Raw genomic sequence first — 144179 nt, forward strand, 5'->3', positions numbered from 1 at the left:
TGGCCAATGAGCCAACCACAACACCACCCTTCCTCTTGACTTTTGCTAGGTAAGGCAATAGGTTTCCTCTTCTGTAAGCCATTTGTAGCTGTTTTATTTCTGTTGTTACTTGCAGCCTAATTTGTCTTGAATTAATTCCCTTCAGCCAAATAATTAATAAAATATTCAGCCTCAGCACATCATGCCTCAATACACAGGTCATTTGTGGATATTCAGTGTAATGTTATTGGAGTGGTTAGTCATAATTGACCTGAACTGTAGGTTTGATGCTCATAGGGTCAGTGCAATTGTTCTATTTTATAATTATGGTGTTCCATTTTCTACAGTTCAATAAGTTGAAAGAGGACCGTTGAGTATCATTTTGTTCATTCTATAATATTTATTTACCAACTTCCATGTACAGGCACTGAGCTTGCTACTAGGGATTTAATGCTAAATAAAATAGGTTTGGATTCTGATTACAGGCAGCATGCATCCTTGTAGGTGAGAAACACATTAATCAGATAATCACAAAATTATGTCTTTACAAACTGTGATAAGTGCTACAAAGGGCAAGTACAGAGAGTCTGTTGAGTCATAACAGTGAGATAAGGTCTAATCTGGGGATTAGGAAAGATTTTCATGAAGAAACAATGCTTGAGTTGAGAGCTGAAGTGTGTTTAGGAAAGGGAGAGGAGAGTTTAAGGTAAGGGGAGAACATTCCCAGCAGGGCCAGGAAGTCCTAAGGCATTCATTCACAAACTGAAAGAAAGACAATGTGACAGAACGTCCCAGAGCCTTGGGGATCTTTGTGTGAGTTGAGGCTGGGAAGCAAGAAGTGGTTGAACCTTCAGGGCTATGTAGCTTTTGTTATGGGCCCAGTCAAAGTAATGCAGGTGGACCCCTTGCCATCCCTTTCCACAGATAAAGACTTTAAACCATTTAATCTAAAAAGCAACAGTAGTTCTCAAACTTTCAGTTGCAGTGGAATGTTTTGCAGAATTTCTGGGCCCAATGCACAATCTCATACTCAGTAACTGTGGGCTGGGGCCCAAGCATCTGCACTTTTAACAGTTGCAGGGGAAGCTGATGTGCTGGTTCAGGGACCACACCTGAGAACCATTCTTACATATTTAGCGAAGCCAAAATTTTTATTTCTATATTTATGCCATGAAAAGCTGAAATATGAAAAGCACTCTAGATTGAGAATCAAGAAACATGCCATATCTATTCTCAACTATGCAGGATTCAAGGTCCTTATCCAAAATTCAGTGTTTTACATCAACACGTTTGCTCAGAGTAACTGATTTGGTCTTTCAAACACATTTTTGAATAAGGTAGACTTGAAATGGTTATAACTTTCTGCTGATCATTGAACCATCATTAAATGGCTTCTCCACAGACACGGGATTAAAATGGGGCTGAAGCCATGGCTTCATCAGGTCTTCCTCCACACGCCCTCCCCTTTCCATTCTACAGCATTTAAATGAACGTTATGTTTTCTTCCAACACTAACATTTACTGTTTCTATTAAGTGCCTGATAAATTGCCTTAATAGTCATAACCCCACACTATTAACTGAAAATTAAAACTCAAGTGGTTTGTTATCATGTCATTATTCTGAAAAATAAGTCAAGTTTATACCACTTGATGTTCTCAGCAAATGACTTCAGTGTGGTTCTCTTCAACACAGAGACTGGACTGTATTATATATAAATATGATTCCACAGGAAACAACAGAAAACAAACCAAGAAAAGCTGATAATACTATTTTTTTCAAAATATGACAATTTTGGGGGGGTAAGCAGTCAAGCATTTATTTCAACAAGGGTAGCAATCCAAATGAGTGTGTGTGTGTGTGTGTGTGTGTGTGTGTGTGTGTGTGATGAATTTTAAAGCAAGAAAGCTTTCTTTGGAAGTACAGTAGACACATCACTGTTTTTATTCATTAATTCATTTATTCTTCCATCCATCCATCCATCCATCCATCCATTCATTCATTCATTCATCGAGGGCCTACTGTATAGCAAGCAAAGTTCTAGGCATTAGGGATACTTAATAGAACATATAAAAAGTCTCTATTGCCAAAGTATTACATCTTAGGCGGAAAATTAAGAAAAGAGAGATAGATGATAGATAGATAGATAGATAGATAGATAGATAGATGATAGATAATTAGTTGACAAACTCTGTGGAGAAAAATAAAGCTAGGAATTCAGAGAAAGGGTAGGAAAGGCTGTTCTAATTTTAAGTAGTGTAGTGAGGTGATATTAACAGAGAAATTGACACTTGAATGAAGACCTAAATAAAATGAGGGAGTGATCCCTGCATTGGTTATCTGGGTAAACAATATCCCAGGCAAAGAGAGCAGAAAGTGCAAGGGTAGATGGAGATGAGTAGAAGCTATTTGGAACCTTGGTTGAAAGTTTACATTAAGGGGCACCTGGGTGGCTCAGTTGGTTAAGCATCCGGCTTCGGCTCAGGTCATGATCTCATAGTTTGTGAGTTTGAGCCCCATGTCAGTCTCTGTGCTGACAGCTCAGAGCCTGGAGCCTTCTTCAGATTCTGTGTTTCCCTCTCTCTCTCTCTCTGCCCCTCCCCTGCTCACACTCTGTGTCTGTCTCTCAATAATAAATAAACGTTAAATTTTTTTTAAAGTTTACATTAAAATAAGAGTACAAAAAGTACCACAAATGATTTCAAACTATACAAGTCAGGTATTTCATTTCTAACAAGTCCCCAGGTGATGCTGATGCTGCTGGTCCATGGACCACACTTCAAGTAGCACCGGTGTGAACATATAGAGACCTTCCAAGTCATGAAAGCTAGCAGAAAGGTAGAAGACAAAATGATTCTTGTGAAATAAGAAATTGCGGGGGGGGGGGGGGGCGGGGAACAAAGAACACTGCAATCACCAGACTTGCTGTATTTGCAAATCCTTGAGAAATCAAAGTGCTGTGTCTCTAAAGTATTGAAGGTATTAGGACATTATCAGCCCATGGCCACATAGATAAGCAGTAACAGTTGAGAGTTGATCTTCTTCCTATCCTTCCACCCCTAGAAATGACTGCCAGATCAGCAGTGACAGAACATGCCCAAGTCACTCTTGGAATGGAGATAGTTCCTCTCTCTCACCAGTGCCATGTTGAAGGGGGCCCTCTGCTGGACTTACTGAAATTTATCAGTTTTTGCCAAATGTTGCATTGAATAAACTTTGAGGTTCTTTGGACTTAACAAAAGGAGGGACTAATGGATTAATCACAAATCTCCTTTTTCAGCAGGACTGGGGCAAGATGTGGGATTTCAGATCATACCATGAAGAAGTAGGACATGTTGGCTACATATAATTATTTGCATTTATATGTTTGCATCTTTGTCCCATCTATAAACTGGAAGCCCCTAGAGGCACAGGATAAGGGAGGCAGGGACTTTGGCTTTTGTATTTCCACATAGCACAATCCCAGGCGCAAAGCAAATATCCAGTGTGTTTTGTACTCAAATGCTCAAATAAAGATAACTAATTATAGATGTGTACTCATACATTTTTGCCTAATGTCACAAAATTGTGATAATGATCATGTGTCCAGGGTTCTTGCAGATAACGTTTTTACCTCTTGCCACTGCACAATTTATGCCAGTTATCTCAAAGCCATTCTTTGTTGATTTTCACTACTTTTGATTCCTTAAGGATCATTTTATCCTGTACCTTCAGATCAACCTTCAGGACTGAGAGAATCTGTGTCTCCACCTGTACTACTCAAAGTGTGGTCCGTTGACCAGCAGCATCAGCATCAATGGGAATTTGCTAAAAATGAATTTGGGGACCTACCCTAGACCTGCTGATTCCCAGCCCAGCAACTTGTTTTGAGTACCACTGGTGCACATTGATTTCTTAGCTGGTACTATCATAACTATCATACTGTTTTGTTTTATTGTGGGCTTTTCCCCCCTCCTTTTCTATACTCGTGGCATGCTCTCAGGCATTCATCTTTCATAAATCCCACTAGGTTATTCTTTTTTTCCTTCCTTTACTTTAGCTCTCATACCTTCTGAAAAAGGGAAAAATATGCCCTAGGCCCTTGTACAGGGTCATGTCAGTGAATGTGTACAAAGTATGTCGTTACAAGAAGCCCTCATTGAGATGAGCACAGAGAACTACAAATGATTTTAGTGACACTGATTTTCAGAGCAATAAAGAAGGATAACTAGATTTAAGAATGTGCTTACTGCTTTCATGGGAAATCCTATGTCTCTTGTCCCAGTGTTTTGTTCTCTTGTCCTTCTTGATTAAAACCAAGGAACATTAGAAAAGACAAAGTTTATAAACATATACAACATATATCATATATATATGTATATGATAGACAAATATATAATTTTATCATGTTAAAACAATGTGCAATTGAGAGACAAGGGGCACTTGTGAAGGTATACTTGTTTACCAGATTTCTCATTGCTTATTATTCTTATATAGTCATAATTTAATGATAACACAGGTTAGGGAAATAAGTAATTGAATAGTATATTGACATCATGTTCACCTATGGGAATAAGAAGACACTGTAGGGTTCTAAGTATGGGAAAATTTCATGAAAAGCCAGCATGGTGCTATAGAAAGAACACTAAATTAGAAATCAAGCCACCTAATTCCTCTTCAGGTTTCGCTAATATGTGATGTTGGAACAATAATTTCATGTATTACTTTTTCTTATCTGTTGGAATATATTATATATAAGCTTTTCTTGAACATATGGTTTAATTTTGTAGTCTTACCTAAAATACCTGATTTTATTGTATCTTAGTTGTACCCAACAGACATGGTGGTGTAATAACGATGACCACATTTAGGAAATACGATCAAATATATTATGTAGACACGGTATAATAATGAACTTATCATCAGACTTTGGGTAACCTTTTTGTTCGATGTGGTCACACCATTTTGCCTTTGTGTGGACTTCCTGACTTTATTACCTTTCCTCCCTCTTTTCTACATCTACCATCTGGGGAAAAAAAATCATCTTAGCGATGACATCCCCTTAGCCAACAGTGATAAATATATCAGTTATCATGTATTAAAATGAGTAATAACTCATGACAGCCTTTATTTGTCTGAAAGCTTGGGTTCGAAGGACCAAACATTAAGAAATGAAGCTCTGATAGCATTATCCCATTACTCTTAATAACATCTCATCTAGTAGACAGACTAATGTGATTTTCATTGCTTTTAATTTGAAGTCCATCAGATTACATGCACCAAATAAAAAGACCTGGCATCAGAGTCTGCACAAGCTTGAGAGAAACAGAATCTCTGTAATGAAATCCCATGCAAGGCTTATCAGTTACTAACACCAGGTGAAATGCTAAGTAACACCCAGTCAGGAAATCAATACCTATTCATGTAGAATTTTTTCTGCTGCAATAGAAAGATAACATTAACATTCTGACATATTAAAACATTGTGTTTGTACAGCTTCTGGTATGGGACTACATAATAAAGATGTTTCCATCTCTAAAGATTTACAGGATCTTTCTGATTCATTGAAGCCACATGAAGTCAGAATACTTATCTGAATGTACACAGCACAGACTGTTGGAGATTTGTTCCTTTCACTTGCTGTTTGTTCCAGTCCCTTCTCTCCCTCCCTCTCCTTTGATGCCATGCTGTGATATTTTGGGAAACATTAAGCCTTTGTGTGGCTATTGCCTTTCCAATACTCAGGCAGAAAAGAGATTCCCCTACCAAGAATTATTTTTCTTGGCTTGGACCTGATATTCACACATTTGGATTTGTTTGGTTTATAATAACCTAGGAGGCCTTGTTGAAACAAAAATATATTATTTGAGAAGAGATGCCTTATTAAGTTATGTCCATGCACAATTAATCATGGATTGGGGTTATTAGATTAGGCAGTATCTTGTCAAGGCCTTATGCCAACAGATTTAAGCACTATTTGGTTATATAGTAACTTGGTCCAGGTAAAATACGTGTCTTTGTAGATCCTGGCCCGAAAAACTACAATCCAGAAGTTTCTGTTTCTCTTGTTAGCCTTTTTTATGACCTTCAGCAGTAACAATAAGTACCCCTATTAATGTATCTTCTCCAGGAAAAATGTTTTCCAGTCATCCTAGAAGCTAAACTCAACGTCAACATATTCATCCTGAAGTTACTTATCTGGTAGGCTCACCATCCCAGAAGACGACTAAACTGTGTGTGTGTGTCTGTGTGTGTGTGTGTGTGTGTGTGTGTGTGTGTGTATGCTCCTGGATGCATTTGTTCACCCATGCAGAGGAGGAATCCTTAATCAAGACAATAGAAAATTGAACTTTTTCATTGCATAATGTGCATAGAAACTTCTCATACTGAGATAGTAAAAACAAATCTATATTGACTGTGTTCACTATCACATTGCTCAAAAAACACTAAGAACTACAAAAATATATTACTATTGACATAGAACTTCTGGAAGAATATTGACTGTGCTTCTTAACTGACAGACACTGCAGAGGAAGCACTCTCAGGTGGAGAAGTCTGTTACAGAGAGAGGGTGGGCGCCATGATTTATCCTGGTTAGGCCTAGAAGTTGAATGGGGATAGGGGACTAAAGGGACTGTACACATCACTTAGGGAGTTGTTAAAGATGCTAAAAAGTATCAATGGCATAGAAATATATCTCCACATTTTTTTTTTTTTTTTACTGTAACTACCTCTAACTTCTCTTGTAAGGCTAAATAACAATAGTACAAGCTATCTGATAACTTGAACAGATTTAATATTTAACTATATTCCCTTCTGCCAGACTGTTTTCCAGTAATCTCTAAATCCATCCTGGTTGTCATTCATCTTTTGTACCATTTGGTTCTGGAGCACACTTCACTTTACAGTCTTGCCATACTGTAATCAGTGTTGTCAAGTGGCGGGTGCTGTCATTCCTAGCGTCTAGGCTCCACCAGTCCATGAGCAGCCATTTTGCTGCTCCTTATACCATAATATTCTTGTAGTCTCCACAACTCAGCCTATTCCCCCACACAATAGAAGTGTCATTAATCATGCTTTCCCAGTCCCAAGTACAAACTGGCTAACCCTCTTTTTCACTTAAATTTTAGTCTTATTTTCTCTTCAGCAACATGACTTCCAAGAATGTAACCCTTCTCAGTGAAGAGATACTTACATACTATTATGAAGAGCATTTTACTGCTTGATTCTTTACAATTTATCAATTCCAGAAGACAGTTTTCCTTTTATATTTAAATAGCTAAAAAGCATATTAAGATATTTGTTTCCAAGGCAAGGAGATATGTGCTCCAAGTAGTATATTCTATTCTCCTGTTAGAAAAATAAAAATCAATAGTAGCAGCAGCGGCAAAACCCACAAAATAACTCACAAATACTGACAAATATCTTCTATGTGTCAATATTAGAGTTTGTCCTCAGAGCACCCCATTAAAGGCAATCTGTTGACTGAAGTTGGTTGATATATGATTAAGAATGAAGGTTTTTTGTTTATTGGTTTTTGTTTTTGTCTTTCTTGCTGGAGGAACAGCAAGGGGCCGCCATTGTGGAGGGAATGGAAAGAATAGAGAGCAGATGGAGATGGGACATAGGGTGGGAGTTTCTTGGAACCTTGTTTGAAAGTTAACATTAAAATAAGAGTATAGGGGCACCTGGGTGGCTCAGTCAGTTAAGCGTCCGACTTCGGCCCAGGTCATGATCTCAGGGTTGGTGAGTTCAAGCCCCGCATCAGGCTCTATGCTGACAGCACAGAGCCTGCAGCCTGCTTTGGATTCTGTGTCTCGTTCTTTCTCTGCCCCTCCCCCACTTGTGCTCTGTCTTTCTCTGTCTCTCAAAAAGAAATACATAGAAAAAAATAAAAAATTTAAATTTAAAATAAGAGTATAGAGGGGCACCGGGGTGGCTCAGCCAAGTTAAGCTTCCAATTCTTGGATTCAGCTCAGGTCATGATCTTATGTTTTGTGAGTTTGAGCCCCTCAATGTGCCCCATGCTGGCAGTGCAGAGCCTGCTTGGGATTCTCTCTCTCCCTTTCTCTCTGCCCCTCCCCCACTCACATTCTCTTTCTCTCAAATAGATAAATAAAAACTTAAAAAAAGTAAAATAAGATAAAATAAGATTAAAATAAAATAATAAAAGAAGAGTATAGAAAGTACCACAAATGATTTCAAAATGTACAAGTCAGGTAGAAGGGGAAAAAATAGAGGGACTATTTCTGTTTGCTTTGCTCTGGCAGAATGCTGTTGTGTAGAGCCCAAATTGTGTATCCCTACATAATGGTCAGGGCAGGCATGGAAGTCTTTTCTGACATTACTAAAGTCATTCCAAATATCCCAAGGAAATCACAGATTCGTGAGGGGTATGATTCCATCTTAGCAGCTCTCTTTTCCTGTCACAAGAGTGACAGGAAATACTGGGGCTGGATTGTGGAAATTTAAGCTGATAAAGATTAAGTGACTTACTCAAAGTCACCTAGCTGTTGTTCCGAGACAGAATTCATACCTAGGTAATCTGAGCTACACTGGTAATTGTAATTTAATGTAGATTAAAAAGTACAGCAAATTTTGCTAAACCAGCAGGTAGGTAGGGTCTACCTATTTGGCCAGGGGTAATGTCAAAAGCAACAAGAATGGTAATCATAAAAATAATAAGGAGGAGGCAAAGAGGATGTAGAAATGGCTATTCATTGTGAGGTCCCAGACTACTATTGCAGTTGTCTTACATACTTTATAAGATTAAATCATCACAGTAATTTTAAAGTTTAAATATTTGTAGGAATGAAGACATTGTAGCTCAGAGGTTAAAAGTTCCTGCTACAGGGTCACACACTGATTTGCTGAGCTAGAATTTGAATCCAGAAAAGTTATGAGCCACCATGAAAGACTCGTATGCTACTCATAGTGAGATCCCTGCAATGGTATATGTGTAAGTTAAATACCTTCTACTTAATATTATTATTATTTTTTTTTTTGGTATTACTCGGCTAAGAAGTTCTCTTTCCATATGGAACTGAGAAGATCCATTAAGTCTGTGTAGCTGCTCAGTTTGTCATTGCACTCCATCTTCCGTGGTAGACTGTTTCTACCCTTTTGTTTTATCAGGCATGTCACCAGTTATAAGATTTCATAGTCATATGATGCTTTGCTTATTAGATAACTTCTGCAAATGTCTTCTAGATATCAAATGCCATATGTACAAAATGAACTCACTCTCACCACCCTTGTCCTGCCTGTAGCATCATCACCTCAAACTGATTTCTGTCATTGTATTTCCCAGCTTTGTTGATGATGCCAAACTCTATTATTTCCACCAAGCCAAAACCAGGGAGAACATGTGGCCCACTTGTCTTTCTCATCTTTCTTATCCTATCCCTGTAGACGCTGCCTCAAATACCCTTGTTTCCTCATTAGTTAGTTTAGACTAGACTTTTTATTTCTTACCTGGATGAGGGAATAATTGTATGACTTTCTGCACGTACAGAGTAGATGTCTTTCCCTATGGCTACAGAGCTGGCTGTATTGTAAATATACTACAGTAGTTTAATCTCCAATAGAGCTACTTTTATCTAGTGAAGATCTGTAATGATCCTGAATCCAATCAGTTCTGGATACAATCAGGTCTGCCGCAGATTCCCCTCTTCTCTTCTTGGAAAGATTTCAATGTACTGAGTAAGTATCAGTTCATGGAATATGGACTAAATTCTGAAATGCCCAGAAGTTCCTTAAACTTCCTCAGTCAGAAGCCTAACCCAAAGATGTGTACCTCTGCTGCTTCATTCTACACATCCAGCTACTTATTTTTATTTATCTCAAAGTCCATATTTTAATTGGTAGAGTGTATCACACAATTTCTATTAATTTTAAGGTAGATTTAAAGAAACACTATGACTTATTTAGAGTTGTCCTCTACTCCTTTGCACCTTAAACCCATTAACAGTGTGGTTGTGTTAAAAAGGTGTTATTGATGCAGTAAAGCTAGCTAATGCACGTCAAATCTATGTATTGATCCCCAAAGGGATACAAGAGTGTGTGACCTTTAGTCCACTTACTCAAAAAGTAAAACTTGAAAATATAGACCGACTATTTAAAGTCATTTTACAAAATATATTATGTGTGTATAAAGAGATAAAGGAACATGCTGAAAAAATTCTTAAAAATGTTCTTTAAAGTCTTTATCTTCATATAAGTGCTCACATAATCTTCCTCTTTTACCCTAGATTCTATGCTTTTCCACTCTTCTGCTGTTTGTTGTCATATCAGAAGTGTCTAACATCTATAGTTGACCTTTGAACAGTGCAGGGGTTATTGGCACCAAGCCTCCATTCATTTGAAAAACCCACGTACGACTTTGGACTCTCCAAAAATTACTTATAGCCTACGATTGACTGGAAGTCTTACTGATAACCTAAATGGTCAATTCACACATATTTTGTATATGTATTATATATATTGTATTATCATAATAAAGTAAGCTAGACAAAATAAAATGTTTTTAAGAAAATCAGAAGGAAGAGAAAATATATTTACTATACTGTATTTATTGAAAAAAATTCACATATGATTGGACCTACATAGTTCAAACCCATGTTGTTCAAGGGTCAACTATATATTCACATAGAACAACTATGTCGGCTCTCATTCTCTGCCTTTCTACATTTCTCACATAATAAAGAAGGCTGGATAGGTTGCTCAATGAGAAAAGAATTATTTTTAGAAGATGGAGGGAAAGGGGCAGCTGGTAAATACTTATGTAACTTTTTTTTTGGCTTGTTTAAGCTTATTGAACAATATATACTTCAAGTGAAAATAATTTCCCTTTTATTTGTAGAGAAAAAGCCCAATACTTTTCAGTGCAACTGGAAATCAGAATTCAATAAGCTAAAAGAAACATTTACAAAATTATCCTAGAGAGACTGCTTTTGTTTTGGAAGTCCACCCCAAAGCACAGTGTACATATTTGAGGTTGAAAGGGGAATGAAAAAATCATTTTTCACAGTGACATCACAAATGCAGACTTTTGACAACATCTGGTTAATTGAATGATTTTTAAATTGGTTAAATGAATGCCTGGAATCTCTCCTTTCCCATTTCCATAGTCTTTTATTCAGATGGAAACACAGCTGTGTGTATCTGGCCTATTCATTGTTTCAGTTTTTGGAAACTATCAAGATAAAGCACATATATAAATCTACCTTCTAAGCTTGAAAGGGCCTGTAGTGCATTTTCTTGGGTAAAATTAGTGGTTTTAGTATGGTCTTGTGTTTAGCTAATTCTGACAAATATAATTAGGACTCCCTTTTTATGAATTCTAAGACAGGGAAAGACATGTTTCAACCTGCTGGTAATTGCATTGTCCATTTCATAACATATATTTTATAATTCCATGTATGTATGATGATATATCTTATAAAAGAGAATACATCATAGAAAATGGAAGGGAATCAAACTAACTTGACTTTGTATCCTAGATTTGTAGTTAAGCATGGGGTCTTGAATTAGTTATTTAAAATCTTTGCATTTCACTTTCTGCGTTTAAATGGAAATCATGATATTAATTTTCAGACTTATTGATGATACAGTGTATGCAAAGTTCATGAAATATTTATTTTTCTATGCAATTTAGATAATTATAGAATCAAGACAATATTTCTTTAAATGAAGGCCATCTTTGTAATTGAACAAAATGGGGAATTTATCAAAATAAGAGGTGAAATGTGTGCCATATATGATAATATTTTTAACTAGAAAAGGGGAGAAATTATCAAGAAATCACTAAATGATTTCCAAAATTCAACAATTCAAATTATTTTCTCACTTCTAAAATTGTACACTCTCTTTCACAACATAGGCTAACATTTTGCCCTCTCAGCCCACTGTTTCAGCATTGTGGGGCTGTATATTAACTTCAGATGATCAACAACAAACCAACAAAATGTTACAATTCTAGGAGAGCTAGTTTATTAACAAGACAATCAAATATTCAAACTCTCTAACACCATCTGTGTTTTATTTATTGTTATCTCACTGACACCATTGGAAACTAAAACGGAAGCATAATTGCTCACAGAAACAATCTGTCATTAAGAGTATCTGTATCTACTTCTGCAGTGTTTCAGGAACAGTGTGATATCGACCAGAGTAGATATAGATTTGCCATTACCCTTCTAAACGTGAAATGGATGCAAAAGGCCTAATGGTCAAAGGGTCAATGAGCACTCATTTCTACCTGGACAGAGGCCATTCAGATGATTTATTCTGGGATGTCACTATTTTTCCATCAATTCAATTCAAGAAAATGCAGTTGAGGGATTACCAGGTGCCCAGCAATGTGCGACATACAAGGGATACCAAAAAAGCAATATGTCAGTCATGCTCTGAAGAGCATCTCAGTTTAATTGGAAAACTGAGACTGTAAACAACCTTTATTTTGATAGCTGCTATAATAGATCAAGGCAAAGTGGCAACACAAGGACAGGAGAAATAACTAACCTGGGGCTGTTTGGGGGTTCATAGCATAAGTGAGACATTACCTCACAACAAGATTATTTAATCCATTAGTAATTAAACCTATTAGGTAAGACTAAATCCTGCCCCTCTACATATTGTATTTTTCCTTAATATGACCTTGTTGCATTGAGACCCATTCTATTTTGAATCAGACACAATAAAGGGATAAAATAAAAATTCCATCACTTGAAGTAAGCGGTTCAAAAAATTGACAAATTCGAGAAATGACCAAGACATTCTCTGCTTATTTTGCCACTAAAGTGAAATAAAATCTTAGATTTTAATTTAAGCAAAATGCATACCATTGTATATGGAAGCAATCCAGATTTTACTGGTCACGTTTGTACTATTAAACCATCAGAATGATGATAAAATTCTAAATACATCAAGGAGTATGGCATGTTAATTGCTTTATGCTAACATTGCTGAAGTTGATGGCCATAGTTTAATCCAGTCTGCAGAATGGTTGATGAGTTCTTGAGTTGTCTATGTATATAATATAGAGTTCTATAGAGATATCTTTATTAGTTTTATTTGATGCTATATCCTCTCATTTGAAGCAAAGCCCTACTGTGTTGACAGTGCCTCAGAGGGATTGGATATTACTAAACATTTCTATTTTTAAGTTTAGTATGATAAGGTAATCTCCTAAACCAAAGAACCCAATCTTATTTCTGGGACCAGCACTCCTTTACTTTAGTTCTTACCAAAATCTACCAAAAACCTTCTTATTATAAAGGCAAAGTCTCTTGGGAGCAATACAGCCCTGCATATATAAAAATGGTAGAATTAACATTCATTTTCAGGTTTCTGAGATGCTACACCAGACCCACCTTCATTTTGATCAGCTACATTTTTTTCCCCAAAGTCCATTTGAGTATGAACACTTTAGTTTCGCCTTTTCTTGTATCCTGCTTCTGGCTTGGAGGTATGGATATGATCACATTACTATCTATTGTCTGCTTGATCCCTTTAAAAAGTCTGAGTGTTAATCAGGCTGTTACAAAAAATGACATTTTATGTTCTCCCCATCTAGTTTTGTTCTCTTGGCATTTATTTTAAATTGCTCATTGAGATTCCAAACCCTACTTCTCTTATTTTTGTTTTTCACTTAACACACAGAATTTATTCCTCTACAGCTTTGGTTTGGGGGTTATATCAATGTTAAAAGAAAAATGACCACCTGCAGTAAGAAGTCAGTAAGAAAAAGATGGCCCAAATGGGAAACTTGCATGAAGAGGCAGTTCACATATACATACCAAAAAAAAAAAAAAATCAGTAAGTGTATGTACACTTCCAAAGTGCATATTTTGGCAAACTTGAGGGAAATAGGCACTCATACTGTAGATGGGAATAAAACTGGTAGATTTTTGGAGAGTATGTTGTCAATAACCATCAAGATTAAAAAAAGACATACTTTCTCCACCCAATTTTATTGATATATTACTGACCTACAGCACTGTACAAGTTTAAGGTGTACAGCACAATGATTTGACTGACATATATTGCAAAATGATCACTATAATAGGTCTTGGTAACATGCATCATTTCATATAGATAGGAAGTAAAAAAAGACAAAAGAATGTGTTTTTTTTTCCTTATGATGAGAGCCCTTAGGATTTACTCTCTCAACAACTTTCATACACATACCATACAGCAGTGTTAACTGGAGTCATCATGTTAAACATTACTTTTGATACTCATTTGTCTTATAACTCGAAGCTTATAACCTTTGACCACCTTCATCCAATTCCCTCTCCCCCATCCTTCTGCTTTCAGTAGGCACAAATCTCTTTTTCTGTGAGTTTTTTGTTGTTGTTGTTTGTTTGTTTGCTTGTTTGTTTTCATTTTGTTTTCATTTTAGATTCCACATATATGTGAGATTATACACTATTTCTCTTTCTGTCACTGACTTATCTGACTTACCATAATGCTTTCGAGGTCCATCCCTGTTGTCCCAAATGTCAGGATTTCCTACTTTTTTATGGCTGAATAACATTTAATATATACATTTTACAACTTCTGTATTCATTCATCTGTCAGTAGACATTTAGGCTGTTTCCATGTCTTGGCTATTGTCAATAATACTGCAAAACAAGAGGGTGCAGATATCTCTTTAGCATAATGTTTTTGTTGCCTTTGGGTATATATCCCTGAAAGTCAAATTGTTAGATTATATGGTAATTCTATTTTTAATATTTTGAGGAGCCTTCATACTATTTTCCACAATGTCTGTAGCGCTTTTTGTCTCATTGACTTGGATTTTTGACCACTGGCCTCAGTTTCAAATTTGAAATTAATAGGAAGAGTGATGTTGGCTCTCATAAAGGGATGCTATTTTGTTCTCTTAATTTCCAAGCTAATTTTCAGTGAGATCATTATTTTGGGGGATATCTGATGAGAATAATGTAAATAAATAACCACAACGAAAAGAGGAAGATGGGTTCATTTATTTCTTTGACTTGTTTCCCATAAGGGTAATACTGTGCCTCAAGGCACTATGCTAGACTTGGATAACAAAATAAATATGAAAGTACTATTCAAGTTGAAAATCTAATTAAAATTATAGAATTCTAGAATTAGATGAAAATAAATTCAGGAATATTCTACATTTAAATAGCCCTAGAAACTACAGCCCAATTATTTTGCAAGGGTGGGAGTACTTCACATCTGCTTCAGTGAAGAACTTCAGAGTTCCCATTTTTAATAGTCAGGAACTTTTTTTACAATTTGCTGTATTAAAATGCAAATGAATTTTATTTCATTCTATTGAATATCCTCCAGTCCATAATCCACGTTTATGGCAGAATGTACAAATACATATTTTCCTAGATTCAATTTAAAATGTATGAATGCCTAATGTGTGCTCAGAGCTTTTATTCATTGTAAAAGACATAATTTTTAGGTTCTGAAGGAAATTAGGATATTTATTTAAACACACAAAGCAATTATCAGTTGCATTTCCTAATACTTATTTTATATAAGTATATACAAGCATTTCTCTGTGATTCAATGTTTCTCTGTATGGTTATAGTATGGGGTAGGGGCAGTCCCTTCTCAACCAATATTCCCCATGTTTGGCTCCATTTCCTTGCAGTCTTTTTGGGTTCTGTAGCCAATTCTGATCACAGCACTATGAATCAGTGTGCTCTTTATCCTTTCCCTTCTCCACCCTGCTCACATGGAGGCCAAGTGTTTAATGTTTGTTTGTTTGTTTGTTTGTTTATTTATTTATTTATTTATTTATTTATTTTAATTTTGTTAATTTTTATTTATTAGAGAGAGAGCGAGAGAGCAGGGGATGGACAATGAGTGAGAGAGAGGGAGGGGAGACACAGAATCCACAGCAGGCTCCAGTCTCCGAACTATCAGCACAGAGCCCAACTTGGGGCTCAAACCCATGAACCCTGAGATCATGACCTGAGTCAAAGTTGGATGCTTAACCCACTGAGCCCCCCAGGTGCCCTAATGTTTATTTATTTTTAAGAGAGAGAGAGTGTGTGTGTGTGTGCAAGTTGGGGAGGGACAGAGAAAGAGGGGGACAGAAGATCCTAAGCAGGCTCCTTGTTGACAGCAAAGAGCCCAATGCAGGGCTGGATCAGGAACCTTGAGATCATGACCCAAAATAAGTTAGATGCTTAACTGCCTGAGCCACATATGCACCCGAAGGCCAAGTGTTTAGATGAAGTAACTAAGGACTAGAGAATGGTCATCTGGCTTGTATCAGATATTATTTCATCATAAAAAGACCTTTACTGCATTAAGTCACTCAGACTTTGAGGTTTCAGTCTTACAACAAACAATTATCTTAACTAATACTACGTTTGTATAATATTTAGGTCCTTTAATAGGTGGACTTTTCCAAACAATTGCTCTATATATCATAGGGAAAGGATACTGTAAGGGTCCTTACATATTGTTTCACAGCTGAGTAAAGTGATAAATGATAATTTATAGGGCTAGATTTTAATCTGATTTCTGTTTCTATATATATCCTAGTCTGGGGTGGGATTATATGATATCCTGAGACATGATATTCTTGTGTGATTGGAAAAAGCATCTGCCTTCCTAGATTATTATGAAGATAAAATATTATAATGTAGATGAAGTATATAGTACAGACATTGACACATATCAAAGGGTAAATAGACCTCTAATTATTAGGTTAATCTCTGTTTCATTTTTCCATTTAGCCACATACTGAACATTTCCAAATGAGAAAAATCCACTAAGATTTCATAATTTTGCTTGTGTTTGGTATGTTCTCTTAGACTTTTTGTGAAACCTTACAATGTAAGAATAGCCCTTTGATAATGGCAGTGATGGAGAGAAAGACATTGAGGCAAATTTGCATAGTATTCTCAGGATAAAACATCAATGTTTAAATCAAAACAGGTAGATATGGGATGCAAATTATCAGCCTTATACATGTAAATACACCACATTCAGCTTGGTCATTGGGTGTTGGAATGTGTAATAAAAATTTATTACTGTTCTCATTTGTCATTGCCTTCCCGCTGAAGAGATTAAACACCCTTGCCCATTGACATCAGTCTTGGTCATGTGACCTGCTCATATACTTAAACGTGAGTAGAAATGAAGTGTGCTACTTCTGCATGGGAGCTTTAAGAGTCAGGTGTGGTTCCAGTATTTCCCTTTCCCTCCCTCATATGGAGAATGATGTCTCAGTTAGGGATATTACCTCATACTGGAACAGAGCCATAGATAACCTTCAATTTATATGCATCATGAATGAGAAATCTTTGTTGTGGTAAGCCATTGAGAATTTGGAAGTTGTTTGATACTATGGCACAATCTAGTAAAAATTGAATAAGTAAATACCCAAAATGGAATTTTTAGCTGTATATCTTTTTCTACTCAATGAAGGAAAATTCATAAGCTAAGCAATTCATCTCTTTCCTGGTTCCAAATGGACCAGATGAATAAGTGTATTCAGACCTGTTCTTAGCACTTCCATCTATAGGCATCACAATACATTGTGAATTATTTTTGTTTTAATAGTCACTTTGATTTCAAAGTAATTAAATTTTTTTAAATGCATTTATATTTAACCTTATAGTTACCAATTCCATTGCTCAGCTTTTCATTTTGTAGATCCAGATTTTTCTTCTATTTTATTATCCTTCAGACTCATGGACTTTCTTTTAGTTTAGGTCTGATGCTAAGGAGTTCTTTCAGCTTTGTATGTCTCAAAACATCTTCATTCACCCTTCATTTTTGAAAGATTTTTTTTTCTAGTTATAGAATTTTAGGTTGACAGTTTCCTCTTGTACTTTAAAGATGTTGCTCTATTATTTTTTGCCTTGAATTGTGTCTAAAGAGAAATACACTATTCTCTTGATTTCTCAGCACTTAATTTATACTTTGAGTGCCTGCTTTAAAGATTTATTTGTTTAAAAACTAGATTATGATGTGCCATGGTGTAATTTTCCTTGTGTTTCTTGTGCTTTGTGTTAATTGGTTTTTTTGGAACTGTGGGTTTAGAACTTTCATCAAATTTGAAAAAAAATGACTTAAAAAAATATTTTTCTGTCCTGCTTTCCTTTATGGTCTTTCATTACATATTTAAAATATTCTAGAAGTTGTTTTTGTTTTTAGCTACCAAAAGTTGAAGTTGTGTCCGCTTTATTTCAGATTTTTTTTTCCTCTCTCTTGCTGCTTAATCTTTCCTTTATCTGAACACATAGGTTGTAGTATAATAATATGTCCTTGTTCGTTAGTTCTGTCATCTGTGCTGTTCTAGGTCTGTTTTGATTTATTTATCTCTCATATGAATTGTACTTTATTTCTTAATTGTATGCCTCATAATTTTGGATTAAATGCCAGACATTCTGAATTTTATTTTATTCAGTTTTGGATATTTTTAAGCTTCTATATATTTTTGAGCCCTGTTTCATGGTACAATTAAATCCTGGGAAACAATTTGATCTATTTTGTGTTGCTAGTAAACATTTTTTTTCTTAGGTGGACTCATATCTGCATGTTGTCTAAGGTTAATTTTTTTTATCCATTAATGAAGTATAATCTTTTAGTCCTTCTGATTACTCTACCCAATATCTCATGAATTATGAGATTTTCTACCATGACTGATAAGAACAGGAACTATTCACAGCCCATGTCAGCATGAGATAATCCTTTCAGGTGGTTCTTTCCCCACTTTAGCTAGTTTTAGCATGTACTGGTAAATATTCTGCATAAGACTGGAGGAGGACCCTATGCATATCTCTAGAGTCCTATCCATGTACAACTGTCCCCTCTGTGTTTGCTCCTGTCACCTTGGCCTCCCTGGGATCTCAACATCATCTCATCAACTCACATTACTGCCAGGCTCCACCTGGGTTCTCCATCACTGAGCCATGATCTAAGAACTCTGTCAGATTTTTAGGTTGGTCTGTCATAGGACTCACTTCATTTGTTTTACACTTTTCAGGGATCATTACCATTCATATCCTAATTTCCAATATCTTAAAAATCATTTTCTTGTATATTTTGCATAATTTTGTAGTTATTTCGTACAGGAGGGTATACATACCATTTCTGTTGTTTGATGGTAGCCTAAAGAAAAAAAATCCTCATTACAATGGATTCCATTTTTAAAAAAGCCATTTCTCTATGAGGTATTTCCTACATACATTTCTCTTTTTCCTAACATGTGTATATAAATCAGTATTTTTCTTAGGATAGGTTTTCTCTTAGGTTTTTATTGTTTTGTTCATTATAATATTTGAAGACTAAAAATTTCTCCAGCTCCATAAAGTCACTGGAAACTAAATATCTCATCTTCTCTCTCTCTTTTGTCCTTTTAAAGACCACACATGGCATGAAGATTTCTTCCATAGACACCAAACAAATATTCAGTCATTCTTTGCTATGACACTTTTATTTTCAGTGATACAGTCTCCTCTATATTGGAGAAGATTCGATAAAAAAGACTCTTGCTATTGTAAACTGAAACATGTTACCCAGTGACAACACTGGTTTTGGTTTGGCCCTTTAGAGTTACAAAAAAAAAAAAAAAAAAAAAAAAAAAAAGCTCTTATTTCCTCTTCTAGGTGACAGCCAGTCCACAATATGAAGACACTTACATGTGTCCCTCACACTCTCTCATTTGCTTTAATGGTTTTTTTCTGAAATATCTTTCTAAATGCCTTATCATCTTAGTTATTTTTCATTGTTTTCAAGCTTTTCAGTAGCACTTTATAATGTGGTTTCCAGAAATGAATGAGACAGCAAGTGAAATCTGAACAGCACAGAATACAGAGAGCTTTTGTTTTCTGTGATCCATACCCAACAAATCCGTTAATATATAAATCATATAATGATCAAATTAGGTTTTGAAAATACTATCACTTCACAGTGTGAAACTCACATTTGGTCTATGCAAAACTGAAATTATCAGATAATTTTATGTAACTTTAAGGATACATTTGATACATTTATTTTGATATGCCTTCAACAGTCAATGAGTTTTAGAAATTTTATTTTAAATTTTTAAACCATGCCAAATTTCCGTGAAATAAAAAAATATATAATTTAAGTTGAATGGATGCACCAAAAAAAAATAATAATTAACAAAACTCCCCAACTAGGAGATTTTCTATAACAACTGTCATCTAATATATGTTTACATTTCTATACTTTAAAAAAATGACCTAATATGAGAGCATACTAATGTTGGCCTTAGGTTAATAATTATTTTCAGGTATCTGAGAAGTTGTCACAAGACTAATCTCCTCTAGGGTATGAATCCAATCTTATTTATTTTTGTTTCTTCCTGAGTTCTGATCCTATACTTGTAACAAAACAAGCACTCAATCCCTAGGCGCTAAAAGAGCAGGCCGACTTTAGCTTTCCCAGCGAAACTGTGGGCATATTACAGGGAAGCAGACTTTGAATCTATATAAACAAAGGATTTTATAAAATTAAAACTACCCTGAAGACCTCTGCTTTGAAAAGTTGGCGCTCTTCACCTGCGCTATTCAAGCAGATAGCTGGCGACAAGCTGTCAATGTATGTATTGTACAGTAATGTATGGGAGTGAATGTTTGGATTCAGCAGAAACTCCATCTAGACAAGCCTTTATTTTCCTAGGGAAGTATTACAGCATAGAGGCCTTGGTTGTTTTATATACCAATTATAGTAAGACAAAAATAAAAAAAAAGTAAGAAGGTAATGTCTATTTTGACTTTTCTTTTTTTTTTTTTTTTTTTTTTGGTCTAAAATCTAACAGGGCCATAGTGTATGTGTAATGCTCTCTCTCTGTAAATAGCATCAAATAAAATAGCCAATAATTTATGGTGGATATGATGGAGTTAGCCGTCACATTTAAAATTAGTTATTTTGTATATCCTTTGAAAATGGGCTCCTCAGCTTAGCTCTGTTTTTAAGCATAGCTTTCAACATATGCAGAAACTGAATCCTGAAGGATGATTGGAAGATAGCTACTCAGAGTTAGGTGTGGAAAAGCAGTGTGTGCAGTAGTAGCATGAGTGAACGCATGAAAAGGCAAAAGGAAAACCACAGCCACTTTGTATTAATCAAATGATGAAGTGGGGGGGTGATTTTATGGTTATCAAAATCTTTCTATGACAATGTGTTCAGCTTCTTGGTTCTGAGCAATGGTATTTTTACTCCTTTCATACAAATATGTAGAAAAGTCGTTTCTGAGATATCCCTAAGAGGCTGAAGAACACTACTTTCAAATGAAAGGAATATTCTCTAAAAACACAAGAGGAAAAAAAAAAGGTAAAATGTGAAAGAAACTGGTCAAAGATGGCAGAACTTTATCATGAAAACAAATATAACAAGGTGATTATAAAGTTGTGTGGTTAAATTGAGTTCAACTGTATTTTTGACTGTTTAGATGAGGTTCAAATTAACCTAAGTGAATAAAAATGTATAGAGGAGTTATTCCTCTGAGAAATGACAATGTATTCTAGAAAATAAGGGGACCGCAGTCTAAAATCAAAGAGTACTTTATCACAGTGACTTCAGTGAACTTTCACATTCAAGTTTCTGCAGTGCAGTATTTTTGTGTATTTGGATGTTAAAATGGGACTCATTCCTTCTCAGTTTAGCTGAGGCTCAAAGATAAAAGAGAACTAGAATAGGTACTTAGAAACCTCTCATCCTAAAACAAGCTGCTGGACAATATAGAGAGTATAAGCAGAAGCCGTGGAAACTGCTCCTGCCAGCTTCAGGGATCACTTATCTCACCTGTGAAGGAGCAAGTCTTCAAAGTCCATAGAGAGAATCACTCTGGATGGTGTTATTGGAACTGTATGCCTTCCCCAAGCTCCCTATCACCTCATACTCAGGAGAGGACCTTTCCATCCCACTTAGGAAAACTGTTTGGAGAACTGACCACCTGCTAGGGTAGTCAGTTAATTCTCACCACACTCTCTAAAGAAAAAATCTTTCTGAGCTGCCCCTATGTGACATACTGAGAAAAACGTTTGCACTGAGAAGGAACTACGATGCTTAGGTAAAAGTGAAGAAAATGTTCTCCAAAGATCAGCATTGTCACTGGGAGATGGTCAGACTGAGCTTTCAATCAATCAATCAATCAGTAAAAAGATGGCCAGGAAAAACAAAGGGGGTGCATGCATTGAAGATAGTAGGAGTAGGGGGTAACTGCTGGAAGCCTAGATGCTGACTGAAAAAGGGATCTTAAATGCCTAGCCAGAAAAGAGAAGAGCAAGCATTAGGATAAGATCTGAAAACAAACCAATAAAAAGAGAAAGCAACACAAAAGCAGAGGAGAGAAAGAGCAGCAATTTTGTGCTTCTACCTTGTGCAAGGGGAACCACTGTCAGATTATAATGTCACCACACATACCAGGGCATCCTCTCATCGGGATGTTAGGGGGAGGAAAAGGCACAGAGTGAGGTCATAGGATGAAAGCAGACCACGCCCTTCCCAGGCTTTATCTGTACAAGCCTGCACAAGTCCAAGCTATGGGAGATAAAAAAAAAAAAAAAAATGGTAGACATTATTGAAGCTGAGAGAACTGATTGTTACAGTAGACACACATATTAATCTTTGAAGTAAGAATGTACTTGGGACAGGAAAGGACAGAGAAACTATAAGCCATGCTTGAAGTATCTTCCATCATCAGAAAAAGACCAAATCCAGGGATGGTCTTTGAAGGGACCTTGGCAAAAATAGCAATGCTTTATACAGATAAAATAGCTAGGAATAAACCTAACTAGAAATGTACCATATATAAATAAATAAAACTAAAATCCTTTTAAAATTTTTTAATGTTTATTTAGTTTTGAGAAAGAGACAGAACACAAATGGGGGAGGGGCAGAGAGAGGGGGAGACAGAGAATCCAAAGCAGGCTCCAGGCTCCAAGCTGTCAGCACAGAGCCCGACACGGGGCCCGAACCCATGAACCTTGAGATCATGATCTGAAATGAAGTTGGATGCTTAACCGACTGAGCCACCCAGGCACCCCAAGGAAACTAACATCCTTTTACAGGATACAAAGAAAGATTGAACAAATGTTCTTGAAGAGAAAGTATGAGTAATATAAAGATGTCAACTCTAACTTGTTTTAAATTTAGTATGATACAAATAATAATACCAATAGTTTTTTCACATTCTTTGGAGTTGGGACAGAACTAGATAAAGTGATTTGTAACTTCACTTGGAAAAACATATAAACAGATACAAATACCCAAGAAATTTCAGGAAAAAAGAAAAAAGCAACAACCAGACTTAATAGATATTAAACCTTAAAACCCGGTAATAACTATGCTTCACTGACATATAATACAATAAAATTGTGTTTAGCTAGACAGATCAATAAGTAGAATGGAAAGTTAAAAAATAAACCCAAATGTAAATAAACCCAATTTACTATATGTTATGTGTGTCATCTCAAGTCAGTGGATAATTAATGTTGATCACTCAATTAATGGTATTGAGAAAACAAACCAGGGGCCGTTTGGAATAATCTAAAGGTAGATCTATTCTTTTTCATACTGAATATCACAATGGATTTCTAGTGTCTCATACATTTAAGTACAAAAATAAAATGACATCATAAAAATACAGGACAAAAATATGAAAAACTGTTTTATAGCCTCTTAGGGGCTGAGACCTTTCTAACACTGATTCAAAATACAAAGCTATAAAAAAAAGTTAGGGATAAATTTCACAACATAAAAATATCATATGCATGGCAAAATATCATAACCTAAATCCAAAAACAAATAACAAACTGAAAAAAAATTCGCAATTTAGATTACAAAGGATTAAATGTTTCCAGAAATAAGAAAAGGATTAATGAATCAGTAGAAAAATGAACCAAGGTTATGAATAGAAAATTCAAAGAAACAGAATTATAAATACTTTTTAAATATGACATGTTTCAACCTCAATAAGGAAATAAAGACTGTAATATCTTTTTTCTTTTATGCACATGACCAAAATATGTAAGTCTGGTAACACCGTGTTGTTGAGCCATAGGAGAATATCGCCACTGAGAAAATAAAGTTGTAAAATTTCCCAAAGGAAATTTGAATAAATTCCTTAGATTTAAAATTCAAAGCACCTTTTGTCCCATAATTCAAATTTCTGGATTTTATCCTACACATACATTTTCACACATGTGACATATTGCCTGTGTGTTTGCCCAACTGGAAACAGTGGGTGGAAGAGTTGTATCATATATCCATATATTTTCATTGGTGGGAGAGAAACAACCTTTGCTTTATTTCACTATGAAGAGTATGTCTTCAAAAGCCAGCAGGAGTTTCAATCAAGACCAAAACTTCAAAACTTTGAGCATATAGACATTTGTGCCACCCAGATAATCTACCTTCGTGTCCAACCCATGTCTCATTTCATCCCTCTTGCCATTTGGCAAAGGGCCTTTGCAGAATAGGTGTCTGATGATTTCCAATTCATCATAAATAGAAGTACAAAGTGCATTCGCAATATAGCTGTATTTATCACTCTTTATCACTGATGCTGTACTTAGATTGAAAATTAGATTGTTGTTGGGAATTGTCTACTCCCAGTGGAATGTTAAGTTCCATGAGGGCAGGGATCTTTATAGATTTATTATTGATGTATTGTTATCAGGCCCAAGTTTGGCTGCCCTTCACTCAAAAGGCCATTACTCAAGAGATGAGGTTTTTTTTTTTTTTTTTTAATGTTTATTTATTTTTGAGACAGAGACAGAGCATGAATGGGGGAGGGGCAGAGAGAGAGGGAGACACAGAATCGGAAGCAGGCTCCAGGCTCTGAGCCATCAGCCCAGAGCCTGACGCGGGGCTCGAACTCATGAACCGTGAGATCGTGACCTGAGCTGAAGTCGGACACTCAACCGACTGAGCCACCCAGGCGCCCCAAGAGATGAGTTTTTGATTGGAAAGGAATTTGAGCTTTATTTAAGAGGCCAGCAACCTGGGGGAAAGGTGCACTCCTGTCCAAAAGCCAGTCCAGGTCTCTGCCCGGCACAGGTATTATTAAAGGGATTTAGGGTAGTTAATAAGCCAAGGGAGTGCAGTGGCTTGCAATGTGTCTTTTGTTTGTTTGTTTTTGTTTTTTTGTTAGAGTTTTTGTGCTCACACAAGCAGTGGAGGGAGAGAGAGAGAATCTTAAGGAGGCTCCACACCCAGTGCGCATACTGATGCAGGGCTTGATCTCAAGACCCTGAGATCATAACCTGAGCTGAAATCAAGAGTCAGACACAACAGACAGCCACCCAGGAGCCCCCAACATATCTTGGTTACATGCAGACTCGATGATGCCAGCTACAAACGTTATCTTAGTGTTCTGGGGCTTTGTGAGGGGGTCAGTTCTTCATGATGTGCAGGAGAAGTACTCTGTTCTTTTGACAAAGGAGGGCCGGGTCTACAGATACACCAAGGGAGGTCAGTAAAATCTTTTGTGTGAACTAATAAAAAGGAAAACATTTTGCTAGGGCTAATCAGAAAGCTGCGGTGTCTTCAGACACACTTGCTGGCTTCTTTGGCCTGGGAAAGTTCTGGTCCTTTACTCCTCAAGGCCAGTGGTCTGCAAATCTCAGAGAAAATTAGTTCTGTTACAGATCAAGGGATTTAGGTCAGCAATTAAGGAGTGTGTTAACTTGAAGCAAGTTAACGCTTAAGACTGGTTGGAGCACGGTTACAGTGTTCCAGACACCTAGAACATAGTAGGCAATAAATATTTAAATGAATAAATGAAGCAAATATTATGTGATGGACTCTTTGATACTGTGTTTTCTTTTACTTGATGGACCTTTTTAAATTTAATTAAATATAATAAAATTATTTTATTTTATTTTATTTATCATTATTTAGAGAAAGAGCTGGAGCGGGAAAGGGGGGGAGAGGGAGGGAGGGAGGGAGAAGGAGAGGGAGAGAGAGGGAATCTGATGCGGGGCTCCATTCCATGACCCTGGGATCATGACTGAGCTGAAATTAAGAGTTGGATGCTCAGTCAACTGACCCATCCAGGCTGCACAGTGGACTTGTCCTCTTAATTTCTGTTTACTTGCTGGTTACTAGCACCCTAAACAGCCACTCTCTGATACCTGAGTCTTATTCAGGTCAGTTTTACATGGGTAAGTTTATTTTGAATATTTTATTATATTTCATATAAACTATATAAGACTATATAAGTCTCCCTTAAATGAACTTCTGAAAGCCTTTTTCCACAAATAAAATATCCTATTACGTTTTGTCTTTTGACTTTTAATAAATTCATGGACATTTGTTAAAGCCCCAGATGTGTATAGATGAGGTTTAGCAACTATGTAGGATTTGTACAAACACTGCTTCTCAATTAATGCTAGTGAAGGCACAAAGATAAAAATTCTGATTTTGCTGATTAGGACAGTAATTGAGGGTATGAAAAGTTCCCATGGACTAAAATATATATATATATATATATATATATATATATATATATATATATATATATATATATATATAAACAAAAATGTACTCTCTGGAACAGTAATAGCTCCCTCCATGCCCCTGTGCTCTACATTGTAAATGTCTTTCTCCTAGTACACTCATTTATGGCTTCGGAGTCACTTGATCTCTTAGTAAATTATTTAAATAGCCCACCAAGTAGAACATGGGTTCTGTTAACAGTAAAGATTTAGAGGCAGATGAGATCAATACAAGGTCAAGCCTTTTGTACTGGAGTTAACTTGATCTCATATCTAGACAGTGTTATTGTCTTGAAGCCATTTAAGTAATAATTTCCTGTCTTCATGGAGACCTTGTTTGTTAGGAGGACTCTATTTTAATGGCCACATTAAGTTTGCTCTCCCTGTTTTTCAAGGATCTGTGGCATTTCATCTTTCAAAAAATGGCAGCTTTCAGTGATTAAAGATTAGTCCAACTTCATCCCTTCCAGTCTTTTACTGAAGGATGGGTACTAAATAAGTAATAATTAATAGAATAAACTCAGTGATGAAAGTGCCTTTGGGCATGCCCTGCTTCATTCTCTAACCACAATTTGTCAGTCAGAAAGCCTCTCTGCCTTGTTCTGATCCACCCCTTCCTTCTGGGTTAGAGGCCACTCTTCCTTACTTCCATAATGTACTCAGAATTACTCTATCCTAGCAGATAGATTGCACTGCGTTATAATAACCACTTAACTTCTCCATAACATTCTACACTGAAAACTCCTTAAATACAGCATCTCTATCTTTCATTTCTACATCTTTGTGCCTAACACAAAATGTCACAAGTAGTAGAGGCTCCAAAATGGGGAATTGCTGAAAAAGGGATAAATCAATGAGTAAGACTTGTAATTAATTCTGGACATTTAAAATGTGTATAAATCACTGAACGTAAGAAGAAATAATGATAATTAGAGTCTCATATTTCTGCTCACATTTAACACCAAGCATGATTTTATTCATAGAAGTACATCGTATTTAAATATCAATTTCTTTATTTACCAAATAACTGTAGTAAAACTGCATTTGTATTTTATTTATTTGTGAAGACATTAATTCTCTTTGGTTTACATCATGAAATTCCTTTAGCAGCGTGGAGTTCTTTCTGTGTGGGTGTATGCTGTCAGATTCTGGGTGACAGTCTGTCCACACTGCATCCCAGCCTCAGCTACAGTTGCTGCAGTATTGCCATTGAAGGAAAAGTAAGTTCTGCTGAGAACCTCCTGTGTTTTTCACAAGAGATGAACTGTCATTTAAACACACTTCATTAGTGCTTTTAGCTTGTTGCAATTCAACTTAATATAATAAAACAGATAAAAAGGACTTACCATTTTTATTGAAGGATGACATCCAAGCACAGTAGTGTGCCAACCACAATTATAAATATCTACACATCCTCAAAACGTACACTTGTGTGGAAAATTACCAGCATCCCAGAAGCTCTTTGTGACTATTCCCAACCTGTATCCCTTCTGCCTGCCAAAGGAACCACTATCCCGATGTTTGACATCTTGGATTAATTTTTCTATTATTTGCAAAGTATTGACATGGTAGTATACCAATGTAGTATTTTATGTCTTACCTTTCTGCAAATTATAAACATGGAATTATACATTATGCATTCTTTTGCTTTCTTTTTCCTTCATGATGTTCACCCATGCTATTATGTGTTGTGGATACCAGTAGTTTGTTCATTAACGTTTCTGTAGAAGATCCTGTTATCCAAATATTCCACAGTACATTTATCCATTCTATAGTTTATATGGACATTAGCCTTTTTCCAGTTTGAGTCTGTTATAAATACTACTTCTAAATACATTCTTGTTCATGTTTTTTTCTTTTTAATATTTTTTTAACATTTATTCATTTTTGAGAGACAGAGAGAGACAGAGCATGAGCAGGGAAGGGGCAGAGAGATGGAGACACAGAATCTGAAACAGGCTTCAGGCTCTGAGCTGTCAGCACAGAGCCTGATGCAGAGCTCGAACTCACAAACTGCAAGATCCTGACCTGAACCAAAGTCGGACACTCAACTGACTGAACCACCCAGGCCCCCCTCATGTTTTTTTTCTTTTTAACATGTGCAAATACATCTTTTAGCTCTATACCAAGGAGCGTGTGTGTGTGTGTGTGTGTGTGTGTGTGTGTGTGTGTGTGTGTGATTATATTTATTTCATTCCTAAAATGAATTGAAGTTAACAGGTAAATGAAATGATGAAGCATGAAATAATCTTTCATATTGATTAAACTTGTGGAACAAATGTGTGAAAGATCCTAAGACTTTCCATTTGTTGACAAATAACTGAAAATCTGGCTAGATGAGTGGATGGTTATCTGTCCTTGGCATCCTGGATGAAAAATAAATATTAATTTAAGAAATACCGAGGAACAGATAAAAATATCTGTAGAAGACTCTGTTTTAGTGGTTCAGTGCTTAATGTATAACTTACTCTAAGACAAGATGTTCCTACTGTATTCATTATGAAGTTTGAGTCATCCACATATATTTTTTAATTTAAAAAGTTGTCCAAATTTTACAAATATGAAACCAAATCACAATGAACTTAAATTACTCAAAGTAGAAAAAACCTATTAAATAGAAGATGAAATATTTTATATGTCTATCTATTATAATAATAATTAGAACATCAGAACAATAACACAATACACACATATGTCAACATTTTATTAAAAATATGATTGAATAAATGACAAAAGTATTTCAAAGACAATGTGAACTGCCTGAGTTGGAAGAGAGGAAAGAAAATTACTATTGCCTTATAAAATTAAGTGATACTATATAGATTCGTACATTGGAAGTGGGCTTTTTGGCAAAGGTGGTGTTTTCCTAAAGTCAGAGATAATTCAACAAGGAATAGGCATTCCTTTATTCTGGAGATACACCAAATTGTACCACTCTCAATAAATACAAATCTGCTAATAAAGAAACCTCTTAGTCATTGTCTTTGAGCTTATAAGTCTTCTTCCACTTTCCACTCCCATGAGCTACAAAAAGACTTAGCAGTCTTTAAACACTTCTAGGCATTAGGAGAGATTGAAACTGCCTAAGAATTTTACTTCTATGAATGATTCTCCATAATGTTTGAAAATAAAAAAGGAAAAAAAGGAAGACTTTTTAAAATATATTTAAAAAATGGAGATTTTATTTCTGATTTTTTTCAAGGAGACATCAAAGTTAAAAAGTAAATGAAGAAAAACAATAAAAATTATGGATACTTGAATAACTCTTGGAAGTTCTATTGTTTCCTTGTCTTAAGAATTAGTATTGGGGAAACATGCTCTGAAATATCCACTTTTTATTCTAATTTGAGGGGTGAATCTTAGATGATGTCTCCTTATGTGTGTCTCCCCAGATATTATGGTCCTGGACCAGCTGACCTGGGAGGAGAATCGATTAGCAAGGACAAGAGAACAAATAGTAAGCCAGAATTGTGATAAGTATATACCCCAAGGCTTTTAGAAATAATGTTTTGGGGTGCCTGGATGGCTCAGCCAGTTAAGCATCTAACTCTTGATTTCTGCTCAGGTCATGATCCCATGGTTCGTGGGATCAAGCCCCTCACTGGGCTCTGTGTTGACAGTGTGGAGCCTGGTTGGGATTGTGTCTCTCCCTCTCTCTCTGCCCCTCCCCATCTCTCTCTCTCTCTCTCAAAATAAATAAACTTAAAATAAAAATAAATAATGTTTTGTTGAGTTCAGAGGGTGAGGAGGGACTAGAAACCAAGGGAAAAGATGAATAACATGGCAGAGTAGAATGCTGTGTTCTTACCACATGTACACACTCAAACAAAAATCAAAAACAAAGAGACACAAGGAGACATAAGGAAATATTGGGAGAGATTGGATATGTCTATTACTTTGATTGTGGTGATGGTATCATGGATGTTTGCATATGTCCAAACCCATCACATTGTATACATTAAGTGCGTGCAGTTCACTGTATATTATACCTCAGTAGAGCTGTTTTTTTTTTTTTAAAGAAGTATTAGGAGTTTTTTTTGTTTTTGTTTTTGTTCTTTATTGCTGATTGAATTTCATTGCTAATAACTGGCATATTAAACTTTTCTATTTCTTTGCAATTCAGTTTTGGAAGGTTATATGTTTCTAAGAATTTGTCTATCTCTTCTAAGTTGTCCAATTTGTTGGCATATGGATTTTCATAATATTATCTTTGAATCCTTTGTATTTTTGTGGTGTCAGTTATTTCTCTTCCTTAATTTCTTTTTTTTAATTTATTTATTTATGGGGTACCTGAGTGGCTCAGTCGGTTAAGCATCCTACTGTTGAAATTGGCTCAGGTCATGATCTCACAGATCTGTTCATGAGATCGAGCCTAGCGTTGGGCTATGTGCTGACAGGGGGGAGCCTGCTTAGAATTTCTCTCTCTCTCTCTCTCTCTCTCTCTCTCTCTCTCCCTCCCTCCCTCCCTCCCCCCTCCCTCCCTCCCCTGTTCATGCATACCCATGCTCTGTCTCTCAAAAAAAAAAAAAATTTTACTTTGAAAGAGGGAGCAGGGGGAGTTTCAGAGATAGAGGGAGAAGGAGAGAAAATCCCAAGCAGAATCCGAGTTCAGCATAGAGCCCAACACAGGGCTCAAATTCACAAACCATGAGATCTTAACCTGAGCCGAAATCAAAAGTCAGAGGCTTAATCAACTGCACCACCCAGGCACCCGCTCCACCTTCATTTCTGATTTCATTTATTTGAGTCCTCTCTCTTCTGTTTCTAAATGGTCTGGGTAAAGGTTTATCAATTTTGTTGAGCTTTTCACAAAATTAGCTCCTGGTTTCATTGGTCTATTTTTTTTTTTAATTCTCTATTCCACTTATATCCGTCTAATCTTTATTATTTCCTTCCATCTACCATCTTTGGCATTTGTTCTTTGACTAGCTCTTTTAGGTGTAAGGTTAGGATGTTTATTTGAGTTTTGGTTTTGTTTTTCTTTTTCTTTTTGCTTCTTTAGGTAGCCTTGTTTAGTATAATCTTCCCCTATAGAATAGTTTTTGCTGCACCCCAAATATTTTTGGACTATTACGTTTTCATTTTCATTTGTCTCCATGTATTTTTTGATTTTCTCTTTGATTTCTTGGCTGACCCATTCATTGTTTAATAACATGTTGTTAAGTCTCCATATATTTGTAGTCTTTCAAGATTTTTGTGATTGATTTCTACTTTTACATTGTTGTGTCAGAAAAGATGTGTGATATGATTTTAATCTCTTGGAATTTATTGAGACCTGTTTTGTGACCTATTATGTGATCTATTCTGGAGGATGTTTTCTGCACACTTGAAAAGAATACATATTCTGCTGTTTTTGGATGGAATATTCTGAACAGATCTGTTAGGTTCATCCGGTCCAATATGTCATTCAAAGGCACTGTTTCCTTGTTGATTTTCTGCCTGAATGATCTACTGATGTAAGTTGGATGTTAAAGTTTCCTACTATTATTGAATTACTCTCAATTTCTTCCTTTATGTCTATTAATAATTGCTTTATGTATTTATGTGTTCATACGTTGGGTGCTTAAATATTTACAATTGTTTTACCCTCTTGTTGAACTGTTCCCTTTAGCGTTATGTAGTGCCCTTCTTTGTCCCTTGTTACAGTCTTTGTTTTAAAGTCTATTTGTCCTATGTAAGTATTGCTACCCCGTCTTTCTTTCACTTCCATTTGCATGATAAATGTTTTTCTACTTCTTCACTTTTAATCTGCATGTATCTTTACATCTGATGTGAGTCTCTTGTAAGCAGTATATAGATGAGTCTTGCTTTTTTATCCATTTAGTCACCTTTACATTCAAAGTAATTATTGATAGGTATGTACTAATTGTCATTTTGTTACTTGTTTTATAGTTGTTTTTGTAATTCTTCTCTGTTCCTTTCTTTTCTTGCTCTCTTCAACAGCTTTCTTTAGTGATACACTTGTATTCCTTTCTCTATTTTTTGTATATCTATTATGGGTTTTTTATTAGTGGTTACCAGTAAGCTCAAATAATAACATTTTTTTTGCATATAACACTCTTTGTTAATTTGATGGCTACTTAAGTTTAAACCCATTCTAAAAAGCACTAAAATTTTACTTCCTCCACCCAAGTTTTACAGGTATGCAGTCTTACCCTAGACATTTTTGTTTTGTGAGTCCCTTAACTGATTTTTACAGATACAATTGATTTTATAGCTTTTGTACTTTAACCTCTGAACTGATTTATAAGTGAATACTCTACAACTCCTATTGTGTTTGTGTTCGCCTATAAAATTATTTCCTTTCATAATGTTCTTACTCCTAATTATAACTTTTTCTTTCCACTCAAACAATTCCCTTTAACATTTCTTGTAAGGCTGGTTGAGTGGTGATGAATTCTTTTAACTTCTGTTACCTGGGAAACTCTTTATCTATCCTTCTATTCTGAATGATAGCCTTATTGAATACAGTATTCATGGCTGCAGATTTATTCCTTTCAGCGCTTTGAATACATCATGCCACTCTCTTCTGGCCTGCAGAGTTTCTTCTTAAAAATCAGTTGATAGCCTTATGGGTTACCCTTGTAGATAACAGCTTTTTTTTTTTTCTTTTGCTGCTTTTAAAATTATCTCTTTATTACTACTTTTTGCCATTTTATTATGTGTCTTGGTATGGACCTCCTTGGTTGATTTTTTTTAATTTTTTTTTTCAATGTTTTTTATTTATTTTTGGGACAGAGAGAGACAGAGCATGAACGGGGGAGGGGCAGAGAGAGAGGGAGACACAGAATCGGAAACAGGCTCCAGGCTCCGAGCCATCAGCCCAGAGCCTGACGCGGGGCTCGAACTCACGGACCGCAAGATCGTGACCTGGCTGAAGTCGGACGCTTAACCGACTGCGCCACCCAGGCGCCCCTCCTTGGTTGATTTTGTTGGGGGCTCTCTGTGTCTCCTGGATCTGGATATCTGTTTCCTTCCCTAGATTTGGGATGTTTTCACCTATTATTTCTTCAGATAAATTTTCTGTACCCTTTTCTCTCTATTCTCTTGGAATCCCTACAGTGTAAATATTGTCACACTTGATGCTTTGTCTATTCTCATTTCACATAATTTTTGTTTTTACTTTCACCTGCTCAGCCTGATTGCTTTCAATTGCTCTGTCTTCTAGGTCGCTTTCAATTGCTATGTCTTCTAGGTCACTGATCCATTCTTTTCCTTCCTCTAGTCTATTATTTATTCCATCTGGTGTATTTTTTTTATGTTTATTTACTTATCTTGAGAGAGAGAGAGAGAACACACACAATTTGGTGGGGAAGGGAGAGAGGGAGAGAGAGAGAGAATCCCAAGCAGTATCCACACTGTCAACACAGGGCCTGATGAGGGGCTCGAACCCACAAGTCACGTGATCATGACCTGAGTCAAAGTCTCGCACTTAACCAACTGAGCCATCCAGGTACACCCTGGTGCATTTTTAAGATCACTTATTGAGATCTTCATATCTGATTGTATTTTTTTTCCGTGTTTTCTCCTTAAGTGTCTTCATTGATGTCCTCCACTCTTTTCCCTAATGCAGTATTTTTTTACTGCGTTACTTTAAATTACTTTAATTTAACTAAACTAAATTTAAACTAAATTACTTTAAATTCTCTATCAGGCATATTGCTTGTTTCTATCAGGCTATGTCTCTATCGGGCATATTGCTTGTCTCACTTAGGTCACTTGCTGTGATTTTGTTCTTTTTCTGGGCTTTCATTTGGGACATATTCTTCTCATTTTGTCTAGATCTTTGCATCTGTTTCTCTGTGTTAGGAAAGTCAACTACATCTCCTGCTCTTGAAAGTAGTGCCTTATGAAGACGAGGTCCTGTAGCGCCCTGCAGTGCAGTGTCCCCTGTTCACCAGAACCAGCACTTCGGGGGTGATTCCTATGTGAGTTGCATGTGCCCTGCTGTTGTGGCTGAGCCACATTTTCTGTTAGTCCAGTCCTCTGCAATGCCTCTTTCTCTCTGTTGTGGGCAGTGCTTGGTCCCTTTTGTGTTGGTGGGCCAGTCTTGGGCTGCTTGGTCTTGAGTTGTGTAAGACCAGGCATTTGCCAGAGATGCAGTAGCACCTGACTGCAGGATTTGTCTCCTGAGAAGCTTTTGTTGGTAGGTGAGGCCTGTAGCAGAGCAGCTGTCTGTCCCCTGTCCACTGCTGGGGCCACAATTGGAGTGGTGTGTGTGATTTTCCATCCCTGTCCCTGGGACTGGAGTCCCTTCGGAGTAGTGCTGGCCCCTGTCAGGGCTGCTTGCGCACTGCCAGGCTTGTGGCACCTCTTTGGATGGGTCCCAGTCAAGAGCACGTTGGGGGGTGGTCAGGTCTGCCAAGAGCAAGGATCTGCAAAATGCATGGTGGTGGGGTGGTTCTGTTAGTAAGGTTTGCACTTGTCCTCTTGGGGAGGGGACCTAAATTTGCTAGGACTAAGTCCAGCCTAGCTAGAGGGGCAGATCTGCTAAAGTGTGGGGTGGGGGTGTAGGGTGTGTGGTGTTAGCAAGTAGCAGGTGTCTGGGCCTCGCTGGTTCCTTCACGTGGCTGGGCATTTATGCTGGTGGATGGGGGTGGGAAATGATGCCCACCAACTCCTTTGTTTCTGGAGAAGTCTCTCAGGGATCTCTGCTCCTTCAGCACACTCATGAGATTAGTAAAGAAATCTCCCTTCTGTATGCCGCTTACATTTTCCCTACTGCTACTTTTGTGCTGTATCTCCGTGGCCTGCTTCTATGCCTCCTGGATCTTGATGTCTGTTTCCTTCCCCAGATTTGGGAATTTGTCAGCTATTATTTGTTCATATAAATTTCTGCCTTCTATTGTCACTCTTCTCTTTCGAAGATCTCTGTAATACAAAACAAAAGTCTAAGACCACATGACTTTACAAGTAAATTCTAACAAACATTTAAAGAGTTAATGCCTATTCTTCTTAAACTATCCCCCCCCCCCCACAAAAAAAGAAGGAAAGAAAGAAAGAAGAAGAAGAGAAAGGAGAGCTTCGAAATTCGTTCTATGAGACAAGCATTGCCCTGATACCAAAACTAGATAAAGACACTATGAAAAAAAAATTATAGGTCAATATCCCTGATTAACATAGATGCAAAATTCTCAACAAAATATTAGTACACTGAATCAATAATACATTAAAAAAATCATTCACCATGATAAAGGGGGATTTATTCCAGGGATAGTGGTTCAGTATTTGCAAGCCAGTCACTGTGATAGACCACATCAAAAAGAGAAAGGATATAAACCTTATGATCATTTCAGTAGATGTAGAAAAAGCATTTGATATTGTACAACATCCATTCATGATGAAACCTTCAACAAAGTAGATTTAGAGCAAACATACCTCAACATAATAAAAGCCACTTATGAAAAACCCATAGCTAACATCATTGTCAATAATGAAAAACTGGTAACTTTTCTCATAAGGTCAGGAACAAGTCAGGGATGTCCACTCTCACTAGTTTTATTCACCATAGTACTGGAAGTCCTAGCCTAGCAATCAGACAAGAGAAGGACATGAAAGTCATCCAAATAAGTAAAGAAGAAGTAAAACTGTCACTATTTGCAGATGATATGATATTATATATAGAAAATTCTAGGAGTGCCTGGGTGGCTCAGTTGGTTAAGCGTCCTACTTTAGCTCAGGTCATGATCTGACGTTTCATGGGTTTGAGCCCGGTGTAGGGCTCTGTACTGACAGCTCAGAGCCTGGAGCCTGCTTCGGATTCTGTGTCTCCCTCTCTGTCTCTGCTCCTCCCCCCTTGTGTTCTGTCTCTCTCCCCCTCTCTCTCTCAAAACATTAAAAAAAAATTTGTAAAGACTCCACCGAAAAAACTCTTTGGTAAATGAATTCAGTAAAGTTGCAGGATACAAAATTAACATACAGAAACCTGTTGAATCTCTATACACTAATAACGAAACAGCAGAAAGAGAAATTAAGAAAACAATCCTATTTACAATTGTACCTGAAGCATGACTGACACTGTTTCTGTTGACATTTGCATTGGGTCATACACCGACCCTGAAATCTGTTCCTGGATTCTCTGTCTACCTTAGCATTCTAAATTCTACACTGAGAAGCTTAAAAAAATAAAATTAGAATGAAGAGGGAAAACAACGAGAATTGCAAAAAGTGGTAACTCATAGACTGTCAAAGGGACTATAAAAAATAAGACACAGTGTTCAAAAATTCATATAATCATGTGGTCTTTATATAAGTATGTGAATACATGAGTTATTGACATAAGTAGGACTCAACTAGGTAAGATATACAAAAAGTGATGCTTTAAGCAGTAATTCCCAAATATGTGGCAAATTCCCTTTTTGTGGACCACCCTCCTTCAATAGTATAATTGAGTTATAGCTGAAGTGAATCAGATTTTTATGTTGCTTCCTCATTAGACAACCTTGGGCACATTTTTTAACCTTTTTGAGACTCAATTTCAGTATCTTTAAAATGACACTAAAATATGAATTACTGGTTTAAAAAAATTTAATAAAATACCATGTATAACATATGTATATCTACATTTAAATATGTAACATAAGCTTGGTGTTCAATCGATGAAAACTAAAATTGTAGTTTTAAACAAAAGGTTAAAAAGAAAGATAAATATTCCATTTTGAGCTAAGTCTGATTACAAATGCCAACTCCTGGACCTTTTCATCTTTCCCATTACTAATTGAATGAGTCCAGATTTGATTGCTATATGGTGACCAACATTCAAAATGAAAATTTTGAAGTATAGTAAGAAATAAAGCCCCTTCTATGCTCAAGCTTACATCCCTACATACATCATCACACAGTCAAATGTAAGCAGTTTATAATGATAAATGTGGGTGGCATTATCAGTGACAGCGTTTCTTTTTTTCCCTAAAGAAAACAAGGCTTGCACATTCAATCCCATCACAGACAGAAAGCTGACAACATCTAAGGCTAATTAAATACTTGTTTAACATAGTTTTCTTTAACCAATATCTCATTGCTATGATCTTAATTCTATTCCCTGAAGTCATGAGGCACTTTCTTGAGTCTCTCTCCTCTCCTACCGTGCCATGTAAGAGTGGGAATAGCATGTGCAAAGATGTCTATCTGATGTCAATAATTTCATTTTAATGAGAAGTTTCTTGTCTTCCCATTTTTATTTGACAGGTGTGACTGTATATTGCTGGAATTGAAATTAACCTTTACTTGTTTTTTCTTTTATTAATAAAGATATTTATGGGAACAGAGTATAAAGGATTTTATACATAGTAAAAACAAGGCATCACATCAATTAACTACTTGGACAAAGCGTCCATTTATTATACAAATTAAAATTCAGTGAAGAAGGCACATTTATTCTATTTATTGGGAGCTTTGTGCCAATGAGAGGAAAAACAAATCATCCTCCACAATAAATAGAAGTTTGACTTCTTGAAAAGTTAACATCTCAAGTGACAAAGAGGTACTTACATTTTACTGCCCAGAACAAACACAGCAACCCCACTATATATCTTCATGTTTTACTCTGCTAGACAAATAAACCTGGGGCTTCTTCGCAGATCCTAAATCTCTCATAGTAATATGTTTTCTTTCAAATGCATGGTATCGATATCTTTTAAACAGTCATTGTTTTCTACTTTTGTCTGCAAGATATACCTCCCTCGGTTAAGGATATAGCGGTCTTCTCTTTTCTCTCAATATCCCAAAGTCTCTTTTTCCATGTTCACTGACAAAATTCTTTGAGAGGATCTTAGGTTTTGCTCATGTGTAACTTTCAAGTTTGCAGTGTTAGGGATTATAGACATCATGGTCATCCAGTGGTTGACTGGTATGTATTCCCCATATTTCTTCCTGAAATACTGTTCTTATGGAGGACGAGGACCTTTTAAAAAATTCTCACTCATGGTCTTGAGTGAAATAAGCACCCAAGTGCTTTCCAAATATTATTAAATCCTACAGCAAACATAACAAGGTGTGTTATGATACTATCAATTTTTAAAATGAGAAAACTAAGATTTAGGAAAGATAAATAGTTTACCAAATATGACACAAATAAGTGATAAAACTAGAACTTTAATGAAGCTCTGATTCTTAGAAAACATGGTGGTTCTCCCTCTTTATCAAAATATTCACTACTTAGAGTAGAGAGCCCAGAAATACAACCACACTCATATGGTCAACTAATCTTTGACAAAGGAGACAAGAATATGCAATAGGAAAAAGACAGTCTCTTCAACAAATGGTGTTGAAAAACTGAACAGCTATATGCAAAAGAATGAAATCGGGCCACTTTCTAACACCAGACACAAAAATAAACTCAAAATAGATTAAAGATCCAAATGTGAGGCCTGAAGCCATAAAAATCCTACAAAAGAGTACAGGCAATAATTTCTTTGACATTGGCCACAGCAACATTTTTCTAGGTAGGTCCCCTGCGGCAACGGAAACAAAAGCAAAAATAAACTATTGGGACTGCATCAAAATAAAAAGCCTTTGTAAGGCAGAGGAAACAATCAGCAAAACTAAAAGACAACCTACTGAATGAGAGAAGATATTTGCAAATAGCATATCTGATAAGGGGTTGGTATCCAAAATGTATAAAGAAATTATACAACTCAACAACAAAAAAGTAAATACTCCAATTTAAAAAAAATCTCAAATTCACATGGTTCAAATTTGCATGAAGTGCTGTTGGACTGTTTAAGAAACACTTTTACTTCAGTAGAATCATAGAGCAAAGCTACTCACAGGAAAGAAGGCAAATGGAAGCTACATGTCTAGTTACAGATGCCAGGCTTGTTCAGATTAGGAATAAATGGGTTTTAGCCAGGAAAAAAAAAATGGACAGGACACATGAACAGACACATCTCCGAAGAAGACATACAGATGGTGAACAGACACATGAAAAAATGGTCAACATCACTAATCATTGGGGAAATGCAAATCAAAACCACAATAAGATATCATGCCACACCTGTCAAAATGGCTAAAATTTAAAAAAAAATTAAAAACAAACAAACAAACCTGAGAAACAACTTGCGAGCAAGGATGTAGAGAAAAGAAACCCTTGCACACTACTGGTGGGAATGCAAACTGGTGCAGTCACTGTGGAAAATAGTATTGGGGTTCCTCAAAAAATTAACAAAAGAACTACCATATGATCCAGTAATCCACAACCGGGTAGTTACCAAAAAATCCAAAACACAAATTCAAAAAGATATATACACCCTATGTTTATTGAAGCATCACTTACAATAGCCAAATTATGGAAGCAGCCTAAGTGTCCATTGATAGATGAATGGGTAAAGAAGATGTGGCATATATACAGCAGAACATTACTCAGCCATAAAAAAGAATAAAATCTTGCCATTTGCAATAGCCTCGATGGACCTAGAGTATATAATGCTAAGTAAAATAAGTCAGAGAAAGACAAACACCATATGATTTCACTCGTGTGGAATTAAAGAAGCAAAACAAATGAGTAAAGAAATAAGACAAACCAAGAAATAGATTCTTACCTACAGAGAGCAAACAGATGTTTACCTGAGGGGAGGTGTGTGGGGGAATGGGGTGAAGTAGGTGAAGAGGGTTAAGAGTACATTTATGATGAGCACTGAGTAATGTATAGAATTGTTGAATCACTATATTGTACACCTGAGACTAATATAACACTGTATATTATACTGGAAATAAAATTTTAAGAAATAATAAACACATAAGTGTCAAACAGGAAAAGTACCCGCTATTTATTTGTAAGACATAGAGAAAATATTATCTTCCAAGCAACTGGTGTGAAAGGGCCTTTTTGGCAGAGAAAATGACTTTGATAACTGTCGAAGGGCAAAAAAACTGCAAGAATTTTAAACCAGGAGGAAAAAGCCATCAACCTCAATAAAGAAAAGACAGGGCAAGCTAAAAAGCTGAGCAATGCTCAAGGGTGTGGGGGGTGGGAAGGAAGCTCCTGGCTGACGGAAGGACTGAACAGGGGTTTTGAGGGAAATACGAAGGACTCCTGAGTTTTCAGTGGTGTGTGTATACTTTATATCATCTTTAGTAAGTGTGCAGTGATTATTAGAGTGTACTCTGATGAAGAGAATTTTTTTATGAAAGCATGTGGAGAGCCGCCAAGTCCTGTGCAAGCATGGAATAGGACAACAGATGCTGTCCACGGGGGCAGCCAACTAGTGGGTAAGGTATCCAGTGCAGAAAGATGCTGAAAAGAAGCTAAAAGAGGAAAAGCATAACTTCTCCCACTGATGGCTTAAAAGGTAGTTGGAAATTGGAATGAAGTTTAGCATAAGCATTTAATACTTTAACTAGCTGGATTGGCTAGTTATATTAGTAAAGGAGATGGATCTCTCAGGATACTAGAAGTGAATTAAAACCATGTCAGTAATATTTAAATAGCATTTATAACATTTAAAAAATTTTAAATACCTTAAATGATTATAGTAAGAACAAAGATGTGTAGTTATGTATTTAGAAAAGATTAAAACTTTGTTTATATGGGGGCACCTGGGTGGCTCAGTCGGTTAAGCATCTGACTTCGGCTCAGGCTGTGATCTCATGGTTCATGGGTTTGAGCCCCGTTGAGTTCTCTGTTGACACCTCAGAGCCTGGAGACTGCTCCAGATTCTGCGTCTTCTCCTCTCTCTACCTCTCCCTGCTCATGCTCTGTCTCTCTCTCTCTCTCTCTCTCAAAAATAAATAAAAATAAAAAAAAAAATTGTTTCTATATTGTCCTTATATTACCAGAAACTGAGATACATGCGGATCCCATTGATTTGGGGACATAAGATTTGTTTTCCTATGAGAATAGCATCAGCTAGGATTGTTACACAAGGCCAAAATGGCCAAAAGTTTACCATAAGAGTGTAACAAAAATCTCAAGTGAGGCCCAACTCGAATTCTCTTTTACTTAAATAGATTTATTCTGTTCTCAGATTCAATGCTAGCAAATGCCTGAACACCTGCTATCTGTAGCTTACTCTGTTAGACACCACAGGAACAAAGGAGGTAAATGGGAAAGCTCTTCATGCTACAAGTTGCCACAAAAGAAGCAAGGCTCCTGAAAGTGCTTCCTGGAGTCATCTAAATGCAGAGTGTCTTCAATCTGAGCCCTCCTTGATACCATTCAAAGAATAGGTATGACGTGCGACAGACCTGCTGTCTGCCTAGATATAAAGAATCTAAACAAAAAGCAGGAATCTAAAGAAAAACTAAAAACACAAAGTAATTGTGACGGGGCTGACTTTTTTTTAAAGCCAATATGCTCTAACATTTACCGAGGTAATAGGAGTATTTTTGTGTTATTGTTGTGCTCTTTTATATTCTGTCATGAGAACACTTTTTCAGGGAATTATATCTAAAAATATATGATTATATTTTTCTTTATCACTCTAATGGCACATTTTGCACCAAAACAGAATATTTTTCCAAAAAAAAAGTAATAATAGATAATAATTTCCTTTGACAAGGACTATAATGAGAGCATAAAATGGAAGGGGGGAGTATACATTTATTCTTGTGACAGATATTTCAATGCACAGAAAATTGTGGACCATTAATCTATTTGTATGTATGTCAGGCTGCGGTTGGACTATCATGGAGCTCAAAGCGTGCCATATCCTCTATCGGTTTCTCTCTCTAGGAGGAAAATTATTTATCTGGCAGGATATGGAAGAATACAAATTGAAAGTGCACACGTAGCCTGCCGAACTTAGATGAAGACACATTTCTCTCAGCAATTCTGGAAGCACCCATTTTCAAGCATCATATGACACAATTACCATAATTAATTAGCTTTATGGGGCTGTGCTCAGCAGTCACCTGCTTTCAGAAGGAAATTAAAGTCAATGTTTCTGATAAGTTAAAGAATCATTATGAAAGTGGCTGAAATTATAAACCCTAGTGTTCTGATCATGTCAGGTTTTCCACAGAGAGGGAAAGAAATAAATATTTCTAGGAGTCACTAAACTTTCTATGGAAAAAAAAAAGTTAAATGAACTGTGTAAGTACTTACCAGTCAACAAGATGACCGCAGATCAAGGATAACAATGTAGTTGAGGTCAGAACTTCCCTCAAACCTTTATGTGTATGCATTTTCTGTTTTTGTCATCACATTAATAGTAGATCTCTTTCCTATATCAGGTAGAAAAGAACTCTATGACAACGTAAATAGATTAGATCTCATTTTTACTAACCTGTATGTTTCCGAGTAACTTTAAATTTTGAAAAAAAAAATATTTAAACAGTAAACCTACTTGGGGTGCCTGGGTGGCTCAGTTGGTTAAGCGTCTGACTTAGGTTCAGGTCATGATCTCATGGTTCGTGAGTTCGAGCCCCATCGGGCTCTGTGCTGACAGCTCAGAGCCTAGAGCCTGCTTCAGATTCTGTTTCCCTCTCTCTCTGCCCCTCCCCCACTTGTGTGTGCGCTCTTTCTCTCTCTCTCAAAAATAAAATAAACATTAAAAATTGTTTAAGGGGCGCCTGGGTGGCTCAGTCGGTTGGGCGTCCAACTTCAGCTCAGGTCACGATCTCGCGGTCCGTGAGTTCGAGCCCCGCGTTGGGCTCTGGGCTGATGGCTCAGAGCCTGGAGCCTGCTTCCGATTCTGTGTCTCCCTCTCTCTCTGCCCCTCCCCCATTCATGCTCTGTCTCTCTCTGTCTCAAAAATAAATAAAACGTTAAAAAAATTAAAAAATTGTTTTAAAAAAAGCAGAGATTGAAATAACATAGCTACAAGCTAAGGAAGGGTAAGGATTGCCAGCAGCTACCAGCAGAAGGGCATGGATTGGGTTCTGTCCAGAGCCGTGGGTCAGAATACAGGCCTGCTGACACCTTGATTTCAGACTTCTGGCCTCTAGAATTGTGAGAGAATACATCTGTGTTGCTTTAAGCCTCTCAGTTTATGGTGATTTGTTACGGCAGCCCTAACAAAGTAACACACTATACCATACCCAAGATGAAATGGTAAATAAAAACATGCAAAAGGATAAAGGAAAGAGGGACATTCCCATTTCCTTCACCATCTGAAACTGTTTGGGAAGAGTTAGGTGTGAAATATGCAGACATATCAGAAGCCTGGCCAAGAGAGAGGAAGGGGAAGCCTGCTTCTGGCAAGATGAGGGAGATGCTCCAGATGGGAATGGCCCACGGTGAGATGGTCTCCTTTATATACCTACTAAATACAACATCTGATGAGAAAAACAAGCTCCGCTCTGGTTCATAAAAATAATACAATTAAAGAAAACCAATCTGGTGAGAAGGCAGGCACAGCAGCGGGAGGCTGGGCAGACTTGAGTAGAGGAAATCTGTTGGCAGAAAACCTGGCAGATTCCTGGGGAAGACCAGAGGAAGGGAAAAGAGGCAGATGCCGGCAAATTTCATTTGTGGTTGGAGCCAACACTGTTGAACCATTGACTATCAATTTAGTCCCCATGCAGTGTGAACAGCATAGACCTGGGGTCATCTGACTGAGGAGTCTGAGAGGACCTGATGGAATGTACGAACTGCACCACTTTCTGTTTTTTAATATAGCTCCTTCCAGAACTCTTGATGAACTCTTTAGAACTCTGGTTTATTGTAGAAGAATGTGAAAGTCCTTGAGAAGGCAAAATGGTTTCAGTTTTCCTAAATATTTGTGTGCTATTTCAACAGCTTGGCTGACAGGGGTAAATAGTAAGATATAGTGTTTTAAATTCTTTGTACAATGTTCAGCCTGGTTTAACAGTTGACAGCCACTCTAATATATCAGGAAGATTACTCTGTGTGAAATATTCTTTCATTTGATAATGACAATTTCATTGCTATTTTATAGTGTAGGTGCCATGGCGGTGGGGGGGGGGGTGAGTCACGGTGATGAATTGACATCATTTAGATCTTCCTAATATGATAATTTTCCAGGAATCCTAAAACCTGTGCCCCAATTCATATCAGGTTTTAGCTACAGGACTCTGACTAATCCTCTGGCTACAGTTTTCTGCCTGTAACTCAGCAGGAAGCATAGAAAGGGGAGAGAACATTCAGTGAGATATAGTGAGTAAAATGAAATATTTTGGCGTAGTGACAGGTCTCAAGTCAACTTTATCTTCACTTGCTGTGTAATGTAAGAGAAGCTTTTAACCTGCACAGGGCCTCAGTGTCTATGTCAGTCAGGAACGATAATCTGTGCCCATAATTAATTTATCCATTTGTCTGTCAATAGGCATTTCAGTAGCTTCCAGTTTTGGAATACCATGAATAACACTGCAATAAAATCCATATATATTATTTTCAGTGGATATACATACTGTTTCTGCTAAGCATTTACTTAGGAGAAGAATTACTGGAGTGTATTTTACATGCATATTTGTGCTTTGAAGATTCTGCTAAACAGTTTTCTGAAGTCGATATATAAAGTTTACTCTTCATTACAGGAGAGTTCTCATAGGTCCACATCCTCTCTAACACACGGTGTTGAACATTATCACATAACAACTACTGATTTTCTCCCTGAAATCTCCTTCTTCCATGGTCTTGCACATTATAGTAAATGGCATAGCTGCATTCTACACCTGTGTGCCTGCATTGATTTCTCTCTGTAAATCCAATGAAGCACAAGGCCTTATAATTCTATTTCTAAACATCTTTCTAATGTGTTGGCTTCCCTCTCTCTTCATTGCCAACTTCCTCACCTAAACAAACACTATTTCTCACTTGGTCTACTGCAATAGCTCCCTATCTATCATAGGTCCTTATTTTCCCTACTTCTCTTGTTCCCTCTGGGGGAACATTCATTCATTTGGTCGCCAATGAGATGTTCTCTAAAGTAAACGGGATTCTTTTATATCTCTGTTTAAAAACTCTTCATGTAAAATATTCTATAATTATAATGTTTTCAAGATTCATTCTTTAGAACACAATTCCTTTTTATGATTCAATAATATTCCATTGTATAAGATATACCAGATTTTGTTCATCCATTCATCTGTTGATGGGCATTTAGGTTTACATATTTTGGATATTATAAATAGAGGTGGTTATGAACATTTGTGTGCATTTTGCTAAATGAAAGAAGCCAGACACAAAAGACCATGTGCTGTATGATTCCATTTATATAAGATATCCAGAATAGTTAAATCTATTGAGAAGGAAAGTTGGTTAATAGGTTCCAGGGGCCTGGAGGATGAGGAACAGAGAGTGACTGCTTAATGTGTATGAGGTTTCCATTCCGAGTGATGAAAAATTCTGAAACTAGGTAGTGGGATAGTTGCTGCACAACATAGGGAATGCACATAAACTACTGAATTATACACTTTAAAATAGTTTAAAATGGTGGATTTCATGTTACATACATTTTTCCACAATGAATTCAGTTATAGTGCTGGTTGAAGAACTCCATAATTGTACTGAAAACCATTGAACTGTGCACTTTAAATGCATGGAGTTTATAATGTGTCAATTATATCTCAATAACATTTTAAAATAATAGGAGAGGTCATCTAGAGGCCGTGACTGCCAGTTGACTTGTGAGTTGGATCCTGGCAATCAGAGGCTCCTCACTTGTCCTTGGAATGTGGCCTCTACTTGCTTTTCCCACTCCCCGAGGCTGCTCCAAGGACACAGCCTGGAGATGGTGATGTGGTGCTAAGACCGTCTGGACTGAATACATAACTGAACCCAGTTAAGGCCTCTATATGAATTTTTACGGTTTAGTGGGCAAGTGTGGAGATCTACTTGTCTTGCAGTTGCACAAGACAAGTCCTGTAAGTAAGTTCCAGTGCTTCTTAAGCCTGCCATCTACCAATGTAGAGTGATCTGCCTCTTTCTTCAGTCTCTCCTTGCCCTCCTTGTATGGGGACTGGTTTCAGATTGCACCCGCAATGCCCCCAAGGAGCTTGCGAACCAATGAAGCCTGTCATGTAATATGCATTTTACTCCAACCAACTTCCAAATTTCTCCTCTTGGAAAATCTGATTCCTCTTGAGCTGTCATTGTCATATGGAGCCACTCTCTTCAAATTAAGTAACATTTAGCCATTTGTATCTTCTTTTAGTTCCTAAAGCACACCATTGTTTCCTTAACTCAGGCCCTTTGTATTTGCCATTCACTCTGCATGGAATACCGTCCTCTTATTCTCCCTCATTGCTGAATTCTCATCCTTTAAGTTTTACTTTAAATCTTATTTCCATAGACAGACTTCCCCTTGCCCTATACAAGTAGCCCTCAGGTTCTGCCTTCTGTGCTCACAGTCATTCAGTGTATTCTATCCTGACTCCTAGTTCATCGCTTTTATACTTCATTCCCAATTTGTGACAACTGATTTATTTGTTTACACATTTAACGTCCGTTGCTACCCCCACTAGAATGTAAGCCCGTTGCTACCCCCGACGGTGTCTGGCACATAGTCAGTGCTTGGAAAACTTGTATTGAGCAAATATTAAATTATTAATGCATGTCTCTCAGTGGTCTACATTGGAAGTTCACATTTCTATAGATCCTCTGAATAAAGGCACTGGAGACCCTTATGTGGAGAATTCTTATTCTGCCTGATCCATATGCAACTCCAGCAATTTTTTTGAATAGATGAATGAGTGAATACATTAACATTGAAATGTAAGCTGAGTCTCTTAGATTCTTAAATGTAAAGGATTTCTTATCTAAAGAGTAATATACTTTTTTATTTTAGTTTAGTTGCCTTAATATTTGAAAATTTTATTCTATATACATATTCACTATGTATTATATATAATCATATATATAATCAGTCTATTTTCAATCTGAATCAAGTTCCACGTGACCAAGCTTTGGAATTACTTAAATTATGGAGACAAAGTAAATTTCAATTTTGCTATTTTGACAATTAGACTAATTTACAGTTAGACTAGTGATAATTTGTCTAATTGTAAAAATGGATAAATATAAAGATAAATGTACCATAATCACTATCAGCCACTTTCTAGGTGTGTGGCAGATGCCTTAGTCTTTCTGTGACTCACTGTTTTCATCTCTTTAAAGCAAAGATTGAGTGGAACTGAATGTTACAGCTTCTTTGAGTTCCACTGTGAAGACTTTTTCTTACAGAAATTCCTTATCCAGATCTGCCGACTGGTTGTCATTCACTCTATTTCATTCTGCCACTTCCATAAAAATAAATTTCAACATGAGCCACCAGACCAGATTCAATTCTATTGGGAGTTACACTTTTGTTTGTACAATTCTTTATTTATTACTAGTTAAAATTATTTTTAAAAAGTCATATACCAAGTCAGAATTATATCTTAATATAGATGGTTGTCTAGCAGCCTCTGCCATTTCATTTTGCAAGGAGATACAGTTCAAATTGAGCCTGGGAATTTATACACACCAGTAATTAGTTGAGCCTTATAAATTGCAGACTTTCTCTCCTTGTAATGCATCTCAGAGATTTTGTGTCAAGACATGAAACAATATAATATGTCAAGATTTGGGAAAGTATATGCCAAACTGTGATGGCTTAGTTGAAAACACAGCTGGGGGGGGGGGGGGAGAAGCAGGAAAATTGTAGGATATAAGGAACACATTTAGTGCATTTGGAATGCCTCTAAAGAGATGCATACAGTCTGCAGATTCTCTTTACTGTGGGAGTGTAAGGAAAGTTTAAGATGAAGCAGTCTAGGCATATTTGGTGGTATTGTACCCTTTTACTTTGAGAACTAATTAATGACAGAAAAAAAAGAAAGAAAGAAAAAGGAGAACTTGGAAGTGACAAAACAGTTGTGAGTAAATTATCCCAAATAGATTGAAACCATTGACCAAAAGTATTCGCATAGGTGCTACACCTCAGATAGGCATTGCCTTTTTTCCCTTTCTAAGCCTTAGGATTCTAACCATCCTGCCTTTTGAGAATACTTTTGGTCTCAGTTGGCAGAGTTCCTGTTTTTCTCCAAACAGAGCATTACTTGTGTAAAGCCTGTGAAGTCAAGTGGAACTTGGTTGTCTGTTTCGTGCTTGTGAGACATTCACCCATGTCTCCACTGCAAGCTCTCTGTGGGCAGAGATAGGCTTACAGTTCTTCTGTGTGCCTGTGACACAGTGGTGGTAGCCAAGTGCAAAGACGAGGCCTTACTGCTTCTAGTCTGGTTAACTCAATCCCACAAGTATTTATTCTGTTCCCAACACAGGCCGATGCGAAAATTAGGCATAGCCACAGATGCTTCTGTCTCAAAACGGTACCTCAGTGCTCTTCCACATGGAAAACACTTGCCCATTTTTAAATCTTGTCATATAAAGTGGAAACATTTAGGTTTTGAAGATAGATGAAGCAGTGCTGGAATTCATCTGTGAGAGACAGCCGGGTCCTGTTATAACTTCCTGGAGAGGAGGCATAATAGGGTGATCTGGGGTGGGGCAGGGGCAGGGGCAGGGCTTTAACGAAATGAAAACCTATCTGAGCCTCAGGGAGAACTGAAAAATCAGTGGCATACTTTAGTGTCGTCCTTAATGAGGACATAGATTTTATTACAACGCGCTAAAAACCATAGTAACAAAAACTGTATTCCTAGTCCATTAATGATGAAAGCTAAGCAAAGTTGAGAAATCTTTATCCTGGGTAGGCAGAAAGTAAAAATATTGATCATTATTATATTTTGGATCCTGTGTAAAGCACATCACATAAACATTGTCATTTTGCTCCTGTAACACACTTAAGAGTTATAAGCTTTATTCCCTCGTTTTACCTAAGGTGGAGCTTGGTAAAGACATAAAGTGGCTGTTTGAATTTCATGGAACTAAAAAGAAGCTGAGCCCTCCGCAAAGGATGTTCTGTGGGACCTTCTCTCCAGCTCCCTTTGCTATCACGTACAGTAGTTTGGAACAGAGTGGTGTGTTAATACTCCTGCAACAAATTGTTAAATATAGCTTAGAAAAATGTATATTATTTCACATTTTTAGCGAGTGTGTTTATTGAAATGTTAACAGTCGCTGCATAAAAATGGCGAATGCCATTATGTTTTCCTCCAGCAGAAAAACAATGAAGAAAAACTATACAATTTAATTTTACATTTGAAGTAAAGGCTAATCACAGTAGCCCATAAAGTTATTCTCTGGAAAGTTGTTCTGTAAAACAAATGTTACTGATTTTAATTAGAGTACATGTATGCACAATTTCACATTTAATGCTGAAGCGGGAAATTAAAGAATTCAATCTCATTGGCCTTAAGTCAATTCAGAATGAAAAAATAACTTCTCACTTCAGAGCTGAAGCAATAAACACAGCTTTAAAGTTCTGTCTTTGAATATCAGGCTAGTCATTTTTTAAAAAATCATTTAGAAGTTTCCATTTTTAACCAAGGTACCTCTTCTCTATCCTCCTTCCCCCTGCCATTATGTTTCCTGCCAGGAAGCCATGCCAATGTGAAAATTAAAAAAAAAAAAAAAAAAGTTTTCAAAGGGTCGAACACAAAGGCAATAAGAGGAAAGAAACTCTCTAGAGATTTTCCTTGTAAAGATGTTTTTGAGTAATTTTAATTTCTCAACAGCTCCATCGCCTCACTTGTAATGCATAGTGCATTTACCTAGAATTCTTTTCCTCTCTAGTAACCACTGTAGAGCACACTCCTGCTTCGCTTTCATCAGCAATGGATCGGGTTACCTAGGAGAACTGCTTGTACCCAAATGACCTAAAATAAAATGTAATGGAAATAATAATTAAAAGTTAGTTAAGGATTCCAGTGACCAGGTCTTTCATTTTGGTATATGTTGGATAAACGCATCCATTAAAGAACAGAAAGAAGCCATAGCACCTCTTTGCGGAGAAATATTTAATTACTCTGCACGGCCTGCAAGGAAAAGGACTCTATTTAGAGCCCTCCGTTACTCATACTGAACCCGCTTCTCTGTCGGGTTTGTACACCCACAGTTGACAAGCGAGGACTAGAGACTGGGCAACAGTGGGTCAGGAGTGTTAATGGTGGAGCACAGGTTCAAGGGTTTTTTTTTTGTTATTGTTGTGTTGTCTGTTGGTTTGCTTGTTTTTCAAACTAGAGGCTGAACACAGGACAAAGAAAGTTGTGAAGCAACCTTCCTCAGAAGGCTGTGGGGTGGAAACCCAGGAGGAGAGGGTGAACAAATGAAAGTACTCATAAGCTTGAAAATGAAGCTGAGGTCGGAAACCGATTGCTAAGTAGTCAGTTGGTATATCAAATGTTAGGATTTAGAACAGGAATTAAACTTGTTTTGCATTTCGTAATTCTGTTTTCTCTCTCTCATTCATGAAAGATACTGCCCACTGATGATACAGTTATCCTTCACGGAGGTCGGAGACTGCAACACACCTCTCTGCTGTGAACACCAACGGCGTAGACTTGCCAAGAAAATGGAAACTGAGCTAGTAGAGCTAGAAAGGGGGAGGCGGATAAAACAAAGCACTTAAAAGTAGAGGCTGGCAGCCTGAGTATTGAAAACTCATATGTGTTCTTTTGTTCTGAGAGGCAAGATTGCTTATGGTTAAGAAACCAGACACCAGAGCCAGACTGGGTTTGCATCCCACCGCTGCCACCAACCACCTGTGTGACTTTGCTGTAATTACACCTCTGCCGAAAATGAGATGATAATACAAGTTGTATTATTGTAGTCCATGGTGTGGATGTGGAATAAACCTACAGCAATGGAAAGGCACTATCAATGGCAGAGGTCTGAGTTGCTTCAGATCTGAAGAAGAAGAGGAAGCTTTAGCCCTAGCCAGAAATTAAGTCTTAAAGTAAAAAAAGGGTCAAATTGTTTCCAGCTTCATTAACCTCCCTTTCTTTTTCAAACCTCTCCTCTCATTGATAGTTTTTTATAGAATCCCTCATATGCCTTTAAGTATTTTCTCACATGGTGTGATGGTTAGTGTTATGTGTCCACGTGGTTGGGCTGTTAATACCCAGGTATTTAATCAAACACCATTGCAGGTCTGTCTGTGAAGGTGTGTTTAGATATAGCTAATATCTACAATCAGTTGACTGAAGATGAAAAAACTTAGGCCTGGTTTCCAGATGGTTCTATATGACATCGAGGGCTGTGAGAAATGATCTCACTCAATGGTCAGATACTTGAACACAATTAGAAAATTCTGACAAGGAAGCCTGGTGGGGGAAGGGGATTATGTGGTTATACATGTTTCTGAATGAGCAGAAAATGTGAAGATCTCCATTCCAACAATCTATGTGTCTATCTCTCCACTGATTCTGTGCACTCTTGATTACTTTAGCTTTTTCTTCATAAGTCTTGAAATAGGTTGGACTAATTTCTCCTGCTTTATTCTTTTTACACATTGTTTTAGTTGTTTTAGTTCCTTTGCCTTTCCATATAAATCTTAGAATAATTATGTTTATAACTAGAAAAATCTTCCTGAGATCTGGGGGTGCTCAGTTGGTTGAGTACCCAACTCTTGATTTCAGCTCAGGTCACAATCTCATGGTTCATGGGATCAAGCCCCACGTGGGGCTCCGGGCTGACAGAGTGGAGCCTCCTTGGGATTCTCTCTCTCCTCTCTTTCTGCCCTCTGCGTGCCCCCCTCGACTCGTGCACATGCATTCTCTCTCTCTCTCTCTGTCTCTCTCAAAATAAATAAATAAACTTAAAAAAAATCTTACTAAGGTTTTGATAGGAATTGTGCTAAACCTGTATGTCAGTTTGAGGGGAATAAAAATTTTTTTGTATATTTTCTTCATTTCTTAAGATCTTCATCTATTTTTTTAATTGTCCAAATATAGATTATATACACATTTTGTTAGACTTATGTCTAAGCATTTCATTACACTTTATTATTTTTTAAAGATTTTTTTTTCAAATTTCAGTTGTTCATTGCTGGTATATAGGGAAGCAATTGACTTTTTAAAAAAAGTTTTTATTTAAATTCCAGTTAGTTAACATACAGTGTAATATTAGTTTCAGATGTACAATTTAGTGATTTAATACTTCTATACAACACCTTGTGCTCATCTTTTCTGTATTAACCTTGTATTGTATGATCTGACTATAATCACTCTTGGTTTAAAGAGTTTTGTTTTGTTTTTTGATTCATTGGGATTTTCGACATAGGCAAACATGTTACCTGTGAATAACAACAGCTTTATATTTTCTTTCCTAATGCGAATAACTTATAATTCCTTTTCTAGTTTTATTGAATTATCTAGGATTTCCAGTACAGTGTTGAATAGGGGTGCTGAGAGACAACACTCTTCCTCAAATCTCAGGGGAAACCATTCAGTTTTTACCCATTAAAAATGATGTTGCCTGTAGGATTTCTGTAGATGTTCATTATCAAGTTGAGAAAGTTGCCCCTTTACTTGTAGTTTTGTGAGTGTTTTTTTTTTATGATGAATGGAAGTTGGATTTTTTCAGATGTATTTCCTTCCTCAATTGATATGATCACTTTTTTTTCTTTAGCCTTAATTGATTAATTAATTGATTAATTGATTTTCAAATGTTGAACCAGGCTTGCATGCTTTGAATTATTCTTAGGCTGTCAATTTGCTAATATTTTGTTGAGGATGTTTGCAGCTCTGTTCATGACAGATATTGGCCTATAATTTTATAACCTTGTAATGTTCTTGTATGGTTCTGACAACAAGGTAATGCTGGCCACATGGAATGAGTTAGAAAGTACTCCCCTTGCTTCTGTGTACTGGTATATTGCAGAACATTGATGTCACTTCTGTCCTAAGTACTTTGCATAATATACCAGTGGAATCATCTGGCTTGGTGATTTTGTTTTGAAATGTTATTAGTTATTGATTCAAAAATATAGGACTATTTAGATTATCTATTTCTCCTTGTGTGGGCCTTGTAGTTAACTATATAATTAGATTAGTATCTACCATGTTCATACCTGTTTATTGCATCAGTTCTTTGTTTCTCCTTCTCCTTACACTCCCATCTTTTTATGCTTTGTCTGGTTATAATTGATCATTTTATATGGCGTCACTTTATTTCCTTTCCTAGCATATCAACTATATATTTTTGAAACTTGTTTTACTGGTTGCCCTAGAGTTTCCAACACACATTTTTTAACTCATCTAAATCCACCTTCAAATAACACCATGCTGCTTCACTTGTGGTGTGGGTACTTCATAGCACATTGTCCCAAATCCTCCTTCCTTATGACCTTTGCTGTTATTCGTTCTACTTATTCACATGCTGTAATCACCCAGCAATACATCAATACTGTTACTACTTTATACAGTTATCTTTTAAGTCCATTAAGAATAAGAAAACTAAAATATTTTATTTGGCCTTTATTTTTTCTCTGACACTTTTCTTTCTTTTTTAAAAAAAATTAACAATTATTCATCTTTGAGAGACAGAGAGAGACAGTGTGAATGGGGGAGGAGCAGAGAGAAAGGGAGAAATAGAATCTGAAGCAGGCTCCAGGCTCTGAGCTGTGTCAGCACAGAGCCTGATGTGGGACTCGAACTCACTGACTGTGAGATCATGACCTGAGCTGAAGTAGGACGCTTAACCCACTGAGTCACCCAGGAACCCTCTTTTTTTTTTTTTTTTTTAATGCAGATCTCAGTTCCTGTTCTATATCTTTTTTTTTTTTTTTTCTGCCTAAAGCATTACTTTTTAACATTTCTTGCAAGGAAGTTCTGGTGTTGATTAATCCTTCCGGTGTGTGGGTGTGTGTATGTGGGATGCACACATGCTCTCACATCAGATAATGACTGTTTCCTTCACTTTTGAAGGATAATTTTGCTAAATATAGAAGTCCAGGTTTTTGTTTTGTTTTGTTTTGTTTTGTATTTATACTGTTTCTTGTTTTCTGAGAATACTAGTCCTGTGGTTAGTGTCTGTAATTAATTTTGGAAAGCTCTTGGCCATTCATTATTCCTTCAAGTATTGCCACTGCTTGATTCTTTCTTCTTCCCTCCTCATATTTTAATTATGTGTATATTGCACCTTTTGAAATTCTCTCACAGTTCTTGGGAAGTTTCTGTCTATTGAACTATCTTTAAGATATCTCATACTTGTTTCCAGTGGAGCCAATATACTGGTGAGCCCTCAAAGGCATTCTTCAGTTATGTTTCACATTTTTCCCTAACATTTTGATTCTTTATAATTTCTAAATGTATGCTTATATTTTTGAAAGTTGTCTACTTTTTTTCCTTTAGAGTTATCAATGGGTTAGTCATAGTTATTTAAAATTTTCTGTCTCATAATTTAAAAATCAGAATCATATCTGAGTGTAGTTCTGATGTTGACTTTATCTTTCATTTCATAGTAGTTTTTTTTCCCTTTTTTAAATTATTATTATTTGGCATGCTTTGTAATTTTTTGTTGTAAGTCAGACGTATGGAGCAGTAGGAACTGAGATAAACAGGCTTTAGGGTGAGGCTACATTAATCTGGGTGAATATTGGGCTGCGTTTAATATTTTACGTAGTTATAGGTGCCAGAAGTTTCAAATTCTTCTGATATCTTGGTTTTTATGTCTGCCATTGACTTTGGGATTTCTAAGAATGCCTCCTCAGATAGTCTGTCTTGCAGCTCTTTTGGCTATAAAGTAGTGTTATACTGGAGTCATGTTGGTTTGGAGGTAATGTGTATGCATGCACGCACATGTCAGTCTGAGTGTTCTCTACTCTTAATGAACTCTTAGTTTTTCAGGTCTGTATCAGGACTGTGACCTCCACCAGTGGTATAGCTTCCTCCACTCCCTTAATTAGAAAGGAAAGCTACAGGGACTGGCAGGGATGGGTACAGGGAGGTGGGGGTGATTCTTTCTCACCTAGGAGAAGACTCTCCTAAAGGCTTTATTATGGAGAATGCTCTGGGCATTTTAAAAGTTCTGGCTCTCCCTCAGCCAGAGCCAAGAAGGTATCTTTCTACCATGTGCATCATAAAAACCCGGTAGGATCCATGGATGAGGACCAACAAAGTATAGGGGCCCATGAGATAGCACCTCTGGAGTTTCTCACTCCCACTAGACCACTCTCGACCTCCAGCAGTCATTCAAAATTACAAAGTTTTTTACAAGTTTTTCTCTCTAGCAGCTCCTGTTCCAGTTAAGCAGATCTTGGGTATGACTGGATTCACCTATCTCTCTCTAGATTTCAGAGTGGAAGTTTGCTCTGCAAATTCAGTTCTCTGATTGATCCAGGAAAGCTCCTTATGTTTCAAATTTGTCTGCTGTTTTCTTAGAAAAATGGTAGTAACAACTTCTAAAGTCTTTACCTATCAGAGCTAAGATTGAAAGACTCCTCATTTTCTATCAGTAATTCAACAGTACATTTTCTATCATAAAACAAAGTATAAAAATTTAAAACTGATAAGAGCAGAAGGATTGCCACCCATCTACTTGAAGGGATGACAGGAAGAAGATCCTACAGTTTTATAGTGAAGCTTTTTAATAGGAGCCATGATTTTCCATGGAGGGTGAAGCCCAAATGATACAACCCAGTAAGAAAGCTAGGTAAATAAAAATTCTCATTTGCTGTAGTTTCCCATTAGCTACTTTTTATTGTCAGCAAACTGGAGAAAGACAAAGAATGGTCTAGGAAATGGAAGGTATCCAGCATGTTATCATTACTACCAACCCCATTTGGTAATAGTGGCAGTATTCATCTACAGCAAGGTGATGATGACAGGAACAGTCTTCAGGAGGAAAACGCTGGCCATGGTGGGGAATTCTCAGAAGAGAGGAATCTCTGTATGCTAAAGACTACCTTGTTCGTGTCCAGGAAATGTTCAGAGTTTTGAAGAAGTGAAGAGATGATAACTAGATTGGAGAAGAAAGACAAATCTGGGAGATAGATTCCAATACCAAACCCTTGCAAGCAGGAACATGCTTGAGTTCTTCCATTTGCAGGGATTTGTGCTTGTAGTTGTTCCTCTCCTTGCAGTCCCTTCACATAATATCTCCTGTGCTACCTTTTCCCCATGCTTTGTGGTTTCTTTGAGATACTATTTTTTTTCCTCTAAGAATTATTTCTAATAGAAATTACTCTCTTATTTTTCTGCATTTCCAAAGCATACTTTGATTCTCTCATGTACATTCCGATACATTCCACTAGGTATTATTGGATTTTATGTGTGGTTTTCTTCATTCATGAATATATTAAGAAATCAATAATTAAAGTCAAGGCATGGAAAAGTGAAACCACATAAAACATTAATATCAATTGATAAAAATTTGGCATAGTTTGTGGTAGAAGACGAAAATCACAAAAATTAATAATGGCCTATTAACAAAAGGCCATGATAGACTTACAAAGCCAAAGAGTTTAGATTTTTTTCTGCAATCTTAAGTGTCTCTAAAATAAAAAGTAACTGTGTGTGCTAATTTGACCTAATAGATTCTGTAGCAACAGAGACTATATATTGTTCGTCTTCATTCTTACCTTTCTCAAAATATTCTGTAAACTGATAAATTACTGTTAGATTGATAAATATGTGAAACATTTTCCATGTGAAAACAAAACTGAAACCCTGAAGACTGAATGGGTTGTCCATGCTAACATAGCTAGATGGTGGTAGAAATCATGCTCTCATTCCTAGTCTAGAACTCTGTGTTACAATACGATGTGGTTTCCCCATGCTCTTCCTGTCTCTGTTCTGTATCCATGCTTGGGCCCATGGTATCATCAACTAGTATAATTTCACAGTACAATGCTTAACACCTGCTTTCTGCTAGATGATGCCCGTTAGCATATTTTCCCTGCCATATGAGTCACAAGTGATTAAGATAATGATAATCTTCATAAATGAAGGGAACAAAGCATTAGTTCTCCCTATTTACATTCAATGATAAGTCCTGGAACATTCCCTCTAGTACACATTCATGAAAGAGGAGACTGTAAATTACCCCCCCCCAATAACAAAATATAGTAAAAGAGTGAAATGTTAATTGGTAATCTGGAATAGATGAAGGATAAATTTAGAGTTAGGAGAGTAATGTAAGACCTGTACTTAGAAATTTTGTGTCTGGAACCTTAGTAATATGGCTCTCTCAGGTATAATTTTAATACTTTAGAGGTTTCCAAACTTCCTCTGTTCAAGGTAACTTTAGTATCTCAGTAATTTTTCATAGGGTCCCTAGGCCAAAAGAAATACTAAGAGCACTTAGGCCAAACAACTTAATAAGTATTTATGCCCTAAGAAATTAGCAGGCTTTTGAAAAAAATAATACAAATAAAATAGAAAACATTAACCACAATTAAATAAATACTATTAGCTAACTAAAGGCATATATGTGCCTGTTTATCACTGCACAACCTCTCAAGCCTCAGAATCAGATTAGCTAAAGTCACCCCCATTTCCTGTTTCTGGTTAATTTCTCATGCAGTACTTGCTTATTATCACAGTCACCAACAAAACTTGGCTTTGAAAACTATGACATAATTGAAGTGTATGCAACACTATCTAATATAAACCCTTCATTATTTAAAATTTGTAGTTTAGTGGGTGCTGTCAAATGACTAGTATCACTATGCTTTCCATGCAAATTTAACATTTTAGCATCCTTTAGCATCCCTCTGAGTTCACCATGCTATCCTAGGGAAACTTGTCACGTATCTTGGAAACTCTAAGCTTGGATTATTGTAGAATTTATCATTTATTGCAGAATTTCCTATAGAAACAAAACCAGTTTGGGTTTTTGTTTGTTTGTTTTTCGTTTTTTTTTTTTTTTTCTTATCTAGGGGTTAGGATTATATTCTAAAGTAATAAAGCCATGAATATGGAATCTATGCATAACTTTTCCATATAGAAAAACACCCTAATTGTCAGGTGATATAAAGTTGGTAGGCAAGAACTTGGGGAAAATGTGTTCTATTTTATGTCCTGTTAATAACTTAACTGTAAATATTTGGAGAAATATTGGTGAAAATTGTTGGTGCTTCTATAGCTCAATTTTTATCTTCCATTGGTAAGACAGAGAAAGTTATTTCTGCTTACCACCAGAAAGTGTCATTTCTTAATGTTTTTGTTTTGGGGTTTTTTTTGTTTCTTTTTTGTTTTTGTTTTTATGCTAGAGAGAGAGAGTATAAGCAGGAGAGAGGGGCAGGGAGAGAGAGGGAGAGGGAGAGGGAGAGGGAGAGGGAGAGGGAGAGGGAGAGGGAGAAGGAGAGGGAGAGAATCTCAAGCAGGCTCCATGCTGAGTATGGAGCCCAACATAGGACTCAGTCCCATGACCCTAGGATCATGACCTGAACTGAAATCAAGAGTCAGATGTGATTCTATATGCTGTGTATTATAGAAGATAAATTAATGTATATCAAATAAAGATCTTGCTCTTACTCCTCCCTTGATCAATTTCTCAATAGACTTTTAGAACTTATTTTATTCACTTAAAATTTTTACATTTTAATTAAATAAATTTGATGCCTAAATACATGTTTATTCTAAAATTTAATAGAAAAATAGAAACAAGAGGATATATATAGACATAAGAAAAAGATTTATTGGGGGATTTAAATATTGATATATATTTTTGAAACTCCTTCCAGAAAGGGAACACCAATGTATTCTTTCTCCAAAGGTAAATGAAAGTATATATTTTTCTACCTCATTACTGTCACTGAGGTTTATATGTTACAAAGAACATTATCCTTTCCCTATGTGAATTTGTGTTTCACTGCATTACTAATGAGAGTAAACTTACAATATGTTTATTAGCCTTTTATGCTTTTTCTTGAATTAATGCAAATTTTCTGCCATTACAGTGAGAACCAGGGAGTGACAGCTGGAGTACTGCTAGAAACACATGGAGCAAATGGTTATTACTTTAAACTCCAAGATTTAGTTTCTTCAGGGGCACCTGGGTGGCTCAGTCTGTTAAGTGTCTGACCTCAACTCAGGTCATGATCTCCTGGTTTGTGGGTGAGAGCCCCACATCAGGCTCTGCACTGAGAGCGCAGAGCCTGCTTGGGATTCTCTCTCCCTCCCTCCCTCTCTCTGTCCCTCCCACACTCCTGCTCTCTCTTGATCTCAAAATAAATAAATTGAAGAAAAAAAAGATTTCATTTCTTCAGCAGAAACAATTGATTCAATCACCCAAATCACTTCAAAGCATTTCCTTTTTTTAAGTTTTATTTATTTATTTTGGGAGAGAGAGAGAGAAAAAAAACACAGAGAGAAAGCACATGTGTGTGCAGGTGCATGCATGGGCAGGGGAGGGGCAGAGAGAGAAGGAGAGAGAATCCCAAGCAGGCTCTATGCTGTCAGTGCAGAGCCATCTGTGGGGCTCTAACCCACAAACCGGGAGATCATGACCTGAACTGAAACCAAGAGTCAGATGCTTAACCGACTGAGTCACCCAGGTGCCCCAAATATTTACTGGCTTTTGTGTACCTCTGCTGCTGCTCAGCAGCTGTGTTATATTTGTCCATTCTCTGTTCACTCTTGCCATCCTTCTAGATGATCATCTGAGATCTTACCCACTCTTGTCAGATCTCCAGCAACTACACCTTAGCTGAAGATCTCACATCCTGTTCTACTGAAGAAATTGTAGCAGTTAAAAGGGACGTTCCACAGAATGCATTATTTCAACCCACGTAATCGTATTTGTGGTGATCTAAAACTTTCTGGTTCACAACACATAGATGGTCCACACTTCCACCCAAAGGCAACACCTTCGGTTGTGCAATGGATCCTATTCCCACTAGGTTCCTGAAGTGTATCACTCCATCAAGTTTTGCCTTTCTTTCATTTTTAGGCATGCGTGTGATCTTTGTATTCAAAACTGCTGCTTTTGTCCAATCTTAAAGCAACAAAAGTAACCAAATATCCATATCATGTTTCTCCTCTTTATATACAAAGCATCTTTTTTCCCCCTTTACAACAAAACTCCTTGGAATACTCATCTAAACTCATTGATTCTAATTCTTCTCTTCATATTGTTCTTTGAGCCCATTCTACTCAGACCTATTGCTCCTGTCACTGTACTCAAATTGCTTCTTCAAGAACAACAGTGAATTCTTATTTACTAAATACACCAGTCACCTTTTATTCTTCATCTTGCTTAATCTATCTGTAGCACTTTCCTCTCCACCCTAGAACACATTTTTAACTTGTATTCCAGACTCTCCTGGATTTCCTTGTATATTCTGACCATTCATATTCAGTTTTCTCATTTCCTGGGCTCAGTTAACCAGCACTGTCTTGTCCTTGGATTTCTTGTGATTTTTTTTTTGTCTGTTTGTTTGTTTCATTTTGTTTTTTTTAATATATATACACACTTACAAATACCATTCAATCACATTTTGTTAAGTGCAGTTTCTACTGTAAAGACGTTAATATGTGTATCTCTAAAGTGGATTTCATCCTGACCCAAAGACTTATAAAATCCACTTTCTACTTGACATCAGTACCTGGTCTTCTACCAGGCAACTCAAAAGAAACATGCCCCAAGCTGAGCTTTCAGACTCTAACATGTCACTGCTACATCCTTTCTTCTTATAGTCTTTGCCATCTCAGTTTAAAGAAACTCCATTCCTTATTTCACAATTCTGTGGAATTGGATCTGTTACCTCCTTTCTTTCTAGAAGCCAAAATATGCCTTATACAACATAAGTTCTCAATATGAGAGATTGAATGAATGAATGGATCTTTTGAAGGATTATAGATCTTATTAAGTATAAATGCCCCTCTTTGTCCTTGTCCTCTTAAATGTATTTAACTGATGTTCCCTCTGCTCTACCAATGATACTAACATACCTGCTTGTGTGTGTGTGTGTGTGTGTGTGTGTTTACATGAATCTCTTATACACTTTTTTCCTTCTTTACTACCAATATTTATGAGTCATTTTTTAGGTTTAACTCCTTTAAATAGGAAACAAGATCACATTTTTAAAGCCCCATCTGAGACTAAGCACTTAAATCATTAATTTTTAGATATTATTTCATTGTGATTACTGAGATGTTGAAGCTATTTCCTAACAATATATTTTATGTTTTCTACTTTCTCTGCTTTAAAAAAAAATGGTATTCTTATATTTTGATTAACTCATGCAGTTTTCTTAGTTCCATTTTTTTCTTTAGTGTTTTAAAAGTTTAACATCTCAATACTTTGAAGTGTTTGCACTTGGAATTTAACATCTGTATTTAACATTTGCTATTTCTATGTAATGCTTTATGTTAATCATTTTCTTTGTATTTTTATCATATAAATCAAGAATCCTAGCATTTATTTTATTTTTTTCTTCCTCCTACCTCCTGCCATCTCTTACACCAGTAGGCTGAAAACCTATTCTACATTGAGATCATCAATAAATTAAATTTACTTTAAAGTTGTCATTTTTTTAAAATGACTCTTATTTAAGCCTAAGTATAAATTACTTAGTTTAAGTATAAATTACACTGTATAAAATATACTGTTTTAAGTATAAAACAGTATAAATTACACTGTTTTTATTGTTTTTCACTATTTCTTGTAAAATATTTTATTTAGAGTCATTGTTCCTTTTTTTCAAAACATCCTCTAGTAAATTGTCCAGATGGGTGATGGGTAAGAAATGTTTTATATTTGGGCATGCTTTATTTATTTATTTTTTTAGCTCCCATAGTTCAATGTTAGTTTGATTTAATACAAAGTTATAGTTAAATCTTTTTACTTCAGAAATATAAAGACATTCCTTCAGAATCTTATATCAAAAGTTATTAATGAGGATTCAGTTGACTCTCTGTTGGTAATCAATTTAATAGTGGTTTCTAATCCCATACCATCCCATGGAACTTCCAGTGAAAAAACTTTTAAATTCTAAAATTTCATTTGTATATGAAAGGCATGGATTATTTTAGATGTACTTTTCTTATCTCGGCTTGGCAATGAAAATGTAAGGACTTATGTTTCCTCTTCCATTCTAGAGATTTTATTTTCCTTAGAGAGAGAGAGAGAGAGAGAGAATGAACATCAGAGCGGGGTAGAGAGGAAGAAGGAGAGAGTATATCTGCAGCAGCTTCCATGCTCAGTGCAGATCTCGATGCTGGACTTGATCCCATGACCCTGGGATCATGATCTGAGTAGAAATCAAGAGTCTGACACACAACCAACTGCGCCACCCAGGCATCCCTAATTCAAGAGAATTTTTTAAAGTATTTCTTTGTATATCTTTCTACCTACTCTCCCTATTGTCTGCTGTCCCATTTGTACATAATAGGTACTTCTGGATGATGGAAATGTATCCTCTGTGTGTATTAAATTTAATTTTATTCTTTTTATTTCTTTCTCTTACAAACACACACACACACACACACACACACACACACACACACACACATACACACACACACATGGGATTCCTTGTATAATCTCCCAGCTCATTAACTGACTCTATTTAGCAGGGTCCTTTTTAGCTTATCTTCTGTTGTACCACTCCCCCTTACCCAATTTTGATTTTTATTTTATGACTTTCATATTTTTCACTTCAAAGATGTTCTCTCAGATCCTTTCATATCAATATCTGTTTCAATATTTCCATAGTACTTTTTGTCTGACCTCATGTTTTGATCTTAACAACACAAAGTTGATTATATACAATTAATTTTATTCTCTGTTTCATGTATACATAACCTGTTTGTTCAGCCAGCTTATAAATCATTCAGAGACACTTAATATAATTTTGTTCTTTTTGTTTTCACTTTCTTAGTTCTTCTTACTTTAATACAAGATATACATAAGGATTCATTTCTTCAAAAGCAGGAGCCTCCTCCTCTATTTGCTTCCTTGGGTCCTCTATTTGTACTCCTAAACATAAACCTTCCTTCCCCATCCTAGAAGCACATGAATCTCTTGTTTTTGTCCTCCCCTCTGAGCTCCTAAACCTCTGGAGGTCTGTCTTGTCTGTTTTGGCCTGAGTTTTCCAGCATCATTCAAATAATTTGAAAGAATTGGAAAGATTGATTACAAATAACATTCAGCACAAGAAATAGTGCTCAGTAAACTCAAAGCCTCACTTGTCCAAATAGGATTTAATTTTCACTCACAGTCATACATTGACAGCAACACTATTTTCCAGGAAGAGCAGGGTTATAACACAAGTCAGAATCATTATCTTGGGAGAAAACACAGAGCTTATAGTCTCTAAGGAAACATTTTTGTTACTCAGTTATTTTATTTATATTTTAAAAACTGTCGAGATAGCATATGACTTATTCATATAAATTGCTCTAACAATAATGAGTATAGCAATTTATATCATTGAAATACCATTGTGAACTAAACAGAACCAGATGATGAGCAATAACTTTTTGTTTTATATATATATATATATATATATATATATATATATATATATTATATATATATATATATATATAATATATTATATAAATATAATATAATATATATATATATATTATTCTCTAACCCAATATGGGGCTTGAACTTGCAACCTCAAGATCAAGAGTTGCATGCTCTACTGACAACCAACCAGGAACCCCTAATGAGCAATAATTTTAAATATGGACATTCAAAAGAATGTCATTCAGATAGAATCCATTTTGGTAGGATGTCAAAGAGACTGCCAGACCCACAAAGGATGATAAAAAGAACCTGAATTTACCCATTTATGTTGCAATTATTAAACATTTGTATGCAAGGAGAACTTAGAGCTCTGACAGAGATATTTGATTTTGCAAGATTATTATATGTCTATCAAATGGCCAAGCACAATCCCAACAGCCAATTTAAATCTAATGGTTGAACTAATCATTCCTAAGTGAAGATTTTATTTTAAGTGTGAAAAGCTAAAAATAGGTTACAACAAAAAGAAAAATAAATTACACAGAATAGCCATTATAGAAATGTGTGCAATTTCTCCCTTTAAAAAATAACACCTTAAAAATTTTTTATAAAGTTTTAAAAAACAGTTAAAATGCATTTTCAATTATTGTCATGCAATGACTTTATCTTTGCCAAATCAACTGAAACATTGTTCAAGTATGAGATTCACAGTTAATTATAAAATACAAATTCAGTTTTACTCCTTTGAAGTAACCATTATTTTTAGAAAGAAGCTTATGGATCTGGAATGTAAAACATGGTAGAAGATGTCAAACAGCTTAACATTTAGTGTTGGTATCAAAGAGACAAAAGTGAAATTACAATAGTGTTCCTGTGTCACTAGCTATAATCAAAGGTGAAGGTGTATAACAATGGATAGCAAGTATAGTGAATTAGAAACTCTTAAGGATGATACTTAGTATTCTCTTGAACTTTTATGTAGGTATTATAAAATGGAAGAAAGCTTATACAAGGAATATATACACATTCTCTTATCTGTAATTCTGAATTTCAATGTCTGAGAAAAAATTTTTTTTCATTTTGTGTGTTTTGTTTTTGTTTGTCTGTTTTATAACCTGCTTGGCAGGGAAGCCTGACCTAAACAGAGGAAGGCAACCTAAAATCGTTATGTATGTCACTTTCTAGCATGGTCATTCACATGTTCTGTTGAGGAAAGGTCAAATATACCCTTGCCCCTACTGTCAGTGTTACTTGTATATTATGCATCTTTCTAATTCTGAGAAACTTTGAAATTTGAACCATATCCTATCCCAAGTGTTTTAAGAAGGGAGGGTAGATCTATATTCGAGTAATTAATAAGGGGGCAAGTTATCTAAAGCAAAAGTTGCATCACCTTAAATCAAAAGAAGATGCTATTTTGAGATGTTAAAAATACAACTATACTTATTTATTCTGTTCATATATCCAATTGAAGTATGTCCTTTTAAAGAAGCCAGTTATTCCAACAGTCTTACCATTGATATCATTAGAAATTTTTGTTGTTTTTTGTTTGTTCATTTGTGTGTTTGAGGAGTTTATTTTGCGCCTGGGTGTACTGATGTGATTGTCTTTGATAAGGAGTAATTTCTATCCAGGAAGAGAGGATGTAAACTAGGAAATTAGCTAAAATATATTTAGATGACATTTCAATGAAAAATGAAAGTTATCAATTTGGCTAATGATTTTGGAACTTAAAAAAGAGTTAAATAAAGGAAGACATAAGACTGATTTTTACATTTAATGTGTAAAATGTTTTTTATCTATGTATCATAACAAAGCTAAAATGTTTCCAAAATGTTTAGTCACTAACTATTGAACTTTATCATGTCAGACACAATCATTTCATTGCAAGCATTCATACAGGTATGTTTAAATATTTATTTTTCTAATTAGAAAGTAAGAACCTATATTTGCTGATGTTGAGTAAGAAGCCAGAATTCATTGGTATATTATTTTTATTATTTTGAAAATGATTATTTGCTAACAGTCCTTCTCCATGGTAATTCCAATGACTCTTCATCCTAAATATTTGAAATTCGGGATTAATACTTTACCTTTTATATAGGCACAATTATATATAATTACATATATTTGTGTGTGTTTAAGATGACCTATGCCAATTTCTTTGTTCAGCAATTATTAGATTCTTTTGGTAAACATCTGTCTGTAAACCCTGATGCTTAAATGTAGAAAGAACCACATGATTCTTGTGGAGTGCATTAGCTCTGTATCTCTTGACTACCATTACTTTTAAGATTTAAAATTAAGTTTCACAATCAAATATTCAGTTTCTATTACTTTGAGTACTCACATATCCACTTTTGAATTGTGGGCTTCTGATTACATTATGTCAAATGCTTATGTCCTCATCTTAAAAGTCTAGAACAGTGGTTTTTCAGCAAGGGGCATACAACCCTATTAGGATGCATTTTTAAATCTATCTTGGAGTTTCAGATGTCATAATGACTTGGAAGAACTCTTGACATTTTGTGCAGGAGAAAAAGCAGAGAGAGATTTTGCTTTCTCTAGTTCTTGAAAATTCAAAAATGCTGTTTCTATACTGACTATACCACATTGTTTCCATTCACTTCTTCTGGGACTCCCAATTATAGACTTTCTAATTCTATTCTTTTCATCTCTGTCTCCTTTCTGTTTTCCATCGCCTTTGCCTTGCTACTTTATTTTAGGCAATTTATTTTTCTTTATCTTCCTGTATATTATTTTTCTCTTGAGCAGTGTTTAATCTCGTACTTCTTTTTTAAAATAAATTTGTGTAAATTTATAGGCTTACTGTTTAGTAGTTCCATTTACTTTTTTAAAAATGTTTGTTTAGGGGCGCCTGGGTGGCGCAGTCGGTTAAGCGTCCGACTTCAGCCAGGTCACGATCTCGCGGTCCGTGAGTTCGAGCCCCGCGTCAGGCTCTGGGCTGATGGCTCGGAGCCTGGAGCCTGTTTCCGATTCTGTGTCTCCCTCTCTCTCTGCCCCTCCCCCGTTCATGCTCTGTCTCTCTCTGTCCCAAAAATAAAATAAAATAAAATAAAAAAAAAATAAAAAAAATAAAAATGTTTGTTTATTTTTGAGAGAGAGAGAGAGAGAGAGCGAGCGAGCACGCACAAGCAAGGGAAGGGCAGAGAGAGACTAGGAGACCCAGAACCTGAAGCAGGCCCTAGGCTCCAAGCTGTCAGTGTGGAGCCCGACACAGGCTTGAAACCATGAACCATGAGATCATGACCTGAGCCTTAGGCCAATGCTTAACCAACTGAGCCACCGAGGTGTCCCTATTTGATCTTATCTTTCTGATTCCTATATTAAAATCTCTTTTTAAATTGTCTGTTTTTGTGACTTTACCCCTTATGTTTTTAAACATTTCATAAATGCTATTTTACATTCCTTATCCAACAATTATTATACCTTAAGTCTTTGGTAATCTAAGTTTTATTATTGTTATTATTATTATTTTATTATTATTATTAATGTTAACACCTAGTCATGGTGGCTTGTTTTTTTGTGTGTACTCCTGATCTTTAATTGTGCCTTCATTTTTTTTTTTTTGCTGTTGTTTTAGTTTTTGTTTTAGCATTATCTCTTTGTAACTGTTAGAACTGTTGGAGTTCTGATGCCTAAATGGGAAATTTGAAAAGCATTCCTGCAGACTGGATTTGCTTTTGCTTCTTTCAAAAAGTAGCAGGTGACAGGTAGCACTGATCTGGGACCACGTCAGCTCTCTTCCATAGTTTGGATTTTGCTATAGGAGCTTTCTTCTCTCAGTGTTGCTTAAGAATTAGTACTTCCAGTAATATCTATTTTCAGACTAATTTCCCTTGATGTGTAGGTCTTGGCTAATCATTTTTATTGCAGTACAGCCCTTCCAGTGTTTACCTAAATTATTTCAAATGATCAGTCTCACACAAAGAATATCTCGTGCATGATGTGACTGTTCTACACTGTCAGAAACTCAGAGACCACGCAGCCACAACGCTGGTAACAGACATTAGATGTTTAAGTACTCCCTTCCATGGTCTCCAGTTCTGTGATTCCTCTCTGACTGGCCAAAGGACGCAAATTATTTTTGCTGTAATTTTAAGAATTCTGTTGGGCTAAAAAGCATTATTATAATACCTCATAAATTATGACTCAGGAAAAGCTTCTTTGAAATAGAGAAAAGTAGTGAAGACAGGAGCTCCTTGAGTTTCTTTTTTAATGAAATTTTAAATGAAAAAAAACATTAATTATAAAGGAGCTCTAGGCTAAAGTACAGACGCATATATTGTAAAGAAATACTATATAAATCTGCACAGATGGTCTCTCTAAGAACTCTCAAACTGTAAACTGTATTTATATACATCATCTTCAAGAAGACACTGTGTTCCCTATATCTTAATTTAGTTTATGTTACATTTTCAGCATGTTTCTCACTTGCAGAGGTCTCTGGGGATAATAACTGTATACAGCCATTCAGATTTCATGGTGATCGCAAACTATTTTTCCTATCCCTACTCCACCATATATTATGTTACCTATCTCAAACTGTAATTAAGATATATAGCATAAAGTATTTCAATTTTATATTTTTACTACTATATCAATATGTATCTTCTTAAATATTATTTTCACATCAAGTATCTAGCTCATATTCTAAGACTAAAGTGGACAAAGGCAGCTAGCCAATATAGGTTTCCACAAATTCACTTTATCTTCATCAGCAGGAATAGCAATGGAAAATAAAAGATGAAATGTTATTCCAAAACCTGAGGGCAATTATAAAATCAACAAAATTTATCAGAATATTTGTGTTTATAGATTTTAAAGACTCTTAATTCACCCTTGCCTATTGGTGAGTGGAATATATCATACAGGAATTACAAGAACTATAATAGGGTAAAAAACGTAGGAACTAATAGGGTAAATTATATTTTTAATTAGGGCTGTACCTGCCTGTTAAAACCATTCTCTAATAAATTAACATGTTCAATATGCCCATTACAAATGGCATTTGCACTTATACATCATAACGTGAAGTAAAAGTATTTTCATTTCACTCACCATGTGCTTATAGCAAAATGACATGGGACCATGTTATGGACCATTCTGTGTGAGAGTTTACTTGAAAACTGTTTTATACCTTAGCTTATATAACAAGTATAGCATCCCATAATTAAAGTTTTATTCTTATACTTATTTTTTACCACTAAAATATTTTTTTTCATAAAATAAATAAAGGTCCAAAAAATATACAGAAGACATCTAGGCATTTCACTGAAGTAAGTAGACTGTAACCTATTGAATGGTGTATAGTGCACCTAAAATTGCTTGTAATTATTTCTCCTTCCCTTTTTTGTTTGCTAATGGATTTACTGGGGTTGAAATGATATAGTGAGTAGATTATAATATTCATAATTCCTACATCAGTTTACTAGTCCCCCTCCACTAATCGTCTCATCTTACTGTGTTTCTTGGCTCTAGATATCACTCCCTTAAAACACGTGAAAAAGTAATGTATTATATTATCATAATTACCCCAACTTTAATCATTCTTTCGTTCTGGGAATTTCCTTGTGGGAAAGAATTAGTTGTCATGAATGAGATGGTATATATAAAAATGTAGGATAATCTGCTCCTAATTTTGAGACTGAAAAATAGGAGAGAATATAGCCCTTTCTTTAGATGATCAGTCTGAGAAGTCTTCTGAAATATAAGGCTAAAGTCTTTGGGCTTTAAGTGGAACAGCTAAAATTGGTTATTATTTTTTTCAACGTAGTTTACTTCATCCCAATCATTAAACACTGTGATAGGCATTGGAAATATATTGATATAGGTAGGTAGATATAGATAGATATGGATATAGATAGATATATAAATACACACACACACACACATACACATAAACATATATAATCTTCCTTCAGAATTAGAAAGGGGGACTTCTGTGTCCTTTGATATTTGACATTGTTTGGGTTTTGGTAGTTTGTGTCTTTCAAGGAATAAGTCTTATTCATCTCAGTTATCAGATTCAGATTTGAGGGCCTGAAACTGTTCATCTTATTCTCTTATTATCATGATAATACCCATGGACTCAGTAGTGATTCTCTGTCTTTCATTTCTGAAATTGGCAATTTGTGTCTTCCCTTTTTTATCTTGGTTACTGTGGCTAGATTTTTATTAATTTTATTGATGTTTTCAAAGAATCAGCCTTTGATTTTATTGATTTTTTTCTATTTCATGCTTTTCAATCTCATTCATTGGGCTCTAATTTTAATTATTTCTTTTAGTCTTCTAGCTTCAGGATTAAATTATGTTTTTTTTTTTTTCCTTCTAGTTCCTTAAGGTAAAAGCATAGAGTGTTTTTTATTAATTTTAGAGTGTTTTTCTTTTCCAATATATGAATTGAATGCTATGATGGAGGGAGCACCCAAATATATAAACCAATTAATAACAAACGCAAAGAAACTTAGTGATAATAATACAATAATAGTAGGGGATATTAATACCCCACTTACATCAATGGGCATATCATTTAAGCAGAAAATCAAAAAGGAAACAATGGCTTTGAATGACACACTGGACTGGATGGACTTAACAGACATATTCAGAACATTTCATCCTAAAGCAATAGAACATACATTCTTTTCAAGTGCACATGGAGCATTCTCCAGAATAAACCACAAACTGGGTCACAAATCAACCCTCAACAAGTACAAAAAGATTGAAATCAGAAAATGCATATTTTCTGACCACAACACTATGAAACTTGAAGTCAACAACAAGAAAAAAATTGGAAAGATCACAAATACATGGAGGTTAAGAACATCCTACTGAAAAATGGATAAATTAATTAGTAAATTGAAGAAGAAAAAAATGTGGAAGCAAATGAAAATGAAAACCTGACAGTCCAAAATCTTTGGGATGCAGCAAAATTGGTCCTAAGAGGGAAGTATATTGCAATACAGGCTACCTCAAGAAGCAAGAAGCAAGTCTTAAATACACAACCTAACTTTGCATGTAAAGGAGCTAGAAAAGGAACAGTAAATAAAGTCAAAAGACAGCAGAAGATGGGAAATAATAAAGATTAGAGCAGAAATAAATGATATAAAAACAAACAAAATTGAAACAGTTATCAAAAATATCCCAAAAACACAAGTACAAGGCCAGATGGCTTCCCAGGGGAATTCTACCAGACATTTAAGGAAAAGTTAATACATATTCTTCTCAAACTGTTCAAAAAAAAAAAAAAATAGAAATGGAAGGAGAACTGCCAAATTCATTCCACAAGGCCAGCATTACCTCTATTCCCAAGACACAGACCCCCACTAAAAAGGAGAATTACGGGCCAACATCCCTGGTGAAGATGGATGCAAAATATCTCAACAAGATACTAGAAAGTCAGTCCACAGTACATTAAAAGAATTATTCACCATGATCAAGTGGGATTTATTTCCGGGCTGTAGGGGTGGTTTAATATTCACAAATCAATCAACATGATACACTACATTAATAAAAGAAAGGATAAGAATCATATGATCCTCTCAATAGATGCAGAAAAAGCATTTGACAAAATACAGCATCCATTCTTAATAAAAACCATCAACAAAGTAGGAATAGATGGAATATACCACAACATCATAAAGGCCATATACAAAAGACCCACAGCTAGTATCATCCTCAATGGGGAAAGACTGAGAGCTATTCCCCTGTGGTCAGGAACAAAACAGGGATGTCCACTCTCACCATTACTATTTAACATAGTCCTGAAAGTCTTAGTCTCAGCAGTCAGACAACAAAAAGAAATAAAAGGCATCCAGCTCAGCAACAAACAAGTCTAACTTTCACTATTTACAGATGATACGATACTCTCTGTAGGAAACCCAAAAGACTCTGCCAAAAAAATTTCTAGAATACATGAATTCTGCAGACTCGCAGAATATAAGATCAATGTATAGAAATCTGTTGCATTTCTATACACAAATAGTGAATCAACAGAAAAATATATCAAAGAATCAATTCCATTTACAATTGCACCAAAAACTGTAAGATACCTAGGAATAAACCTTACAAAAGAGATGAAAAGTCTGTTCTTTGAAAACTATAGAAAAGTTATGAAAGAAATTGAAGAGGAACACAAAAATAAATGGAAAAGCATTCCATTCTCATGGATTGGAAGAAACAAAAATTGTTAAAATATTTATACTACCCAAAGCAATTGACACATTTACTGAAATCCCTATCAAAATACCACCAGCATTTTTCACAGAGCGAGAGCAAACAATTCTAAAATTTTTATGGAACCACAAAAGACCCTGAGTAGCCAAAGAAATCCTGAAAAAGAAAAGCAAAGCTGGAGGCATCATGATTCTGGACTTCAAGCTATATTACAAAGCTATAGTCATCAAGACAGTATTGTACTCCCACAAGAACAGACACATAGATCAATGGAACAGAGTAGAAAACCCAGAAATGTCCCCACAACTATATGGTCAACTAATCTTTGACAAAGGAGGAAAGAATATCCAATGGAAAAAAGACAGTCTTTTCAACAAATGGTGTTGGGAAAACTGGACAGCAACATGCAGAAGAATGAAACTGGACTACTCCCTTAAATTCAAAATGGATGAAAGTTCTAAATATGAGGCAGGAAGCCATCAAAATCCTAGAGGAGAATACATGCAGCAACCTCTTTGACCTCAGCCATAGTAACTTCTTATTACACATGTCTCTGGAGGCAAAGAAAGCAAAAGCAAAAATGAAGTATTTGGACCTCATCAATATAAAAAGCTTCTACACAGTGAAGGAACCAATCAACAAAAATAAAAGGCAGCCTACAGAATGGGAGAAGATATTTGCAAATGACATATCTGATAAGGGGTTACTATCCAAAATCTATGAAGAACTTATCAAACTCAGCACCCAAAACATAAATAATCCGGTTAAGAAATGGGCAAAAAACATGAATAGACGTTTTCCAAAGAAACATACGAATGGCTAATAGACATATGAAAAAGATGTTCAGCATCACTCATCATCAGGGAAATACATATCAAAACCACAGTGAGATACCACCTCACCCATGTCAAAATGGCTAAAATTAACAGTACAGGAAACAATAGATGTTGGCAAGAATGAGGAGAAATGGTAACCCTCTTACACCATTGGTGGGAATGCAAACTTGTGCAGACACTTTGGAGAACAGTATGAAAGTTCCCCAAAAAGTTAAAAACAGAACTACCCTATGATCCAGCATTTGTACTACTAGGTATTTACCCAAAGGATACAAAAATACAAAGGGGTATATGCACCCTGATGTTTATAGCAGCATTATCAACAATAGCCAAACCAGATGTCCATCAGGCTGATGAATGCATAAAGAAGATGTTGTGTGTGTGTGTGTGTGTGTGTGTGTGTATGTGTGCGCGCGCACGTATGTGTGTGTGTAGAATATGACTCAGCCATCAAAAAGAATGAAATTTTGCTATTTGCGATGATGTGGATGGAGCCAAGGGAAATAAATCAGAGAAAGACAAATACCATGTGATTTCACTTTTATGTGGAATTTAAGAAATAAAACAGATGAACATACTGTGGGGAGAGAAAAAGAGGGAGACAAACCATAAGAACATTTAACCATAGAGAAGAAACTAAGGGTTGATAGATGGAGGTGGGTGGGAGATGGGCTAAATGGGTGATGGGTGTTAAGGAGGGCACTTGTGATGAGCACTGGCTGTTATATGTAAATGATGAATTACTAAATTATACACCTGAAACCAATATTACAATATATGTTAACTAACTCAAAGTTAAATAGAAATTTGAAAAAGAAAAAAAGGAATGCTAACAAAAGGCTATTTTTATGGAGAACACTTTGGATGTATTTTGCAGTGGTTATCTTTCCTCTCTCTGTTCCAGAGCCATGAGGGAATATTTCTCGACTCTTTATCATCAGAACCTAGTAGAGTTCTTAGGGGTAAAATCCACGAAATTGTTAGGGTTGACTATGGCTGCAGCCCCCAGGAGGTTTTTAGCTTCATGTTGGTCCATAGTCCTCTAGCAATTCACTCAGATTAAGGTATGCATCCCTCTAGTTCATGGCTCCAAGTAAGCATATCTTGACTGTAACTCTGGATTCGCCTGCTTCCAGATTTCCCAGTGACAATTTACCTTGAGATCTCAGTTTTTTGACTAATCAAAGAAAAGTCATTGATTGTTTTCAATCAGCAGTTTTCTTGTAAAGATGGGAGTGACAGATTCAAAGCTCTTTTACATGTTGTAGCTCCTTCTATTCAATTTTAACCTATTTATTAATTATTTTGTTAATACCATATTTGTAGGAACACAATGTATGACCTGTCAATATAGAAACTGGAAAGAAATGTATCCTCCTACAAGGAGATGATACTACTTAATAATTATGAACTGAAAATGGTCTTAATGGGCAATTGATCTTGGAATTAAATACAATCAGATACAAGTAGCCATGTTTTAAGGCTTATTACTCAGAAATTCACTTTTCTGTTCATTAGAGAAAATCTAAAATCACGTCCTTAAAATAGTATTCTGATAAATATCTTAATATTTTAATTTTAAAACCAAACGTATACATGTGTGTGGTAATAAATCAAATAATGAAGGAGAGATTTCTTCCCTGTTGGGTCCTTGTCTTCTATTTCACTTCTTAGTTTTACAGCTCTGCTTTATTTTGACTCCCTAATTTCACAAGAGAATGTCAAATGTATCCTCAGTTTGATCAATTGCTAAACATAGCTCTACATTTGAAAGCAATGTAGTCTCACATTGTCTTGAATAGTGTACAAAAGCTCAGCTGAAAGAAACAAAATTTATGAAGGATTTTCTAAAGAGTATCAATTCATCTTTTTCTCTCCATATCTGTAACATTGATCTCTTGCTTAACCCAAACTATCATGAGTGCAATATGTAAACAATGTTAGATAGGTATCCAGGAGAACTTCTTTCACTGTTTTGTATTTTGGTGAGATGTCATCAATTGTGTTGGGGGTTAGTGACCAGAAATAATACAACAAATCACATGGCTGTGGTCCTAAAATGATGCTTTTGAGGATGACCATTATGTTGCCTAATATCTTCTTCCTGAGGGCCAGATGAGAAATTATTTTTATCAGGACATTTTTTGAATCTCAAAAATTTGGTTTGGTTTCATCATATTTATACAGAGCCTATTCTGATGGCCTTTTCCACCTGGCTCCCATTACTGTGAAGATTGAAGTCAAATTTATACATTTGAAATCTATCAAGTATGTACACTCATAATTTCCAGTTCATTACCAGTCTCAATCAAGTCTTTACCTATTCTGCTGATATTTGCAAGTTTTTAAAATTGTGTTATTTTTAAAAGATATTTTGTCCAGCATTACTTCAAATTATAATCTAAAAAGCAGATAGATGTTCAAAAGTAATTTTAGTACATGTCAAGCATGGTAACTACTAAAATCTAAAATAGATGTATGTAATAAATATGGCAGGAGAAAAAAAAAGACAGAAATAATCCCACTTGTTTTAGAGAATCCTGGGGAGGGTTTAAACTGGAGAAGAATCTTAACAAATGAATAGGTTTCATAGGGCTGAAGAGGAAGGTGGGACATTTCTACCAAGCGTACATTTCCACCAAGGACACAATGAATGATAAAGGGAAGCACAAGTAAGAAAGTATTTATTAATTTTTTATTATGCCAGAAGCAACTGTGTAAATGGGAGAATAGCCCTAGTACAGCATGAACTGAAAAGGGGTCCATTTCCTTCTGAAGAATCACATCTAGCATAGCTCTCAGCCCACTGTGCTTGGTTGAACAAAAGCTGAATCATAGGAGATTTTGAAACCATTTAGCTTGACATATTGAAACAGCAGTGTGGGACACTTAGTTCCACTCTGAAACATAACAAATAGTCATATCTAATGAGAATTGTTGAAGTTTCTTTATTGCTAGTGATAGAAATCTGAAAATGCTCAAATTAAAGTTGGTTTGGTTACTGGTTTCTTGAAGTATTGCTGAAGTCCTGTTTTATTTGGTCTTGAACTACTACCAGTTGTGGAGGAAATAGTAAAGAAACAAATTTTTAAAAAAGATAAAAAGCTGATAGCATCTTTAATTAGCTCCTCTTGTATTCTTTCCACAATGTATTATAAAAGCTTGTCCATTGTTAGACAAGATAAAGCTTTAAAAACTCAATTCTAGAACATTTTAGCATACAAAAGTGATGAATCCATGACTAGTGGGTAATCCTTCCTTTCTAAGATGGAAATATCTTCTAAGACAAGGTTGGCATAGTGTGCAGATAGAGATCAGTACAATTTGAAGAACTGGTCATTTGTCACTTGTCAAGTAATGTACATATTGACATACATTAACTCATGTAATTCTCACCTATAATTCTGAGAGTGTGAAATGAGTAATTCTGATTTATAGGTAGAGAAATGGATCCCGAGAAGAGAAGTGATTTGCTTGGCATCACACAGCTGGTGGGTGGTAGAACAGTGATTTGAACCTTCTTCAGCTAACTCATTTTCCAAAGAAGTTACACCTGGAACCCAGGATGTTCAATCACATGCCCGTAATGAGTGACAGAGCCAAGCTCAATGCTTTGATCAGATGATTTGCTATCATGGAAGACTTGAGAACAGATTTGAATACAGGATCCATGGGTTTGGTGTCTCTATTATTGTTACTATCTGGAAAGAGAAACTGACTTTAGCTATCTTAAGCAAAAAAAAAAAAATCTTGTTAGAATGAGAAATGACTTGCCAATAACTAGTAGACCATTTTGCATTTGATCTTAAATATTTAATTGACGTTAGGTGCTCCTGAGTGAGTGGCTAAGTCAGTTAAGAATCTGGCTGATCTCGCAGTTGGTGAGATCAAACCCTATGTCGATCTATGCTGTCAGTGCAGAGCCTGCTTGGGATTCTCTCTCTCACCCTCTCTCTCTGACCTTCTCCTACTCCCTCTCTCTCTCTCCCCCACTCTCGCTCTCTTTTAAATAAACATTTAAGAAAAAAATTAATGTTAAAAAAAACCTATTCAAAGTAATTGAAAGGAAGTATGTTTAAACCTAATTGATTAGTGTTCTCTTTCTAATTTGGCTTTCTTTTATTTCTTTCTAGAGTATCCGATTGTTGTTGAGCTATTCTTTATGTGATTGTGTGTGTTTGCCACTTTCTTTTTTACAGTTTTGGAATGTCAGTGGGTTGAGTGGCAGAAAAATTGTGACATAAAAGAGGGTAGAATCATAAACATCTGTTATCAAGTTTTTAATTTAGTATCATACCATTATAATTTTATGTATTCTGAATTAGGTAAGGAAATCATTGTTTCCCTTCCACTTCCTGATGACCTGTCTGAAAAAACTCTTTTTTTCTTTTCTTTTTTTTTAAAATTTATTATTGAGAGACAGAGCATGAGCATGGGAGGGGCAGAGAGAGGAGGAGACACAGAATCCAAAGCAGGCTCCAGGCTCTGAGCTGTTAGCACAGAGCTCAATTCGGGGCTCAAACTCACAAACTGCGAGATCATGACCTGAGCCGAAGTCGGACACTTAACCGACTGAGCCACCCAGGCAGCCCTTATTTTCTTAACATGTAAAATGTTTTCCCCAGAAAACATTTCATTTTCCACATCCATTTTCCCTCTGAAAAAAAAATAGCACACAATATTTACAGTATACAAAAAAAGAAAAATAAACATATATAAAAAAAATACTTGGATCTACCACGTAGCTTAGAACACAGCATTAGCAATAGAGTTGAAACTAGCCCTGGGCATTTCTCTCCTATCTCACATATTCCCCTTCCTCTGGATTCAATTTTGTCCCACATTAGTCCCAAATTTTGTGGTTACTAGGACCATGAATTAATATACACTTTTATGTTGTGTGTGTCTCAATACAGTCTGTAAAATTGTCCACATTTGTTCTACTAAATGAATCTTCTCATCACAGTGTCTATGAGCACCTATGTACTACCCTCTCTGCTGGAACTTATATTAAAGATTCTTTTGTCAATACGAATAATCTAAAACAAGACCTAGTGAAGATTTTAACTTTCACTATTTATTAGTGGACTCCTGCATCTTTTTTGTTTTTACTAACCATACTTGTTTCTCCTCATCTCAATTGTCTATTCATATTTCTGATATTTTCTAATGTAAATTTTAAAACTGTTTTTATAGAAATCTTTTTAAAAAATTATTTATATTTTAGTCATTGTTACTGTATATACTGCAGATCTTTCCTTTGGGCTATGACTTGTCTTTTCATCTCTCCATGGTGGTTTTAGATAAATAGTTTTCTTGTTATTGTTATTTTGATAATGCATTTTTTCAGTTTTAATAAAATTAACTATATCAGTCAGTTCTTCTATAGCATATGTTCTTTTGCATCTGTTTTAAAAAGGCTATATCAAAAGATAATGATTATATCTAAAATGTTTTAAAGTATTGCTTTTCATATTTGAGGTTTTCATGCACACAAAATTGATTTGTATGATACTGTGAGATAGTGTGAAGGGGGAAGACTCAATATAGCTTTTTTTTTTTCCTATGTGAATATCCAATTATTCCAGGATCATTTGTCATAGAGACTATCATTTCTAGAGTAATTGCAACACCACCTCTGTCATGTATCAAGTTCCCTCTCCTGTGTAGGTCTGCTTCAGGACCCCAGTTCTGTTCCACTGGTTGGATTCTTTTCACATACATGTTCATTTTCCTGTCAGATGATTTCTGTTCGGGCATTTATCCTTTCTAATGTTATCCATTTGAACTTACTTTCCTCTATAAATATTTCATATAATTTTTGTACAGTGGGTTTACGTAGTAATCTCCATTTTTATTTTATGATCCTGTTTTCTGTTAGATTTTGCATTTTAATTTTTACTCACACTTTATGAGACCACTGACTCTTTAAATGCTATTTTTATGGGGACAAACCCATACTGTTCATGAGGATTTAGCTTGTAAATGTTGCCCCCATAACCTGGGACCCATTATTAATTCCAGTTATTTAAATTAATTTAATTAAAAATAAAACTAAATTCCTTTTCTATTAAAAACAATTAGCATACTCCAAAGCCTATATTCTTGATTATTTTTGGAAATTAATGGCAATTAGACATGCTGTAAAGTTTAAACATTTACAATAAATTAGGCAACATCACTGCGGCAAAAGGCAGTCTAAGATAAAGTGTTAATTATCTCCAAAGAGATAGAATAGCATTTTTATGATAACGATTTGCATCTGACTAATATAATTGAATTTTGTATCTCAACCATCTCTTGAATTAAAGGGAAAACTATCATTTAAAAATTATCATGGCCCTACTGGTAATCCTGATAATCTTCCTATCCCCTGAGATATCTCTAAAAACACTGGAAAATAGAACTTTCTTCAAATACGTTTCTGTGATGCTACTGAAGCTGATTATAAAAGAAAAAATAGGTTTATAAACTTTTGGTATTTTTGTCCCTATATTATTAATAAGGCATTACTTTTATCTAAAGAGTAAATGCAAGATTATGCAATTCTATAACATCAATGATAATAATTAGTCAAAGACACTAAACTTGGGGGGCACCTGGATGGCTCAGTCAGAGCATCCAACTCTTGATCTCAGCTTGGGTCTTGATCTCAGAGTTGTGGTTTAAGCCCTGAACATGCTCTTCACTGGGCATGAAGACTACTTAAATAAATTAAGTAAGTAAGTAAGTAAAACAAAGAGGGTATAGGTATACTTGTAGCTAGAGCTGTGGCGAGTATCATGTTTTTTAGCAATCTCATAACTTCCCTTACCTGAATCCTCTGCCTGCCTAGGTAACTGAACAAGTAGGGTATTGATCAGTGGAATATTGACTGCAATAAAAACCAAGAAATCTGGATCCAGACCCTATTATTCTCTGAGTGAGGCAAAATACACTTAATAATTTAAATTGAGTCTTAGTATCCTCTAAGATATAATGAAGACCTATAAATGAATAAAATAATTGTTATGAATGTCAAAATATCTAATATTAACAAATATTTCAAATGTAAACACTGTATGTTTAAAAGGCAATAAATAATAAATATATCAATAAATGCAAATCATGGTAATTAATAATACCAATATATAGTAGTACCTAATCATTATCTGCCAAATGTGGGAATGATGACCAAGGGAACTATGTTTGCTTCAATAGTCTTTCTCAAAATTCACTTGAAAACATGAGGAAACATACCTGCAAAGAAGCAAGAAAATTACTTTAGCTGTAGATACCAAGATATTAAGAATACTTACACAGAGGGAGGCATATTATAAGAGACTCCTAAATACAGAGAACAAACTAAAGATTGCCGTAGGGGAAGTGGGTTGGGAGATGGGCTAAATGGGTGATGGGCATTAAGGAGGGCATTTGGTGGGATGAGCACTGGGCGTTTTTAAAGTTTATTTATTGATTTTTTTTTTTTTTTTTTTTTAGCAATAGCAGGGGAAGGGAAGAGAGAAAGAGAGAAAGAGAGAGAGAGAGAGAGAGAGAGAGAGAGAATCCCAAGCAGATTCTGTGACAACAGTGCAGAGCCAGATGTGGGGCTCAATCTCATGAACCATGAGATCATGACCTGAGCCGAAATACCAAGCACAATGCACTGAACATAGTAACTATTCAATAAGAATAAAAGATACTTTTTTGTTTCTTATATTGCTGTGACCAGCCCTGTTGGTCACTATTTAGTTAAAATTAATAAAAATTAGGGGTGCCTGAGTGGCTCAGTCAGTTGAGCATCCAACTTCGGCTCAGGTCATGATCTCAAGGTTCGTGAGTTTGAGCTCTGCATTGGGCTCTGTGCTGACAGCTCAGAGCCTGGAGCCTGTTTTGGATTCTGTATCTCCCTCTTTCTCTGCCCCTCCCCTGCTCATGCTCTGTCCCTCTCTGCCTCTCAAAAATAAATAAACATAATAAAAAAATAAAAATTAAAAAACTAATAAAAATTAAAAAATAATAAATATAATTTAAATAGATGAACTCTGTGAGAAGTTATGGTTTCCTCGATATTTGCAAAGTCTATTCTTACCTTCCCCTCTATCCCTTTGTTTTTCTTCGTAAGGAACTTGCTTTAGAAAAGTAGAAATCACAAAAGGCCACCAGAGAGTGAAGTTAAAATAAATACCTTCCCCTTATTGAAATCTAAGATATTGTTGTTGGTAATGATTCAATTTATCCTATCCTTCTTAATTTGATTAAACCACTTCCCAGCAAAATGTCTTCCTTTACTGAGCACCCAACTTCACCATGGGGGTGAGACAGAATGAGTGCCGTCCCTCTTTGTCACCAGGTACCAGATACTCAGCAACAGTTCCTCAGGATTTATGAATTCTAGATAAGTAAGCCATAAAAGATATATTTCCCCTTTGATCCATCTTGAAGAGATTTACTCATTCACTTGTACTCCACATAACAAGAGTTGTGGACTCTATATCTTAATTAACATTTTAAAAACAAAAATAATACGAAGTTGGCATTTTCCCATCCTTCTCTGTTTTATAATTGCAGTTCACTTTTTCTTATAACACTCCAGTTCTGCGAATACAGCCAATTGTCTTAAGTAATTAGGTTGTCTATTTTGGGTAAATATGCTACAGTGTGAGAACATGTAAAAGTCTCTGTGTGACTTGATATAAATTGTGTTAATTAAACACACTATTGTTTGAAGCAGTATCTTCTAAAAACAACCACAAGAGATTTGGTTTTCTCCACAGCAATCAGATTCTAGTGCTTGGAAGACTTAAGCCTAATGAGCTCTAGGCACTATCATCAAGTGGAGATTTTAAGTTTCCATTGACCAGGACCCACTGTGGGGCAGAGATGAGGCCAGAGGTCAATTGCAGTTGTCAGTGCCACTCTACAAGACGGTCATCAGTGGAGATAACGCTGAAGACAGAGCTGAGAAAAGAGAAGTAAATGTTTACCCAGTACATACTGCAAATTACAAGTAAGGCCGTGCACTAGATGAAATACCTGACATCTCTTTTATAAGCAGCTCCTCACTGATATAGGGACACATTTTCCCTAAAGATGGCTAACTTGAACTCAAAGTAATTTAGAGGAGGTGACAGGCTAAAGTAAAATAGCTGCATTTGAATGCACATTTGTACAACTCCAGAATACAGCACTTTGGAAGATACCAAGGTGTCCAGTAGGTCAGAAGAAAGGATACAGAAAGCTTGTACAACTGGATGGGACATTCTTATGGAAAACAATACAAAATTATGAACGGTAAATTAAATGTGGGGCCTGGAGAAGGCACCCATGAAAATAAGTAGCTCTGAAGATTCCTGTTCGAAGTATTGTTGCATGCTAAAACACTGCAAATATTTAGTTGCCTAAATTAATTACTATTATCTTTTGCATTTCTGGGGTATCATAGGGTTGGCTAGGATGTACTTACTTAGCGTTCCTTATGTAGTTAGAATTAGGTGCCAGGCGAGGCTGGAGGCATCCAGGCACTTGATTAGCTAAGCAGCCAAGGTGACTCATTCACATTACTGGCAGTTCAGGCTAGCTGACTGTCTACTCAGTGTTTAGCTGGGGCTGTTGGCCATGATCTTATCTGGGGCTGCATGTGGCTTGTGCCTCTCATTGTATGGCAGCTGGGACCAGAGGTGTTGTATCACAAGACACAGTTTTCCAATAAGGATGGAGCAGATTTTGCCAATCCTTTCAAAAGAGTTTCCCAGAGTTGCAGAATATTGCTTCTGCTGTGTTCTGCTGGGTAAGCAGTCACCAGGCAAGTCTAGATTAAAGAAAAGGGAAATGAACTCCATCTCCCAATGTGGGGGACATGACAGAATCTGTAGCTATCTCCAATCCACCTCTGCCAAGCAGATAGAATCCTACCAAAGAGATTTGTAGAGCACTCTAGACTTTCAACACTGGTAAACCTGAACAGACAAGTGAGTTGGTGTAAATACTGAGGTTTAAAATCACCGACCAAGGCAAATAGGAAATCGTATTACTTTCTGCCTTTCTTTTATCCTGATGCTGATGAAAGAAATAGAGAAAAGGATAACGATGGAAATGTAAGAGGTTAATCTTTGAATGGAACCCCTGAGGAATGAGAGAATATTTTCAGATAGGGGATTCAAGATTTCCCATCACATATATTTTATATTACATACAAGGAAACTGGCCAGGGTAAAGGAAGTGAATGGCTCAAAATTACACAAGTTAGTGACATATCAAATTAATTGTGGATTACATAATCTTATAATTAAAGTGTGAAAAATCTTTAACTCTCTTTTTCATAAGAACTACAGTTTTACTTATGTAAATTTACCCAAATTTAAATTTAACCACATGTAAAAAGTTAAGCCTATTGAGAATCTAGGTTTTTAGCTCATCTTAAACTGATCATAATGTAAGCTCCCCAATGAAAAAGAACATGTCTGCTTTACTCAAGTTTGAATCACTGGGATTTAGCACCATGCCAGGCATGTGACATATAAGTACTAAATAAATATTGTTAAATATTATATAATAAATATAATAAATATAAATATTTATAAATAAATATATATTTATTATATATTTATATATTACTTATTATTTATTATATATAAATAAATATAATATATAATAAATATTAAAAATTAATAAAAATAAATTTTCTGAATAAATTCATAAAAATTAGCTTTTACTATTTTGACTTTCCCAAATGCCTTAAATGATAAGGTAACTGTGTATCCAGTGTATATCCCAAATTATCAGTTAAGTTGTACTCTATCTTGTTTCCTGTTTCCTACGTTCTTTCCTGGAAGTCTGCTAGTCTTAGAAGAAAGACATGTGAGGCCAAGCCATTTTCCTTGGTTCACAGACATGCATTCTGAGGCAGATATGTCCCAGTTGACCTGACACCTGTCAGCATGATAATAACTCTATATTATTGTATGTCACTGTTTTGGGGGGTGCTTTATTATGCAACAGTAGCTGACCAATAAAAATATGGGTTTTTCTTTGTTTTTGGTTATTTTTATTGGCTTATTTTTAATTTGTTAAGTTTTTGGTTTAAAAAAATTAATAAAAAGAAATCATCCAAAAAGTTACCATTGAGTTTTGTTTAACACAGAGAATAAATTAATGGCATTATTCCATGCACCAAAATAAAGGACCCAAGAATGTCTAATAACCCAGGGAGTAAGGAAGATTCTTTTTTTTTTCTTAATGTTTTTATTTATTTCTGAGACAGAGAGCATGAGCAGGGGAGGGGCAGAGAGAGAGGGAGACACAGAATCTGAAGCAGGCTCTGAGCTGTCAGCACAAAGTCCAATGCGGGGGTCGAACTCATAGACTGTGAGATCATGACCTGAGCTGAAGTCGGACGCTCAACCAACTGAGCCACCCAGGTGCCCCAGTAGGGAAGATTCTTAAAGCAAGATAGGAAACAGCTAATGACAAATATCCCCCACATTACAATTTATCTTTAGTTTAATCATTGGAAAATGTCTTAAAGTACTTTCTAGGATAATACAGGCAAATAAACTCATGTATTTAGTCTCTTGTTTCTTGTGCCCACCTTCCATTTAAAATCTTATTTAAGTGACAGTGGGAACCATTAAGCTAAATGTGTAACGAGTCTCAGCATAGGTATCTGTGTTTTAAAGTTTTTATATCCAAAGAGTTTCAGAAGGTTTAGGTTTTCACTGAAGTGAACTTAGTAGTGATGTAAGGGAATATGCATTCACATAGTCATATTACTGTCAGGCTACTGAGGATAATTGAAGACTGAGGGCATTTTAGGTAAGAACAGAAAACTTAGTTCCAAGTTTCTGTATCCAAACACACATAGTGTCAACAGTTCAGCAGAATTGAGACCAGCATAGTGGCACCAATCCCCCTAATTCTCAAATATAAAAGCATGTCATGTAGCCTTCACAAGTCTTCTCCAGTCCTAGGTGTATACCAGTAACAGGAAATTCACTGGGGTTTGATGCTTTAGACATTTATGGTTAATAGAGAAAAATAGTAATTATAAGGCAATGTTAGTGGATGGATGTTGATGAGAACAATTAATGCTGTAGATAAAATTAATAAGGGGCTGAGGGTAATAAATCAACATTAAATGTTACATGGAAAAACCAGAAATGTTTCTTGGCAGTATGTAAGGAGACTATCACCTCCTGCAATGAGAAGGCAGGAAAACCTCAGAACCAGTCCCAGGTCATAAACAAAATAGCCGTGAAACTCTAGAGAAGGTTGATTTTAGCCCCAGTAGGTCTGCTACCCCAAAATCAAGACTCTAGTTGGGAAGAAAGAGAACCCTAGAGTGTAAATGTAGGGACATCTGGGTGATGCACTTAAAAGTCTTGAGTTCCCAAGGCCATCAGTGATGAACCACTGTGCTATCCCCAGACTTGAAGGTGATTAGAGATCTTTCTCAATCTGTCCCGATTACCTTTTTGCCACTACATAGAAGCAACATAATGGAGTAATATAAATGCTTGGCCTTGAAAGGAGAAAAAGCACTGTATCACTGTATACTGAGTAACCTGTAGAACTAGCCAATATGTACAGGCAAAATTGGGAGTATATTTATGAGAATGAATTTTGAGACTTCTAGATCAAGGAAGTAAAACACAAAATTGGATATGACTGAGTTTGTTCATGTGGATCCCTTTTCCAGTGTATGAGATTTTACACTCTGCAAAGGACCCTTGGAGATAGCACTAACAAGTGGAAACCAGTGGAACATAGTAAGTGAAATAGAACTACCCCAAACACTGTGACAGATACTACAAGAAGGGATCAGAAGGCTCAGAGAATTAGTTATGCTAGAGTGGGTATATTATGCAAGGGTGGGATACCCAGAATATGACTATGCTCCTTGTAAGCAGTCCATTTACCAAAACAATAAAGAATGTATTGGTAGGAGAGACCCCAGCATCACTGCGAAGCCCCTCTGAAGTCCATAGCTGATAGTAAGGGATGTATTTACATGAATCTAGGCTACAGTACAGCAATGGGAATGATAGGCTCACGAAAGGATAGAGGCTAAAATAAAGTTGGGCACAATTGCTTATTGTTGTGAAAAAAAAAAAAAAAAAGGAAGTCGAAGAGGAAGTCAGGAATCTGACATAGAGTTCATAGTACATGGTTTTCCCCTCAAAGCTGAAAACGAGTGATTCCATCTTCTACCTCTTAATTACTAACACAAAAGCATAGCATCATTTAGGTCTTTCTTGGTCCCAGAGACAGCATATTCCACACCTGGGAATATTTAGTGCCATATAAAGCTCTAGCTTTGTGTAGGGCCCAGAGGAAGTAAGGGCTTTGAAGCAAGTCTGGGTTGAGTCCAAAAGGTCTTACCATTTGGGCAGTGGACCCCCTGATATTAGAGATATCTGTGTTTGGAAAAGAAACCATGTAGAGTGTATGGCAAGTACCAAAGGAGAATCACAATGTAGACCTCATTGTCTAGAGAAAGTCTATTCCATTTGAAACAGAGAATCATACCCTTTTTAGAAAACTGCTCTTGGTATGCTGATTGGCACTGGTGGAAACAGATTGCTGCATGATGGGGCACAAACTTACTGTGTAAACAGAGCTGCCAGGAGCTGGTTTTTGTCAGACCCACCACATCATACTCTAGGCAGGCCCAGCAGCAATCAGTTTTATTAGATGTAAGTAATATATCGATTACTGAACTAGACCATTGGACTCAAAAAGCCTACACAGGAAGTGGCCTAGGTCCCCATGATATCTACCAGTGTTGCACCGGATCCTCTCCCTCAGATCACATAAGCAACTGTGTGGAAGATCCCTTTGGATTCATGGACAAAGAAGGAAAAAATCCAAGATAGCATATGGATGAAGAAGTCAGTAATTCATGTAAGCTGAAAATGGATGGCACTTGTACTATAAACACAACCTGGAAAGACAGTGACAAGGGGTAAAAAGTGCAGAATCCCTAGTGGTTCATCTGGTCATCTACATTTTCCAGAAGGAGATAGGCCTTTAGGTTAAAATTTATATGGATTCATGGGCTGGTTGCTCCAGTGATGATCTCACTGGAAGGAGATCTATTGGAAGATTGGGAGAAGAACGTCTACAGAAGAGGCACATAGATTGACCTATCAGAATGGGCACAAGGTCTGAAGACTCTTGTGTATCACATGTTAATGCTCACCACAGAGATGTACCACAGACAAAGTTTTAGAAAAGCAAATAACAAAATAACTCTGCTATTACAGAGCAGACAGCCTCTGACACTCATACCTGTGTTGGGAAAACTGTGTGATTAACAAGTAACTGTGTTGGTTGAGATGGAGATTAGGCACAAACTCCAAAGCAAGGCATCCCTATTCCCCAAATTGAATTAACTATTTCTGTTACTGTAAGAAATGGAAGTTAACCCTGATGGCACCATCACATGGCATCATTCCTCAAATAGACCAACCAGCCTTTGGCATCAAGTTGACTGCATTAAACACCCTTCCACCATAGAAGATATAGCAATTCATTTTGAGTGAAATAAAAATATGTTTTTGGTATGAGTTTGCATTACCTCCTCACAAGATCTAAACCAGGACTACTCAGTATTCAAGAGCTCACCGAATATTTGATCCATGAACACTGGATCCTGCATAATCAATGGACCCACTCTAGAGTAAAGATCTTCTATCATGTACAGCACACCAGGAAGTTGATGATGGCCTGATACAATGTTGGAATAACCTAATCAATGTACAGTGAGGCATTGGTTTCAAACTGATACCCTACAAAGATGAGACACAATCACATATTCTGAATATGACCTAATTGGAGAATTTGTTGTTTCCTTCCTTGTAATTCTAGGTTATATAGTTAGGTCTTGTCACCAAGATCACAAAAGTGAATTTCAATATAGGTAAATTTTAAAAGGTGAACTTTGTCATTGCGAATACTTTTAAAGAATACCTAGCCAAAATGTAGAATAAAATATGGGCATCTATTTAGCTACACTTGATTATGATTTAGAATAACAGGTCATTACAAATGTGAAGGAAGTCTTCAAAATTATCATATCCGACCCTCTGTTTTTATCAGTGAGCTGAGATCAAGAGTCAGATGCTTAACCAATTGAGCCACCCAAGCACCCCACCCCCCCTAATTATTTTTAAATACTATTTTGACTTGGTTGAGTCACTGATTTGGGAAGCTTTATATAAAAATAAACACTATCCTGTATTATTTTTTCCAACTAATTGTATTTGGTATGCAAGATAACATAGATATATTAGGAAAATAAATTAATAAAAATGGTTATGGATATGGTGGCAAGGAAATTTCTAAAAATAAAATTAATCACTTAAATTGTCAGCTAAGGGGTCCACTTTCTCTTTATATTAAGGGCTCAATGTGAAAAAGTAAAGGATAAATAGAATCCCCTAAATATTACTCGAATATCACTTTAAATCAAGGAATAACACAGAAATATTTATTAAGCTGTTCCAAGGGCATATAAACAGAAGAAATTACAAGGTAAAGAAAATTAATTAAAACTTTTTCATAGAAGATTAAATTCAAGAGCTCTTCTAAGACATAGTAATTTATTACTATAATGTCAAGAGAATAGAAGAAGGAGAAGAAAGGAAAAACCTTTTCATCAAAGTGTTAATGGGTATGTGTTGAACTTTTCAAAGCCCAAATTAATCAGCATGGCAACAGTGAGGAGTAGGACAGAAAGGATACAGATCACAGACAGGCATTTTCAAACTTGTAAGGTGTCTTTGGCCAACTTTCAATTTCTCCAGGGAATAAATGATGACATTTTTAGTGACTTAGGGGATGACCTCTACTTCGGTATGTTTTGGAGCCTAACAGAGATGCCGCACACTGGGGCTTCTAGCTGCTTTGTGGCCAATGCATCTCTTGCCTCAGATGTCTTCATTTAAAGGGGGTGGGAGTGTAAATATCTCTTAGAGACCCAAATACTACATTGGATGACAATACTGTATAAATAAATGTGACATGAAGTGAAAAAATACAAGTACTCTAAGAGAGAGAGAGAGAGAGAGAGAGAGAGAGAGAGCGCATTTGTGGCAGAACTCTTTTAAGTTCTATCCAGAAGCACTTTTGTATCTTTAATTTGAGCCTTGTAAGAATTTAGTAAAGATCACACCTAATATCACACAAAGCTATTAAAAGGTGCATTATTTCAGTAAAATCCTCCAAATCAAATATGTCAAGAACAATAGCCACTTGCAATATACCTAATGCTTACCTGCCTATATTTCTCTTATCCCCGCCCCCAAAGTTCTCATATACGTATGAAAAAAATTATATATTATATACAAGATTATATATATCACATATAACTATATATATATACATATATATAACTATCACAATTAACTGTATATAATACATTATTTTTAGATTTGAAGGTGAATTCCTTGGATTTTTTTCTAAATTCAGTTGAAATTGATTTGCATATAAGATCATTTTAAAGGCAATCAGCTCCTTGTGGTACAATCAGTTCTGAGGAGAGTAAAATTATTTTAGTCTAAGGTGACATAAAGGTTCATTGATAGGTATGATGAGTTCATCTTTTTTTTTTTTTTTTTTAACATCGAGGTTGAAGGGAAAATGATGAAGGGTTAAAGGGATGATTGTACAGCATCCATGGAACTTCATCAGAACATACTACATAACCAAAAACCTCTCACTCCAAAACTTTCTTTCTTTCTTTCTTTCTTTTTGCCTTTTCTTTCTTTCTTTCTTTCTTTTTTTCTTTCTTTCTTTCTTTCTTTCTCCTTTCTTTCTTTTGAGAGAATGAGCATGGGAGGGGAGAATGAGAGAGAGAGGGAGAGAGAGAATTCTAAGCAAAAGCTCCATGCTGTCTGCACGGAGCCCAACATGGGGCTCAATCTCACTAAGTGAGATCATTACCTGAGATCATTACCTGAGCTGAAATCAAGAGTTGGACCTTAACCAATTGAGCTATCCAGGCATCCCCCCCCAACTTTTTTTTAATTTGATGGCACTAATCTGAGCTATTTCTGTGATGTCATTACTTCGATATATATCCTGGTTAAAAAATATATATAAGTATAAAAGTCAGCTCCTCACACATAATGTTTGTCTATATAGTGTCAAGTATCCAGATATTTGGAAACATATGATGATTGACTGACATTTTAATTTTTCAACTAGAAATTCTGGCAGAATGTTGACCTAGACTTCATCGGAAAAAGCCCTTTTTCCTGAACTAGAATCTTATTTTAGAATGATTGGCATATCTTAAAATTACACATTTTTTGAATTGCCATTTTACTGGGCTGTGAATTTGAAAGAAGAGAATAAAAGAAACTGTCATAAATCTACACACAAACCATTTTAAATGCTTAATATAGAAGTATAAATTTTAACCCTTTTGCGTAATCTTCACTTTGAGGATACTTTCAGATAACAATATATAAAACATTTTCATTGTTATTCTGCACTATTTCCTAGGAATCATAGTTATGAAATTTGTCGCATATGACTTTATTGGAGATTTTCTTATTTAAATTAGGCTGTTACCATTAGATTTAGTTCTGTTGTGAATTGGAGAAAAGAAAATGAGCTTATGTTGAGATACACTCTGCTAGAATGTAACTCCATAGAGTTAGAGTCTGTTTACTTGTCATCACAAACATATCTCAATGCCTAGGACTTTCATAGAATAGGTGCTCAATAGCATTGATCAAGTGAATAAGTGGATAAGAGGAGCATGGTAACTCATAAAGTTTGGATATTGCCTCCTCAAGAGATTCTAAGGCATAGATAAGAGATACATATTTTATAAAATGTCTAAAATTCATAGAATTTATAAAAAAAAGAGGTTGCTACAGAGTCAAGTGTATTGATGGGGAGAGCAGGCTAAGAAAAGACAAGGGACATTGGATTGGTGTGTTGGAAGTTGGGTGACTTTGGCCAGAATAGATCCAGGGATGTACTGGGATAAGAAGTCCCATAGGAATGGGACGATGCAAAACCACAAATTTGCAAACAGTAACTGTAATAACTGTCTTAAAGATCTTAATGAAATGAAGAGTAGGGATAGTGAAAGTAAAGGAATAAAACAAAGGTAACTGGAACATGTAAATAGATAAATCACAGGATCCTTGCTGTAGTTGTTAAGAGTCTGTGACAGTTTATTTTATTTATATTTTAATGAGGGGGTGTGAGTTCTTCCTTCCATTTTCTTTCTTCTTTCTTTCTTTCTTTCTTTCTTTCTTTCTTTCTTTCTTTCCTTTCTTTCTTTCCTTCCTTCTTTCCTTCCTTCCTTCCTTCCTTCCTCTCTCTCTTTTATTTCTTAAATTCTTCCTTCCTCTCTCATCCCTCTTTTCTTTCTCTCTCATTATGTAATAATCTTTAATAAGAAACTTACATTTCTCATAATTTCTGAAGGCTAGAAGCCCAAGATGAAAGTGTCAGAACATTTAGTTTCTTCTAAAGCCTGTCTCCTTGACTTGCAGGTAGCTACCTTCTTGCTGTGTCGTCACATGGCCTTTTCTCTGTGTGCACAGATCCCTGGTGTCCTTTCCTCCTCATATGAGGACACCCGTCCTATCACATTGGAGCTCCTAAATTTCTATCATTTAAACATAGTTACCTCTTTAAAGGGTTCATTGGCAAATACAGTACCATTGGGGGTTAGGGCTTCAAAACATAAAGTTTGAGACAACACAGTTCAGTCCATAATAGATCCATGGACTTCCCATGTCTTCTTTACCCGCTTTAGATTTGGAGATGTTGCTGGGATTATGCCAGAAGTATTTCTATTCTAACAGAAAATACTGTTTTGCTTCCCCTGGAGGTGGAATAAATTGTTGGTGCCATCTTTAGTTTATGTCTTTAAGCACTAAAGTTTATATCTTACAGAAATTACTGGTAGTTTTTTTTTTCCCTAAATGGTGACAATTTTCCATATTTTCTAATGTCTTTAAAGAAGAATATTTTTGCTTTAAAAAAACTTTTCACCGAAAGCCTTGACAAAAATATCATTGCTATTCCTTTTTTTCTCCCTACTAGAAAAAAAGAAATCAAAAGTAAGAGGTAACAATCTCTCACTTTCCTAGTACCTAGAAGGGCTAAGGTCCAAGAGAGAAACTGAAATGAAAGAATTTAAGGCCAGAGCTTTGTGTGAAGGGGCCACCCCCAACTGGAGGAGAGAAAATGGCTACAAAGCCCAGAGAAATGCCCAGACACAGAGTGTGCTCTGTGTATCCAGGTACTAATATAAGGTTGGAAAGAGGGTGACGTGGCCATCTCCTTAGGTATTACCACCACCAAGGAAACAATGTACATATTCCAAGCAAAGGACTGTGAAGGAAATCCGTCTGTACCGTACCATCCACCTCACAATTTCTCACCTCTTCATAACTTTTACTTTCAGTTGGGAAATGATACACTGGGGCCCAAATTTTATCTCATTTTGTATGCAAACATAAGGGGATACTATTGCTCTGTGATGACTTCCAGCAAAAATTCCCTCCCTTCCATGCCTGTCCCCAAGGAACCCCTTCCTTAGCCAGATTTTCCATGAGAATGCGACACATTGGTGCATGCGCAGACGTATTCTGAACAAATAAGACAGCAATATTCAGGATATTTCTTTACTTATAAATGCTTATTATTTTTGAGAGAGAGAGACAGAGAGAGAGAGCACGAGAGGGGTTTGGGGGGGTGGGGGGAGCAGAGAGAGAGGAGACACGGAATCCGAAGCAAGCTCCAGGCTCTGAGCTGTCAGCACAGAGCCCAACATGGGGCTCAAACCCACAGACTGCGAGATTCTGACCTGGGCCAAAGGTGGATGCTTAACTGACTGAGCCACACAGGCGCCCCAATATTCACAATATTTCTGAGAATAAGTGTTTTGTTTATTGATTTGAGGTGTCTGGAGTCTGTGATCCAAGCACAAAACAGGGAGTAACAAGAAATTGGGAGAAATGAGTAAGCTACCTGTGACAGGCATGAGCAGTTAGAGAACAAAGCTCAGCCCTGTGTTTCAAACAGGCCCTTGGTAGTGTGGGTATGGGTAGTAATCATCATGAAGTAAACATAAAGGCAACATCTTTAAAAAGAGCAGTGATGGAATGCTGAGGCTAGAAGATATTTTTCCTTCCCTTCTTAGAAATTTATAGCCTGGTTTCAGAAAAAGGAGATTCAAACATCTGATCCCACTGGAAGAGAAACACACAGGAGAGCTGTAGCTCTGTATTCAGTAAGATATTTATTAATCCATTAAGTATGTGTTAAGTGGGGCACTGTTCCAGGCACCAGAAGCATAGAAATGAGTAAATTTGTGCAACAGAATTTTGGACACAGATAGAAATAGAAATCAAAGGACATGAAAACACAAATAGAAATGATGAACTCCATGCACAAAAGGCACAGTCTATAGTAACAAAAAGAATAAATTTGGATCGATCCTGTAACTGTGGAAAGAGAAATTGACAGTACTACACCGGAGATAAGTAACAAATCTGAAGTGATAACGTGGTTCAGTGGTACAGAATAAGCATAGTTTAATTGGGCATCGTATTCTAGCTTTAAAATAGTATTTCCCTCAAAACTGTGGTATATACTCTGGTACTGCCCTTAGGGAGACCAGTACCATATGTTTTGATTCCCAAATATATTTTTAACCATGTATTTATTTATTTTTGAAAGGGAGAGAGACAGAGAGCATGCATGGGCATGAGCAGGGAAGAGGCAGAGAGAGCAGGAGACAGAATCCCAAGCAGGCTCCATTTTGTCAGTGCAGAGCCTGACAGGGGACTCAAACTGGCAAACCTTGAAATCATGACCTGAGCCAAAATCTAAGAGTCGAACACTTAACCAATTGAGCCACCCAGGTGCCCCACTGATTCTTATATTTTTATAGTCCCATTTTTCTCTCTATAAGAATTTAATATTTACAGTTCCTCTTTATCCCTGGTGCTCTGAAATTTCACAACACTATGAGTCTCTTTAATTTATTAGAGTTGCCCTATGTTTTTTTTTTTTTTTCTGGAAAACTGATGTTTTTCAAATCTAGGCTTTTTAGTTTATAATTTCTGAGAAAAATGTTTCCTTCCCCTTACTTTGTTCATTCCTTGTTCATTCTGCCCAAGATTGTGGGCATCTTGAATTGACTACTTAATTTCCTTATCTTTTATTTCTTGGTTATATCTTGACTCCCTCCCCCCTCATTTTTTCATAAGTACACTCATTTCTAACTTTTCTGTGTAAATTTTATACCTTTGCTATCACGTTTTAAATTTCAAAACACTTCCTTGTTTATGAACGTCCTTTTTATGGATTCTGTTTCTATTTCATGGTCTCAACATCTCTCATTTTCTCTAAGAATATTAATTCGAATTTTAAAATGCTCTTTTGTTCTATTTCTGTTTCCTCCACATTGATCTGCTTTCTGTTTTGTAGCCATTCCTATAGAATGGCTAAAATGCAAAACTAACTGACAATACCACTTGCTGGAAAGGATAAGGAGCACAGGAACTTTTTCACTGCTGGTGTAAGCATAAAATGATGCAATCACTTTTGAAGGTGGTTTGACAGTTTAACACAGCTTGACAAAATCTTGCCACATTATCCAGCAATCCTGCTCCTTCAGACTTACATACACAAAAGCATATACATGAATACTTAAAGCAGATTTCTTCACAATTAACAAAAAGTAGCAGAAACCAAGGTGTCTTTCAATGGGTGTATGGATGAAAAAACTGCAGAACATCCATATAATGGAATATTATTTAGAAGTAAAAATAATGAGGGGCACCTGGGTGGCTCAGTTGGTTAGTGTCTGACTTCAGCTCGAGTCAAGATCTTGTGGTTCATGAGTTTGCGCCGCCCTGTGTCAGGCTCTGTTGCTGACAACTCTGAGCCTGGAGTCTGCTTCAGATTCTGTGTCTCCCTCTCTCTCTCTGCCCTCTCCCCCCACCCCATCCCCACTCACACTCTGTGTCTCAAAAATGAATAAATGTTAAAAAAAATTGTAAAAAGAAGTAAAAATAATGAGTAACAAAAGTGAAAATGGTTGGATGACTCTTATTCCTAAGTGAAAAAAACAGTGTATAAATTTAATGATCCCATTAAATGTCATCCTAGAAAAGACCAACCTATTGAGAAGATATATTGGTGGCTGCCAGGAGTCAGAGTGGGGAGGGCTTGAATAGGAGAAGCACATGAGATTTTTAGGACAATGAAACTAACTTTTTTTATGATACTGTGTTGGTGGATACTTGACATTATGCATTTGTTCAAAACCTATAGAATTGACACAAGGAGTGAACTTTAATATGTTCAAATTAAAAAAAAATTATTTGGAGACTTAATTTATCACAGGATAGAATGCAGAATGAGACGAAAGAATCTCATTGGATTATTTGTGTGTGAAACAACTCACTGAAGGACCTAGGGGTTGAAGTGCAGACCTAAGTGTCTTTGGAAATGAGCAGAATCTCTAAGAATAAAGGCAAAATGAACGAACATAAGTTCTGTACAGTAGCTGATATACTTGTTTGAACAGGAATATGGGTTAACAGTTCTAAAACCAGAAGTGTGTGTGTGTGTGTGTGTGTGTGTGTGTGTGTGTGTATGAATGAATGTAACACTAAATAAATTAATGGTGGATGGGGGGAGCCAGCTTTCTCGCTGCTGAGTAGGCTAGAATGATCCAGTGGTAATGGGTTAGATTTAGAGAAATTAATATGAACTCATGTTTAGCTTAATATGAACATAGATGGATATATATATATATATATATATATATATATATATATTAGTACACACACATATATATCCTTGTTCTATCAGCTGAGAGGGCTGAGAAGAAATTGATGGAAGTATTCCATTAGAAACAAGTATACCTAGAGCCCAGATTTTGTTTTTAATACTGTTATCTGGAAAAAGGGAACTGAGTCCTAAAAGAAATGGCTGAGTCTATGTCTGAAGCAGGATATTGCCAGAGTCCAGCTCCAGCAGGTCCAGGGGTTCCCGAAGGAAGAACGGCGTCGGTGAAAATAAAACTAAAATAAAAAACTGGAAAATAAAAAACTAAAACTAAAATAAAAATGGACACAGACAACAGCAGTGTGTTGAACTGGCCAATTTATTGCAGTAAACATGGCATTATATATGCTAGTGATTTCCTTGTAGCATACGTCATCTATGTTTTTCTAACATTACCTAATTTTGAAAATGTTCCTATGTATAAACAACCTTTAAGAAATAACATGGTGATTTTCCCCTAACTTTCCCGCATACCCTTTGATTATAGATTAATTTCTTACATTATTCCATTATGCATCTGCGTTTATCTATAATCTACAGAGCATTTGCTTTGCTGTTCTCGTGAAAGGCCCTCCATTTCTCAACACCTCAAGTGGAACAGTTACAGGGACATGACCTCCTAACCACATGAGGCCAGAAGAACAATGTGTTTGCCTCGGTCCGAGGTGCCAGAAAGGGGCTGAAAAGGCCTTAGAAACCCATGCCTCATACATTCTCAGAGAGACAGTGCACCTAGGAACCAATGAACCATTCTGTACCTTAACTGACTAGGTTCAGTCATCATCTGGAATGCCTCTGGGGCGCCGGGTGGGCCTAGGGGTTGAAGTCACCTGTGCCCAGAGATACACTCCTTAGTTGCCGGAGTGGGGCTTTCAAATCCATAGGTCTCTTCTTTACAGGCCCTCTTTGCTGGCAAAGGTATGAGGCTATCCTTCCTGTAAGCAGAGGAGTCTCCATAGAGGATGGCAAGGGCTAAATGTAAGGCCGCACAATTTCTTGCAGAACCTTATTTTCTTTCCTAATGGTTCTTTACCCAGAGGGCCTGTCAAGGGCAATTCCCCAACAGACAATACCCCAGGTAGTTTTAAGGCCAAATTACCTAAAAGCGGGAGTACAAGAAGCTTCACCGTCGGTGGGCCACCTTGCAGTCACCAGTCCATCCACAGCCCGGGCTTTGCCACTCAGGCTGGGATAGCTCGGCTTCCAGCAGGATATAAAGAGGATGAACCAGGAGCATCTTGTAGTGCTGAAAAGTGAAGTATTTAAAATACACACATGTACTGCACAGTGACGGATATATGTGAGAGGGACACAGGAGCCAAGTGAAAGAGCTCCCAGTGGCCAAAATTCCAACTACTTGAGTGACAAAATAATTAAAGTACTATTGGATTGTAAGCCAAAGTACAAAAAAATCCATGAATCCATATTGATAGAAATAAATGACTCAATAAAATAAATGGGAAAAATAGGTAAATCTCCCATGCAGAACAATTTGAAATAATTTACCTTGACTCTCCTTTCAAGGAGGTGGAACATACCTCCTCACTCCTTAAATGTGGGCTGCGTGCACACAGTGACTTCCTTCCAAGGGGCTAAAGTATGGAAAGATGAAAAGAGTATCTTTACACTGGAGAGAGCCGACAGTTACTGTCTCAGGGAGGTGACCAAAGTTCACTATACCAGTAACTCCTGTTGGTAGTATATACACTTGGTACATTGTGATGAAAATGGCACTTCATTTTTGTGGTCTTCCTCCAAAAACCATATGCCTGCTCTACTTTGGAGAAGCACGTTAGACAAGGCCCAGCCGAGGGACATTCTACAGAACTTTTGACAAGTACTCATCAAACCTGCCCAACTTATCAAAAACAAACAAAATCTGAGAAGCAGTCATGGGCAGGAGGAGTTAAGGACACATGTTGACTAAGCACAGGTGGTATCCTGGATGGAATCTTGAAACGGAAAGAAAAGACATTAAGTGAAAATGAAGAAATCTGAATGAAGTACAGGCTTTAGTTAGTAGCAACACATCAATATTTGTTCATGCATTGTAACAAAAGTGTCATACCAGCATAAGAATGATAGAGGAAACCATGCTGGCTACATGGGAATCTCTGCACTAACGTCACAATTTTTCTGAAAACTAAAGCTATTCTAAAATAAAAAGTTTCTTCAAAAATACTGCATGGACGTATAAATTCGCACAACATAGGCTTCTACCTTTTGATCCCTCAACCCCACTCCTGGGGATTCACTGAGACAGCACCAATGAAAAGACAACAACAACAACAACAACAAAAACTACATTTCTACAAAGACTTTCACTGTAGTGTCACTTAAGTTATTGGGGAGAAAAAAACTAAATGCCCATACATAAGACAATGATTGAATAAATGCACAATACACATAATAGAATACTATGAATTTATGAGACTGAATGAAGACCTCTATGAAGTAACAGGGAGTGAAAAGAACACAGTGCAAAAGAGCGTATCTAGTATGCTAGATCTTGTATAAGAAAGATAAGGAGGGGCGCCTGGGTGGCTCAGTCAGTCGAACGTCCAACTTCAGCTCAGGTCATGGTCTTGCAGTTTGTGACTTAGAACCCCTCTTCGGGCTCTGTGCTGACAGATCAGAGCCTGGAGGCTGCTTCAGATTCTGTGTCTCCCTCTCTCTGTGTCTCCCCCTCCCCTGCTCATGCTCTGTCTCTCTCTGTCTCTCAAAAATAAATAAATGTTAAAAAATTAAACTAAAAGAAAGATAAGGAAATAAAGAAAATAATAATAATAATAATAATAATAATAGTAATAATAATTGTTCCTTCCCTCAGGCTATTTTGTTTTACCAGAAAATAATTTTACAGTAGTGTTCTGGGATTGGCAGATTGGGAACAGGAAAGCTATACGCTGAGTGCCAGCTTTCAGGAAGCAGAGTGGAAGTAGGGATTTGGAAGTCTTGCTATTAAGTGTGCAGGTTTCTATTTATTCACATTCATTTGCTAGTAGAACAAGTCAGGATTTCCTCAGCTTTGCTTTGTGTCCCTGAAACTTTTCAGGTTCTCCTGTCCAGGAGTTAAACATCTGAAACTTTTCAGGTTCTCCTGTCCAGGAGTTAAACATCAGTCTTTTCCCGCCTTGGTACCTGGGCCATTCCCAGGTCCAAGGGAAAGAATCTGACATTATCAAACTGCTTTTTACATGAACTTTTAATTAGCCCTTCTTATTTTAGCTTCACTCTGAACCCTGCCTTTACACACTAAAGGCTGTAATTTCTGAGAATTTGTGACAAAAATAACTTGCTTCTTGTAGTTTCACCCCTTGCAGGCTTCCATATCAGTGTTCTGGGACATCCAAGTCCGTTATTACTCATCCATTTGTTTTTTTGGCTTCCAAATCATTATTGTCATATCCTTTTCCTGTATTTTTTTACAACTGTTATTTTTTTCCTTTCTTGTTTATAGCTTTTCTTTTCATTCAATATCATTTAAGGGGAAAAATTAATTCATATATTCAATCCAAATGATTTAACTGTAAGTCCTTAGGTTTGTTTTTTAAATTTGCAATATGCGTTGAGTTTAAATTAACACCAGGCTGTGTTTTACTTGGCATGGATTTAGTTTCTTCTGTCAAATAATTTAACTTTTTTTTGTTTTCTTTCATAAAGTTAGTCAACAAAATGTTTTCATTCATTGAACAAATATTTGAGAATTTTCTGAGGATCAAGCATCATGGTGTAAATGCCTCCCAGGCAAAATTAAAATATGTGTCTTTTAAATGAAGTAGAAAACTATTAAAGGGTTTCAAGTGTGGTTTCAATACGATAATGATTTCTATTTAAAAGTATATCATTTGAGCGGCTGTCTACAAAACGAGGAAGAAGTAATGTAATAATCGCAGCAGAGAGACCAGATAAGGAAGTGATTTCTATAGTAGGAATACATGCAGATAGTGGCTGGGACAAGAGCATATTAGAAAGTGAGATACGGAAAATGGACTTATTTGCAAATATTTTGAAGATAAAATTGTGGGCCTTATTGATGGGCTCCAAGGAGTGACGGAAATGGAGGAAGCAAGTGCAATCTTTAATTTTCAGGCTTTATCAACTAGTGGGGTGAGGCAGACAACTGGCAAAATGAATGTACTTATAGGAATGGGAATGAGAGGGAGGCACATTGCAAGGGCTGTATTTTACACGTGCTACACTCAAGCCCTGGCTCATGGAACTGTTTGTGACACGCTTGCGCTACCGGGATTCAATTGATATCTGTTGTAAGTTTTCAGGTTCTTAGAATAAAAATTAAGATGAGATGTGCAAACTTCTCATATGGATTGGAGAGAAAGACTACATTTGGCCAAACAGAATGTTAAAGAATCCTCAAAGAAAGCTGAGGATCCTAATTTTTAAAGGCACCAGTTACATAGTCGAAGTGCCCCTTAATGAAGATCAATTTGAACACATTATCTCAGTTATTAAAAGATAGAATTATATAGCTATACACACCATCAGAGAAGTTAGACAGTGAAAATTAGAATAAATTTTGGTGAAGACAGAAAACCTTTGGGGGCACACTTGTGTTCATAGTCTAATGATTTTTTTTAATGTTTATTTTTGAGAGAGAGAGCGAGAGAGAAAGAGTAAGTGGGGGAGGGGCAGAGAGCGAGGGAGACACAGGATCTGAAGCAGGCTCTGTGCTGACAGCCAAGAGCCCAATGCGGGGCTTGAACCCACTAACCTTGAGATCATGACCTGAGCCAAAATCTGACGCTTAACTGACTGAACCACCCAGGCGCCACTATAGTCTAATTACTAATGAAGAAAATAATGAAACATTGCTAAGCCTATCAGTTGGTTAAAAATACAAGTAACTTGGGGCGCCTGGGTGGCTCAGTCAGTTAAATGGCCAACTTCAGCTCAGGTCATTATCTCGCGGTCTGTGAGTTCGAGCCCCGCGTCGGGCTCTGTGCTGATAGCTTGGAGCCTGGAGCCTACTTCTGTTTCTGTGTCTCCCTCTCTCTCTGCCTCTCCCCCATTCGCACTCTGTCTCTGCCTTTCAAAAATGAATAAATGTTAAAAAAAATTTTTTTAAATAAAAAAAATACAAGTAACTTTATCAACAGATTTGTTGAGTATGCACATCTAAAGTGTTCATGATATTTTTATTTATAATGATATGATGAGTAAACTACCACATCCTGCAGAAACATAACCATCCAACAGTCCCCCTTGCTGAATGGCAGCTAGAGGAGAGGGAAGGAGTTTGACTGAATTTCTGTACAGTGTTTTCTTTACTCTCAGGCTTCAGAGGATTCATACGTGAATATAAGTGTTCTATTAAAAAAAGAATTTTTTTTTCTTCTCGTCAGTGCTTGGTTGACTGAGTTATATCAAATATTCGACGGTGAACAATGCAAAGGAACTATTGCTACCTCTAGGCCATACTTGCCTCTTTACAATAATCTTACTGGTCTAGCTTACTCATAGTTGAGTTATTGATGATCTACTGAGCTAGATGTGACTGAAAGATGAATAAGATATATGACCCACATTCAGAGAGATTCTTACATCACCAAATTTTACTGCAATTACTCAGTAGCCACTGAAACCTAGTGAAATGGAATTTAAATGGAGAAAGTAGGAAGACAAAGAAAGGCATTTCACACTAGCAGAGCCTCCCAGAGCTTTTACCAGTCAGTTCTATGTAGTTTTCCCATATGAGGAAATGCTAGCTTGTGGAAGTGCATAAAACTTCCCAAAATAATCCTCCAACACACACACACACACACACACACACACACACACACACACACACACCACAAAATACACATATACAATCATTGCCCTTTAAATCTCCTTGGTGACATAGTGTGAGAAAAAAATCAGTGCTTCGTGTAAAGCTGTGAGTGCTCATTCATGACACCACCAGGTGTATTTATTGCCTACAATGGATTTTCAGTGAAAATTTTGATTGTGATTGCAGCAATAAGCACATATTGAGTGCAGCAATTTTTCATGAAAGTATTTTGCCGATTTTTGACACACTGTTCTCCAAAAAGGTTATATCACTTTTATTTTTAAGTTGCAATTGAACATTCTCAGGATGACACAAAAACTAAGCTGCAAAGCTTCACTGAGCAGCTAATAATTCCCCTGGTGGCACTTGGCACAGGACACTGTCACTTACTACTTGCAAAGTCAATGTAAAAGACAATAAACACATTTATAAACCGAAAAGAAGGACGAAGTCCAAAGGAGACCATGGAGGAGTGCCTTCCTATTTCAAAATAGTGGTTCCAATATTTATTTTCCATAACATCCCCAAATATGAATATACACCAGTTGACTGGATCTGTCTTAAAGAATGTAAAGACGCATATCTGTCCCTAAGGTTTTATCCCCAGTCTCATGTTTGTATTTTATTCCCACTTTTGGCAAAAATGGCAAAGTTAAAAGGAAAAGTGATTGCATTCTTCAGCAGTAATGAATAAGAACAGAAGTGTATTGCCATGAATCAACTCCAGTATTACAAGGCAGAGGAAGATGCATTTCAGTGAAGGAAATGTTTTTATATCAGGTGGTGGAGTCAACTTCAATCACTGATTTCTGAACTTCACCATCGCCCGCTACTGAAGCCAGTGTTTGAAAAGAGGCTAGGACACTGTAATGAGGTAATTAGACATGATGGTTCCTATTAACACAATCACTGGTCCTGCAGGAATAGGTCTTCTCTCTTGTTTGTTTACCCTGTTAGAACACCTCTAGTGAATGTGGGGAGGGTAGACAGCTCTCAGTTAAGCAATGAGATGTGGGCATAGAGCTTCCCTGGATTAGGTCCCCAGCTTGTCAGCCTACATTTCCTCATCTATTAAATAGCCTCCTAGATGCTCATCTCATTCTCAATTAATATGAGACTTATGCATTCTTGAATATTTCTAGCCCCAACATGTTGAGGCTAGAAAAAAATGAGAAGAATCTAATTCCCAAAATATCTCAGTAGATCTCATTTCTGTGATGTTTGTGTACATATCAAACCCCAAAAAGTGGCAAGAATCACAATAAGCAGTAGTTGAAACACCAACATGAAGGTAATATTTGCACCAAGCAACAAATAACAGCTTTTAAAATGTTGCCTGAAAAAAAATCCACTTTTAAAATATTGCCTGAAAAAAACCCATTTAATTTATTTTTCCCCCTTTATTCATGATGGCTACATAGCAAGTGGGTAGAATTGAGCCAAAAAGCAATACATAGAAGCTTACCTATTTCTTTCACCTTCCAATTGGTTCAGAGCAAAAATGCAATTTACCAATTATCCTTCTTTCTCAGTTAATACTTAATTTAGTTTTCACTTTTATGAAGGAAAATAGACAAGTTAATGTAGCAAATATATATTAGCATAATCACAGGAAGAACGGGACAGAGAAGAGGAGAAAATAGAAAACATATAATTCAGACCAAAGGATCAGAAAGGTTATAGTGAAAAGGGACTCTTGGGCTGAGTGTTGAGTGTAGAAGGTAAGGATAAGTTACAGAAACATTTAAGGGAGTATATTCCCAGCACAAGGGACACCATAAAAAAATCACGTTTCATGAGAAAAACTCCTATCCAAATATTTGGCACAGAGCCTGGGAGAAAGTGAGCATATATTTAAAAACTCATGAATTAATCACCCACATATGGTAATCAATTGAATCAACCCTACAAAGCCAAGCATTGAGCAATTTTTGCATCCAGATCATTCTCACTACTCAGGTGTGTGAGATGGCTTGCTGCTGAGGAGGAGAACATCCAGTCTGAGTGAAGTGAGGTCCTGGAGTTATTAGCATGCTGTTACCATAGACTTTGACCTTCTCTAATCACAAGGCATGAATATAATATGTTGTGACACACATATACTCAGCAGAGATTGTCAAACCTGCACTGACATTTTAGGAAACAACCAAATACATATTAACAACTAAAATGTTCACGTTCCCTGACTGAAAACATTTTGTGAACTTTTTCCTCCATCACAGTGACAGAATGAAAGCTCTAAAAAAGTCATAATCAATCAATCAATAAGCATACATCCAAAACTATCAGAAACAGAATGATCAGAACTATCAAAACTATATCAGAACTATAATAAACTCTCAGAAAGAGAAAATAAAACAATCCTATTTACAAGTTTATCAAAAATGAAAGTACCTAAGAATAAATTTAACCAAGAAGGTGAAAGCCTGTACAGTGAAAATCATGACATTAATGAAAGAAAATGAAAAAGACACAAATAAATGAAAAGATATTCTGTGCTCGATGAATGAATAATTACTATTGCCAGAATGCCTATACCACCCAAGGAAATCTACAGATACAGTGCAATCCCTATCAAAATTCCAATGGCATTTTTCACAGAAACAGAGCAAACAATTCTTTTTTTTATGAATATAATATTGTCAAATTGGCTTACATACCAACACCCAGTGCTCATCCCAACAAGTGCCCTCCTCAATGCCCATCTCCCATTTTCCCTTCTCTCCCACCTCCCCAACTTCCTCAGTTTGTTCTCTGTATATAAGAGTCTCTTGTGGTTTGCCTCTCTGTTTGTAACTATTTTTTCCCCTTTCCTTCCCCCCATGGTCTTCTGTTAAGTTTCTCAAGATCCACTTATGAGTGAAACATATGATATCTGTCCTTCTTGACTGACTTATTTCCCTCCACATAATATCTTCCAGTTCCATCCATGTTGCTGCGAATGGCATGATTTCATTGTTTCTCATTGCCCGGTAGTATTTCATTGAATATATAAACCACATCTTCTTAATCCATTCATTAGCTGATGGACATTTAGGCTCTTTCCATAATTTGGCTGTTGTTGAAAGTGCTGCTATAAACATTGGGGTACACGTGCCCCTATGCATCAGCACTCCTGTATCCCTTGGGTAAATTCCTAGCAGTGCTATTGCTGGGTCATAGGGTAGCTCTATTTTCTTAATTTTTTGAGGAACCTCCACACTGCAGAACAAACAATTCTAAAATTTGTGTGGAATCACAAAAGACCCCAAATAGCCAAGGTAGTCTTGAATAAGGAGAAAGAGCTAGAGGAATCACATTGCCTAATTTCAAACTATACTACAAAGCCATAGTAATCAAAACAGTATGGTTTTGGCATAAAAACACATAGGTCAGTAGAACAGAATAGAGAGCTCAGAACTACATCCCCAAATATATGATCAAATAATTTATGACAAAGGAGACAAGAATACACAATGGGGAAAGAGTCTTTTCAATGAATCATGTTGGGAAAACTGGACAGCCACATGCAAATGAATGAAAACTGGACCACTATCTTAAACTATACACAAAAATTAATTCAAAATGGATTAAAGACTTGAATATAATACCTGAAATTATAAAACTCACAGAAGAAAACATAGGCAGTAACTTCCTTGACATTGGCTTTATCTATAATTTTTTGGGTCTGACTTCAAAAGTAAAAATAAACAAGCTTCTGCACAGCAAAGAAAACAAAGAAATGAAAAGGCAACCTACTGAACAGTAGAAAATATTTGCAAAACATATATCTGATAAGGGAATCCTACTAAAATAAATAAAGAACTCATACAAATCTATAGGACAAAAATCTGATTTAGAAATGGGAAGAATATCTGAATAGATATTTTTCCAAAGAAGACATACAGGTGGCCAACAGGCACGTACAAAGATGGTCAACATCACTAATTATCAGGAAAATGCAAATCAAAACCACAATGAGATATTACCTCACACCCACTAGAGGGGCTACTATCAATAAGACAAGAAATAACAAGTGTTTGGTGAGGATGTGCAGAAAAGGGAACCCTTGTGCACAGTTGGTGGGAATGTAAATTGGTGCAGCCACCACGGAAAACAGTATGGAGGTTCCTCAAAAAATGAAAACTACATTGATCCAGCAATTCCACTACTGTGTTTTTATCTGAAGAAAACAAAAGTACTAATTTGAAAACATATATGCAGGGGCGCCTGTGTGGCTCAGTTGGTTAAGTGTCTGACTGGCTCAGTTCATGATCTCACAGTTCGTGAGTTTGAGCCCCTGTTGGGCTCTGTGTTGACAGCACAGAGCCTGGAGCCTGCTTCGGATTCTGTGTCTCCATCTCTCTCTGCCGCTTACCCACTAGAGCGCACTCTGTCTGTCTCTCTCTCTCTCAAAAATAAACATTAAAAATTTAAAAATATATATATTGAAAAGATATATGCACCCCCTTATTTCATGCAGCATAATTTACAATAGGAAAGATATGAAAACAACCTAAATGTCTATTAATGGATGAATGGATAAAGACAGTATGGTATACATATACAATGGAATAATACTATTAGCCGTAAAAAGGAATGAAATCTTACCATTTGTAACAACATGAATAGACCTTGAGGACATTATGCTAAGTAAAAATAAGCCAGACAGAGAAAGACATATTGTATGATCTCATTTATATGTGGAATATACACAAAACAAAACAAAGGAACAAACAAACAAAAAGCTCATAGATACAGAGAACAGACTGGTGTTTGCTTAAGATGGAAGTTTCAAGATAGGTGAGGGTTGCAGGGTTGACATAGATGAAGAGGGTCAAAGGATACAAAACTTCAGTTATAAAATAAGTCATAGGCTGTAATGTACAGCATGGTGACTATAGTTAATAATACAGTGTTGCATATGAAAGTTGCAGATGGTAGATCTTAAAAGTTCACAGTCACAAGAAAAAGAGAATTTATAACTATGTATGGTGATGGGTATTAACTAGACTTACCGTGATGATAATTTCACAATATATACGTATCTAATCGTCATATTGTACCCCTGGAACGAATTAATGTTATAGCAATTTTGCATTAAAAAACACATGTATCCATTAGCGATGTATCCATGACTAATTGTGCTAGTTGCTGTGTAGGATTCAAGAGAAATGCATTAGTATTCTCTCTTTTATTTTGAAATTTGTGGAGACAAAGGTTACAGACTAACACAGAACAGGATAAAACCAAATATGAAAATGTACAGAGTAGAGTAAGAGCTGACAGACTAAGGAAGAATAGTTGTAAGTTCAAAATAATTAAGAATGTCTATGGTAGAGAGAGTGTTGTAGACCTTCCTGGCTGCTATATAGAAATACCATTGACTGCCTGGCTCATAAACAACAAACATTTATTTCTCACAGTTCTGGATACTGGGACATCCAAGATCAAAGTGCTGGAAGATTAGCTTTCTGGTGAGGCCTCTTTTTGCTGTAACCTCACATGGTGAGGGGGCAAGGCAGCTTTCTGGCCTCTTTGATAAAGGCACTAACCCCATTCATGAAGGCTTCATCCTCATGACCCAGTCACTTCACAAAGGCCCAGCCTCAAAGTACCATCACGCTGGGAATTAGATCTTCAACATATGGATTTTAGGGGAATACAAATAAGCAGGCCATAGCAGATGGGATTTCATATAAAACCTGTGTTCTATACGAAAAAAAGTACTTCTGACCTGTTGAGATCAAGCAGAGAAATAATCCTGATTTAATGATACTAAGGGGGCACCTGGGTGTCTCAGTTGGTTAAGCATCTGACTCTTGGTTTCAGCTCAGGTTGTGATCTCACAGTTTGTGGGTTCAAGTCCCACATTGGACTCCATGCTGACAGTGTGCAGGGCCTGCTTGGGATTCTCTCTCCCTGTCTTTCTGCCCCTCCCCAACTCACACATGTGCATAAGCTTTCTCTCTCCCCCACTCAAAATAAATACATAAGCTTAAAAAAAAAAGATGCCAAGATGCTCAGAAAATATTCAGAGAAATCATATTTTATTGATCAGCAGCAATTAAAGATATTTGCTTAAAACGCTAAGCTGATATTTTGGAACAATGACTGGAGGAGGGGGAACTCTGGTTTTCATTTATTGTAAAGAATTATTTTGCCTTGGGGCGCCTGGGTGGCTCAGTTGGTTGAGCGTCCAACTTTGGCTCAGGTCATAATCTCACAGTTTGTGAGTTCGAACCCCACATCAGGCTCTGTGCTGACAGCTCAGAGCCTGGAACCTGCTTTGGATTCTGTCTCCTTCTCTCTCTCTGCCCCTCCCCACTTGTGCTCTGTCTCTCTGCCTCTCAAAAATAAATAAATGTAAAAAAAACTTTTTTAAAGAATTATTTTGCCTTGAATAATTAGATTAGCTTCCCTTAAGGACCATGTGCTGCAAAAGGAAAAAGAAAAACAACAAAAAGTCAGGCGTTACACTCAGTCCATTTGCTTAAACAATGTACAAACAGCAAGGTTCACGCAGTTAATGGTAGAGACCCCTCGGTGAACAATTACGTAACATGTGTCATTGGTTCCATGAGAGGCTCTGATCCCAGCTACATTTCATCATTTTGTGGAGTGACAGAAAGCCAAGTCTCTTCAACCGTATAAAGGAAAACATGCATGGCAATAAGAGAATGGTAAAGAGAAAAGTATGCTTTTAGGAAAGCTGGGCCAACTTCTGCACCTCAAACAGATTATGTAGAGACCTATTATATGTCACATACTATTCTAGGTATTGGATATGCTGTTGTGAATAAATAAGAGGCCCTTCCCTCAGAGAGCATACATTTTAATGGAAGAAACAACCTATAAACAAATCCAGACAGAAAAAGAAAAATTCAGAGTAAAAACTACTAAGCATTAAGAACGCAGAATATAGAGGTATTGTAAAGAGTGACTGGAGAGCTGTCTTAAGAAGACTGAGTAGAAAAAGTCCTCTCTGATGAAGTTACATTTGTGTTAAGACCTAAACGATGGGGAGCGCCTGGGTGGCTCAAGCTGTTGAGTGCCAGACTTGATTTCAGCTCAGGTCATGATCCCAGGGTTGTGGGATTGAGCCCCGTATCAAGCTCTGTGCCGAGTGTGGAGCGTGCTTACAATTCTCTCTCTCTCTCTCTCTCTCTTTCTCTCTCTCTCTCTCTCTCAGTCTCCCCCCCCCCCGTCCTTCTTTCCCATGTGCATTCTCTATCTCTCTAAAAAGTAATAAATAAGTAAGTAAAACAGAAAAGAAAAGAAAAGAAAAGAAAAGAAAAGAAAAGAAAAGAAAAGAAAAGAAAAGAAAAGAAAAATACCTAAATGATGGAAAGAGCCACTGTGGTGTTACTGAGGGGAGCATATCCCAAGCAGAAGGAAAGCAGTTGTTGTATTTAGTTATTGTCTTTAGTTTATTTAGTTATTTAGTATTCATTAATAATTCTTTCAATATGCAAGCAAGCAAAACAACACAAGTACATTTATCAAGCCGTTACTATGCCCATGCATTGTTCTAAAGAATACAAAAGCAATTATTAAAAAAAAAGTCATCAAGAAATCAGAGTTGAATGGAAGGAAATGGAAATGTTTCCATACAGAGGATGGAGAAAGTGAGAGGATAAGAAAACATCAGCTTTTGTTTCCAAGTGTCAGATACTCAGAGCATTACAAATTAAAACAGATGAAGTGTTAAGGTGTATATGTTAATGAATTATAACGAAGTCCAACCACCACTTCCCTCTTCTACTTCTTCAATGGATCTTGTTTGCTTATCTGTAGAACTTGGGGAAAACTTTCTGCTCTTAATACTTATTTTTTGTTTATTTGTTTTTTGGCTTGCCTTTATCAGTGTCCTTTAAGTATAGCTTCTGCACTCATATTATGCATACATTTTGATGAGTTTTGACAAATTTTACACCCACCTAGCTACTACCATAATCATGATAGTCAACAATTCAATCACCTTCTACAAACTTCCTCATCACCTTTTGTATCATTCCATCTCTACCCTGCCAGCCTCCAAGCTGCAAATTTTTCTTTTAATTTTTTTGATAAGTATTACAATTTTTTGTTGAAAATGATATAATTTGTGGATAATATATAATACAGAATAGTTATTTGATTTAAATTGTCACCTTCTGAGGAATTTCTTCTGGCAGTTAATTAACTTACCTGCACTCAAATAGCAAACTCATTGTTTCCTGCATTTTTCAGCAGCTAACAACCTTGCTCATTTCCTTGAACTTCTAGCTACTGCTTCCTGCTCTCCCCCATCCCACCCTCTTGCTTGCCCCACTGTGGATCTCCCCTAAACTTGCATAGTTTAGTGGTTAGTCAAGGATTTGGGCAGTTGATATTCACTCTTAGAAACTCATCTTCTTTGTGTCTTCCTTATTTCCAAGACCTCCCTTCTAAATTTCCATCTGTTCTGGCAGTTCCAAGGTCTGGTCTTTAAGCTGATATCAGTTGAGTTTTCTATTGCCTGAGTTGTTCATAGACTCAGGAATTACATGGTGAAAAATGAACACACATCTCACCCACTGCAGTATTTTCTCTAAAGGTTAGTCTTGCTGTTTTCTGTCTGCTTTTTCACTAGGCTACCAGGAATCTTCCCCATGCATGTACAGTCAGGAATCATCCATGGACAGAGGCAGATGTTATATCCAAATCTGGGGATCTAGCCCTTTATGTGGCCCTCTTGCTTTCAGAATATAACCTGCAAATTTCCAGCTGCTCTTCCAGCCCTGACCTCACTTCTCTACCACTCCAGCCCCACAATGATTTTTTAAATGGAGAGAACGGCTTTAGAACTGGTTCGGTGATGCTGGCTACAAGGATTTTGAGGAGCATGTTAGAAAAGGTCTATATTGCAGTGAATAAATTGACATCAGACTTAGAGTATACAGCCAGTTAAAGATGAAAAGGAAGTGCTGAGCCGATTATTAGAAACTGGAGGAAGGATGATCCTTATAACTTTATGGCTGAAAGGTTAGCAACATTCTCATCTGAAGTCATTGTAGAGGACACAAAGAAAAATGGATACTTCGTAGAAAAATGTTGAAGATGCTGCCTAGCTTTTTGTCACTGCTTATGGTAAAATGAGACAGGAGAGACATAAATTGAGGGAAGGATAGTTAAATAAAGAGGACCCAGGACTTGACAGTTTAGAAAATTCTCCATCTTTCTAGATGACAAAAGATGCTAAAATTAAGAAATAACTTTTAAGCAAAGTTCAAACCCAGGTCACAGCCAGAAAAAAAAATATTACCTAATGATGAAGGAAAAACTGCCTAAACTACAAATGTATCAGGGGTGATACTTCAGAGTAAAATTTAATCACAAAAGCCCTTGAAAAAGTGTAAGAATGGGGTACACCTCATAAGTCCTCTCAAACAAAACTAATCTGTCTATAGGAAGCTGTTATGGGCTGTATAGTGTCCCCTTCAAAACTCCTGTCTTGAAGTTCTAACCCCCAGTATATCAGAATGTGGCTATTTGAGGAGATAGGGCCTTTAAAGAGGTGACCAAGTTTAAATGAGGCCATAGGGTGGGTCCTGATCCGATATAACTGGTGTCCTTACAAGAAGAGGAGAATAGGACACATGGTTACACATGTACATAGACAAAAGACCATGTGAGGACACAGGCAAGATGGCTGTCTGCAAGCCAAAGAGAGAGGCTTCAAGAGAAACCAGACTTACTGACACCTTTATCTTGGACTTCCAGCCTCCAGAACTATGGGAAAATAAATCTGTGTTGTTTAAGCAACCTCTTATGTGGTATTTTGTTATGGTACCCCTAGCTGACCAATAAAGAAGTTTAAGGGACTTGTCCCTCAGCTGCCTCTATAGGAGGCAAAATTAGAGAAAGTTTTATGACAATGCAATTTGTGTTTTTTTACTTCTGTCTCGTAAACTCGAATGGTATCCACAGGAAGTTTTTGAGCAAAGTATATCAGCAAAACACTAACATCGTGGTGGCATGGGACAGAAATGGGACAAAATGACAAGGCTTGTTTGGACCTTTAAAATCCTACAGGCCAAAAAAAAACAGTCTGAGAATACTATTTAGCCACAAACATGTACTACCTTTAATGAAAAATGAGGTATGAATCAAAAGGCACAACAGAAAGCGCAGACAGAGAAGAAGAGAGCCATGGAGAATTACTCTCAGGCCTTGAGACCTAATCAGATAGTTGCCAACATTTGCCTTGGCTGAATTTCAAAATTTTTATCAGTGACTACTTTTTGCTTCTTATATCTTCAGTTTTTGAACTGGAATGTCTATGGATTATCCTATGCCTGTCCCACTACTGTATGAGTGCTTGTGTGACAAAATTTGTCTCTAATTTTATAAAGCAACAGAATGAAAAGAATTGTACTTGAGGTCTTGAACTTATGGCACTGTATCTGAGGAGCTTCATCATATCTCCATACAGGTCAGATAGTGAGATTCTGGACTTTAAGCTGGTGACATAATGTGATACAATTTTTCGGGAACTTGAGAACACATAAATGTGTACTTAATATGGAAGGGATATAAATTATTGGGGGTCAGAGGGTAGATTGTAGAAGGCATCCTCTAAGATATATCCCAATAAGCACCCCCACACACACCTGCTATGGTATTCACACCCTGTAGAATCCCCTTCCCTTCATATTAGGCTGGCTTAATGACTTTCTTTTTTTTAATTTATTTAAAATTCGTTAATGTTTTTTTTTTTTTTCAAGAGAGAGAGAGAGAGGACAGGGGAGGGACAGAGAGAGGGGGGACAGAGTATCCAAAGCAGGCTCTGCAGTCATGGCAGACAGCCTGATGTGGGGCTCAAACTCATGACTCATGAGATCATGACCTGAGCCAAAGTCAGATGCTTAACTAACTGAACCACCCAGGTACCCGTTAATGACTTTCTTCTAATGAATAAAATATGGCAAAAATGTTGGAATGTCCCTTCTGAGATTGGCTCTCAAGAAAACTGTCTTTTCTCCTGCTGGCCTGTCTTGCTTTCTCTCTCTCTTATTCTAATGAACACACAGCTGGTGTGTGTGTTGCCCAATGGAGGGGACATATGGCAACCAATGGAGGGAGATTTCTGGCCAACAGCCAAGGAGGAAGTGCAACCCTCCGGTCAACAGCAGTAAGGAACTGAATCCTGCTCTCAACCATGTAAGTGATCTTGGAAGTAAATCCTCCCTTAGTCAAGACTTTGGATGAGACAGCAGCTCTGGCTGATACTTTGATTACAGATATGTGAACTACCTTGAGGCAGAGTCACCCAAATTCTTGATGCACAGAAACTGAGATAACAAATCTTTTTTTTAAGCTACTAAATTCTGGGTTCACTTTTTAAACCTCAACAGGTAAATAGTACAATGTATGGTTTGTTTTTAGTAAATGGAATACGAAAGAAGTGGGACTGTGACACCCAAAGTCTCAATCAAATGAACTCATGTCGCTTTTGCCTTCCTCACACACACACAAAAAAACATTGCTTTTAGAATTCTGAGTCACCATGTTAAAATTCTGATCGTTCTGAATCTGAATAAAATTCTGATTGTGCTATGAGGAAACCCAGACTTCATACAGGCAGGTACTCAGTCAAAGCTAAACCCAGCCATCCAGTCATCCTAGCCCAGGAACCAGACGTGGCTGAGAAATCCTCCCCAAATAGTGAGTCAACCCCATTTATTCAAAATTGCCAAAAGCTAGTGCAACACACAGTGAAAAAAAAAGCCATTTCTGTTCTGTTTGAATTCATTAGTATAATAAAAGTTTAGTTTTATTGCACTACATTTGGAAGCAACTTTCCACATTCCCTACTCTCCAGTAGGTAGCTATGGGTCTGGCAAATGCTGTTTTCTCTCTACTGATTAATAAAGACCATCAAGGGGTGCCCTGGTGACTCAGTCAGTTAAGCAGCTGACTAGTGATTTCGACTAAGGTCATGATCTCACCGTTTGGGAGTTTGAGCCTTGCATCTGGCTCTGTGCTGACAGCATTGGAGCCTCCTTGGAATTCTACCTCACTCTCTGCCCCTCCTTTCCTGGCTTGTGTTCTGTCTCTCTCAAAATAAATCAATAAACACTTAAAAAAAATAAAGACCATCAAAAGCAGTTTGCTGTCTACTGGGAGGTCTACAATGCATCCCAATCATCCCAATCATGTCAAAATCAACTTTCCTGCCTTCATCGCCAACTCATTACACAGTATATCACCCTGATCTATTACAGTGGGGACATGATGCTGAGTGGAATTAGTGAACAAGAGGTTCACTACTAGACATTTTGGTCCAGCACATACATGGAAGGGGCGGGGAATAAATCCTATAAGAATTCAAAGATCTGCCTCTTCTGTGATCTGGGGCATGGTGAGTTATCCCTTCCAAGGTGAAGGATAAGTTTCTTCATCTGACAATTCCACAACTAAGAAACATGTTGTCTGGTGGAACTCTTCAGAGGGGGTATACTATTTACCACGCCCCCAAAGACTTCCAGCTTTGAGTGGGTTTCTGAATATTTGTATCTTCTCAAAATTCATATGTTGAAATCCTAATGTCCAATGTGATAGTATTAAAAATGAGCCCTTTTGATCGATGGTTAAGTCGTGACGGTGGAACCCTCATGAATGGGATTGGTATCTTTATGAAAGACCCCATAGAGCTTCTTAGCCCCCTTTACCATGTGAGGTCACAGTAAGAAGTCAGCAGTCTACAACCCAAAAGAGGGCCTTCGCCAGAACCTGGGCATGCTGGCACCATGATCTTGGACTTGTGGCCTCCTGAACTGTGAGAAATTAGTTTCCATTGTTTACAAGCCATCAGTCTCTGGTATTTTTGTTATAGCAGCCCAAATGAACTATATCAGGCTCAGAAAAGGACAGGTTCTGGAACAGGTCCAGGATGCTTTGTAGACTGCTCTAATGCTTAGCCTATGTGGCTAAACAGATCCAATGGTGGTGTAGTATGTGTGGCAGATACAAAATGCTGTATAAAACCCTGATAGACACTTACAGGTGAATGTAGCACAGTCTTTTTAAATTTTAGAATAAAGCTCTCCTATTGTTGACATTTAACTGCTTCACTTAGTTTCTGGTTTTTTATGGTCCCTGTTAGAGGCTGAATGCTCAACCACTGGCCATCAAATTACCATCATTATCTAGATGTTCTGTAATAGACTAAACTATATTTGGTTGATCACAGCAGTACATAATCATCAAGTGAAAGCAGTATATAAAATGGTTCAAACAAATTCTAAAGTCATAAGTAAGTTACATGACCCAATGGCCCAGATGCCCATGACCTCTACCTACTCCTTTCCCTTTGGTTTCTTTATCTCAACCACATCTATGTCCTCACAGGGAGTTTCATGTGACTAAGTGATTCAGTAAATAATCTGGTACCTTTCATTGCTGAGTACTTAACTTGCCAAAAGCCAAGACCAATGACAAGCCCCTGACACTATTTCTCAGCACAACTAACCAACCACCTGGAGGTAGATTGGTCACACGGGATGATTTCTGTCATGAGAGGACAACACTTTTTTTCTCTTTACCTATCCAGGCTTTTCTTTTAATTTCTTCTCTTCCCATTCCTACATCATGGATTTCTCTCTTTCTTCTCTCATTTTCTCATCTCTCCACTCTCTCCTCGGTCATTCTCAGGGTATCATATTCTGTTTTTTCCCTTTGATGCCACATAGACCTCCAGCTTAAGTCATGCACTCAACACTCTAGTAAAACTGTACTTAAGATTAACAATAACTTTAGTGAATGTAAAATTTAGTTGTTATCTGTGGTTTTGTCTCAGAAATATTCAAAAGTGACCAGATCTTTCATCTTGGAATGTACTCCCTTCTTAGTTCCGTTTATGTTACTAATAAAAGGACACTTTCTTTTTCTCCAGTCTCTTTTGTAGACTGCTCCCCCACTGCTTGCTTTTTAAACTTACCTCTTTTAGGCTTGATTCAAGGCGTGCTTCTTTTTCCCAAGACAGTAATAATAGCCATTAAGTTTACAGGTTCTAGATTCAGACTGTGTGGATTTAAAAATAGCCTCCACCATTTACTAACTGTGTAGCCATGGAATAATTGCATAACCCTTCAAAATCATGATTTTTGTTCTTTAAATGGGGTATAATAACATTACCTATTTCTCAGAGTTCTTGGAAAGATTAAACAAGATAAGTTATGTAAAGTGCTTAGCACCTTCCTGGAATCCAGCTAATAGTCAATAAATGTTAACTATATTTATCCATTCATTGCTAAATATTCTTTATAGGTAATCTCATCTATTCCAGCAGCAATATATAACATGTATATGCTAATGATTTCCAACTTAAAGCTCTCCTTACAGTTTCTCCAAACAAAATTGTCCAGTCATCCTTTTCATTTTTTCTCTTTTTATACATAATATCAATCAGTGCCATTTTTCCCTCTCAAAATCTGTCTCAAATCTGTCTACTTTCCATTTTCAGAGGACTAGCCAATTTCAAGTCATCATTATTTTTTGCCTTAACTGCTGAAATAGCCTCATTATTGACATTTCTCTTTCATGCTTCTCCCATAAGATCTTTTGTCCTTAGAGAAGTCAGAATAATAAGTTTAAAACAAATCATATTAAGATGCTCTACTACTTACAGTTTTCCAATGATTTCCCATTGTGGTTTATATAAAACTCAAATGCTTTGAAATGACAGTCAAAAGTATACATGACTTAGTGGCCCTACCTACGCCTCTAACTTCTTTTTCAGTCACTTTACCTTCTGCTCAGTACATCTCAGGCAAATGGAATATCGGCCTCTTAAAATTCTAACTGTTTTGTTTTTTTTTCTGTTCCGTTCATTATTTTTGCCACTGCCTACAATGTGTACTTTGTCTTTCTCCAGATAATTCTTTCTCATTGTCCCAAATGCACCTCACTGTACCCAGTGGTTTTCTGGATGCCTTCAATTAGTGTAGTGAGGATCCTCTTGACAATAAGGTTTCATATTGACATTTAAGGACTATTTTCTTAAAGGAAAATAAATAAATTCCCAAGTTAGTGAATAACTTGTCTGGATCAGGATACATGGTTCTCTCTGTTTCTTCTATCATTGTGAGCTTCATTTTTCATTATGCTTACAGCCCTAATAGCTGTATGTCATTGTTTTTAGTCTTTATACGTGGGCTGAGAAATTCAGTCTGTGCTCAGGGCCCCAGTGCATGTGACTGTCTCCTCTAAAATTACATAGAAGGTTGGGGCACCTGGGTGGCTCAGTCAGTTAAGTGTCCTACTTCGGCTGAGGTCGTGATTTCACTGTTTGTGAGTTCAAGCCCCACATCGGGCTCTCTGCTCTCTTCACAGAGCCTTCTTTGGATCCTCTGTTCTCACTCTCTCTCTGCCCCTCCACCACTCATGCTTGATCTCTCTCTCAAAAAAAAATAAATAAACAGTTAAAAAATAAATAAATGAAATAAAATTACATAGGAAATGAATACCAAGACTTCTCTGCCAGTTTCTCATCCAGGATTCCAGTTTTGTTTTGTTTTTTAAATCACTTTAACCCCCACTCAAGGCTGTGTATTTATTTACATTTTATTTCATATCTAGAGAGATGTTGACCTCATTGTTATTTTCACTTTGTCTTATATATATATATATATATATATATATATATATATATGTAAATATGTAGTTAATAAGTATATGTAAGTATATATAGATATAGTTACATACGTGTGTATAAGTATGTATACATGGCATTGTTATATTTTGCAAGGAGTTCCAAATCCCTTCCAACATAATATGGAAGTCCTCAAAATGTCCATGTGCTTGAAAATATTTTGTGAAGACATGACTAAATAAATGAAAGAATATGAAATCTACCTTGGATATCTTGAAAATTGAAAATATTGTTAGATTATGGGTTCTAGGATTAGGAATAATGCCTTAAAATATGTAGTAAATTTAGATTATGGACAGTGTCTGAATATTAATTTTATGTGAATTCAGTACTGTTAGCTTCAGTGACATCACAGGGGCATGTGGCCACGTTATGAAGAACCAACATACTATAAGCTTTGTTGTACAGTGTGTTACAAAGATCCTGATTGAGACACTCAACAAGGTTGGCTTCTAGAATAGAAATATGTGGATGTTCTTAAATAATTTATTTTATTTACTGAGCAACATTTCCGTTTTTCTCTTAAACCCGTTGTAATGTGAAATAGCACACACTTTCATAAAAATATACAAAAACTAAAATATACTGCTCAAAAAAATGCCAGAAAGCAATTATCTATTTAATCTGCATGTTCTCATAAGGAGAACATTGATAGTACCCCCAAAGCCTCCCTTTGTGCCATCTCTGACATCTCAGCTCTCCATTTACCTACAATTTCATGAATTCCATTCATGGCATAGATTATTTATAGTTTTGTTGTACCAACTTACACTCACAAGAACAGTGATTAAGGTATCTATTTGCTCCACATTCTCACCAAATATTGGTAGTTTTAGTGTTTTCTGTTTTAGCCACCCTGATGGGGCTGTACTGATGTTTTACTTTGACCAATGGTGTGTTTATATTTATATTTATATTTATAGATATATTTATATAAATATATATACATACACACATGCACAGATGATAATACATATCTATATATATTATATTATCTATATAGTTGAACAATTTTATTTATATATATATGTGTGTGTGTGTGTGTGTGTGTGTGTGTGTGTGTGTGTGTGTGTATAAGCGCTGATTCTCGTGTGTCCTCCCCTGACAGAGTTGGTGTCGGAATTGGGATGTGCTAGTCTGACCCTGACACAGTGAAACATGGTGAAAACATTGCTTGCAAAAGGAATGTTTGAAAAGCAGAGAAAGATGAGCCCTCACTTTCTGGGTGTCTGAGGTCATCCATGGTATAAAGCAGCAGCTGAACTTTTGTCTGTTGCGAAAGGTTAAAGTTGCATGTGCACGTGAAGATGATGGATCCACTTTAAGAGATTGGCTTGCTGTATTCTCTAGCTGTTCCTGGCCATCCTAGCTAAAATGGGAAGGAGAAACAGTGTAGCCTGGATAGTGTCTTTCATTGTTTTAGCTCTTCTCCCTTGACAAGGAGAAACATTCATGAACATGAGCATTGGATGAGCCAGATGTGTTAAAATGTGTATTTTCTCTCCTTCAAGTGGGATAAAAAAGGTTCACACAGTTCCTAGAGCGGGAGCAAAGCTTTAGGTGAGCCAAAGCGGAGATATAAGGAACACTCTTGTCATTTCTTCAGCCTAACTGCTTGCAGTGCAGCAGGGCCCCTGCCCCTGTCTTGCATTCCAGCTGGATTTCTCCTGACAATTATAATCTTAAACCTGTAAATGTGGAATTTACTGAGAGAAGTTTTAATAAATTTGCAGCAGCATAAAAAGGATATTTTAACTGCCTTTGTATTTTGCAGTTATTGTATCTGCATATATAATAAAAATTGCAGTAAATACTTGTAATTTCATAAATTGTAAAGAGATAATCACAATCTGGGGATGCTACAAAGTAAGGTGCTAGTGGGACACTGATTCCTTGATTTTTGTCAGTGGTGGTTTTGTTGCAAGTTAAATTCTTTAAGAGTTTAAAACAAAACATGTCTTTATAAACTGATGTTTTTGGCTCTGAATTTTGCCCATTTTTAGAGTCTCTGAATAAAGGGAGATACATGAACAGAGAGTCAATCTCCAAATAGAGATACACTTTTGATGTTGTGAAAACAGTTTTTAGTTGCTAATGAGCTCCTCTGAAATCAGATATCTGACCCTTAGAGGCAGATAATTTTCGAGCTTAATGTGCATAGTTTTTAGTAGATCAATTTGGACTCTAACACTGACAAGACAAAAGAGGCTCAGGAAATCCTTGCTTGTCGCCTAGACTTGGAACACAGCTGTCTGCCTCTATACAATCTTGCCTTTGCTGCTGCTGAAGAAAAGCCAGTGGCTTTTTAAAAAAAATATGAATTCAGATACTAATTGCCTGAACCTTACTCCAAGCTGAAACCTAGTATTTCCTGTTATGGGCTGTTTTGGTCTCAGCATGGATTATACTGAACTGAAGGCCACCATAGGCTTAATGAGCAGAACTCAGATTCCAAGACTGCTACAGATTGAAGATCCCCCTGTGTGGGGCCATAAACTGTGAAAATATCCTTGATGCTGACTGGACCATCTGTGTCACATACAAACGTCCACAGAAAAGGGCTTATTCTCTGATAGAACTATCTGAAATTAAGCTCCTGGTCAACTTCATATTTCTGAGACTGATTGCATTCCCAAACTGTGATCTCTGGCAAAAACTGCAAGTTGGAAGGAGGACACATCATGGGGCTTATGAACCCTCCACCCACTCCTGACAGATGAGCCTCCTGACCCACTGGAGGATGTCTCATTGCTGTTGATTAGTTGTGTTTGGCTTTTCTGATTAGTTGTCGTTTGCAGCAATGAACTGGTAGCTTGAGTCCAATTCCTGCATCTTTCTCCTCATGCACACACCTCAGTAAGGAAATTTTATTATTTTTTTAAAATGTTTAGTTATTAATTTTGAGAGAGAGAGGGAGAGAGAGCAGGGAAGGGGCAGAGAAAAGGAGAGAGAGAGAACCCCAAGCAGGCTCCATGCCATCAGTGCAGAGCCTGATGCAGGGCTCAAACCCACGAACCATGCGATCATAACCTGAGCTGAAACCAAGAGTCAGACGCTTAACCGACTGAGCTACCCAGGTGCCCAGTAAAGCAATTTTATTATTAAATACAGCTATCTTCAGAAAGCTTTGAGTTTTTGGTAGGTGGTTCACCCAGTAAATGATCAGAGTAAAAGGGATGGGAGGTTGTGTAAACTCATTTTTAAAATGTTTGAAAATTCAGGACTTTGACTTAATTTTTAAATGTGATGTGCCTTTCTGATTAAGTTGTATAAAGTGTTGTTTTGTTCTGTTTTTTTCTGAGAAAAGTGCTTGGACCTTCTTGCATACAACATTTCTAGATGAATCGTACGGGTGAGAGTAGGAGATAAAGTAAAGATTGGAAAGGCGCAATTGTTGGATGAGATACACTTAGATAAAACAACACAGAAAAGGCAAAACCCTGATACCTGGGCAGGCAAAGGGAATGGAGAAGGGATTAATAATCTTTTTTTTTTTTTTTTTTTTCGAAACTGTTCCAGAAGCTTAGCTTTCCTCCCACAGAGAAGAGAGAAACATCCTCAGTGTTGATTTTCCAAGCTGCTCCGAGCCTTTTGAATCAACCTCATTGCTGAGTCCATGATCACACATGTCTAGGAGACAGCAGGGGTTGGCCCTCGTGCTTTCCACACAGAGCACCTCCAGTTGCCGTCCACATTTGTGAAGAGGACGAACTAGTGTCAGGGACAAGCAAAACTATTTGGAACTGACAGATCCAGGCTGTCCTTTTGAAACCAAGGACTGAACTGAACTAAGTGGACTGAACATCTTCATGCATATCTTGACTATCTTGACGTTGCCTCAGCTCTGGAAGGCATTCAGGTCAACTCCAATTTACTGGCCAGCGTTCTTCTGTGCCCAAATTGATGCCATGGGCTGGGTACAAAAGGTAATGCACAAACTTTAGGAGGAAGCCACTGGCTTTTTAAGATAGACTTTCATGGTAAATGGGATTTGTTGTAACTGAATAAATAAATCCATGACCCCCTAAAAGTTATAACCAAGATAACACTGCAGTTTGGTCAGCTTCTTGATCATAATTTTTCTGTGACTATGCCTTGGGCAGAGGGCAAGCAGTAGATTGTGCAGAAGAGTTGAAAATAGCAGAACTGAAACTATCCTTGGAAGAGCCTACTTGCAAAATTAGCCCTGGGCTGGGGTCTGTTCACTTAGATTCAGGGGGATTCCTGGCCGATAAGAGTGGTTCACTGTACCTACATTGTTTGCACAAACAATATGGTTTATGGTGAATACCTGCTTTCCTTCTGGGAGTCTGGAACTTTGATATGGGATAGCCAGAGAGTGCCTAGCTGACAAACTCCCAGTAAAACCCTTGGCCACTGAGTCTCTAATGGGACCAGTGACATTTTATACATGTGGTCCTCACTTGGTGCTGGAGAAATCATGTGGCCTGTGTGACTCCGCAGGGAAAGGGCCCTTGGAAGCTTGTGCCTGGTTTCCTTGGTACTTTATTGTATATGCCTTTTCCCTTTACTAACTTTCTTATATCTGAGTTTGTTTTTTCAGAGCTGCCATAACAAAATACCACATACAGGGTGGCTTAAGCCACAAAAATCTATTTTCTCACGGTTTTGGATTCTAAAAGTCCAAGATCAATATATTGACACAGTTGGTTTCTCCTGAGGCCTCTCTCCTCGGATTGCAGATAGCTGCCCACCGGCTGCCGTTTATGTGGTTGTCCCTCTATGCACCTGCTTTTTGTCTCTTTCTGTGTGTACAGACTTCCTCTTCCTGTAAAGATAATAGTGATTAAGATTCATTCTAATGGGCTCCTTGTAACTTAATCACCTTTCAAGACCCTATCTCCATGTACAGTCATAGAGTGAGGTATAGGTCCTCATAGAGTGAGGACCTCAATATATGAATTTGGGGGTGGGAGGACATAGTTTAGCCCATAAGTATTCTTTTGCTGTAATAAATCATAGTCATGACAATTGAGTCCTGAGTCCTGTGAGTCCTCATAGTTAATTATTAAACCTGGTGATGGTGTGGGGGACTCTCAACAAAACCTCTCTCTAGTCATTTATTGTAAGTGTTCTATGTGTGCTTGGTATGAAGAAAAAGTATACCCTAATTTTTGAGTGTAGTGTTACTTATATGTAAATGTCATAATTTGTTGATCATGTTTTCATAGTAACTATTTTCTGGAATCCCTTTTTATTCCTTCATTTTAATTTGTTTCTGCTGGGTTTCTTTCACATTTTGTTTCCTCTCTGTGTCCTGTTATTTTTATTTTATTTTATTTTTTTGCACTGTGTATTAAGGATGTAGTTAAAAAATTATTTGTAGCAATTCTTTGTAGAAAAGAGAATTTACTCTTTCTCCTGCAAGATACCTGGAGATACTAGTAACCTAAAACAATCCAATTCAAAGGTTCCAAATGATTTAAAATTGCTATGCAGTCACTGAGGACTGAATTACTTCTAATTAATCGTTAATTCTAGAGGGTACCTTTCAAGAATACAATGTACATTTGTCATCCAAGCCCTACAAGGCTGTCAATATCTCTAGTGTATTTCTCAGGCATTTAACTTCCTTTACTCAATTAAAAAAAATCCCCCAGAGAAACAGCTTCTCAGTTTTATTTCTCTGAATTTACATTTTTTTCTTGGATTTGTTCTAAGCGTGCTTCACAGTCTTGTAAGCTCTCAGGATATGCTTTTATATCTTATCGAGCACCTCTGATCAGTGGATAGATTAATACAAACTAACCAGTATGAAAGAGAAGGTCCTCTCTAGCTGTCATTTCTTGTTTATCAAATATCACTATTCCTCTACTTACTTTTAAGATTCATGATGATGGTCAAATTAGGTATTTGAGAAAGCCCTTTGAGAATTCTCTTGGCTATAGCTCTGCACCTTTGCACTCCTTTTTTTCTTCATTTGATCTAGCCAGATCAAAGAAGTAAATCTTTTGGGAAAAGCCATTTTTGTAGTAACTCTTCTTTTGAGTAAATAATACATTTATCTCCCACATGGACACTGTGCTGTTAGAAAAAGCCATTTTAGCCTGATTTACTAAAATACTTCTCATTTGATCTGAGATCTATGTTTTCTTGGAAGATTAATTCAAGCTTTTTGTCTTTCTGGAAGATGACTATAATCTGTTTCTCTCTTAATAAATATCACCCTAAACCTTCTAATACATCTTTTATGAAATACTGCATGCAAACATACTTAAATTCTATAATAATTTAACAAGAAACCATAGCATTTATATATAGAAGACTGTGGAAGCTGCTATGTGAAGGACATGTCCATACAACTTTTGCATCCAACGTATTTTAAAATATTCTTAAATGTGTTAGAAATGGAAAGTTAAAAATATACAAAGTGTTCGCAGCAGTGCTAAGAAACTGCTTTGAAGGAAACATAGGGGAGACAAGGTATACAATTTTGAAATAATGCATTTCCAAAAGGACCTCTATTACCAGTAGTAAGCACTGAGGAGACGAGAGCTCTAGACCTCTCTTAGCTAGCATAAGTTTCTTTCATGCCCTATCAACTCTTCTGGATAACCAGTCTCATTGCTCATTGGCAACTTAAGTGTCCACTCAATTGTATTCAACAAATTTAAAAAATACTATTGAAGATAAAAAAGGTGCGTGGGGCACCTGGGTGGCTCAGTCGGTTAGGCGTCCTCCTTAGGCTCAGGTCATGATTTCATGGTTTGTGAGTGCTGACAGCTCAGAGCCTGAAGACCGCTTCAGATTCTGTCTCCCTCTCTCTGTCCCTCCCCTGCTCATGCTCTGTAACTCTCAAAAATAAATAAACATTAAGAAAACAAAGGGTGCTGAAGGTCCCAAGCACTAGAGTTATGTATCCTTTTCTACAAAACTGATGGACAACTGAAACATGTTGTGAGTCATATTTATTAGTAGAATCATACTTTAATGGAACTGAGATTTTTCATGAAGGGAATGCTTTAATGCAAGAAAGCTTTTGTTAATGGGTATAATCATTGTCTAATGACGTGTAAGTTTAAACTTTCATATATTGGCTGTTTTTATTTTTTTTAGGTTTATTTATTTATTTTGAGAGAGAGAGAGAGAGAGAACAAGCACATGCACTATCAGGGGAGGAGCAGAGAGAGAGGGTGAGAGAGAACCCCAAGGAGGCTCTGCACTGTCAGTGCAGATGTAGTGGCTGGTTTTAAAAGCAGTATTGCTCATGGTAGTAAGGGGTTGTATATAAGGAAATGTAATCTGATTGGATATCTACTGGTTTTGACTGTCCATCATCTATCTCCTCATCAGTGGTAATGAAATCCTGATTTCCCTTTGGAGAACTACCCTTTGCTCATTGTGCTGTCTTGACTCTAGCCTCTTCTTTTAATGGGGAATATGATCCACGCTTCCTTTGGGTATTTGAATCTTGAGCAGGTGTAAGAATAACAAAATTATTGAAGCTGGTTTATCTCAAAGAGGGGGACCTGAAAAGCACATCAGTTCTGCTACCTTGGTCCCAGAAGATGCTTTGAGTCCTGTCCATTGTATTGCTTAGTTATACTTTATTTGAGCCATACTACATCCTTTGAGTAATGTTTCCCCCTTTTTAATTTAAGTTCATCAGAATCATTTTATATACAAAAGTGCTTAACTACCTAGTGATTTTCATACAGAAAGCATATGGAATGATAAATAATGATCTGTTTGCCAAGGTTTACTTGTAAGTCTTTAGTTCATGGCTTGTCTGCATATGCTAAATTTATCTACTGCAGTGTTTCCAAAAGCTGGCTTCATATTAGAGTCTCTGACCTTTAAAACCATGTTAGTTGCCAATTAATTCAGACTCTTTTTCATGAGGATCAGACATGTGTTTTGTTGTTGTTTGTTTTGTTTTGTCTTTAACTCTGCAGTTCTAATGAGCATGCAGGGATGAGAAATATTAATTTAATGCTATGGTTATGAGAGATATCACATTGTTTTTTATTGTATACAGTTTAGGACATTGAGTGATAAGAAACTTGATTAACGAGAAAAATAAACATGGGATAAGGCCATGAGTGGAACAATGAGAAAAATGAATGGAGAAGGTAGCCTTAAGTTTTCCCACTTAAGATGAAAATGAGAAATATTCCATAAAGGATGCCAGGGAAATCTGTAGTTTTGAAACTTCTCTGCTCCATGGAAATAAAAGGATAGTGAGTTTCAGATAGTACTTTTATAGCTTAAGTGATCTATCCAGTAAAATTGTGTCTCTATGTTTTTCTTTGTTGTTGTTGTTTGTTTTGTTTTAATTAGAGGGTTCTTAATTATAGAGAACAAACTAATGGTTACCTAGTTTGTAACCTAGTTTGTAACCTACCAGAGGGGAAGTGGGTAGGGGGATGAGTTAAATAAGTGATGAAGATTAAGGAAGGCACTTGTAATGAGCACCAGGTTCTGTAAGAGTTTAATCACTAAATTGTACATCTGAAACTATTTCACTGTATGTTAACTAACTGGAATTTAAATTAATTTTTTAAAAGAAATCATTGGAGCTAATCTAGAAAAATTTTTCAATTTTAGATGGAGAGCCTGAATCAAGGTGGCCTCTCTAAGGTACACAGTGAAGCAGCATCATTGCTAGGTAGGGAACCACGTTGTCTCAAGACTTCTCTGTGTCTACTCTGTCAGTTATACTTCCTTCCTTCCACATCATTATTTACACTCTTCTTCCTACTCCGGATTCCTTCATTTTGTTCTGTATCATATACATCAATTCCTTAAGTGGCAGTGGAGCATAGGGACTGAAAATGGAATGAATTGTCTTTTGATTCAAATATAAATGCCGTTAATCACTTTTTGCTGGGTGAACTCAGAGAAGCTACTTAGTTTTTGTGTGCATTTTACTCTCTCTGTAAATTTAGGATAATGATAACACCTACCACATAAAATTGTTAATATTAAATTAGTTAATTCATGCAACATAGTTTGAAAGTGCCTCTTACATGTTCTGTACTCAGTGAAGGTAGTCTGTTATTATATTTGTCACAGCTTGTTGTCAGAGTTTCTCATTTTAGCTTTTTAAAAAATTTTTCTGTATGGTCTTCTCTGGTTTCAAAGAGGACCCATCTCTTATTGTGAGTTCTAAGAAATATCCAAAGCTTTCCTTCCTTTACCTGGAGTCATAAAGTGTTCTACCTCAATTTCCCTAATATCCTTTATGCTGGGGTCAGTAGTATTTTTATTTGTTTCACTTTCATAGAAATACTTGTCAGTAGTTTAAAATACCAAATGATTTATGAAGATTTATATTGAAAACCATAGTCCCCTGCCTCATTCATTTCCTATCTTAATTCTCCCTCCTCTGGCACAATCACTTACAACTATCTTAGCTTTTTCTTCTTGTTTTTATTTCATACTACTAAATGACTCAATTTTTATTTCCTGACTTTTCAGTTTTACGTAATAAGCATTGCAGTCTCTGTTAGGGTTATCCAGACAAACAGTATCCTTTGAGATATATATTGCTATTCACATTATTTGTATTATTTTATTATGCACAATTATTATATATATTTTATATCATGTTGCTGTATATTATTCTATTATATACATATAAATTTATTATAAGAGGTTGGATGATATGATTATGGAAGCTGAGAAGTCTTAAGATCTGTGACTAGAAAGCTGAAAAGAAAAGAAATGATGACCCAAAAGAAATGATGGTGTAATTTCTGTCCACGTCTGAGTTTGAAGACAGAAAACCAATGTTCATCCCAAAGACAGAGAGAGAAAATTTGTTCTTAGTCATCTCTTTTATTCTAGGCAAGCTTTCAGTCTTTGGATGAAGCCCACCTATATTGGAGAGGACAATATGTTTTATTCAGTCTAGTGATCTGAATGTTAATCACATCCTATTACGCTAAGTAAGAGCAAGTAATGTGTCATCTATCTATTATCTATCTATCTATCTATCTATCTATCTATCTATCTATCTAACATGTATCACCTTTGGAGCCAGAGTCCTATCCCTTATTCAATTCTGTCATTACTCTTGGGTTCATGTCACTGTAATCCAGTTACATTATCCTGTTACCACACCCCCCCCAACACCACTTGTCTCCTTCACAGAGGTATGATTCAAGAAACAAATGTTTATATTTCTTCTGGTAATGACTAATGGCTCTTGGCTTTGGAATATATTTACCCAGTAGGCAATACAAATCTACAAAAAGAAACCCAAAATCAGTTTACTAATTCTATCTGCAACACTCACTCTTGCTTTTCAGTTTCATAAAAAATATTAGTAATAATAAAACTTCATCTGACAACAAGTTAGCATTGTAATATGTTAAATTAGAAATACCAATGAAAATAAATTAACAAAAATAAATACCATTTCCCATGTGTTCAGTGAAAGAAGTCCAATAACAAACCCAACAATATTCCTTAACACCAGTACTTACCTGTTCTTATGATTTTGTTTTCCAATGTATTATTCACTAAAAAATTGGTAAGCTCCTTGAATATGACTGATTCCATGTTTTGGGGTGGAAAAAATCCAATTTGGACTTCAAATATACTATTATTACTGCAAGGAAGGATTCTTTCAGGGGTGCCTGCTTGGAGGTAGGTATTATTAAAAGAACAAAGGAACCATATTAAAGGGGCTTATAATGGCTGGCTGTGACAATTTTCAATTTTTAATTATAGAAAAAGCCCTCATAATTAATGGAAACAAATTCTGTTCTTGAAAAGCTGTAATTTCATAGTGAAATTTAAATGTAAGAAATTAGCATAAAGTGTACTATATTGATTGCAATACAAAAATAGGAAGAATTAATTATATGCATAAACTGTTTCTTCTATTAAGTATAAGTTTGCTTATAAACTGTAAAGGTGTACTTGCTTCTCTCAGAGTAATAGAGGATGACAAATATGGAGACGGGGCTGTTAATTATGTAAATAATCATGGGGAAATTAATGGCTACACAAAAAATAGGATGAAACAATTACTTCCAGTGCCACATGAAATATATAAGCACAAACAGGCTTCTACAATGTTTTAAGTTTGGTATAATAGCTAAATGTTTTATACAGACCCGACCATGTAGACTTGATCCTTCATCTAGTATGAAAGAAAGGGTTTGAAGGACTTATTCAGTAGAATTAGATACAGATAGAAGATCTTTTTTTTTAAATATGAAATTTATTGTCAAATTGGTTTCCATACAACACCCAGTGCTCATCCCAACAGGTGCCCTCCTCAATACCCATCACCCACCCTCCCCTCCCTCCCACCCCCCATCAACCTCAGTTTTTTGTCAGTTTTTAAGAGTCTCTTATGGTTTGGCTCCCTTCCTCTCTAACTTTTTTTTTTCCTTCCCCTCTGCCATGGACTTCTGTTAAGTTTCTCAGGATCCACATATGAGTGAAAACATATGGTATCTGTCTTTCTCTGCATGACTTATTTCACTTATGATAGCACTCCCCAGTTCCATTCACGTTGCTATTTCATTCTTTCTCATTGCCACGTAGTATTCCATTGTGTATATAAACCACAATTTCATTATCCATTCATCAGTTGATGGACATTTAGGCTCTTTCCATAATTTGGCTATTGTTGAAAGTGCTTCTATAAACATTGGGGTACAAGTGCCCCTATGCATCAGCACTCCTGTATCCCTTGGGTAAATTCCTAGCAGTGCTATTGCTGGGTCATAGGGTAGATCTATTTTTAATTTTTTGAGGAACCTCCACACTGCTTTCCAGAGCGGCTGCACCAGTTTGCATTCCCACCAACAGTGCAAGAGGGTTCCCGTTTCTCCACATCCTCGCCAGCATCTATAGTCTCCTGATTTGTTCATTTTGGCCACTCTGACTGGCGTGAGGTGATATCTGAGTGTGGTTTTGATTTGTATTTCCCTGATGAGGAGCGACGTTGAGCATCTTTTCATGTGCCTGTTGGCCATCCGGATGTCTTCTTTAGAGAAGTGTCTATTCATGTTTTCTGCCCATTTCTTCACTGGGTTATTTGTTTTTCGGGAGTGGAGTTTGGTGAGTTCTTTATAGATTTTGGACACTAGCCCTTTGTCTGATACATCATTTTCAAATATCTTTTGCCAGATAGTAGATCTTATGTTTGCTTGTCTTGTTTGTTTGTTTTCTTCCCAGTATCTTTTATTACAGTAAAATACACATAACATAAAAATTTATCATTGTAACCATTTCAGTGTACATCAAAATATATTCATGATAATGTACTACCATCACCACTCTTTAGATCTTGTGCAACTTAAGCTATATACATCAAACAACAACTCCCCATCCCCCTGTCTTCTCCCAGCATCTGGCCACCACCATTCTACTTTCTGTCTCTATAATTTTGACCACTCTAAGTACCTCATATAAATGAGACATTTATGTTTCCTATATAGGACATACTGTATGTGTCTCTTTTGAGATTGGCTTGTTTCATTTAGTGTACTGTCCTCAAGTTTCACCTGTGTTATAGCAGATGAATCAGAATCTCCTTATTTTTAAAGGCTGAATAATATTCCATTGTATGTATATACCACAATTTGCTTGTCCGTCCATCCACCAGTGAATATTTGGGTTACTTTCACATTCCAGCTATTGTGTACTATACTGTTATGAACATGGTGTATAGACATCCATATGTTTTTAATACTATCTAAGGGCAGAAAAACTAGGCTAAAAAAGGCTTACATGGAAAGAATGGATGCTATAAATTATTGAAGTAACAAAGGAAGTTTATGCTTGAAAACAAAACTTGAACTAATGACTAGAGACCAGTGAAGTTGCCTTTGGAGAATCAGCCAGGTCTAATGACCCAACACAAGCACCATTCGGTTGATAATGCAGAAATTATAATCACTTTTGCATTGTACATCTACTGGCTCTGTAAATAGTTTAATCCCAGTAGGGTATCAATTAAGAACTACTATAAGCATTGGGAGGTATAAAACAAGAATAGAAATGATGATGATATGGTGCTGAAGTTTTAAAATAGCTTTAAGTATCCATCTAGTAGTTTTGTAATCCACATATTTATATTTGCTGTCTCTTATTGAAGGTAGTTAAATGTTCAAAAGAATCTTAATACTCAGTTTGAATTTTAGTTTAAATTATGTATGGAGATTGATTTCATTAAGCTTAAAGGCAGTGTCTAAATGCCTAAGAAAAATAATTTGAAGTTGGGAAATTTCGTATATAAAATTTCTTTATACTTTTCATTAAATTAATTTTAAATTCCTGGGTGCCCGTGTGACTCAGTCAGTTAAGTGTCCAACTTTGGCTCAGGCCGTGAACTCACATTTTGTGGGTTCGAGCCCTGTGTTGGTCTCTGTGCTGACAGAGCAGAGCCTGGAGCCTGCTTCAAGTTCTGTGTCTCCCCCTCTCTGCTCGCTCTCTCTCTCTCTCTCTCTCTCTGTCTCTCTCTCAAAAATAAATAAACATTAAAAAATTGTTTTGATTAATTTTAAATTCCTTAACACCAGTTCTCAAATTTTCCTATGATTTTCTAAAACGTGTTCTCTACTAAAAAATAGTTTTGGTCTTTGGAAGGTGATTGATACAGTAGTCACTTAAAATATTCTACTATTGCTAGAACACAAGGATTCTTTCAAGGATGCCTGAGAAGAGGACAGGTAGTACTCCCACGTGGATTTTAAAGAATCTTTACCTTGCTGTCTCCTGATTTCTGTCTTTCAACAAACCTTCCTAGGTAACCACCAAAAACAGGAGCCCCTCTATTATAGCCAGAATCACTCAAAAACTTGAGAAATCATCAAGCCAAACTTCATTATATCAATGAAGAAACTGAGTTGTGACCAGTTTTACTGGTTCATTAAGACTTGGCGGTGTTGGTAGCTGTACCCACACTTTTACTGATTCCATGTCAAGAGCTTTTGCTAGATCCCTTTTGTGCTTTTGTCCTTTTGTTTCCTTAGCCTATAGTTCATCCTCATGCCCTCCAGCTCTTTCTGCTACCCAAAGATTTGTCCTTCTGTCCATTTTGCTGTCACACATGCCTTCAGATTTGCACTGATGACAGATTCACAACAGCTTCTGTGACAGGAACCCAGGTATTGAAATAGCACAATTAGAAATGATGTATTTGCCACTGAGATTTTAGGTTTCCTATTTTCAGTATTTTCATGAACCGAGACACCCAGATCTAATAGTGGAGGGAATACCTTTAAATAGCGAGGCATGGTGGCCGCTGAGATTATAAATCTAAAATCTCTCATATTTTCTCGGTGTCGCTAGTGTCAGATGCCTTGTACTCCGTTTGCATTTCATTATTTGATTTCTCAGGCAGTTGAAGAGGGAAATGTCACTTTTAAAAATGGTTATCTCCTGGCCTCCACACAAAATGGCCAGTCATGGATTTTTTTGTGTGCTTTTTAAGAGAATTTCTTATGGTAAATATTTCACCTAAATAAAAATGTTGTAGCTGTGAAGGAAGCAGTTTACTCTCAAACCAGCAACAGAATTAATGATGGCTTCTCTCTGCCCAGCTCCCACTCATCTGGGTTCCTGGTCCTAATATCCCTTGCCTTGCAGTTTACCTTGCAAGCATGGTCTCTCCCTTCATTATGTGTCTTTTTAATCCACTCTCCACAGAGTGGCCTGAGTAACCTATCTCACGTGTTCAGGAAATATGCCAATTCTCTGTGATAACATAGCATAAATATGTTATCATCCAGGAAACAAAACTTAAATTCCTTAACTCAAAAGATTAGTTCCTCTTTAAACTGTTCCCTTTATAGCTCTAGATTCATGTTCTTATCATTGTATGCCTTACACTTAACAGTCTACCAAATACTGAGCTGTTTTTATTCCTCACACATAACACAGAGTGAAAAATAGTACCTGCTTCTCAGGACTATTGCAAAATGATGCGTACGAAGAACTTAGCACTTGCCTCAAAGAAAACCCTGAATAAAATGAGCTTTTGTAAATTAATTTTAGAGTTAATTCCATATGACTTTCCTCATTTTGTTTCTTCCTTCTGCATATGTCCTCAGCTTCCCCACACCGTCCCCTTTCTTGATTTTGTCCACTCTGACTTGCCCCCTACAACACATTTCATAAATCACCTCCTTCAAGAATAGATACGTCTCCTCTGTATGGTGCCCTAGACTCATCTTTATCATTGCAATGTGAATCATCCTTTTGAAAATTACTCTTTTCCTTCCATCTTTCCCATTGCTCTCAATTTGCCTTGAGGACAAGAATATAGGACTTACTCATTTTGCATTCTTGGTATTTAGCACAATCAATGGCACGTTATAGAAACTCAATATTTTTTTAACATAAGATACAAGACTACTAAAGAAAAGATACCTTGACCATGCAAAGTACACAAGCAAAACTAAAAATTTTTGCAAAAAATATTAACTTATTACACACAGGTTAATCATTGTGGAATTAATGGCAATGATTGTGTGTTTTGTTTTTTTTTTTTTTTTAACAAGTGTCTAATCTGAAGCAATGAAGAATCAAATGTGAAATATAAATGTAGCAGCCCTTACATGGGCATTCTTCAGGTTTGGGGTATTTTGAGATATTACTTCCCATTAATTAAATCAGAGTGTCAAATAAATAAATTCAGATTCACACGCACACACAAAAATCTGATGCTTGCAACTGGGAATGGAAAGAATCAAAGAAATACAGACTACATTTTTTAAAAGTAAATAATAAATAGAAGAATGAAAAGTGTTTTTTTTTTTATTTCAAGTAATGGAAAGACTCTGGTTTAATCTCTGAAATACATTTAAAACCCATAAATAGGAAACGATTGCATATTTCTGACCCAGTCTCATCTGATTGCCTGACTTGCTACTCTAGTAAATGGGATATTGGTTAATTGAATAGTTTATCAATCTGCAAATAGCATTCAAGTTCAGATGCTCTTTAAAATGTAATCATTCTAGATAAATACTGTTGGAGTTTTCATTTCAATGTTTGATCACATCACAGTAATATGATATTTTCTCATTACATTTCACTATAGATCGTGCCCTGACATTATTTTCTAAACTTGCTTACCAGATGCTTCTTGCATGCAGTATTCCTTGCGAAATATACATTTTGTGAAAGTGGGAACTATGAGTGCTTGAGACTAGGTGACTTCCTTCCTAATCGGAAGCTATTTTTAAGTCACCAAGATCAGCCTGGGTCAATGGAATAAAAAGCAGGCAGAATAACAGTCTCTAAGGCTGACCTTTGAAATGTTCTCATTTCCAAAAGTAAATTCAGTCACCGAGATCTTAAAATAATCACTTTTACTTTCTACTCCCATAAGAATAATACAGATGACTTTTTGAGCAACATAAGAAAATATAGGGTGCCTCTTGGAAGATATTGAGTGTCATCTTGTTAATTCAGGTAGTCATTTAAAAGAATTTTAAATGTCATTGTTTTTTAAATAAGTAGCAATGTGGTTAGTAATATATACCTGAATTTAAATGCTGTTTCAATTAAATTTTCCTTCCATTATTATAAAAAATGAATAATATTCATATTAAAAACTAAATATCTATTTTTAGAAGTTAAAAAAATCACCAAGACTCTCATCTACTTCTTATGTACATCTGCATTTTTACATGTCACTGTTCTTTTCTTTACTAGTCATAGCCATGAATAAATATCATGCAATAAACCATAACAATCTGTCTCTTCTCAATTGCATCAAAAACCAATTATAAATCATGTACATAAAATTAACAATTTCAAGAAATGTAAATTTTCTTTGTGAAGAAACATTAAATCAGAAATTATAAAGGATGAAGCCAGTACGTTAGACTGTAAAAACTTAAAATATCTGTAAGGCAAAAACAATGTTAAAATATGTTTCTCTGGTCAAAAGCCAAATGCATTTGCTACTTACTTGGCTTCTGTTCCCTCCTTCCCAATTTTCCCTGGTTTCTTCTTTTTGTTCAGGTGTACCCCTCTCCCCCACAGAGCTCATTCGCATTGAGAGAAGTTGATTTTACCTTTAAACTTAAGTGTGCGCCCTGATTTATGTAGTCAACTCAATACTTTTAATTGTTTAGCCACCACAGTTACTAGGAGTGACCTAAGCCAGTCAAAACTAGGTTCATGTCTTTCATTTACAACGATAGGAGAAAGATGCTCTCCCTTTCTCTGGGTAGCATGGAGGTTGATGTCATGCCTGGAGCTCCTTCAACCATTTACTATGATGAGGGAAGCCCACCAGAGCACCAATATGACCCATAAAAGACAGAACATCTGAGAAATAAGGCAGAGATCTGATAAAATGATAGCTGAATTCTACTCGGCTCTGGACTGTTGTTGTTGTTGTTGTTGTTGTTGTTGTTGTTGTTGTTGTTGTTATGTGAATCAGTAAACTTCCAGTGTTAATTTGCTATGGCTACTGAAACGAAATGGGTGGTTTAAATGACAGAAATTGATAGTTGTACAGTCTAGACGCTAAGAAATCTGAATTAAGGTGTTAACAGGCTGGGTCCCTTCTGAGGCTGTGAGGAAGAATCTGTTCCATGCCTCTAACCCAGATTCTGGTGGCTCGCTGACAGTCTTACATGATCCTTAATTTGTAAAGACATCATCCTGATCTCTTCTTCTTCACTTGGTGAGCCTTGGGGGGTGGGAGAGGGGCACAGCTCAATCAATAACACTTCCTTTATTGTTAAAGCCAATTTCAGGTTTTTGTTATTGTTACTGACAATTAAAATCACCCAAACTAAAGCCAAGGGAACCCTTATACATATCATTTGCTAGTATTTGAAATTCCTAGCCAACTACAAAATAAGCCCTCTCATTTCCAAATTAATCATCCTCTAAACAAATTGTCACTTTGGAATACATTTGCAAAGTGATTCTTCTAAGGCTGTTTAACCCTTCAGAACTTTGGCCCACAGTGTGGCCAAAAACTTAACTCACAAATTAACCCTCAACATTCCATACAAAAGGCATAGGCTATGACACTGGCACAAGACAACTAATATACCAACCACTGTTTGGGGAAAAAATAAAGATGGAGAAAAGAAGCTCCAAATTTCAGTAGCTTAATATGATTCATGTTTCTTGTTAGTCCAACTACTGGCTGGACTGGGCACTTGTTCTTTACTAAGGGACGCCAGATCCATATCTTACCACCAAATGTACCCCAAAACCTCAAGTCATTGTTTTAGGGTTTTCTAGGGTTGTTGTGAAAAATTACCATGAACTTGGTAACTTAAAATAGCAGAAATGTATTCTTTCCCAGTTCTGGAGCTCAAAAGTTCAAAATCAATGCAGTGTTCCAGATAAGTCTTTCTTTGCTTCTCTCTTAGCTTTTGATCGCAGCTGGCAATCCTTGCCTTTTGACACATGACTACATCATTCCAATCTCTGCTTCTACCTTCACTGTCTTCTCATGGCCTTTCCTTCTGTGTTCCCCTGTGTCTGTTTCCCCTTCTTTTCAATTACAATTTATCCTTGACTTATTGGAATTAAGGCTAATCCTAATTCGGGGTGATCACATCTGGAGATCCTTACCTTACTTACAAGTACGAAGATGCTTATTCCAAAAAAAGCTCACATTCTGAGATTCTGGGGAGATGTGTCTTTTGGCAGCCACAATTCAACCTACTGTAGTCATTATAGAAAGATATGAGATAAGGGAGCCACACTGGATATATATACATCATTCGCTTGTCTTCCCCTGGCCAGAAATATTCACGTGCAAGGTGACTGAGAAATGCATCCTGTAGTTTGACAGCAGCTTCCCAGAATGAGCTCTAGGATAGAGACTATACTATGCATAAAGAGTTTTGGTAGTCAGCTGGCCTTCTCTGCTGTACACCTAAGATTGGAGCTTAATCCCTCCCTTCCTTGTTAAGACTGATATCCTGAAAGTTTCTATTTCTGTAATCAACATAAACATATAATGAATTAAATCTGTATGAAAGTGTAAGAGGGAGAAAGAGCAAAACTAAATGCCACCATATATAGTTATACAGAACACCTGGGTAGAGTTTGGGATGCTCCTGAGGAACATCCAACAGGAGAGCATTTTGAAAGGCTTGTTATACAATGGGCCTTGGAAATATCTTCTGACCGATTGTCACACATGAGATTTCTATCCCTTCAAATGCAATAGCTATAGTTTGAGGTTCTGATTGATGTACCCATCTATAGTATTATTCTTAAAATGTTCTACAGTTTGGACCTTTAGCTGAATTGGTATTCAGGTATTTCCTTGTTTATTTCTACATATAATTTATCTGGACTCCATATTAGCCCTCAACCATATCTCATATTAAATTCTGTACATTTATTAGAAAAACATTTAAAAATCACACTCTAATTGTTTCGTAGATGTTATTTATTTTTAGTGGATAACAGATGATGATGGTATATTCTCTAAAATACACATATTTTTCCTCCATTGTCCCCCTAGCATATGGGATTATTTTTGGCAATTTTATAAATCGAAATTGATCAAAGATTTAAATGTAAAACCTAAAACCATAAAACCCTTAGAAGAAAACACAGAGAAGAAGATCCTTGATGTTGGCCTAGTTGGTAATTTATTGAATAAGTCATAAAAATCACAGGTAACAAAAACTAAAGCAAACAAATGGGACTATACTAAACTAAAGAGTTCTGCACAACAAGGGAAACAAGTTGAAAGTCAACCTATACAATAGGAGAAAATATTTGCAGACATTGCAGGGGACCAATATCTAAAATATAGAAAGGACTCACACAACTCAATAGCAAAATGTAAACAATCCAATTAAAAAGGGCAAAGGATTTGAATAGATATTTTTCCAATGAAGACATACAAATGTCCAATGGTGCTCAACATCACTAAAAGTCAGAGAGATGCAAATCAAAACTCATTGAGGTATATCACCTCACACCTGTTAGGATGGCTTTTATCAAAAAGACAAGATTTTAAAATGTTGGTGAGGATGTGGAGAAAAGGGAACCCTTATACACTGTTGGTTGTAATGTAAAGTGCTACAGCCATTATGGAAAATAGTATGTCAGTTTCTCAACAAATTAGCAATTAAGCCATCATATGATCCAATAATACCACTCCTGCATATGTATCTGAAAGGAATTGAAATCTGTGTCTTGAGGATATCTACACTCCTATGTTTATTGCAGCATTATTCACAATAGCCGAGATATGGAAACAACCCAGGTGTTCATAATGGATGAATAGATAAAGAGGTAGTACATATATTTAGTGAAATATTATTCAACCATGAGAAAGAAATCCTGCTATTTTTGGCAATATGGATGGAACTTGAAGGCCTTGTATTAAGTGAGATAAGTCAGACAGAGAAAGACAAATACTATGTAATATCACTTATATGTGGAATCTAAAAAAGCTGAACTTGTAAAAACAGAGAGTGGAATAGTGGTTACCAGGGACTGGTTGTGGGGATCGGGAGGATTGGGGAGATGTTGTTTAAGAGTATAAACTCACAACCAGTAGATAAATAAGTTCTGGAGATCTCATACACAACATGGTGATTGTAGCCAACAATACCATATTATAAAATTCAAAGTTGCTAAGAGACTAAATCTTAACTGTTCTCAACCCAAAAAATAAGTGACAAATACGTGACATGATAAAGGGATTAGCCAATGCTACTGTAGCAGTCATACTGCAATATTTAAATGTATAAACCAGTGCATCATACACCTTCAGTTTACACAATATTATATGCTCTATCTCCATAAAAATGTATTTATTACTGAAATAATTAATTTGTGACTGCACTGTCTTAGCAGACATGCTTTAGAATATTTTATGCCCAATTTTGTGCTTTCAGGACATACTTTAAAATGATTTAAATTTTATTTTTATCTTTACTTTTACTTTTTAAAACATATCATTTAAAATATTTCTTTTAATCCAAGATAGATTGCACAATAGATATTTAGAATCTTATAATGTGTTTCCCCCTATTTACACCTCCAGGAAAATTAAAGTACAATAATGCAGCATCAATTGTTATAGAAAAATGAGTGCTCTAATGTTTATTAATCTTAGCGTGTTTATTTATGAATGGCATGAGGTGAAATATGAAAAGTGGCAAGAACACTTCTTTCACCAGTTGTCTGGTGAGTGGCTATTTTATTTTATTGTATTGTAAAAAGTAATTGTGATGTAATTTGATGAGTCTTAAAAAAAAAAAAAGAAGAAGGCACTCTAATTTTATATAGAAACTTCTCCTGCCCCTTCTTTATTTTGTGGTAGAAAATGATGGACGCCATCTTTGTAATTGAAACCCATTAGAAGAAACTCATGAAGGAAAACTAGTGCTCCTAAAAATAGGAAGGGACTTATAAAAATACTGACCATATTGTACATTAAGTTTGATAAGGAAATCCTAACAATATAAAAATTATAAACAGGTGAATGACATCATCAGATTTGCTCCTTAGTGATATGTCTGGGTAGAAGTTGAGGAAACGGAAGTGAGCATTGGAAAGGGTTGTAAGGTATGAAACTATTACACTTGTTTACAAATAAATAAAAATGCTCTGAATCTGATGGCAATTGTAGAAGGTTAATTATCAGAGGGGTGGAATTCACATGAATTGGTGACTGAGTAGCTGTCTAGGTAAGTGGATAGCCGGTTTTCTAGATCTCTCTGATTGGGCAGCAGCATGAATATTCATGCCATCTCATTGCCCTGAAGAATACAGAAAGAGAAGGCTTCTTTCCCTGGGGGACGGGCCACAGGAACAGATTACACGTTTTGAATGCAATGAATCCGTAGGACATCCAAATAAACAGTAGATAAGCAGCAGGATTTTTCCAGTTCTAAATAGAATTGTAGCCTGGTTCTTATGGCATGATTTAGAAGAATGTCTAGTATTGGTCCAAGAGTAAGCAGTGACATAAGCATATTGGCATAACATTTTATAACATACAGCTCTATAAGGAAATTTACTTTAAATTTTTACTTTACTTGGGACACAAGTTAAACATACAGCTTTCTGAAAATCTTTTCTCCAGACTCATTGGATGAAAAGTTTTGGGACTGAAATCTAGGGACTTTTCAATAAAATCCGTAGATGATTCTGAGCGGCTGTCAACTTTGTCAGCTACTGTCATAAGGCCATTTTCCACAAACTTTGATCTGAGAAACAAGTGAGGGATATATTTAACTGATATTCCAAAACAAAGTAAGCTGTCAAACAAGCTTGTGAAATGTCACACACAAAATCTTTCTTAGAGTTACAACTAAACATTAGCTTGGAAAATAAATATATCTGTTTAATGTGTTTAATGATTAAACTTCATTTTACAAGGCACAATTTTTCTTCATACCTATTAGTATCTTTAGAACAGTTGTTTTGTTTTGTTTTGTTTTGTTTTGTTTTGTTTTGTTTTGTTTTGTTAACCCTAACATAGACCAGGAAGATACTGTGTTAGATATGATCATCATGTTGTATACTTTAAAATTACACAATGTTTTAAAGTCAATTATATCTCAAAAAAACTGGAAATAAATAAATTCTAAATGTAAAAAAGAAATGTCTTCTACTTGAGATTTTATGGTTTTAAGTTTTACATTTAGGTCTGTGAGCTCTTTTGAGATTATTTTTGTATATTATGTGAAGTATGGCTCCAAGTTCTCATTTTGTATATGTGTATCCAGTTGTCCCAGCATCAATTTTTGAAAAAAAAAAAATCCTTTCTGTATTGAATCACATTTCAGCTTTTAAAATATCAGTTGTCCATGTATGTGTAATTATCTTATTATTTTTTAATATGTGTATTACATTAATGGGTTTCCTAATAGCGAACTAACTGTGACTTTCTGAAATAACTTCCATCTGTTCATTACATATTATTTTATTAATACAGATTTGGATTTTTGCTAATATTTTATTTAGTTTTTTCATTAATATTTATGAAAGGTCTTGTTCTGCATTTTGAATTTTGTGCTGTCATTATCCATTTAACTCTCAATGGGATATTTGATTTATAAAAGAATATAAAAGTTTTATTAATTTTTAAGACTAAAAATTTTGCATAGACTTGGAATATGTATTCCTTTTGAAGGTTTGGGAGAGGGTCTCCCAGGTGGCTCAGTTGGTTGAGCATCCAACTCTTGATTTCAGCTCAGGTCATGATCTCAGGGTCATAGGATTGAGCATCGGGTTGGGCTCCACGCTGAGTGTGGAGCCTGCTTAGGATTTTCTCTCCCTCTTCTCCTCTCTCCTGCTCACATGCTCTCTCTCTCCCTCTAAAAAAAAAAAATCTCGGGGCGCCTGGGTGGCTCAGTCGGTTAAGCATCCGACTTCGGCTCAGGTCACGATCTCACGGTCTGTGAGTTCGAGCCCCGCGTCAGGCTCTGGGCTGATGGCTCGGAGCCTGGAGCCTGCTTCCGATTCTGTGTCTCCCTCTCTCTCTGCCCCTCCCCCATTCATGCTCTGTCTCTCTCTGTCCCAAAAATAAATAAACGTTAAAAAAAAAATTTAAAAAAAAAAAAAAAAAAAAAAATCTCAAGTTTTGGGAGAGTCCCCATGTGAAAGCATCTCAGTCTAGCACCTTTTAATGGGATAATTTCTTCATTATTTTTTTTTCTATTTCATGGATTTCAAAAGTGTATTTTCTTCATTGGACTAATTGTGGCAAACTACATTGTCCCAGTAAATACTCAAGTCATCTAGGTTTTTAAATTTACTTTTACAGAGATCTTCAAATTATTCCATTTTGAATTTTTTTCTACTTTCATGTAAATTTCATGCTGGTCATCCTTTGTATTAGATGTTTTTGCTATCTTCTTTTTTTTTTTTTTTTTTTTTTTTTTTTTTTTTTTTTTATTTTTGGGACAGAGAGAGACAGAGCATGAACGGGGGAGGGGCAGAGAGAGAGAGGGAGACACAGAATCGGAAACAGGCTCCAGGCTCCGAGCCATCAGCCCAGCGCCTGACGCGGGGCTCAGAGCCTGACGCGGGGCTCGAACTCACGGACCGTGAGATCGTGACCTGGCTGAAGTCGGCCGCTTAACCGACTGCGCCACCCAGGCGCCCCTCTACTTTTTGATTAAATATTCTAATGTGTTGATTTATTTTTGTGTTTTTAAAATATATTAACTGAATATATTAACTGAAACTGAATAGTTTCCTATTTTCTTCTTCCATATCTTATTTTTTATCTTTAACATTTCCAATGCTTTTATTTGGTTTACTCTTTTGCTCTTTTTTTTTGTAGATTTTTGAGTCGAGAATTTAATTCTTTTATTTTTAGTCTTTTGCTTTTATTGAGAAATATATCTGAAGGTATGATGTTTCTTCCTATGACTATTTTAAATGTGGTTGTGTATATGGTATGTTATTATTTTAACTTTTTCACATCTGTAATCTCAGTTCATATTTCCCTTTTCCCTCGAGTCATTTAAATTATGCTTTATATTTGTTTTGGTTTTTGTTAACTTCCATTTATACTAGGTCTTTTGAAAATTTTATTCAGTTTTTTTTATTTTTCTTACATTGTGATCAGAGTGTGTTTTGAAATATTCATTTCTTATGAAATGTACCGAAGCATTTTTGTGTGTGTAGTGTGTGGGCATGTGTGTGAGACCTAGCAAATGTTCCATTTTTGTGAATACTCCCATGCTTGAGAAGAGATGTATTTTCTATTACAATATGTATCCATTGAACCTAATTAGCTAATCATGGTTTTTAGAGCCTCTATATATAACCTTATCTATTTTTTTTTACTGTCTTGATTTCTTTTGTACTCAGAATGGTATGTTACAGTTTCCTATTATAAATTTCTTTCTGTGTCTCATTACATCCCCTCTAGTTTTTGCTTTATAAACATGAATTTTTCTGTTTGACTCATATGTATTTATATACATTTATAACTCAATTATTGTGAATTAAGTCTCCTTAGATTACAAAATATTCTTATTTGCTATATTTATTGTTTTTTGGCTTAAATTCCACTTTGTCTCATATCAGCTTACCACCCTCTGTGCTTTTAATTCTTTTTATTTGCCTCACATATCTTTACCCATCTGTTAATTTTAGCTTTTCTTTCTTCCTTCCTTCCTTCCTTCCTTCCTTCCTTCCTTCCTTCCTTCCTCCTTCCTTCCTCCTTCCTTCCTTCCTTCCTTTCTTTCTTTCTTTCTTTCTTTCTTTCTTTCTTTCTTTCTTTCTTTCTTTCTTCTTTCCCCAGAGAGAGAAGGAGAGAGAGCATGAGGGTAGAAGGACAGAGAGAGAATTTTAAGCAGGTTCCACACCTAGTGCAGAGCCGCAGGCAAGGCTCGATCTCACGGCCCTAAGATCATGACCTGACCTGAAATCAAGAGTCTGACACTTAACTGACTGAGCCGCCCAGGCACCCCCATTTTAACTTTTTAAATTAGCTTCGTTTTAGATGTTTTTCTTCTATACAGCATATAATTCAATCTTGCTTTTTGAGCTGAACTGCTTTTTTTGTTGTTGTTTTTTGTTTGCTTTTGTAGGAGAGTTAAGCCTTTACACAACTATTGCTATTCTATTTTAGATCCTATTTTGCTATGTTATTTTATGTTATGTTATAATTGATATGTGAGCTCTGTTTCTTTGGACATAGGGTTAAATAGAAGCTCTCTTCCATTATTTCACTTTCCAGGGATTCCAATTACATCCGTGAGAGATCTTTTCTTGTCATGCTTTCTTGCTCATCTCCCCTTTCATCCACTTTCCTTCTGACATTTAAATTTATTTGTCTTTATTCCATTTTTGTTCTTTTGACTCGTTGCCAGCTTTCTTAAATCTTTCCTATTTTAATTTAAATCTGTTCTCTGTTGGATACCTTATAATTTATTCTTTCTTTTTTCTTTTCCTTTTTCATTCTTTTTTTCTTTATTCTTTCTTTCTAATGCTTTGTGTTTTTGAACCATTTTGCTATTTTAAAGTATTTTTTTTTTTTTCTTTAAGATGGTAGCAGGAATGATTTTAATTTCATTCTCCCTCTTCCTCTTCTTCTTTGTTGTATATTTAATGCATCTTGTTAAGGATCAGTTTGGAATTACAAGTTTAGAGGATCTTTATTCTTTTATCCTTCTATTGAAGTATAATTTAACACAAAGTATTATAATAGTTTCAGGTGAGCAGCATATTGATTCAACCATTCTATACATTACTCAGTGCTCTCCACGTGTACTCACCATCTGTCACCAGCAACATTATGAGGGTACTGTTGACTGTATTGCCTATTCTGCACTTTATAACCCTGTGACTTTTTTTTTATTTTATAACTGGAAATTTGTACCTTTTTATTACCTTTAACTCTTCACCCACCCACCAAGGGCTACCATAACAAAGCCCTACATATCCTGTGGCTTAAACAACAGATATGAACCTTCTTACACTTTTGGAGGCTAGAAGTTCAGGATCAAGATGTCAGCATATTTAGTTTCCATATTTAAAGCATAGTGTTTTCTTACAAAACATAGTTGTCTTTGTTATTATATAACGTTTGAAAAATATGGTAAAATTAAAGAAAGGCATTCAAATTAGCCAGAACCCTACTGCCCAGAAATAAATGTCATGGAAATGTTGCTATTTTCAACGATTTTATATATTTCTACCCAGTCACTTTTTGAAAACCAAAATTAGGGCCATACTAAAGTGGTACTTTTTTTTTAAAAAAGTCCCATTTCCACTTGATATTATACTGGGCACATTTTTCATGAAAGAATATATATTTTAAAATCATGATCTATATTTATTATATTTTACTTCCATTTTACTTACATACGTATCATCGTTTATTTAACTTTTCTCCTTGTTATTGAAGATAGAAACTTAGATTTTCACAGTTTCAAATAACACTGTGATGAACAAATTCGTATACAAATTTTTTTAATGTTTATTTATTCTTGAGACAGAGACAGAGCGTGAACAGGGGAGAGGCAGAGAGAGAGGGAGACACAGAATCTGAAACAAGCTCCAGGCTCTGAGCTGTCAGCACAGAGCCCGACGCGGGGCTTGAACTCACGGACTGTGAGATCATGACCTGAACCTAAGGCAGACGCTTAACCGACCGAGCCACCCAGGCACCCCTACAAAATTCTTATGTATCTATGATAATTTTTAGTTAATAAATTCCCAGAAGTGGAACAGTTACCTAGAATTTGATTCACATTGCAAGTTTAGGGTCACCTAGCTGGCTCAATCAGTAGAGGTATGACCCTTGATCTCAGGGTTGTGAGTTTGAGCCCCATGTTGAGTGTAGAGATTACT

General features: G+C 36.3%; 1 long non-coding RNA gene across 2 annotated transcripts; it reads right to left on the minus strand.

Moving 5' to 3' along the window:
- Positions 1-55922: 55922 nt before the first annotated feature.
- On the minus strand, positions 55923-116026 carry LOC132672997 (uncharacterized). Of its 2 annotated transcripts, none has more exons than XR_009607822.2 (3): positions 115900-116026; positions 79807-79905; positions 55923-56170 (listed from the first exon to the last, which is right to left on the minus strand). It is a non-coding gene; the product is annotated as an uncharacterized LOC132672997 (long non-coding RNA). The 2 variants fall into 2 exon arrangements; XR_009607823.3 differs by lacking the exon at positions 55923-56170 and adding an exon at positions 75396-76367.
- Positions 116027-144179: the final 28153 nt, after the last annotated feature.

Source organism: Panthera onca, chromosome C1 (assembly GCF_046562875.1).
Source record: "Panthera onca isolate mPanOnc1 chromosome C1, mPanOnc1 haplotype 2, whole genome shotgun sequence".
Classification (NCBI taxonomy): Eukaryota; Metazoa; Chordata; class Mammalia; order Carnivora; family Felidae; genus Panthera; species Panthera onca.